This window comes from Eschscholzia californica, unplaced genomic scaffold (assembly GCF_041429995.1).
Source record: "Eschscholzia californica isolate CP2 unplaced genomic scaffold, dmEscCali1.0.p SCAF_2, whole genome shotgun sequence".
Classification (NCBI taxonomy): Eukaryota; Viridiplantae; Streptophyta; class Magnoliopsida; order Ranunculales; family Papaveraceae; genus Eschscholzia; species Eschscholzia californica.
Genome location: NW_028238309.1, coordinates 8,744,592 through 8,866,487, shown reverse-complemented (window position 1 = coordinate 8,866,487; position 121,896 = coordinate 8,744,592). Strand labels below are relative to the sequence as shown.

Sequence of the window (121,896 nt, the reverse complement as noted above, 5' to 3'; positions counted from 1 at the left end):
TTTATTTATTTTTGAATTAATTATTATTTTCATGTGTTATTTTGAACGAAAGTGCTATATAAAGTTCTCAAATTAGTTTATGGTAGAATTGTTCGGCCCCCTCCTAACAAAAGTTCTGGTTCCGTCCCTGCTTACCTCTAACCCTATCATAAAGCCCTAATGTTCACTCTTTAGACAAAACTACTGAACGGTGGAGAAAGCACAGAAATGTAACATATCTTTATACGAAAAGCTCATAAGCTTCACCCATAAAACATAACGTTGTATAACTCTGGTACCCTAAATCAATTAAATCAATCATCAATGAAGAACTTGAATCTACCACAGGGAAAGAATAAATTCTCAGCTTGAAAAAGAATTCACCCTAAATCATCTAGTCCAACCATCTTACTAACAAGAAAACCATTGATCAATGATTTATGCACATAATATACTAAGATTATCAATCGCATACCTAATCTTAACAAAAACAGATACGCAAGTACAAAAACATAGCAGAAACCCTAATTCTCACTTCAAATAACGAACGAAGTATGATAAAAGATTAAATCCAATAAACAGAAAAAGAAAACGATGAATAATACCTTATCGTCTGGATTAACTTCAAGATCGAACTTAGAACAGACCTTCTCTCTCTCTCTAGATCTGTTCTAGAGAGAGAGAGAAAAGAAAAAAAAAATTTAGAGAGAGAGGAGAGAGAAAATAAATAAATAAAAATTTATATTTTTTACGTTCGAAGGTCGCCGGCCGGAAAGTTGGCCGACCGTCGACTTTCGCTGGAGAAGATGATGAGGTGTCGAGAAGATGAAGTGGCAGAGAGATGTGATGTGATGAGATGGAGGAGCCTTTTTTTATAGCATCTTCTAAATTAGAAGCCCCTTAGCAATAAAAAAACATAAAAGGTCGATCTTATTTAACTAGTTTTAAGAAAAGTTTTATTTTCCGGAGAATTTTCTTTATTCCCCAAAGCGGCGGCCTTTTATTTTGGTATTTGAATAAGAAATATATGTAAACCTTAAATAGTTAGTACTAGTAGAATTTAACTCAAAACTAATTTTTTTTTTAGATTAGTCTCTCACACTCTTCAATGAAGATTATGTGTTTACTATATTGTCAAGTAAGGGGTTCGCCTCCCCAGACTTGAAATCCTGGTTCCCCCTTCATCAATTCCTTCTGTCTTGCAATTGTAAAGCTCTCTGTCTCTCTCTCTCTCACCATGGAGAAATTCTTACCACCACCATCGGCAGCAGCAGAAGAAGAAGAAAAAGAAGATAAAGGTCTTAGGGCAACACCGGGTCGTAGAGCAGCAGCACCTTGGCTTGTCTTCCCAACTGGAAAATATCGTAAGTATCAAACTTTTTATAACCTATCTGAACAAACCCACAACAACATTTACAGAAAGTGTATACCAGAGTTGAGTGGAACTTCTTGTTGGCAATGTGGTTCTCATCAAGGTTGGTTAATCATACTCTTTGATAAACCACATTATCATTACTCAATTTGGAAGTTTGGGGATTGTATTTTATGGAATCCAGAGTCTTTTGAAACAGTCCCACTACCCAATATGCTTCAATGGATCCAAAAACCTAAATCTTTGATCTTCCATGGTTTTGTATTAACCTCCTCTCCAACTAATTCTGATTCCATGGTTTGTTTCATCTATAATAAAAGTAAGGATCTTGTGTTTTTTCGCCCTCGAAAAGATAAACAATGGAGAACCCATAAGCTCCCTATTGAATATAAAAAATATAGATCACCCCCATCCTTGTTTTGTTTCAAAGGTAAATTACATATTTCTTGTATCTACGATCTTCACCTCGTTGTCGAAACAAAACTTAATCTTAAAGATGAAGATGATGAAATTCTATCTATAATGCAGTTTCAAGTAAGTAGGGATAATGATTTGAAATCACCACTAGGGGGTATCATGCACAGTCGACTGACCTATTATGTAGAATCAAGAGATGAACTCTTCAAGGTCATTAAATTCTTCACCTCTTATGATAGTAGTGAAGTTCGTGATCTTGCAGTCTTTAAGATGGATTTCAATGTGATGGAGTGGGAACAAGTTCACAGTTTGGGCTATCATGTACTATTTATCGGTAAAAATACTACAGCTTCTTGTTCATCTACAGATTTGGGTCTAACTAGGGGTTGTGTATATTACACTCAATATCAACAAAATATGTTGTTCAAATTTGACCTAGAATGCAAAACAATTTCAGTTTCTTTACCGTGCTCGAATCTAACAACACCTTGGCATACACCGGATTGGATTTCAATGCCTACAAATTTCAGGTAACTTAATTACATCTTGCTGTGTGTACCTTTACATATTGGGTAACTTCCATTTGAAAAAACAAACGCCAACTTTTTGTCTGATTTAAACGGTATACTCTGTTCATATTTGATGTTGTAGGTTGCTCTTGAAGCTCTTAGTGCCAGAAAAAAAATTGATTTCTATCTATATTTAATAATCTCTAGATGCACTTTAATTTTGTAGATTTGCCGAGGATAGAAGAAACGCAAAGATATCATGTAACACTAAGGATGATAACGAAGGAATAAATTTAAATTATGATGTCTGCAAGGAAAGTAATGGAGATGAGTTAAAGCAAACAGGAGCTTGGGCTACTCTTGATGAGAACCTCATAGGCTTAATTGCTAGTTATCTCCGTCCGGTAGATTATTTGAATTTCCGTGCAGCTTGCAGAGATAATCGATCAGCAATCCCTGCAGCAAAGTGGAAAATGTCTTCTCCAGAGACTCCAAATGGAACTTTACCTCCATGGCTGGTTTTCTCTAGAAAAAACGACGACATCTATTATTTTACAGATCCTATGTACGACAGTGATAGGTTCCTCATGAACCTTTCAGATTTTTTATTAGATTCTACCATACGTTTCTCAAAGGGTGGTTGGTTATTAATGTCTAGAGAGGAGACATCCGTATTCTTCTTCAATCCTTTCACAAGGGCGATTATCCAACTTCCAGACTTCCCTGATATATACGGTTATGTTTTTCATGGAATCTCATTCTCGTCCTTGCCTACTGCTTCTGATTGTAAAATTTTTGCCATAAATGGATTCGATAGGAATGGGGTTTATCTCTTTTCCATTTCACGAGGAGATGGTGCTTGGCACAATTTATTATTACGTAATAGCAGGCTGCCTTCCAACGGGAAGGTCATGGACTTCTTTGCTTCGTCTAATAATCCAGTTTTCTATGATGGGAAGTTCTACTGCCTAGATTGTTACGGTACTCTAGGAGTTTTTTATCCAGAAAGCTTTGATTGGGAAGTTCTCGCCAAACCCCAAAAACCATGTAACTCTATTTATCAGTCTTACTTGGTGGAATGTGAACAAAAACTCCTATCGGTGTTTGTTGGTCAGAATGGAAAATGGGTTCGAGTTTTCAGACTAGATTTGGAAAAGGAAGTCTGGGTTGAAGTTAAAAGTTTACAGAAGAACATGTTGTTGATCAGCAATACCTCATGTGTGTCAGTAATAGCTCCAAGTACTCACATGGAGAACAATATATACTTTCCTAGATTCCGGGACGAAAAGATTATGTATTTCTCTCTTGACACAGGTAAATATCACTTTGTCGGCGGGGGTCAACATTCTGCTCAGGATTTCTGCAACACTGAGGTACAATTGTATTGCAGTTGGGTTGAACCTAACCGGTCCCCGACCACAGCCGAAGAGCTAAATTGGTTTAGTAAATTATCAATACACAAAGTAGAAAATAGTGTAGTTTGATTGCTGAAGCTTGAACACATACTCAACTTCAATCTTTAGAAGAGTTGTAGTTGATTAGTCTAGTTTTTTTTTCTTTTTGTTGAAAGGATTAGTCTAATTAATTTCGAATATATATATTTCTCTTTTTTTTGGCGGTCGATATGTTCTTGTATTCGCATAAATTGTATCATGTATTGGTGGAATGGTGGTTGATCTTTCTTTATATCATATATTTTATTCCTTTTTCGTGTTTGGACTTCATTTTGGTTATATGAAACTATAAACCTGTTGGCTAAAGTTCGGTCCACTTTGAGTGCCAACTTAGGAACAAATATATGAAACTATAAACCTGTTACAGGCCAACCAAGTAACATATCTAAGGTCCAAAATATGCTTTTTCGCTGAATCTTTTGTCAGGAATTGACAACCAAAATCAAGCAAGTTCCTGCAATTTCCGCCAAGGAGAGTTTATCATTCTTACGAACTTTTTCCTAAAAAAGAATCAATAACCTAATGAGCTCAAGTTGTATTTATTAAACGTTCATAAATAAACGTCAAGTTCACGAATTTGAACTCAACAGACGATCAAACAAAATTCTTGACTTGAGTATTACCATCTAAGTTCTAAACAATGAACTCTCTTTTCTTTCTAAAGATTTCCATAAGAAGATATCTTTAGATTTAGGGAACTAACAATTTCATCGAAAGTCTTGAATCCCTTTAGTCCTTCACCACCTTGATTTCTCCATTGTGATAATCTTCTTCGAAGATCCACTAACATTAGCATTTCTTCAACATCTCCTCCAGTCCCGGGTTGAAGTAATTTCTCTATGCACTTAATTAACAACCTCCGTATTCTTCCTCTTAACGGGCAAAGATATATTTCTGCGCACCCTCTTCAATCTCAAATATTGAATCTGACATATCCTTAACAATATCTCCTTCAATAGTTTCCCCAACTTCATTCGTGTTTTCATATAATGTATTCAGGTCTTTACTACCATATGATGTTGCACCTGTTGCAGCACAATGAAGAAGTTCGCATGCCTCTTCTTCTGAATAACAAGTCCTGCCTAACTAGACTTGGGTTTTTTGTGCTTTTGCTTTGGCAGATTTACTCTCAGTGGCAATTTTCTTCAAATGCACCTCACAAGACAGTCATGGAATACTTTGATCCGGAGGCAGATTACACGACCATCGTACTCTCCTTCTCTGTCATGGCATCCTTTTTGTCATGAGTTCTTGGTTTTGTGAGTTTCTTTATGAAGGCAGGAGAGTTTATCATGTAGATTTGTGATTAAGCATTCTTAACTTGTTTGGAGATTGATTTCTGACATGTGAAACAAAGCTTATCAGTTAGATGAACCAAACTCGACAAGAGAAAAGTGCTGATAAAGCCAGCGAAAGCTAATGTTTGTTGTGAAAATAACTCCATTTAAGAAGGCAACTGATGTGGGAAATCAGAAAAGTATCCGGAATGCAAAATTTTAAAAGGAAGATGTGATATGTAGAAGATTTTCCGGGGAAGACCAATTTTGTAACCAAATATCGACGAAGAAGATTAGTGTCACCAACAAAATTTGCACACGAAATCAAATTTATTTTGTTCATTGGTAAATATTGTTCCTTTTGAGGATGTATTGTTTGGTTGTATATTTTGATTTCATGGTTGTAATTAACTTTGTTTTGATTTTAGGTTGGTTAATGTATAGTCGTCACACAGTTGAACACTAAAGTTTTACATTATGAGTTTCTAAGAGTAAGGGAAGAGTGGATAAATGCATAATTTTTACTAAAAAAAAAATATATAATAACGTATAGTGCTCAACTAATTTCGTGTCGAACACACGGGCTATACTCTAGTAATTATATAAGTCGTCAACATTTCAGAAAGTGTTACAAATGAATTTTATTTTACGATGTTATTTTTGAGTGGACCTAATTTCCTATTTGGACCCATTTTTGGGGGTTTTCACTAATAATTTTGAGGGATAAAATATCAATTTTGTGATCGGACTGAAGACAATAAAACTACTATCTCAGGCGAAGACACCCCAAACACAAATTCTACCACACTTGAAGCCGCTTCAATTTCCCTGCATACAGGACAAGATCGTCTCCTGAGGTCAGTGACTACATCTTCTCTCTCTCTCTCTAGGTTTAGGGTTTCAAATATTTCCGACTGTTCAATTAGGTTTCAGGGTTGACTCCAAGTTTTTCCACCAATTCCGTAGACATTGGAAAAATCTTTCTTACATTTTATAGATCTGGGAACGAGTCGATTAGTTCCATTCCAATTTAATGTTTCAAGTGATTCATAAATCGTGCTCAAGTTCATAAATTTACTTTCACAGGAACCCTTTCCTTGGCTGCTGAATTAGTAATCACAATGGGTTTCTTATTTACAACCCTAATTTTCCTCGCTGTGGGTGTGATTGCTTCTCTTTTGGCCAGAATATGCTGCAATAAAGGGCCATCAACAAATCTGTATGTTTCCCTCTTTACAATTTTTTTCCTTTTTGATTTCCCAATGCTTGATTTGATCCTGGTTAATTATGAATTTTGTTTGAACAACTGGTTCTATTAGATGCAGTTAAGTGGACGAAGCAATGAATTTATTGGAAAAACTGTACTAGTTAATTATTTAACTAATTTATAATAATTCGAGATCGAGGGACAGTTTATTTGATGAAATGTGGTTTGGGTTATTCTATATGATTATTAGATTGATGTTATTGACAATGGATTGGGAAGACACCCTAGGTACTAGTTAGAAAGCTTCAATTGAGATACTGAATAAAAAAATTTGTAGATATTGTCTGCCAGAACAATATATCTAGTTCATGACCACAAGTCCAATGGTTGTCATCCCATTTTCCTGTTTACTTCGATATCGAAGAATTTAGTAGATCTTGGGTTTCTCCTGCTTGCCTATCATCATTTGTTTCAGTTGCAAAGATTAGGAAACAGAGCTCGCCTGGATAATTGGAACGAGGGTTGTAGCTGTCAAGGACATTGAACTAGTCATTTACAGTCTATGATGGAAATGAAAGATGTATTCACGTTCTCCCCTTTTAATGGAATCATGGATATTCTCTATATCTGCTCACCAATACTTTTGTTTGTTTTCAAAAGAATACTTTCGCTCTTCTTATTTGTTGTGGTTTGACCATGTCACTGTCACATCTCGTAGATCAACTGATGAGGATGAAACCGTAAAATTTGTTGCTAACATTTGTGGGAGATGGGTATGAAACGGACCCTCCGTGTCACGATACCAAGTAGCTTTACTGAGACAGCCTTGATTGTTGGTGTTTAAGTTTTTTCTTGTGGTCTTCGCCTCGTCGTATACTTGATCGTGAATTCATGATTATGTTGATTATTCTTTTCTATTTTTCATCTGAAATAACACTTATTTTTGTTGATGCAGGTTTCACCTAACGCTGGTAATGACAGCAACAGTTTGTTGCTGGATGATGTAAGTATTTTAATTATGCAAAAGTATTACTTGGTAATAGGGAATACTGAAATATCATGAGAAACTTTATCGACATGAATCTAAAAGTATTAGACCCTAAGCTCGATTTTATGATTGTTTTCTTGCGTCATTGGTAATTGACTTCCCCAATTGCAAAACCAGAAAGGCTGAATATATGACTCATATACTTTCTTTTTGTTTCATGAGAAAGGTATTTCAACTTTCATTTTTATCAGGCAAACTGATCATGATAAATTCATTTTTATCAGGCAAACTGATAAGAATATGTGGATCCAGACATGTTAATTTTGTTAAACCATTCAGACCTTTTCGATGAAATACGTGTGTTTCTACATTGTCTGGTTGATAGAAGTCAGTGGATCAATTAATAACCTCAATGAACTACCCAAATTTTTTTCGTTTAACATCTCGGAGTTAGTATATATAAGTTAATTACATGTTTGATAGTACAAACTGCATGAAATACATATCCTATGAACCTATCATACAATAGTTTCTAGAGTTTGGGGGTTTAGAATTTGGGATATGATAGTGTGATTCGAGGACATCTAGGCATTAAATTTTTCCCCTTATATTTCTTTGGCATTCCACTTTATTTTGATTAGAAACCGTATTACATGCCTTTCTCTTGTTTTGAATGATCTCTTATTCTTCATTTGCTCAATTTGTCAGGTGGGCGATAGTGTATCTTGCACAGATGAATCCGTTGATTGTTCCAATTCTTAGTGAAGAGTGAGTGTTCTACAAAAGCGATGTAATTGAAACCCTTTTGGTAGATCATCCGTGTGCATGACTTCTATTTTGGAAAGTTAATTGTTTCATTATCATTATGATTTATGAGTATTCTATCCCAAGTAGGATTTGGGTTTTCTTGTTGGGAAAACAGTAAGAATTCATTTTCCTTAGTACTCAGACGAACTCGGCTGGTTATTGCATCTTTCTCTGTATCTGTCTATTGGTCTGTTATTTGTTATTGTACTTCATTTGTTAGAAATAATAAGCACAGGAGTCTCTGGTAGAGGAGGAATGATTTTCAATGAAATAAATGATGAGATCTAGTATGTGCTCCTTTAATCTATATTTGTTATTATGCGTCTCCGAGTGTAATCTAAACACCTCAAGCATTTGCTTCACTTTTGACATCTAGACCCAATTCATGGGTATGGGGTTTTGTTCCCGACAATGGCTCTGTGAGCCTTCCGAAAGGCCTCAACATTTACTGAGCTTGAACTTACACTTATAGTCCAAGCTCTGGACACTCACTATCACATTTAGGATGATCTCCTGCTCCATATAACATGAAAGCTTGCCAAAAGAGACTGAAAAAGAAGAAACAAATTTCAGTAGTTGATCAGAATTTTTTATGGTTGTTAGAAATCTTTCACTTCCTCTCTTGGTTGTTCTTCCGATGATATCATATGTAAAGACTACATTTAATCAGAGGATGTACATATGGGCAAATAGGCAGGCGCTTTGTTGTGGGAAGTAGAGATGTTGAAGAAGAAGATACTAATTTGCAGCGGTTATAGATGTTGAAGAAGAACATAGTGATTTGCAGCGACTATGGTTTTGTTTCATAAGCGCTCTTTCTAGGTTTTGACTCACTTTTACTTATAAATGCTTGGATCTTTTGATAAGAGGTTAAAATCTTCTTCTTATGTTTTTCAAATCTATGAACTTCGGCTGTGCATCTATTACAATAATGAATAAAATTACTCGAATAAACTATGACAAAAACAACTCGCTCTACACATCCACCCCATTGTTTAATCTCCTCTTGCACAAGCATTTTGGAATATTATGATCTCGTTATGGATGACATATGACAGAGAAACATCTGATTGAATCGACAATAGAACAACTGAAGGGTTATTTTTACTCTAAAGTAAATTAATATAGACTTTCTTGACTTTGTCTGTACTTTGAGAGTCTGACTAGCATATTATCCTTCCATAAAATATTAGGTCACTCTGATTCTGGACAAAAAAAAAAATAAACTCCCTATAGTATCACACTATCACTCACTACCTAAAATCAAATACAACTTTAATTGAAAAAAATATTCAAAATAGTCTAAAACCCTAAAATAAACCTTCAATATTTCGAAATTTCTTTTCCACTGAAAAGCAAGTAATCCAAACCTTTTATTCTCTCTCTCTCTCACACAAATCTGAAGGGTATTATACTCTGTTGCTGACTTCGAGAGCGAGAGAGGAAGCACAGCTTGCTAAAAATGGCTACCTTTCATCTCACGAATCCAAACCAGCTGATATCATCTTCATCAATTTCGTTAGGGTTTCAACAAAACAAGCTTTTAATTAGTGTTCCTCAAGTGGGTTTTCCTCCGCGAGCTCCTCGGAGTAAAGGACGTCGTTCTGGTGTCTCTTGTTCTTCTTCTTTTGCTCCAATGGAGTCTGCCAAGATTAAGGTAGTGGGTGTTGGTGGAGGAGGAAATAATGCTGTTAATCGGATGATTGGTAGCGGTTTACAGGTTAGATTTTTAGTCGCATTTTCTCTTTGTTTTCGTTCCAATTATGAAAATGTAGAGATTTGGTTTCTTCTTTCAGCTAAAGTCTTTATCTTGTATGAAACCCAATTTCTGGTGTTGTGGATAATTTGTTTAAACCCTAGGCTGTGCTTGTATACCTTGTTTAAACCCTAGGTTCCCAATGAATTTGAAATTGGGTTCCTATACTGATTATATACCTACTTAAGATTTAGAATTAGTGTAAAATGTGATGGTTGGTGATTATGTGTATTAGCCATCAAATTGGTTATCATTTTTATTGATGAAGCATACTTGATGAGTTGATGGCTCGATTGAACTCGTTTTACCTAATAATTGAGTGGAAATGTTGCTCTTTTTGTATACCTAATTTTCCCAAATCATTGTTAAAGTATACCAGTTTCATTCTATTGATATAGGGGATCGAGTTCTATGCCATAAACACAGACTCTCAAGCATTGTTACAATCTGCTGCTGAAAACCCACTTCAAATAGGCGAGGTCTTGACTCGTGGATTAGGTCTTGCTTCTCTCTCTCATTTTGATATTGAGATTTTATATACATTATGATGCTGTTCTCTTCTTTTGATGTTTAACCCGTAAATATTATTTAGAGATGATAGAACTTTACCCCTATGAGAGAGTTACTTGATAGAGATGCAGGTACGGGTGGTAATCCACTTATGGGGGAGCAGGCGGCAGAAGAATCGAAAGAAGCGATATCAAATGCTCTAAAGGGATCAGATCTTGTTTTTATTACAGCAGGTATGGGTGGTGGTACTGGTTCAGGTGCTGCACCAGTTGTTGCACAAATAGCAAAGGAAGCAGGTTATTTGACTGTCGGTGTAGTTACCTATCCTTTCAGTTTTGAGGGTCGTAAGAGATCTGTGCAGGCAGGTTCCTTATTTTCTTTGTTTGTTTGTTCTGTTTACTGTTTATGCCCATCACTTACTAAACTTCCACCTTGTACTTGATTCCTGTTCAGGCATTGGAGGCTATTGAGAAACTGCAGAGAAATGTTGATACCCTTATTGTCATCCCGAACGACCGTTTGTTGGATATTGCTGATGAACAGACACCTCTCCAGGATGCATTTCTTCTTGCTGATGATGTTCTTCGTCAAGGGGTGCAAGGGATATCTGATATTATCACGGTTTGCCTTCTCCTTTTAGAGCAAAGTTGATGTTTTAGGATCACATCGCTTATAAATTGACTTCTCTCTTCAAAAGTTGGCGTTTGTCGGAAAGAAACGGAGAGAGAAGCAATGTCTTCGGAGTTTTTAGTAAATTGGCTAGTCTATGTATTTTGCAGATACCTGGGCTGGTAAATGTGGATTTTGCAGATGTTAAAGCTGTGATGAAAGACTCTGGAACTGCTATGCTTGGAGTTGGGGTTTCTTCTAGTAAGAACCGTGCACAAGAAGCAGCCGAACAAGCAATTTTGGCTCCTCTTATTGGTTCATCGATCGAGTCTGCTACTGGAGTTGTTTATAATATAACTGGGGGAAAGGATATTACCTTGCAAGAAGTTAATAGAGTATCCCAGGTACTCTGCTAAAGCCTTCTTCTTACTCTTTTTCTCCCTTATAATTCATCATCATCATTTTCATACACGAATAAATGTCATTTCGAGGATCTTTACCAATTTTTGGTAAGAAGTTTAACCAACAAGTACTTTATGAAAGTTTCACATAACTTCCAAAGAATATGCTTAAGCAACAATATGAGCCCAATTGACCTGTTTTGAACGGACTCTCCAAGCCTAGACAGACTTTGAAGCGTGAGTTGCGGTCCCACTAAGACAGTAATAAGAACCTAACTATTTTTTTCCCCTTTAAGTAAACCTTCATATAAGCTCCCTCATACACATTTACATTATTACATGCCTGTGAATCTGTTTGATCTCATAGCTGGGGTGGCGTATTGCATTCTTTAGCAGAATAGGTTCAAGTTCACCTTTTTACAGTTAAAAAATGGCAATGTTTAAGCAAGTTAATGGAGCAATTCCTAGAACATTTCTTATCAGAACGGACTTGAACTGGTACCATGTTATTTTGTACCAAAATATTTGCTTTGGGTGGCAGACTTGCTCGGTGAATCTAGCTAAGTCTTCAAATTCGATTAATTATATTTAGACTGGATGTGTTCATAATCAATTGTCTGGTACTTGCAGGTTGTAACTAGTTTAGCAGACCCATCAGCGAACATAATATTTGGAGCGGTTGTGGATGACCGATATACTGGTGAAATTCACGTAACAATCATTGCAACTGGTTTCTCACAATCTTTTCAGAAGACATTACTGACCGACCCAAAAGCAGCAAAGCTGGTGAACAAAGTGGTAGGTGCTCAAGAAAGCAAAGGAGTAACCTCGCCACTAAACACCAACTCGTCATCGCCTGTTCCAACTCGATCTACACGAAAGCTTTTCTTTTAACCTTTAGGTATTTTTGTCCTTTTCTTCTATTTTTTCTATGGTTTACTTCATTTTTTTTCATCTAGTGTTCTTGAATGTTTTTCGGATGATAATACAATCAGTCTTTTTCTCCAAAACTCTGGAGTACTGTCTTGTAAAGTGTGGCTGATTTGGTTTCTGTATTCGTTATTTCACCAAGTTCTAGCTTCCAATTTGTTAGGAAAAACTTGGATACTGTTTTCTGCAGTATCCAAACAAAACTCTAGCTTCTAATACGACTGTTTTCTGCAGTCGTATTAGAATTTCACCAAGAAGATCGTCATGAAGGTTATCCATGACCGATGTAATCTGCAGACGAAGAGGAGAAACTCAAAAGCCATCTAATCTGATACTAAGCGCTTAGCTCTGGGTAATCTGAAGCAGTGGGAATCAATCGGGACACACACAATTGTTATATGTATAATCAAGAGTTGGAAGCTAACACAACAACAAACTTTGAGAAATTGCTACTTTTGCATTGTGATAACATCAATGATTTTATTACTTAGGAAGTAGCGAGATCTGTTAACTAGGTGACCTACTGAGGGAATTAACACTTAGAAGTCCACTAGTAGATAGTGTTTGCTTTTCTTCAATTGAGTAATCTGACTCGTCTGAATCAAATGGACCCAATATTAGCTATTCAAACTAATAAAACATTACATGTCAAACAAAAAAGAAGTACTATATTCTGGAATCTAAGTCTAGTCAATTTAGATTTCGAGTAAGATTTTATCATTCTTAGGTGCTTGATGATGATGATGATGATGATGATGTTGATGAAGTTCAAAATAACAAGTATGGCTAGTTACAACTAGTACTGCCTCGTGGTATTCAAATATGTGGCTGACAATTTAGGGGTCAGTGCCAAATTTCAACAAGTGTCATTTTGTATTGAAATAAGCTATGCAAAAGAAATTCTTTACAGGCGATTTATTAAAAAACAGATTTGAAATAATTTAGGAGTAAAAAAATTATATTCAATCATTGATGAATCTAAACTCAATGAATGTCATTTCTTCATAATCGACCTAACATTATCTCAAATAATACTTCCTAAAATGCATAGGTTTTTATTTAGAATTAGGATTTCAACTTTATCTTATCACACGATTCAAATAAAGATCTATAAAAATAGATTTTATAGAGATTTGCAAGAAATAGAGGACCTCCGAGGAAGAGAGATTGAAGAAAGGGAGGGAAAGATAAAAGAGAGATTTGCAAGTTATGCCCCCAAAGGCCAAAGCACCCTCCTTCGGTCCTTCCTTAAAGGCCAGCGCTTTGGGGAAAGCTAAATAGTTTTCGGGGTTTGAAATTTTAAAGGGAATATGTAAAATTTTGAAAATTTTCTGGGGAAATATATTTTATGGGGAATATTTTCTAACACCTCATGTATTCGCCACCTCATCGTCTTTACCGGTGAAGATCGCCGGCCGGCGACCTTCCCATAAATTTTTTTTTTTTTTTTTTCCTTCTCTCTCTAGATCTGATCTAGAAAGAGAGAAGGTATAAAAAAAAAAATTTATGGTTGAAGTTGCCGGCCGGCGACCTTCACCGGTGAAGACGATGAGGTGGCAGAGAGAGAGAAGTGAGGTGGAGAGAGAGAGAGCTGAGGTGGAGATGTTATTTTGCTTTCCCCCTAAATAAAATTGTCAAACAAAATTGACCAATTTTTGACCAAGTCTTCACACCCCGGAAACTATTTTGCTTTCCCCAAAGCGCTGGCCTTCCTTAAAAGGGGAAGGGGGTAAATCTAATTTTACGTTAAATAAGGGTGTATTTCTAATTACCAAAAGCATAGGGGACAACACTGAAGATTAAAGAAAGATAAAAGAAGAGGGGGCTCAATCGAGCTTCAAGTTTGTAGAGAGAGAAAGAGAGAGGGTTCATTTTGGTTCTTGTCTGTGCGAGAGAGAGAGAGAGAGAGAGAGAGAGAGAGAGGAAGAAGGAGATGTCAGACCTGGATAGGCAAATAGAGCAGCTGAAAAGATGCGAACCTCTGAAAGAATCTGAAGTGAAAGCTCTCTGCCTTAAAGCTATGGAAATCTTAGTCGAAGAGAGCAACGTTCAGAGAGTCGATGCTCCTGTTACTGTATGTTTCTTTACCTTCAAAACCTAATTTTAATACTTTACCTCTTCTCCTTCCTATTTTCTAACCTAATTTTCTTCTGATTCTTTAGTTAACTACTCCTTTTCTTTTCCTTTTTTCATGATCTTAGTTCTTCGATCTCGATTTCAATCTTTCATTTGATTCTTGCCTTCTCTAAGATTTGAAAGTAATTTTCGTTTTAGGTTTTCTATTTAAAATTAACTAGGTTTTGAATTAACAAGATAATAACCCTAATGAAATCTGTAAATCATCAAGTTAGGCATTTTATGTTTAATTGTAATGCTGTAAATGATTATGAATAGATTTAATTCTGAGTTGATGATTTACAAATTACAAACTTTAACAACTTCACTAAAAGAGGGAAGCTGATTCAGCTGAATAATGACCATGCCTGTGAATAATATCCCCCAATTTCAGATATAATTATTTGAACTTAGGATTTGATGAAACTTCACATTGTTTCTCAATTTACTGCATATTCTATGATGAATTCTAGTTTGATCACTAGTTTGTCATCTGGTTTTGTTATGCTTCAGTCACTTTTAGTCATTAGATTCTTCATAGGGTGGTGAGTTCTTCTTTGAAGTGAAAAATACTAATGATAAACCCGAGTAGGAGTTGGGATAATGACTAGGTAAAATCTGCATCAAAACCTACCCAAGGACTAAATATGTTGCATATAGTAAGTTATGAACTCTATTTGATATGGATGACAGTTATTTCTCTCACTTTATTTCATTTGATATCTTCTTAGCAAATACAGATAATTACATAGTAATTATGGGGATTTGTTTAATTGTGTTTCCCCTTAACTAAAGAAACAAAGGATTTCTCAATATGTACTTTGTTACAACATGAACCATTGTTCATTTCCGTTATTAACCGATTCTTGTTAGTGTTTGTCATATTTGAATATTTTTGTTTAAGATCTTATACGCTATTCAGAGTATCAGTCTAGGTGTCACGTACACTTTTTGGCATAATTATATATTTTTCTTTCCTTAGATATGCGGAGACATCCATGGACAGTTCTACGACATGAAGGAGCTCTTCAAAGTAGGTGACGAGTGTCCGAAGACAAACTACTTGTTTCTTGGGGATTTTGTGGACCGTGGATTTTACTCTGTGGAGACATTTCTATTATTACTAGCTCTAAAGGTAACACTGATGTCCTTTTCCGCTGAAAACGTCTTCTTATTTTTCTTTCATTGGTAAGATGCATGTACTCTGCAATTTGGACATTTCTGTGATTGCTTTTAAGTTCTACACGTCATTTTAGTGTTTTTTGACTTCGTATTTGTAGGTAATTTCGTTCAGGTATCCATTTGTACAACTGTACCATGCAAATGAGCGTCATCATATTCCTATTTAGTCTCAAAGCAATATCTTTGGCCAAGTAGTGATTGCCATAAAGTTACATTTACCATGCAAATTAGGCGGTTATCGTGCTCATCACATCTTCATGATGTATCAATGCCTTGTAACGACTAACGTAGATCGTAGTCGATTTCTCAAAAAGATATTCTATATAAGACCGTAATACACATTGCATTGCAGAATCTGAGGCAAATCATACCTCATTTCTCATGCCCCCTTGTAGGGTACTTGAAAACTAAAAACAAATATACAAACCTGACTGATTGTCTTATTCTCATATAACATAAACTAGGATTCAGTAATAAGTGGTACTTGTACAAACCTATGATATATATCTAACAACTATAGTTGTATTTGATTGTTCAATAGACTAGCTATTTGTAATGTTGAGGTCCTCAAAATCTTGTTATAAAATAATGTCCAGTGCAACCAACTACATAAGAAATCAGATGATAATAGTTGAATCCTCAAGAAGTCAAGAGCATAAAGTAGAAATTGAGAAGGCTATAAAAATCATAGTGAACGAGGAAACCTACCTGGGTTGCGAAGTACCCCACTTCTCTACTCCCATCTCTAAATGGAAACCCCACCAACAAAGGATGTCAGAACCCCTTGCCGAATCAAGCAATCTGATACCAAGTATGATTTAAACTTGTAGGAAGAAGTATCAATGGTAGTTTTACCAATGACCAGAGTAAGAATAATTAGGTGCCATCGTCTTCACTAAAAGTCTATGGTGATTGCCCTATATACATATAAGGATAACAACCTCCCCTTATGTGTTTAAGCCATGTCTGATTTGACATTTACTGGCATAGGTTCTTATAAACTGTATTTCAGTCCAACATGGGACCTCGTCCTAGTCAACATTTCGAGAGTGTTTTTATTGCTTGTAAGTTTGTAATATGGTTCATTTTATTTTCAACTAAGACTGTCATTACTTACAGGTAAGATATCCCGATCGTATCACACTAATAAGAGGGAATCATGAGAGTCGACAGATCACACAGGTTGAATACTCTTCATGCCCTTCAGTTTCAGGACTTCCTATTATATTAGACGTAGAACTTATTTTCTCCTCTGTTGCCAGGTCTATGGATTCTATGATGAGTGCTTACGTAAATATGGATCAGTAAACGTCTGGAGATACTGCACGGATATATTTGATTACTTAAGGTCTAATTCCATTTCTATTGCAATAAATCTTGGATAATTGTCGCATGAGGATGTATAGCATACAACCCATAGAGTGCATATGAAAATGTTTCTGACCTATTTGATAGGTCAATCTAGGATTTGGTATGTCAGGGTCCATGACTCGATCTGTTTTGGAGTACGTAATCTCACTTGTAGAGTGATTGTTCTCTGACAAATTTTAGAAAATATGCATGTTGTGCTGATGGACTATCCCTTAGAACAATCCCTTGGATACCCTTCATTTCATCTTCTCCATGAACTCCATATTTGTCTCTGAATCTAAACTGATCCATTCCTGTAGTCTTTCTGCACTCATCGAGAACCGAATTTTTAGTGTCCACGGTGGCCTTTCTCCCGCTATCTCCACATTAGATCAGGTATGATTCCAAAACACTTGCCATTAATTCTTTTTTATTTGTTTGCTCTTAGTTGAGCTGGTTTACTGATGAAGCAAATACAACAGATCAGAATAATTGACCGAAAGCAAGAGGTACCTCATGATGGTGCTATGTGTGACCTTCTATGGTCAGACCCGGAAGACATTGTCGATGGTTGGGGTTTAAGCCCTCGAGGTGCTGGGTTCCTATTTGGTGGAAACGTGGTCGCTTCTTTTAACCACACAAATAATTTGGATTATATATGTCGCGCTCATCAACTAGTGATGGAGGGATATAAGTGGATGTTCAATAACCGAATAGTAACAGTATGGTCAGCCCCAAACTATTGTTACAGGTTAGTACCGTTCATTGTTCCCTATCATTTGCTTATTTGTTCCCTCTTGGTCAACCATTTCACTATCTTTCTTGATTGTCACCAGATGTGGTAACGTGGCTGCAATTCTTGAGCTGGATGAGAATTTGAACCATAAGTTTCGTGTGTTTGAAGCGGCTCCACATGTTCGTATTCAAAATCCCTTGCTGATTTCTATTATTTATACACGATATGTTTTTGTCAACCCACTTTATTCGACACGGGTGAAGAACAGTCCATTGTGATTGTTTGATAATTCAGTCACTCCATCATCGAGTCTCAAGTCCCTGACATGGTTAAATGTGCATGACTAAATTACCAAAATCGAACTTCTTTTAAGCACATGGGGTTACAAATTGCTCAAAATGTTTTAAAGTCACCCTGTGATCTTAACATTAAAACCTCGGCTCATTTTGAATGGCCCAGAACCCTTTACACCAGACGGAATTTTTGCACGTCTATCAAATTTTGTCTGTTTCTGTCTTCTCAAAAGTTGTTTCTTACTTTTGTCAAACAAAAATTTGAATATTATGCAGGAATCGAGAGGGGCTCCATCAAAGAAACCTGCACCGGACTACTTTCTCTGAGATCGAAGCAGAGTTCTCTCTCGAATCTCATCTCCAAATGCTCTGAAACTGAACTACAGGTTGACGATAGCAAATGCTATATTGAAGAGCTTGAGCAAGGTACCAAAGGAATCCATGGGTATGCGTGGTAAAAAAAACCGTGAACGTCGTCGTGTTGATGTTCAGTTTCGGGTGATCGGTTTGCCATTCTGATATTTTCTTATTTTGTTTTGGAAGAGTGGGAAGAGGTGTGTACTTGCTAAGAATATGAAAGTGTATTTGTTTTCACATACCTATTTCATTGATATACAGAAAGTGCAATCTTTTTTCCCCCTAGGCCCTAGTAGATTTGGAAGAACAAAGGTGGTTTTGTACAGGAGGAAGCTTTGATTCCACCCTGGTGTTGGAAAGGGGAAACCCTAATTTCGGGCATTGCTTCCTAAACATGAAAAATGATTTCAAGACAAGTGTAATGGGAGTCAAATGGGCATCTGACAACAAGGTCAAATTCATATATGTTGAAAGGGATACTCTTTTTGTTTTGTTGAAAGCAAATACATTAACTTAAGAGTCTATTAGAATATCCAAATTAAAAAAAACAAACATAACTGGAAACAAAGTAATTCAACAAAAACACAGAATTGAGGAATTGCGTAAAATAGCTTCGAGTAGTGGAGTTTCCTTCATTCTGTAGCTTATACGCCTGACAGTTCTTCAAGAGGACGATGTGAAAGTTGGTCTTGAGATTCCTTCCGATAGATTGAAAGATGAAACTAGTACCTGCTGTATTGGCAAAAAACAGCATTGGGCCTTCCTTATGCGCCCACCCTCGTGTAACATATGAGGGGTGCCTTCAGTAGCCTCTACGGTCTAGCAAGGAAGCCCACCGAAAGCCCAACACGCCTCGCAAGCCCAGAAATTCTAAGCAGGCCTACCCAAGCCCACGCTCCTGGCATGCCGAGATAAAGTCTGCCATGACGATCCACCCACACTCCAGCTAGTTGTGCGTACACGTGGCCAAATTGTTAGAGATTGAGTCAGTCCAATCCTAGCATTCTGCTACACGTTGGGGTCATGGTAGAAGACCGAGTCTTGCGCTACTTTAAAGGAGTGGTGGACTATTTCTACTGGCAACGAACAGGCTAGGGCAACGGGTATCGTAAGGCTACCCTTCTCTCTCAAGAGATCAACGGCCACGGAAGCAGTCTAGTGTGATCCTACTATTGCGGATCCAACAACCCTGCGCCCCCAAGAGCGGTTACTATCCTCTACACCCTATAAATAGAGGAAGCCTCACTCTTGGAAGGGGATCAGACTCTCACTCGAAAACTACTTACTTATTCTCTACTCAGCACTCAAGAAGCTCTACTCCGATCACCTCACTCACTCTATACTAAGCTCCGGCTACGAATCACCTACCCCGACGATCTCTGGTCTAAGCTAGCCTAAGGCAGAGATTCCGATTAGAAGCTTCCACGAAACCACATCGGAACTTGCTAGAGGCTTCTCGTTTCTCTCGTTCTCCGTTAGTCCATCCTTCTGTGAGCAGAAGACTACCCTTCCGCAAGCAGAATCCTACTCTTCCATAACCAGAAGTCTACTCTGCTGACCAAGTAGTCCAGAAGCTACCACAACTCACCATTCCGTAGAACCGAGCTCCGGCCACTCTACGAGTCGTGCCACCCCGACGCTACAACGATTCTACCATCATTAGTAACTCTATCTTCGGTTTATTCACTTTATTAGATCGAACTAAGTTACTGACTTGACCGTCGGAGGGTCCTTGGCCGACACCATCTCCGGTGCCCCCTTGGACTTCACGGTTGTGTTTCCCTTGTGCAGGTTTACAGGCTACCGGTACCCGTTTTCTACCCTGACGTTAGCCCGACAGTAGTTGTTCCCTTCTCTGACGTTTGCCTAGCCGTCTACCCGGCTACCAGAACCGACCTTCTGCCCGTCAACTCGTCTATTTGAAGGCCCTAAGCCTAGTTGCTGGTGCCCACCTGACGATCCTTCTAACCGTGTGACTTTCTACCCGTTCACAGTTTGGCGCCCACCGTGGGGCCTCAGCAACAACTATCAAAGACGACCTTTGCAATGGCAGATGACATGGTAGCCACTCCGATCGATGTTTCAGCCCAGATAGCTGCTCTCACAGCCCAAGTACAGGAGAATGCCTAAAAGTTCAAAGCTCTAGAAGAAGATAATTCTCTGGTGAGAGCAGAAAACCAGCTACTTCAAGAGAAGATCACCGAGCTCTCTGTACCAAGATCAACAGGGCTAAGGTTTCGAGCTCCTGTTACTTCGATGCAGCCTTTCACTCCAGAGCCAGGAAGTTCTTCCAGCCAACCACCCATGCAATCGACTACTGTCAGTGGTTCTACAACACTACCCGCAACTGAAGCTGGCTCTGCAACACCCTTCATAATGCCTCTGCCTACATTCCAGAGCTCTGCTCTGCCCCTACACTCTACTCTGCCCTTACACTCTACTGCTGCTCCTCTTTTCTCCTCTTCAATGTTTACTGTTCCCCCCTCACACACTGTGACAGGTGGGACAACCCTTAACTCACAAGCTGACATCCTAAACTTGTCTTTTACAGGTACTCCTCTGGAGCATATCATGGCTAGGAAACTCGCAGAGATGGAGGCAATGATCACTAGGATCCCTGGAGTTCCAGCCCCACTAAGGAAGAGTCTGCCCTAGAGCTACGCAGACTCACCTTTCGTTGATACTATTGCCTTGGTAGAAATGCCTAAGAAGTTTTCATTCCCTAACATGAGGATGTACGATGGAACATCCGATCCAAACGATCACATCGCTTCATACAAGCAGAGGATGTTCACCGCTGCAATACCCAGAGATCTCAGGGAGGCGTGTATGTGCAAGAGCTTCGGTTCAAGCCTCGTCGGACCAGCTTTGCAGTGGTACACAAATCTGCCCAACAATTCGATCGCCTCTTTTGCCCAGCTCACAGACACATTCATAGAGCAGTTCGCCAGTAGCAAAAAACTAGAAAAGCTATCTGGAGATCTCTACCGAGTCCACCAGAGAAGGGGCGAGCCACTCAGAGACTACGTAGGGAGGTTCAACCGAGAGAAGGTATCGATTCCCTACTGCAACCAGGAGACTGCAGTTGACGCATTCCGAAAAGGCTTGCTACCAGAAGGCGAGCTGTACAAGGAGCTAACTAAATTCAACTGCACTACCATGGAGGATGCCCTGGCTCGCGCTTGGGTAGAAATTCGGTGGGAGGAAGACGAAGCCAACCGAAACAAATATTATTCTTATGATGACAGGAACAGGGACCGTCGCTCTAGACGACCAGATCGGAGAACAGATAGCAGACCAGGAGAGCCCTACCCAACTTCCAGACGTGGCCCTCCTAGGGAGAACAGAAGGCCACTTGACCCTCCATCAGGTCGCCCAACAGAGAAGCCTCAAGGACCCGTTCGTACCAGGATTCCAGAGTACAACCTAAGCATTGAACCAGTCGAACTAGTAGCGGTTATGAAGGGCATGGGCAGTACTGTAAGATGGCCAGGAAAGAGAAAGACTCCTAGCGAAAAGAGAGACACAACCAAGTGGTGCGAATTCCACGGAGATCACGGCCACAACACTACAGATTGCATAGCCCTCAGGCTAGAAGTTGCAGAGTTGCTGAAAAGAGGCCACCTTATCGACTTGTTGACGAAGAAAGGGAAGAGTACCCTGGCACAACGAGACACCCAAGTCAAGGAACCAGAGCAGCCGATTCCTACGAAGACGTGTCTAGTAATCTCAGGAGGTTCAGAAGTGAGTGGAGTTAGCCACTCTGCAGCCAAGAGGAGTGCTAGAATTGCAGCCAACCCTCTAGCCCACTCTACAAAAGCTATTCCTCATGCCTACACCAACCAGACAATAAGCTTCATAGACAACGAAGCCACAGGACTCGTCAACCCTCATCATGACGCTCTTGTTATCTCTCTTAATATTGCAAATGTTCTAGTTAAGCGCATTTTGATAGACAATGGTTCATCCACTAATGTGCTTTTCTTGAATGCTTTGCAAGGTATGGGCTTAGATGAATCTTGCATATGTCGACGCTCTACTGTTCTGGTAGGCTTTAGTGGAGAACAGAAACACACATTGGGAGAAGTCACCCTTCCCGTCTTCGCAGGAGGAGTCAACCTTAGCACTGTGTTCGTCGTACTGGACTGCCCTTCTGCCTACAATATCATACTCGGTAGGCCATGGATCCACAGCATGAGAGCAGTACCATCTACGTTCCACCAAGTGCTCAGGTTCCCAACTCCCTGGGGTGTCCGAGAGATCAGAGGGGAGCAGAGTACCTCAAGGAATTGCTACAAAAACGCAATGAAAGCCCCGAAGTCAGCCTTATAGCAATTACAGAAGGAGAAACTCAGTAGCACCGATCCAGACTGCCCAAGTATGGAAGAGCTAGATGAAGTCCAGATCCACCCAGACTTCCCGGATCATAAAGTACAGATTGGTTCTAAGCTCAATCCTACCCTACGGAGCAAGCTCGTCGAGTTCCTCACAACCCACCACGATTGCTTTGCCTGGTCTCATGCTGACATGACTGGAATCGACCCTGAGGTAATGGTACACAAATTGCAGGTAGATCCTAGCCATCCTCCAGTAAGACAGAAGCGTAGAAAATTCGCTCCAGAACGAAACAGGGTAATAAATGAGGAAGTTCAGAAGCTGATCGAAGCTGGGTCTGTCCGAGAAGTCAACTACCCCGACTGGTTGGCTAACGTAGTCGTGGTAAAGAAGAAAAATGGGAAGTGGAGAGTCTGTATCGACTTCACAGACTTAAACAAAGCTTGTCCCAAGGATCCATTCCCGCTACCTCACATCGACATGCTTGTCGATGCCACTGCAGGCCACCAACTACTCAGCTTTATGGACGCGTTCTCTGGGTACAACCAGATACTGATGCACCCTGTAGACCAGGAAAAGACTGCCTTCATCACAGAAAGAGGCATCTTCTGCTACAAAGTCATGTCGTTCGGGTTGAAGAACGCAGGGGCAACCTACCAGAGACTGGTAAACAAAATGTTTGCAGGCATGCTGGGGGACACCATGGAAGTCTACATCGACGACATGCTAGTCAAGTCTCTGATGGCTGAAGAACATCTCAAACATCTCCAGCAGGCTTTCGACGTACTAGAAAGGTACAATATGAAACTTAATCCTACTAAGTGTTCCTTCGGTGTTTCTTCAGGGAAGTTCTTGGGGTACATGGTGACCCACAGAGGAGTAGAAGCCAACCCAGACCAGATCCAGTCTGTGATGAACATCCCTTCTCCCACATGCATCAAAGATGTGCAGAAACTAGCTGGTCGAGTAGCAGCACTCAGCCGTTTTATCTCACGTTCCTCTGAAAAATGCCACCATTTCTTCTCTACCTTATGAAAGGCCAAAGAATTTGCATGGACTCCAGCATGCGAAGAGGCACTCCAGCAACTGAAGGAGTACCTGACCTCTCCACCCTTGCTATCCAAGCCTTAGGAGGGAGAAAAATTGTATGTCTACCTAGCAGTCTCCGAAACAGCAGTAAGTGCAGTGTTAGTACGGGAAGAACAAGGTAAGCAACTACCCGTCTATTACGTTAGCAAGTCCCTGCTTGATGCAGAGACCCGTTATAGCCAGCTAGAAAAGCTTGCACTGGCCTTAGTAATGGCTGCCAGGAAGCTAAGACCATATTTTCAGTGCCACCCGATAGTCGTAGTTACTACATTTCCGTTAAAGAATGTGCTTCACAAACCAGAACTATCTGGTAGACTGACCAAGTGGGCTGTCGAATTAAACGAGCATGATATTTCCTACCAACCTCGTACTGCGATTAAGTCCCAAGTGTTGGCTGACTTTATAGCCGACTTTACACCTAGTACTCTAATTCAAGCCGAGAAGGAGTTATTGTGTCTTGCAGAGCAGAAAAAGCGGAAATGGACCCTGTCGGATGATGGCTCCAGTAACATGAATGGGGTCGGGCTAGGGTTAGTCCTCCAATCCCCTGAGGGAGACCAAATTCAGCGTGCCGTCAGATGTGAGTTCAAAGCCACAAATAACGAAGCCGAGTATGAATCATTGATCGCCGGGCAAGCTCTCGCCAAAGAAATGGGTGTTCGAAGGCTGGAGATAAAGTCAGACTCCCAACTGATAGTCAACCAAACGCAAGGAGAATACCAGACCAGAGATGCCAGGATGACCGCTTACCTAGCCAAGGTAAAGGATATGTTAGCTGACTTCGAAGAGGCCAACATAACACAGGTACCCAGACTGGAGAATGGCCATCCTGATGCCCTAGCCAATCTAGGCTCATCGATCCCAGCCAAGTCGGAGCAGTCAATCCCACTAGTTACCCTCCAGTGGCCAGCCACATGGAAAAATCCTGCCCTGGAGGTATCAAGTGTAGACTCCAGCAACAATTGGATGACACCAATAATAAGTTATTTGACCACTGACGAGCTACCAGAAGACAAGAATGAGGCTCGTAGACTAAGAGCAAAAGCAGCTAGGTTCACCATGCTGGAAGGTCAACTACTTAAAAGGTCCTACTCTGGACCCTGTCTCAAATGTGTCACTCCATAGGAAGCCAAATACGTGCTAGCCGAGCTTCATGAGGGAGAATGTGGCAGCCACTCAGGAAGCCGTAGTCTAGCCAGTCGAGTCCTCACAGCCGGCTACTACTGGCCTACCATGCGAGCAGATTCTATAAGTCACGTCAGGAATTGCGACAGTTGCCAGAGGTTTGCCAACTCCTCCCATTTACCTCCAGAAAAACTCAACTCCATACTTTCACCATGGCCATTCATGAAGTGGGGTATGGACATCGTGGGAAAACTATCCACTGCTCCAGGGCAGAGAGTTTACATGCTAGCCGTGACAGACTACTTCACCAAGTGGATCGAGGCTGAGGCATCCACCAGGTCAGAGACCGCGAGTAAAGAATTTTATTTGGAAAAATGTTATTTGCAGGTTCGGGGTACCCAAGGAGATCGTTACCGACAACGGTTCCCAGTTCATTAGTTTCGACTTCCAGGACTTCTGCAAGGGATGGGGAATCAAGCTTAGCTTCTCTACCCCACGCTACCCTCAATCTAATGGACAAGCAGAGTCTTCTAATAAGACCATCATGAAAAGTATGAAGAAGAGGCTCAAAAAAGCTAAAGGGGCTTGGGCAGACGAGTTGCCAGGGGTTCTCTGGTCGTATCGAACTACTGCTAGAACCCCAACTGGCGAGACTCCTTTCTCCCTAGCCTACGGTTCTGAAGCGGTCATACCAGTAGAAGCTGAAGTACCATCAGTACGTTGTCAATGGACTACAGAAGAGTCAAATTGGGATCAACTCAACCACAACCTCGACATGGTCGACGAGCTTCGAGACATGGCAGTAATAAGGAATGCAGCATACCAGCAAAAGGTAGCCCGTCATTACAACCGGAACATCAGAGCTCGTACCTTCAAAGTAGGTGACTGGGTGCTCCGAAAGGTTTTCCAGAATACTAGAGAGGCTGGAGCAGGTAAACTAGCCCCCAACTGGGAAGGCCCTTACCTAATCACCAGGGTGATAGGCCAGGGAGCATACAAGCTCCAAGCAAAAGATGGGCTCAATATCAACAACAGTTGGAACGCCACTCATCTAAAGTTGTACCACTTCTAACCCTACCCCCTTACTTTACTTACCTCTTCTAATAAACACTTGTTCTGACTTAAGCATCGGAGAGTCGGTGGCCTTGCCACCGCCTACCCCTCTCACCCATTTTGTGACAGGATTCTTGACAATAAAATGGGACACACCCCATTAGACCTGCTGGTCTACCAGCGTAGACATACACACCTGGTGAAGTTGGTTCAACTCCCAGACCAAGGAGCATAAGGGCAGTTGCGGCTCCAGTATAACTCGGTAGCATACGACATGCCCACACCGAACCCCTCAGAGGGGAACAGGGAGTACCACATATTCTTATTTCCTCTGTCCATTTTCTATTCTCTCCTCAGAACATTACTGACTTGGGCGTCGGAGGGTCGATGGCAATGCCATCGACCACCTTTTCTCCTTTTCTGTACAGGTTGATTATCCTACGGTAGACATGGGCAAGATGGAAACAGAACACTCTTCTCCTACCCTGCAGCATCAACAAGGATGACGACCTAAGCCCAAAACAAGCCTAGTCCGACCTTTAACCTGAGGGAGAGTAACACATGCCCTTACCTCCTTTGTATAGTTGTTTCTTTGTCATCTCAGGACGTTGCTAACTCGAGTTTCTGAAGGTCGATGGCGTTGCCATCGACCACCCATCATTCCAGTGTGCAGGCTGGCTATCTAACGGCAGACTTGGACAAGCTGGGGAAGGACGCCCTTCCCTCATCTTACGATGTCGACGAGGATAACAACTTAAGACCAGGACAAGCATGGATCAACACTTTGTCTAAGGGAGAGTAACACATACCTCTACCTTCTCTGGCTATCTTTTTTAACATCTAAAAAACTCACTAACTCGAGTTTCCGAAGGTCGATGGCATTTGCCATCGACCACCCCTCTTGCAGCGTGCATAGTCGGCAATCTAATGGTGAATTTGGACAAGCTGGAAAAGGACAACCCTCTCCCATCCTACGACGCCAACGAAAATGACAGCCTAAGTCCAGAGCAAACTAACTCTACACTTAGGCTGGGGGGACAATAGATGGCAAGACAATGTTCACACGGACAATTCGACACCTCTGCCCAGATGACGCTTCCCCGCCATTGGCATGCATATCCCTGCCCGGGTCGGAGTAGTACAAAGCAAAATGCAGGGCACAACCTACCCTCTACTCAACAAGACATGCAACGTCGATCAACGAGTCCACCAAAGACTAACAAAGTGTGCGCAGCCGACGACTCAGGCTACCCTGATGTGTGCCTCTCCTTACCCCAGCCCTAGGCTGCCCTGGAGCACCACTCTTTGTCCTAAGGCTGCCCCAGAACACCACTGTTTGTCCTACTACATACTTGTTGCACTTTTTATTGAATTACTGTACTCAATGATTTATCAATTCGCAAGTCATCAATAAAGCATAGTTAAAGCAATTCTAGCTTCATTTTTCAAAGTCAAACCCAGAAGTTAGAGTAACAAGGGGAGTCACCCCACAAAAGTTTAGCACGCCCCATGGGCAACAAGGGATACTACAGCCCTCCGAAAATCTAAGTTTAACACAAACTAACGACACAGTATTCCTGACATAGCCCCATGGGTAAGCAAAAGAAAGTAAATCTAACTACCGCTCAGTAGAAGAAGCTAGCCCAAGGGTAGCACAACTCAACGGGCACGACTACCCGACGCTCTAGCCCTAGCTTGAGCCTGCTCTGCCTCTTCGATCGCCTTATCCTCCGCCTCCTGTTGGTCAAGAAGCGCGATCGTGCCAGCCGGGTCCCAGTCGGTAAGTTGCGTCCCCGCCACGTACTCCCGCATAAGCATGCCCCTTGCATGTCTCTGTACCCGCTCCCCGTGATCCTCAACTGCCTCATCGAACTCGTCTGTTTTCACCTTCAACTTGCCTTTGAACTCTTCAGCAAGACGCCTCTGCTCCTCAACAAGACGAGCCTGCTCCTCGGCAAGACGAGTCTGCTCCTCAGCAAGGCGAGATTTCTCCTCGACGAGAAGATGCTCTGCCTGGTATTTCTGCTTCCACTCGTTAATTTGCTGGTCTTGAAGATCTCTAGCATGACCCATGCCAGACAAAGCCTGCGACGGAAGCACATAAAAACACAATGTTAGATGACAAATCGATACAAGGAATGCTGAACACACCTAAGTAAGAAAGAAGGAATACAAACCCGATAAGCCTGAGTCATAGACCAGTCCATGGTCCCGCCATACCCCATCTCCCTAAAACCTGGCCTGTCCCACTCCATGAGCAAGTGAGGGACCACCTGTGGCACGAAAGAAGAATCGTGAAGCGCTGACGATGGGGGTGACACCACACTGCCACTGCTACCCGCCGAGGGAGCCACGGTCATAGGCAGCGGCTCGGCACTTGCAACAGAAGGGGAAGGAGCGACAGAAGGCCTGAGACGGATGCGCAGAGGATGAGGAGGCGACACTGCCGTACTTGCGGCAGCTGCTTTTCTAGCACCAGGAACCTCGGGCATACGATACCTCTTCTTCGGCATAACGTCCTCTGAAGGAAAGTAAGCACATACTACTTTAAAAGCACCAAAAGCAAGAAAACGGAACAACGAGATGCAAAAAGGATAAAGCGCATACCAAGGGTCACTTCGTCAACTCTCTTATGGCCAAGTATGACCTCCCAATGCCTCTCGATGGGGCTAAGAGCCAGGCAGAAGTCGAAACGCCTAACAGCGTCCCGTGCTACAAAGTCAATTTCGTTGCCCTGCCCGCTATCTACATGAACCAACAGACCAGGTAAGGCAGGAAACGACAAAACTCGCGTCAACATCGACAAACGAACAATAAATATCACTCACTAGCAAGTCTCCACCCCGGAGGCATCCACGACACGTCACGCCCACCAAACAAGCTAGGACCCACCCTGCGCGAAGAAGTACCGGTCGTATCGTCGCCTCTCGCTGGTAGGCAAGCCTGTCACCACATGGGTCCTGCCATCTCGGATGCGAAACTGATACCGACCCTTGTCGAGTTTCAGGAGGTAGAATGCAGACACATCCTCTCCATGCAATACCCTACCCGGCCCAGCCAACTGGTCGAGACACAGCAGAACCCTCCAAGCATTGGGCATCAGCTGGGACGGGTGAATCTCGAATCGCCTAACGATGTCATACACCAAGGTAGGGATTGGAAGACGGAGGCCAGTTTCGAAGCAATGCTCGTATAGAGCAACCCAACCTGGCGTATCACCGTCTACCAATTCAGACGGCCCGGGAGCTCTAAGCTTCACATCCTTAGGTATCTTGTATTTTCTCCTGATTCTCTTCAAACATGTGTCGGTAATAGCAGATGGAGGGTTTATCAACACCACAGGTCGCCCAGCAGGAACACGCGAACTAACCCCGTCTTGTGTCGAAGCCCCAGCGTACTCACTGGAAGAGTCGCCTACCCGTTCGTCCATCCTACGGAACACACGTTCGAGTAAGAATAAGGTACTCCTACCAAGGATCTAGCCTAGCCCTCGCAGTGGTGGCAACAAGGTCCTACCCTAGATAACTTGGCAACTACAAGACCAGCATGATTCTGCCCTGTTGTTACACATTTTCTGCCTAGCGTGATCCTACCCCGTCACCACACATATTCTGCTATGGATATGTTAAGTTCGCTACACTAACAAGGCACGCAGAGAACATAATTTGGCCGAATTCTACTACAAGAGTAAAGCAAGGCAAACATATGGCTACCCTGGCCCACATGGTCATGGTAAGAAATCTCTACCCTAGCTTGCACGGCTACCACAAGCCTAGCGTGATTCTACCCCGCCATTACACATTTTCCAGCATGCATGTGTCAAGTTCACTATACTAACATGGCAAGCAAGAAACATGATTTGGTGGAATCCTACCCTAGCTTGCACGGCTACCACAAGCCTGGCGTGATTCTACCCCGCCGTTACACATTTTCTAGCATGCATGTACCAAGTTCACTATACTAACATGGCAAGCAAAAAACATGATTTGGTGGAACCCTACGCTACCATAAGATCGAAATACGGAAAACATGCTACAAATTGTTGTTGAGGAGATCAAAATATAAGTTTTTCTACCAACATACGAAGAACACGAAGAACGCTGAAGAAAAATTCGAAGATTACCTCAAGATCTTCAAGTTTTTCTCTCTCCTAGCTTTTTCTCCAAACTCCACTCCAAAAATGACTCCAACAAACCACAAGGGTCGAAGACCCCTCATCCCCTTATATATGAGTCGAAAAGTAAGTTAAGCGGACCACGTCGTCCGACACATCTCATTGCTACACGGCTCGTCTAGAACCTTCAAAGGCGTTATGGACGAGATGCCACCAATAAGAGCAGAACTTGGCGGAGTAATTTTGCGAAGACTCAAGGTCGAATGAACGACACTGGTCGTCACGTGCCGAACCAGCTTACTTGTCGAACCAAACCAACGATCTGGGAACAAAAACTTCAGGTACCCTTCTCCAATATATACGTATCATATATATTATATACATAAAAAAAAAAAGGCTAAAAAATCGGGACAGGAACCTGCTCGGGACAGGAACCTGCTCGGGACAAGGCAGGACGCGCCTTCCTACGCGTCCCAGCAGGGCAGGAAGCTTCCTGCCCTGCGCGCACCTACAGGGCAGGACGCGCCTGTCCGCGTCAGCTCCTCTTCCTTTGGTCAACCCAACCATCTCTCCCCCTGACTTGCCACGTCCCGAACGTGGCCAACGCTCTGGCATCCGTCTCTCTACCAATTACAAGCCTCCTTGACTCGCTGCCCACCAGTTATGGTGCCGCTCCACCCGACTCATGTCAAAACGCTCCGGCGTACCACACGGGAAAACGAAACAACGATACAAAGCTTCCGGGCACGATTCTAATAGCTCCAGCTACAACTACTCCCTAAGTCAGCCACTCGCTAACTCAGGGAGTGGGGGACAAACTGTATTGGCAAAAAACAGTATTGGGCCTTCCTTATGCGCCCACCCTCGTGTAACATATGAGGGGTGCCTTCAGTAGCCTCTACGGTCTAGCAAGGAAGCCCACCGAAAGCCCAACATGCCTCGCAAGCCCAGAAATTCTAAGCAGGCCTACCCAAGCCCACGCTCCTGGCATGCCGAGATAAAGTCTGCCATGACGATCCACCCACACTCCAGCTAGTTGTGCGTACACGTGGCCAAATTGTTAGAGATTGAGTCAGTCCAATCCTAGCATTCTGCTACACGTTGGGGTCATGGTAGAAGACCGAGTCTTGTGCTACTTTAAAGGAGTGGTGGACTATTTCTACTGGCAACGAACAGGCTAGGGCAACGGGTATCGTAAGGCTACCCTTCTCTCTCAAGAGATCAACGGCCACGGAAGCAGTCTAGTGTGATCCTACTATTGCGGATCCAACAACCCTGCGCCCCCAAGAGCGGTTACTATCCTCTACACCCTATAAATAGAGGAAGCCTCACTCTTGGAAGGGAATCAGACTCTCACTCGAAAACTACTTACTTATTCTCTACTCAGCACTCAAGAAGCTCTACTCCGATCACCTTACTCACTCTATACTAAGCTCCGGCTACGAATCACCTACCCCGACGATCTCTGGTCTAAGCTAGCCTAAGGCAGAGATTCCGATTAGAAGCTTCCACGAAACCACATCGGAACTTGCTAGAGGCTTCTCGTTTCTCTCGTTCTCCGTTAGTCCATCCTTCTGTGAGCAGAAGACTACCCTTCCGCAAGCAGAATCCTACTCTTCCATAACCAGAAGTCTACTCTGCTGACCAAGTAGTCCAGAAGCTACCACAACTCACCATTCCGTAGAACCGAGCTCCGGCCACTCTACGAGTCGTGCCACCCCGACGCTACAACGATTCTACCATCATTAGTAACTCTATCTTCGGTTTATTCACTTTATTAGATCGAACTAAGTTACTGACTTGACCGTCGGAGGGTCCTTGGCCGACACCATCTCCGGTGCCCCCTTGGACTTCACGGTTGTGTTTCCCTTGTGCAGGTTTACAGGCTACCGGTACCCGTTTTCTACCCTGACGTTAGCCCGACAGTAGCTGTTCCCTTCTCTGACGTTTGCCTAGCCGTCTACCCGGCTACCAGAACCGACCTTCTGCCCGTCAACTCGTCTATTTGAAGGCCCGAAGCCTAGTTGTTGGTGCCCACCTGACGATCCTTCTAACCGTGTGACTTTCTACCCCTCCACACCTGCCTTCCTGTAACATTGAAGATGGATTAAACAGACACCCGAAGTTTTAGAACGAAACAAGGGTGTCTGTAAGGTGGAACCAAAAGATGGTTCCGAGTTATCTCGCCAGTATTCTCCATATGCGGAGACCATATCCGTTCGAGTTCCACAAAGTAGAATCTGATCAAACACATGGTAAATGGGATAGTCGTCATAGCCCGAGTATAAAAACTCAGCTAATCTGACAAAAGATCGCAAATGAGTTGCGAAAAGGGGTAGAAGTGAGCATGTTAAGGACCGTGGATAAGTAGTTAAATCTATTTGGAAATCAGGCATGAAAGAATTCGACAGAGATTGAGTTGAAGCGTAAGAAACAAAAGGTGGGCTACTAAGATGGACATAACTATGAGAATCGAAGTGTCTTCCTGGGTCGAAAGGTAAGTTAATACTAATGTTACATCTCTTATAAGACAGACGATATGAGCTCATGAGCCATAAGGTTAAGCGATGGATCCAAATAAACATGAATTGATCCCATATGTCAAAACCTTTCTTGGTGATGAAATGTGAGATGATAGAAGACGGTCTAAGGTTAAAGTAATATTCAGTTAAAATAGAAGAGAAATTCGAACCTAAGGTATGATCATCGGTTAATCAGAGGGGGATGAAAACCACCAGCCGATCTCTAAGCTTGACCCCTAAGGATGCACTTCTAAAAGCCAAGAGATGCAGAAAACTAGACATGTATGAGGAAGTACTGTACCGACAGATCTAGTTGAAAGATACTATGATTCGAGATTATTCTGTTCGATTCATAGATAAGATCTAGTTGAAAGAGACTGCGATTTTTCTTGTTGTGTTATTTGATTGTGATTGATTTGGATTATAAAAAATTAGGGTTTACATGGGGTGACTTATTTATGGTAGTTGAGAGAATAATAATGGAGGTAAGGAGTTGATGATTTGGATATAAGGTTATGGTATGTTAAATGAGAAGATGCAATTGCATGTATGATTTGGATGGTGGAAGAAGGTGGATTTGGTTGATCTAAAAGAGGGTTAGGGTTGGTTTTTGGGGAAAAAAAAGGGAAGAAAGCCAATCTCCTGGACTTTCTCTCTCTTCGAAAACCCGTTGCCCTTCCCTTTGATAGTTTTTTCCCTTTACTCTCTTTTCTCCCTCTATTTTCTCTTAATCACTCTTTTCTCTTTTCTCTTTGCCTTCCATTTTTTCCTTCCTCTGTGTCTATTATTTCTCGGAAAGCGATACTCAAACAATCATCAAATATCTCCAAATTCAAGCGCAAACTGATCCTCTGGCAATCTATGACTCGTGTCAAAGCAATTAGAAAACTGCTCCTTCAATGGTGTCAAATTCTCTCATATTTCTCGCAAAGGCAGCGATCTAGCTGACAATTAAGCTAAATGAGCTAGAACCCGTTAGTGTAATACCATTTGGGCCATAGTTCCACCTTTTTTCTCGCACAAGTAGTGTAATAACACTTGTTTGTTGATTTTAAGGTATTTGCAACGACAAAAAAAAATAACACAAAGAAGAAGTAGAAAATTCCATAGCCAAAACCACACAAAGAACGAAAACCCAACATAAAAATGATTTACAATACAACAGTAACTAACAGAATGATATTGAAAGAAATGGAAAGAAAGACTTTCTTAAAATCTCTTAAAGAAATGACATGTACATTAAAAATTTGAGTTAATTTGTGACTTGTTGATTTATTTTTCAGTGACGAACAGTCCAGATCCTAGTCAAAATTTTCAACCTCTTTCTAACTCAGAAAAGTGAATCAGTAAGTCAAATCAATTGAAAGAATTTTGTACATAACACTGTAAAATAAAAATGTAAAATAAAAACGTAAGTATATGAAATGTACGTAATAAATTACTCTGGGATAGTGAGGCACTTCTCCTAAAAAAGTAATATGTAAAATGCAATAGATTATTATTCAACTGTGACCAGTGGTTAGATAGCCATGTGTAGTTTTTTTTTTGAAAGGATGGCCATGGGTAGTTGAGAACTCAATATTTCATCATAAATTATTCTACTTATAAATAGCAAATCATTATCAGAAGAAGTACGACCCTATTTCTATAAGGGTGGCTTAACTTTTATTTAGTTCTAATTAACCAAAAAGTAGGGAATTAGTGGTAGGAATAGTTGCTATTTGGATCCATGAAACAATAATCAAATCCAACTTACAAAACATCACTTTGACCATTAACTTATTATTATACAAAGATTAGAGAATCCAAATGTGGGGTTAAGCCAACTTCTTTTGTTTACTGGGGTTTTTATATTTCCAAAACTCAAACTTAGTAACAGAATCCTATGCAACTTCTAATAATGTAATTTCAAGATTAAAGAATTGAAAGCTTTGAAAAAGTGAGTAATTGATGATATCACATCTCTCATACTCCATGATCCAATCTTTTTACTGCATATTTATGACTAATAAAGGTGACAAAATAGTTGTCCCAAGATGTGGCAAGTGCTTGTTACAAGTCACCAACTAGTGTCCAAATAATTAAACATCAAATCCTGTCTAGAGTTTTTTTTTAAAGGTCTTGTTTAGAGCTTAATTATTCAATTAGTTATCTCATTAGTTCCTACAATTGGGAGTTCTTTGTGCAAATATGGCGATTGAAACAACCAAGATCAAGATTTCAATTCGGTATCGTGCTAGATAAAATAAATGTATCTAGATTCACACCATATTATAACAACGAAAGTAGAAGATAGAGGTGTCAATTATACAAGACATGTCTGATTGACACATGAGGTAAACCACATGGTCAAGCCAACGTGACACTACCCTTAGGCGGTCTAGCATGAGCCTAGGCCTTGTTAATAACCAGGCTTAATCGCGTCTATATAAGGCCTTACACGGACTTGGCGGACCTTTATTGAGGCCCAGAGGTTGGCTGCAAGTGGTCAACTTGGGCCTATTTATGATCAGATTTCGCCCTAACCGGGGTCGGGTAGCCCGACGAGATTGAGACCTCTAAGAATGGAAGGTAAGAAAATAATGAGAGAGCATATATTCATGGACCAACCATCAAGTAAACTTTAGTAGTACTAAATCACCAATAGGGCAATGGGTTTGTTGCAGGCCATGTGCATAAAGTAATATAAAGAAGAAAGAAAAGCAAACTATAATTTCATCAACTTCTCAAAAAAAAAAACATGCTTCTTTATTTTTCTACTCTTACTTTTTATTATTTTTCTCTTTTTTGATCCAACAAAGTTCAATAATCCAGCTCTAAAGCTGTTTTCTTACCCTATTACTTATTGCTAACATGTGGGAAGAAGAACTTCCCTTATTATATAATTTCTTCATTTTCTAATCACTTCTTTGCTTTCACTGTGGGAGTAATTGAGTGAACAAGTAAATGATTTGTTTTCTCATTTTCTTTTTTGGAAATAATTAAGTAGTTATAATTTTTGGTATGATTAGAGAAAACCCATTTTGAGAATTTTGATTTTGTGATTGCAGTGGTGAAGAAGATGGGTCTTACTGGTGAACTTGTTAGAAGTGTTTTCTCTAAGAATCGTTCCGTTAGTTCTCATGATAGCAATGTAAGTCTAAATCATTCTGTTTGTTGATTTTATTTGAGTAAATTCTTCTTGTTTGGGTTTTCAGAATTGGATTGAATGATTAATGGGTTGTTTCTGTATAAGTAATTCTGGTTTGAATTCTTGGAAAAGGAATTGATTCTGTTATGGTAGTACTTTTGTTCTCAGATTAGGGGTTCTCCTCTTGAATTATAAGTTCAATTTTGAGTTTGGTTGCTGTATTGTTTCAGTTGAGATTCTTTTTCTCTGTTGAAGCAAATTTCATATGGATTATTAAAAAAGAAACTATTTTTGTGGGTTTTCTGTTCGTTCAAATTAGGTAAGGAATTATGGAGTAGATAAGAGAAAATGGACTTCTGTTAGATCTTATTTGTGTGGAGATGAATTCAATTCGGTTCTCGCCGAAGAAGATTCAGCTTCTATTAGGAGTTCTGAGGCTACTGTCACACAACCCATTGTAGAATACTCGAATTATGAAAGAGAAACTCATAATGAAGATAGAGAACAAGATATTACTGATAGAATTCAGAATTCCCCTGCCAGATTCTTAAGTGAAGAGACTGCAGCTACTATCATCCAGTTTGCCGTTCGACGATTTCTGGTTTTCTTTCTCTCTCCCTCTCCCTCTTCCTCGCACACATGCACATGCGCTTGCAATTCAGTCTGCTCTTTGCCTTCCGCTCGAAGTCCTGATTTCTCTTTTTGTTTGTTTTTCAGGCTAAACGTCGAAATGGAGGAAATACAGAAGTAGATGAAGTGCAAAATGTACTTCAAGGACTGGAGAGTCCAAGTAGGGAGTCCATGGCTACATCAATCGAAGCTCAAACAGGAGGTTCAGTAGACATTTTGTCAATTCGGGAAGAAAACATACCATTTCAACATCGAATGCAGCAGAAATCACGAGCCAATATCTTGAAGCTGAAGGTAATTCCATTATTATAGCACTGAATCTATTCAGCCTTCAGGTTACAGCTTAAAAACCCGTACTTGTGATCGTTGCGGAATGATTTGAGAGCTCAATTACAGATAGAAGAATACAACCCACTTTTCAGTTTACTCTTCTAAGGAATTATTATCTTAACTTTCAATTATCGACTTCACGAACAAATCATAGCTCTGATTTCGTTATAAGTTTACTGTAATTTTCTGAAGATTTTATCTAAACTTGCTGAATTATGCAGGAAGATTGGGACGATAGCACAGTAAGTAGCAACATATCAAAACTGAGGCTTCAAAACAGACTCGAAGCAACAACAAGACGGGAAAGAGCTCTAGCTTATGCATTTTCTCAACAGGTAAATTTACAACATTTCCTCAAGAGGAAACACAAATTGGAACCAATTAATCCTGAAATATTTGATTTTTTTTGTTTGCTAATAGCTAAGGATTTGTTCGAAGAAAAAACAATCACGATCCGAGACATTAGAAACGAACATGGGGTGGAGTTGGCTAGAGAGATGGATGGCAACTCGATTGCCAGAGAATTCCTCTGTAGAAGATCGAATGAGCAGTCGGCTTGAGCCCATTTCTAGTGATCGAAGACCAATTGTTATAAAAAGGAACTTCGATATAGCTGGAGAAGAAAAAGAGAGTTGTGGATCTAACGAAGTATCTCTTGGCTTTGATAGCCTGAAAGTAACTGCATCTAATTCGAACGATGATTCTAAACCTGTAAAGAACAAAGTGAAAGCTCCAAAAACTAGTTCCCAACGTAAAATACAGACACAGCTTTCGAAGGTGGGATTCTTTGAATTATAGCATTTCTCTTAACTTAGATTTGTTTGTTTGATCTTCTAATCCAATGCTTTTTTCCATTTTTGTGTAGGTAAGCAAGAAAGAAAGCTCAAAAGAAGATGAGAAAGATCGAAAACAAAAGCAAATACCCCAAGCGAATGCCACGATAGTAAAATGCAAAGATGGATCGTCGAAAATTCATTCAGTTTCAGTGACCAACAACAGTTCCACATAAGAAGCTTCTGAATCTACCAATAAAGCACTAAGGCTCTCTCCCTATCTAGGTTTTCCTTTAAGTTATAACTCCTATGTTTGCCATAGTACTGCTTTCTTGTAAACTTTGAAGCTACAACTATTTTCTAAGACAACCTCGGCCAAAATCAACTAGAATTATAAGAAGTTTTTGCAGTATAGTTTAAGCTTTGGTTATGTACTACGAACTCTTAATAAGTAACGTTACGATATCTAATGGAAAACCTAAACCTGAATTTACAGCAATTTTCGACCTAAAAAGACTATGAAGCAAGAATATAGAAGAAAATGAACAGAACAGGATCTAAAAGAACATGAACACAACAGGAACTGAAAATCATGAACACCTGAAAATTTATTGGATAATGGTTCGTCCTGTGATAACAAATATATTGCAAATATATTGCTGTATATAATCTTAGTATGACAATTGGATATTCTAGTTATAGTTCGAAAAGAATGAAAAGAAATACAATATAGTCTTATCAAACACGCAATCGAGAAGAGATGCCCTGACCTTTTCTAGCTGACAGAAGCGATTGATGCAGAACAGTGAATTTTAAAATCTGATCAGAAATCCTAAGAACAACAGAAGATCAATCATTCTGACGTGCCATCCAACTATTGTAATATGACTTCTTGAAATGTTCCAATTCAAAATGGTTGAATTTGGTATAAACTACCGAATCTCATGTTAACTTAGGGATTCCGCCCGAAGCAAGGATCAGAATGGCGAAGCTTTCTGTTTCTTTCTCCTTTCTCGGATACTCTCCTGAGCCTGCATGATTGCTTAACTATAAGTTCGTAAGTAGACGGATCTTCCCATGCTATAAGAGAAAATCGGTCACCATAATGACCCATTCCCTCAACGAGCAACTGCCAAACCAAGGCTCCTGCTCCAGCTTCTCCTTTTCGTGCTGAATCATATATTTTATCATAAACCATCTTCAATAAATAATCTTTGCCGTATACTCCCTCTTTCTTCGTACGTGAATCAGAGCCTACTTCTGTGAAAAGAACCGGCTTCTTCAGCATTTGCTCACCGTCAGTTACGTGCGAATCCACCCAATGCGATAGATAATCTGCTTTTTGTCTCATATCTGCTTGTGGGATCCTTAAAACCAAAAAAAAAAAAACAAAGAAACAGCAAAGTTACTACGACAAGAAGAGATAATCTAAACTACATTCTAAAGTTCTTTTAGCATTATGAATTTACACATAAAAAGTCATTATGGGCTCCCCTCAAAAACCTTCTTAAAGCATTTCGGAGTATTTCCTTCATTTTCAAATAGTAGTACTAGAAGATTCATGTCAAATTACATGCTGTTTGCATTGGCCAGTAACTTAATAAGAACACCTCAAGTGTTCATCTTAACTAAGAAGAGCCACTTGACAATTCAAAAAGGTGGATCTGTGAGGTTTTCCTTATAACTCGAACAGAAACTCAAGATTCTGACTAGCTTACGAACCAACTATCTGGGTATGCATGTACTGAAGCGAAATCAATGTTCTTGTCTGCTGAATTCTGAATAAAATCTGATCCAAGAGAGGCTGCCCATTCCCCCGGATTAATCCCAGACTTTTTTGTAGTTTCTTGCCCATAGAACCCTTCAAGTCCGACAGTGACAAGATGTTTTTGGTCCAAACTCTTAGTAAATGCAGCCATTTCTGCAATCCATGTCTGCTTATCCAAGATCAATGAATGAATAACATGTTAGTCCTGAAGAAAAATTAGAACAGAATAAGAAGGTAATGAGGAAAGTTACACTTCCATCCCTGAAAAGCGTAAAAGGTACATGAGAAGTAATAACAAGCTTTAATCGTATCCCTTAACATCAAGCCAGTTGACAATTTTAACTACTACTATGACCCGATACTGAGAAAAGGAAAACATGTTCAGTTGTGATTTACCTGAAGAACGGGAGCAGATGAATTGGATATGCATCGTGGCTCATTCATGAGTTCCCAAGCAAATATCGCTGGCTCCTCCGAATATTTAACTCCCGTTAAGGAATTCTTTCTGGTCACAATAGCCTGCAAAAATAAAGAACGAAAAAAGAACGCAGTGGAGTAAAATACTGTCATCTTAATCAAAGCATAGAAGGTTCCTTAAACTGAATTATATATCGTTTATTATTCGACTTATAAGATTAATTCATCAGGATAAGAGAACCGAGTTCTGAAAAGTGATCACGCCCGGCCCGTTATTTCAATCTTGTTTTGGTTATACTGCGGCCTGTAATGGCCTTCACTACTTTCTTAGTTTAACGAACACTTCATAATACTAGACGAAACATAGAGTATTTAAGTTCATTAGCATACCTTAATGTAATTCTTATAGTAATCTTTTATTGTGGGATGTGAGAAAAATGAATCAGCCGACAATGTCACATTAGCCCCAGCTTCTTTAGCCCATTTCACATACTGAGTTTTCCCACCGAAGGCATTTAGATTGTTAACTAGACTAAGAATCAACCTTATCCGGTTCCTCCTTGCTTCAAGTATTACAAAATCCAATCCCTGAAATCAATGGAGTCAAGAGATCAATCACCCATAGATTATTGAGGTAATTGAAAAGAACATCGGATGGCACTAAGGAATCCGTTTTAAGTTCGACAAATTCGTTTGAAGATTTGATGCAAAAAGCAAGCAAAATGTCCCTGAGCCAAATTTAGTAATATCAATTAGGGTTATTCTACTTCCATTAGAATAATCAATGGAAGTAGAATCAAATTTAGCTTCAAATTAGTATCAAATTCAGATTAACAACTTCATTCATTCAGTTTCAGACTAAGAATTGAAAAAATAACAAAAAATTCTTCAAAGTATATCTAAGTTCTGATAATTCAGTTAATCAAAATGCATAAAAAAATCAGTATAAAAGTATAAAAATTTGACTACCCATAATTCTAAAAGATGAAATAGAACAAACCTGAAAGACCTTTTCATTAAAAACCCCAGGTGAGATTTGAAGAGAATCAGGACTATTTCCATCACTAAAAGCCCAAGTTCTACAAACAGTCATCCCCATTTCAGCTCCTCTTCTAATCATCTCAGAAACCCTAACTCTTGATTCATCCCAAATACTTTCTTCCATTAACCAATAAGAATTCCACCCATTAACATACACAGTTGATTCCTTCCCACCACCACCACCACTATCACCACTAAGAACAACAAAACGGGTTGAATTTGTACTTACAAAATCCATTTTGGGAAGCCAGAAGATGGGTAATTTGAATTTGTCCTCAAAATTGACGAAAAGAAGAGTAGCTACTGTTAGAATACTCAGAAATGGGTAGAATTTCTTGGTTGCACAGAGTGAGTCCATTGTTTGGTGGTGTTGATTTTTCAAGTTTAGTGCCCATGATTTTAATTTCCTCTGGTATAAAAGCGAGCATTAAACGCCACCTATTTTATTGACCTGCCACTTTTTTGTCTACATTTTAGGAAAAACGTTTTTTTAGATGTGGAATATGTAAACCTAGTGTGTCAAAGAAGTGTTGAACCGTTACAATAAAACATTACAATTTTAACACTTTTGGTTCTCATTAAAACGTAAATTAAAGGTAACGTATGTTGTTGTATTATCAAACAAAGATTTGGATGAAATATGACTACCATAATGAAATTTAACAGATAACCAGACTTATCGGAAGAAAGCGATATTTCTCAAAGAAAATGTAAAATAACATAATTTTCGATATAATTGTGGCATCAATATCAAAATCAATGTTGGTTAAAAATGACAACAATACACTAAAAGGGTAGAACGAAACATCCTCTTAATGAACTTCCCTTCTAGGGGCGCACGCACATTTGCAGTAAATAATTTCAAACCAACTCTTTGTTACTCTTCCAAAGAATAACCGGTTATATATTCTTTCCATTTTTAACAAATTTACATGGGAAATTTGGCCAAAAATCCCTAAAAACTTTGGCCTTTGGTTAAAAAGGATTGGACAATTTTTTATGGGCTTCAGCTCCCTGTGGCATTTTTGTAAATTATCTAATATAGGGAAAAGACAAAACTGACCTTATTGCAAACTAGTTTGCAAACCAGTTTGCAAACCAATTTGCAAAGCAGTGCAAACTAGTTTGCAAGGCAAACCAGTTTGCAAATCAGTTTGCAAAGCTTTGCAAGGCAAACCAGATTGCAAACCAGTTTGCAAATCAGTTTGCAAAGCTCTGCAAGGCAAACCAGATTGCAAACCAATTTGCAAAGTAGTGCAAACCAGTTTGCAAATCAGTTTGCAAACTAGTTTGCAAAGCTTCGCAAAATCAAACCCTAACAAAATAAGTAACTAAGAAGTAAGATTATATAAAATGTGAGGGTTTTTGGAAAATCTGAGGGTGTTTCTAAAATTTTCCTTTATACAAAGGTCAATTCAGGTATACAAAATTAAGGGATTTTTAGAATTGTCCTTTAAGCCTATTTCCAAACTTTTCATGGTGCCTAGAAGGAAAAAAAGATAACTTGTCTTTTTGACAAAAAAAAACAAAAAGTTGGGTCTCCAGCCCAATTTCCTGTAAAAAGAATGCCCTTCTTGATGTCGGACTCGAACACTCGTTACATCGGATGCATGGCATAGGAAGATAACACCATAAATTAAATATAAGTGGCTACTTGAGTAGAAATATTAGACATAAGCAACCGTTAGCATTTCGAAATAAATGGATGTACGTGTTTATTATGTGCAATTGTGACTTGGTGTCTTTTTGTCATCTCCATCATGGTCTAGTCTAATTCAATATTTTTACTCATATTTAATTCAATAGAATACTTTTCGCCCAATTTTAAAAATATCAACTTATATTTTCTACTAACAAATAAACAAATAACCTTTAGGATCTGCGAAGGTGCTGGAGTTTTTAGAGTAAGAGAGGGTGAGGAAAAAAAAATTCTAGAGAGAGAGGAGAGAGAAAATGAAAAAGAAAGTTTTTTTTTAATATTTGAAGGTCGCCGGTCGGAAATTTAGCCGGTCGGCGACCCCTGCCAAGGAAGATGATGATGTGGTGTGATAGGTGACTTGGCAGAGAGAGAAAATGAGATGGAGGAGAGAGAGTAACAGACAGTTATAGATAGCGGAAAAAGGGGGTCATACGGAAATATTTGGTGAAGTAGGGGGCCAGGCAGGAAGCTGGTCACAAAGTTGGGGGCCATTTGGGAAGCCAGGCAGGAAGCTGGTCACAATGGGGGCCATTTGGGAAATAACCCACAAGAAATCATATATTACAAATTAGATGCATTATGTTTTAAAATTTCTTTCAGTATAACTTTGGAAAACCTCTAAGAGTTGAACTCCTTTTTTTTTTATAAAAGACTGAGGGTATAATCTGTGTCTGGTACAATTTTACAATCTCTAACATTTAGAAGTAAGTTTGAGGAGTGTAATTTCAACAAAAAGAGTATGAGGCAGATTAATGTTTGGAGATAACTTTGATCATTAAAGATGAGATACTCTTCTCCCAGATTATATAGATGCCAAAATTAGTATAATCACTTAGAAAAGTTAAACTTTGACTTTTCGCAAGTAGAAAATTAAATGATTTGACATGAAATATCATTTACTCTCAAAAAATGATTTATTAATTCAAAAATTTGAATTGGGATTAAACGTCAAATAATCAGATTAGGAGAGTTTTCTTAAATAAGCGAAGAAGCTTTATAGGTGTCTCTTCACTGCTTTCACTGTGGTACATGGATGTGTGGTGGGCAGGACGTTCACACTGGAACCCCCACCACATAGGGCCCACAATATTTTCGTTTGGTAAATAAGTGAAAACTGAAAGCCCAAAGTGAACGGTTGACATAATTACTAATTAACGATTGTTTCCTTCTATTTCACTTTAGCAAGTGGGGCCTAGATTTCCCTCTCCATTTTGTCCACCCTTAATTTATTTGAACAAGGTTTCCGCCGCGCCTTATGGACGCAAAACCCTTTTGGCTAACGCCGTAATATTCTAGAATTATTTCATGCAAATTATCAACTTCAATTATATTAGTAATCTTCTTAAAATAGATTCCAAAATTATTTCAAAATTAATGGAGCGAGTTGGAGAGAAAATGATAGAGAAACAAAACCATGTTTAGTGGAGAGAAAATGAGAGATGGATAGAGAAACAAAACCATATTTAGTGGAGAAAAATATGTGTGCGGGTGAGTGGAAGTGATTTATGTAGTTTGAGATATTGTAACCGATTTTCTCCCCACTAGTTTCTTTTCCTCCCACGATCTCCTCCCATAAGTGTTGAGTATCTGGTAAATGCCAACAATAGCCTTGCAATTAATTTGTTAGAAGTTGAAATATCTGATAAATCTAATACAAATGAGGGTATAAAAGTCTAATGGTAGTTTCAAGAAGTTAGAACTTAATTATTGGCACTAATATCCTTTTGTTTGATTCGATTTACAAAAAGAAGATTTTAAATCGACCGTCGGATGTATCTTTATCAAACTCCCAACAAAAATAAACGACCAAACTTATACCTCACATAACCGACTGATCTGTTTTAATATATAGGATTGCACCTTTCTCTCTAATCACAATGCCTTTTTTCTCTCAAAATTAAACATTTCATAGATATAATTTTATAGTTTCAATCAATAGATTCATCTTTCTTTCAAGTTATTGACTCCTATGTAGTTTTTCAAAAAGAAAAAAAAACAAAATCATTTAATTTTAGATTCGTATATTCCTCTCTACTCTTAATTTTGGTGCGACATTAATTTTCTTTTTATTGGTTTCTTACATTTATTCTCTTTGATCCATCAAGTATTAATCCGTAGTCTATTCATAGTATATCAAATTATTTTGAGCTTGTTTTTTATTTAGTTTTCGAAATACAATTTTTTCACGTCCCAAAATACAATTTGGCACTGTATGGGCCAAAATACGTCACCAGGGGCGCCTTCAGAAATCCACGATTGATGGGCTTACGCGGTGACGAAGCTCATGAATTAATGACCAATGGGCCCGACCCATTTATCTTCAGGCATCCTGAAGCAATGCTAAAGTACAGAAGTATGTCCGTCCGTCTTCACCAGTAGGCCAAAGTACGGAAGTGCATCTAGCTCTGGATTAAGAGATCTGTCCTCACTCCCTCAGCAGACCAAGATACAGAAGTACAACCAGCTTTGGATAGAAGAGGTCTGTCCTCTCCTCAGCTGACCTCTCTTCGTATATCATTGGGGCGTTACCGTCATTCAAGATGACAATATCCCCAATATATTCGTTAGATGGGAGTTACAATATCCCCATTCATGGTAATAACCCCGTGCGTTACCATATTCAAGGCAACGACTCACCACCAGGTGACAATTGACCAAAACGGACAGTTGACCACAAAACTCTATATAAGGATTAGCTGGTAATCGACTAAGGCATCAAACGACGGATAACAACACCCAACATTCAAATTCACTTGCAATCAGCTAACCACCTATTTTCTCTCTCACATCGATCATCCAAACCATTGGCAGTCAACTAACACCTGCTCAAGGAAGACGAGTGATCCATCTCTCTCTCAAACCACCACCTGCTCAAGGAAGACGGGTGATAATTCTCTCTCTTAACGACTACCTGCTCAAGGAAGACGGGTGATAATTCTCTCTCATAACGACTACCTGCTCAAGGAAGGCAACTGACCATTTCTCTCTCCACACGACTAAGGGGTGCAAGCGCTTTATTTCACTCAACGACCAGAGAACTAGGCAGACATACACTCGACTGTATCACCTTTTCTCCCAACGACCGACTCTCTCAAGCAACATATTTAACTCTATAACTCAAACTCTGATTTATAATTCCTATTCATTAGTTGTCATGTTTACTGACTTGACCGTCGAAGCCCCCTTAGGCCGGCACCATCCCGGTGTCCCCTAAGATCTTACTGTCACGTGCGTTGTTGTCTCTTTTGTCACAGGTTAAGCCCAAAGACGTTGTCGGTGCCCGCAAAAATATCAACAGGTGGAGGTTCGACTTCCGATCAACATCCCTCAAAATCTCAGCCACGACTCTATTGTGGTATATAACTCATTTTGACCACGTCGATTATTAATGTCCTTAAGTCGACTCCAGTTTATTTTGGTTCAAAAACTAGGTCAGCCCTATAGATTTTAACTCTCGCGTTCTCGAGTCCACTGGTTTCAAGCTTCTTCAGTGGTGGTGGGATTAACTGATTTTGGTTCACAAAATCAGTTCAAATCTACCATTCTTTTGCCGAAAAACGAATTGGAATTTTTGGTTAACTATAAGCAATCATTCTGCACCACTTTCTCAAAATCAACTAAAAACTAACTGGTTTATATCAGAAATCTAAAATCACAAAAGAACATCCTCTTTCATCCCATTAGAGAATCTTCAACTGATTTCAATTAAAAATCAAATAAAAATCATTGAGATTACCTATTCGGAATCAACTAATGATGAGTTTAGAGAAAGAAAGGCTTTAGTAACATCAAAGGTTTCAAGAATTTGTTGCATAAAGAATCAAACGTAGAGAAAGAAACAATGTCAGTGATCTTTTGTGTTTGGCGGAGAACCAATGAAGAAAAAAAAGCATAAAGTGTTTACACCCTTCCAAAACGGTGAATCTAAGCCAACTTTGTGAGCTAAAATCTGCTCGAGTCCATCGATGTCAAGTCAAACGCAAAAGTTGGATTAATTCTTTTGAGAGAGCACATTTAACAATTTTCTAAAATTTGAGAGAAGTTTTTAAGCGGGATGCCAACAACATTAATAGGGGGCACGTTTAAAACTAGGGTTATTTCCCAAATAGCCCCTAACTTTGTGACAAACTTCCTGCCTAGCCCCCTACTTTGTCAAAAATACTCAAACGGCCTCCTTTTTGAGTTACCGTTATAACACCGTTGACCAGTCATCACCCCTCTCTCCTCCATCTCATCACCTCTCTATGCCACCTCATCTTCTCCCCCACCTCATCGTCTTCAGCGGCGAAGGTCGCCGACACCGACCTTCAAACATAAAAAAAAAAAATATTCTCTCTTAAAAAAAAAAAATAATTTTTTTTTCCTTCTCTCTCCTCTCTCTCTACACTCCGGCGAAGGGGTTTCCCTTCGTCGGAGGTTGAAGGTCTGTTCGTTGAAGGTCACCGGCCGAATCGTCGGAGGAGAGAGAAGAAATATATATTTTTTTAGAGAGAGAGAGAGATTTTTTTTTTTTTAATATTCGAAGATCGCCGGTGAAGACGATGAGGTGACAGAGAGAGGTGATGACTGGTTAACGGTGTTATAACGGTAACTCAAAAAAAGAGGCCATCTGAGTATTTTTAATAAAGTTGGGGGCTAGGCAGGAAGCTAGTCACAAAGTTGGGATCTATTTGAGAAATAACCCTTAAAACTACCAATAATTGATGACAGATTTTCTCAAATCTCAAGGCATAAAGTTCTTTCCTTTTTAAAATTAGAGTTAAATAAATTAAGGCAGATTTTATAGGCAATCCCCAAAGTTGTTATAGGCAATCTCGCTAGAAGCAATCCCTAATTTAGTTAAAGGCAATGTGTATTGAAGAGGCAATGCCTCAACCAAGATTTGACCTAACGGTGCCGACGGACTCCGACCGACGATCTGTTTTTTCTTCTCTTTCTCTCACTTTCTTCCTTCCTTCTTCAGCTTCTCCTTCTTCTTTCCTCTCATCTTTCTCTTCGCTCTAATAACAAAAAGATCTATTACGATAGTACCAAAAGGACCCTCTGGTTATTCATTTCTTGAAGGTTTATTCCTTGAGATAAAAAGGCAAGAAAAGTTCCTCATGATATTAATGAAAGGGAACCCAGAAAACAAATGAAATACGAAACCTCAAGCTCCGCTTCAATCTCCTCTTGTTCATGACCTGTTGCTATAGGCATTACATCTTCAACCGACTTTTCCTCATTGGAGAAAATGGTATCTACAAAAACACATGTATCTCCACCAAGTTAAAACTTTACGTATTAAATTGAAAAACAAAAGGAAGGGCTTCTTTTGGATCATTACTAGAATCATAAGTTGGATGTTGAGAGAAGAGAGGGAAAGCGGTCTGAAAATGAGAAATTTTGGTGGCAGAGGAAGATGAAACCGATGAGTTATAAGAAGGTGATCGTCGGTTTATTGAAATTAAGTTTCAAAATTGTTCGAAGTGAAGATACAATTTGAAGATGAGAAGAGATTCTTCGCCACATCTTGAAATTTTTTTAATTAAGATGGCTCGCCGAAGATGGGCGGCCGGTGACTTTTCGTCGGGTTAGTCAACTTAATCTTCTAAGTAGCATTGCCTTTAACCAAACTTGGTCATGATGAATTGATTAAGTCAAGTTTGCAAAATACATTGCCTTTAACAATAAAAGGCATTGCCTATAAAATCTTCCATAAATTAATTAATATGAAATTGGGCTGGAGACCCAACTTTTTGTTTTTTTTTTGTCAAAAAGACAAGTTATCTTTTTTTCCTTCCAGGCACCATGAAAAGTTTGGAAATAGGCTTAAAGGACAATTCTAAAAATCCCTTAATTTTGTATACCTGAATTGACCTTTGTATAAAGGAAAATTTTAGAAACACCCTCAGATTTTCCAAAAACCCTCACATTTTATATAATCTTACTTCTTAGTTACTTATTTTGTTAGGGTTTGATTTTGCGAAGCTTTGCAAACTAGTTTGCAAACTGATTTGCAAACTGGTTTGCACTACTTTGCAAATTGGTTTGCAATCTGGTTTGCCTTGCAGAGCTTTGCAAACTGATTTGCAAACTGATTTGCAAACTGGTTTGCAAACTGGTTTGCACTAGTTTGCAATCTGGTTTGCCTTGCAAACTAGTTTGCACTGGTTTGCAAATTGGTTTGCAAACTGGTTTGCAAACTAGTTTGCAATAAGGTCAGTTTTGTCTTTTCCCTATATTAGATAATTTACAAAAATGCCACAGGGAGCTGAAGCCCATAAAAAATTGTCCAATCCTTTTTAACCAAAGGCCAAAGTTTTTAGGGATTTTTGGCCAAATTTCCCTTCTTTTTAAGAGTTCCAAGACAACACTATACATAAGTTCAGGTATTAAGCTTCAGATATGAAATCTCGAGAAGAATTCCACAACTATTCAACAGACAGAAGGACATGTAAGCCCAAATTTGAGTACAATGTTATGAGGGAAAGGAGAAACCAATGATCTTTTGACCATAAAAGAAAATCATCATGGGATTAGTGGGAGAAGAGAACGACCTACCTTGCTCCACAATACAAAAGCCGGTCAGAACTGATGCAAGTTTTCACACACCAGACCATGAAGAAAAAGAAAAAAAGGAAACAAGCCGTGAAGTTGTAACGACCCGAATAAAACAGGCCTGAAAGTGCTTAACAAAAACATCATGATTGGACGTAAGATAAGAGTTTCTTCCTAATCGCATCAAGAATGAACTACAAGTAGATCACGAAGAAAAGAGATGGCATATAGAATTCTTCCCAATCGCCTCAAGAATGAACTAAAGTAATCCACGGCAGATCAGTTCATACAAATGGAATATGGATTTCATCCTAATCCCCTCAACGAACTGAAATAATCCACAGGCGGATCATGAGAAAAGAAATGGCATATGGATTTCCTAAAGGAATGACCTCGCAGCCATTGGATGATATAAACCTAAGAACTGATATATGACAATTAACTACATACTACTACATAATCCTAGATGAATAAATATAAGAGAAACTAGAGAAGGAAGACAGTTTTAAAAAGGCAATTAAGAACACACCACTGATCTCAACAACCGAAAATGAATCACTTGCCTAGCAAGCTTGAAGGTTACAGTTTCAAATCCGAATGGTGGTAAATTACTCATTCGAAGATGATTTACACTAGCATTGAAAATTTTCGAGCGCCCTACCGAGAACAATAGGAAGCCATAAGAGGCTTTGAAAATTATGAGACCAGTACACATATATGTATAGGCAAAACTTTATCTTAAACAAAACCCACATTTAACATATGAATAAGAGACTGCCCATTTAATTTCCACAAAAAGAAACTCGGTTTCTGAAATGACGGACAAATGTATTTAAAGCACAGAGAAAAACAAAACCAATTCTTCAAGTAAATAACAAAACCAAAAAGACTACCCAACCGGAAAGTAAGTCGAAGCTAAAAAACAGAGAGAAAGTAAGGCACTGAGGCACAACTGATGAGTATAAAGTAAACAAGAAAGCCTCCCAACCCTAATAAAATCTCTACATGCGAGAGTCCTAGCCACCTACTCCTTTATTTCAATGATATAATGCTTTCCATGAATCATATAATAACCTAGTCTGTGTCCATATTCTTGTTCTTGAAAGTTGCTCAGACATTACCCTATTCGGCGCCTTAACTCTATTCCAATGGAATAGCAACTTTCATAGAGATCTAGGTAAGCAACATAGAGTGTTAAAAGTATAAGGAAGAAGCCCCAAAGATTGCCCACAACAAAGGAGACGATAATTAACCATCCCCAAGTCACACTTGTTAAAGATGCATCTATTCACTATCATTGATCCTCTCTTCATCAAATTTCTAAAGGTTGAGTTCTTCGAAAAACAGCCAAACCCACACCCTAAAATTAACTCTTGGGGAAGCTAAACTCAATCTATAAATCAAAATTACTCTATCGACAATTTTCTCCAATTTTTTTGTAATACCAAGCAACCATCATAAAGGCTAAAGCAAAGAGCATACCATTGAAGAACCCTAATTCAAAAGCAATAGCAAATCATAACCAACTCATAACTCCTAAACTATATAATCAAACTACTAAACAAATTTGAACCATCAAATTCAGAAATAAACCGTTTTTCATTCCATTAAAAGAAACCCTAGTTCTCCAATCACCATGATTATCATATATCATATGGTTTAAACTCATTTTTCTACAATAAAAGCAACTAAAATCGATAAAACGATAACAAAAGATAAGAAAGTTTAAAGTAAAATAAAGAAGAGATAGAATGACAAACCCTAGATCTTGTCAATATCTTCGTCTTCAAACTCAATATAATCCCCTTCATTAATACCTTCGTCTTCATCATCAATACCACCAGCAATTCCTTCATTAAGACGAGTATTTTCAGGTAATTCACCATAAGCTTTCAAAAGTCTAGCTTCATCAGGCATATATTTCAAAATCACATCAGCTTTATCATCTTGATAATCACGAAGACCAACAAGAATGATATCACCAGCTGCGATCCAAACTTTTTTGTGCATTTTTCCTCTTATATGACAAAGACGTTTTGTTCCATCAATACACATAGCTTCACATCTTCCATTACCAAGCATACGATTAACTTGAGCGTATTCTTGTCCATCTTCTTTGAATACCAGTTCACGTTTTTCATCATCTGCTTCGTTCTTTCCTCTCTTCCTGTTCTTTCCTCCCTTTCCCTTGTTCTTCGGCATCTTTGATTCAGTTTCTGCTGCTGCTGTTTCTCTTGTTCGACGAGAGAAGATAGAATTCGCTGCAGAAACCCTAACCCTAGAAAAGTAGGATATCGCGGAAGAGTGCCTAATTTTCTCTCTCTGGCTTATTTGTACTGTTTTTTTTTAATTCTTTCTCATAATTTCTTGTCGGTTCGCCTTTTAATTTTATTTGGAACTTAGTCCTTTGAGAAGGTCTAAATTTAGTAGGGAGCTCCTATCATGAACAAAATTACAAGAAAACCCAAATAAAGTTTTCTTTTGCCCTACTCGGTCAAGGGGAGTGCCTCGTCCACTTGAAGTTTGGCTTAGGGTTTTTACCGATGTATTGACGATACAATTTGCACTTCGGTTCTATTTCATTTCTTTCTTCGAAAATTGAAGAAGGTATATATGATCAACAAGTTGTAACGTTTCGAATTCCAAGAAGCAAATATTTCTTCTCATTTATAAGCTTAACACATGTATGGTATATAAACTAGTTTCGTATTGGTACTAGTTACAAAGACATCCTTCCTTTATACTTGTACAGTTATAGTTTTTTTTGTACAGTTATAGTTACGTGCAAAACTTTACAAAAGGAAGCTAAAAGTCTAAAAATGTTTTACAAATGAGAATTTGACATCGTTTTTAAAGTTTTTCTGAATCAGAGTTGGTTTTTTTCTCGAACGCGTAAAATATGAACCTTGGTCTTTCCAATTGAGAGACATACATGTCCCCACTCAACTAATATGACCTTCACAAAGCAAAATATAAAAATAAAACGGAATAACGGAGCATCTCCAAATTTCTCTTAATCATCCTAATCCAATGGAGATGCATTTTCTCTACAAGCCTCCAACTTTTTTAATAAAATTTGGGCGATTTTGAGCAATTAGTCTATCAAATTTAAAAGAGCTTCAAATATTCTCAAAAGAATATTTGAACGTTTTGTTATTTGGTTCTGTGGACTCCCTCATCGAGGGACAAGAAGAACGAGAGCTACCATACCCCATTGATACTTAGCTGGAATAGGTTAGAGTACCTTGTTCATTCAGGTCGCCTCTATGAAACTGTTAAGTTGGTTCTCTATTACAAACTCCTCATCGAGGACTTCAAAATCAAGGTATTTCGAGTATCACAAGTCTTGTTGCCCGTCTAGAAAAGTCTGCTAATTCTATTGAAGACGAACTCAAGATGGGTGGTGATAATGGAAAAAAATAACTCAGAAATAGATATAAGAAAGTAGCGAATTACTAAAAAGAACGTATGATGATTCTAGTTCTGTGCATTCGAGAAGACCATTAATATCAACAATCAAATATTTTTCTAGAGTTCTACTGAGTTTTGCAACTGAATTTTATTTACCAATCCAGGAAGAAATTTCATTAGGCCTTCCTGGTAATCTACCCAACTAGTAGTAATAAGAAGATACGAACGAAATAGGCCTTCCTGGTAATCTACCCAACTAGTAGTAATAAGAAGATACGAACGAAACAGGTTACTACTAAGGAGCAGCTGGTACTACCTTGCCGGAGCACGTTCCAAATCCTACTTTGTACCCGTCTCCCTACAAAAACAATTAAGTATGCCAGGAATTAGGATTTGATACTGTTACTTATGTCATTGAAAGTTGAATCGGTATTAAGAGAACGATTTTGTAACTGATTAACTTCAATTATATATGATTGATATCATACTCTATGATCAGGGGAATAGAAAAGATGTTAACTCCAGTATCAACTACCTTTACTGTTTCATACTTTATGATCAGGGGAAGATAAATACATGTCCTAATCTTATGAAATACTCAAATAAGCAGATACTGATCGGAAACCCATATCACATAAGTCGGTATAAAAGGAATGTCGTAACCAACCGATGTTAATTTCATTCTTATATACTCTAAAATATGTTGATATAAAAGTAGAATAACTGTATCGACATTTTTGGGGTAATTCAAGCCACTGTATCCGAAACCTCGTACTGGTGTCCGATACAGAAACCCTATCAAGGTTCATGTCCTACTGAGACAAATGTTAAGAGGTTTTTATTTAGTTCTTGAGGGACAAGGAATTGTACTTTCACATTTTTAAGTTCATTTGCTAATTTTTGAGACCTTGTTCGCAATATAGATTTTGTTATATCATATGGATTTCCAAGTACAGGTTAATTTTCTTATAGTTGAGATTACAGGTTGAATATTTTTTCTTTATCTTTTATTTTCTTAGACGCAAGAAAAATCAAATGAGATCAAACAATAAAATGATAATGTACCTGGCAAAACCCAGAAAAAGTGACTTCATCTCCATCTTCCAAATACTTACGGGTTGAACCATTTAGAGAAAGTGGTTTTTGTCCATTCCATGTTAACTCTAGTAAGCACCCCATAGATTCTTGCTCCTGTTAAGAATATCTAACCATCAGACACGAAAAACTAACCGAGTATGATAACCCAGTAATATAAAGAAGACAAATATTTTATCAGCTAATTTAAGCCAAGTAATATTAGAAATAGCAAGTAGAGAAAGAAGTTTAGAACGTACTGGTCCACTTATGGTTCCAGTCCCAAGAAGATCACCAGGTCTCAAGTTGCACCCGTTAATCGTATGGTGAGCGAGTTGTTGTGTTACAGTCCAATATCTACCGACAAGATGTAAAGTAATTAAGATTGAAACAAGTAATAGTGAGAAAAAACACATTTTGGTTAGGCAAGTCAAGTAAGAAGTTGAACTAATAAATGGAACTCCTTATTTTAAAACTATATCTTTCCTGTAATGATACAAGCAATGAAACATCCACTTGAGCTTATAAACTTCGTTATTCACCAAACTTATTTATTTACTCCTCTAATTCTTCTTGTATGCAAAGAAGAGGCTTATTTAGTTAAACTTTACACATGCCTGCGTTTATTGTGGGGCACTCGTTCTTAACGTGCTTTTAAGGTAAAGAAAAATTCATCCCTCTCACTATCGTTGGTCCGTCCAAATTTTGTTTGTCTAGGGTAACAGAAGGTTCCTCCAAAATGTCCCGACTAGGGCGTACTTGAAGATGCCGTCACACACTAGAGAAAGGTCCCGAGCTAGAATACATGGTATTCTACTACTGGATCATGTGGGTAACCGGATCCAGTACATAAGCAAGAAATCAAGAACAAAGGACTATCTGGGTACAAATATAAATTGAATATGTTAGTATATGAACTTTCTTACAGGTGGTTGAAGTTGCTTCTTGTGACAACTGATGAATGTTCTTGTTCAGCAGGTTTGATGCGGGCCTAGCACCATAATAGCAATGTAATCATATAAGGGGTGAATCTTAGAAAAGATCAGTAAGATATGATCATCAAAATCTTCAAGATGAGCTTCACTCGATAAGAAGTAATAAACAATCGTGAACAGAAAGCAAATAGAGAGTAAGTGGGCCAAAAGACTTAACATAACATAGTAGTGAAAAGAGAAAACTAAAAGCATCTACTTACCTCCAGAGAAATATCATAGTTCTTGGATTTCTTTTCAGTCAGATACGGCAACGGAGGAGGCTCCTGCAATTTGGATGACAATCAAAAGAGTATCCCTTTGGCAAAAGGAAATAAGTGCTAGAAACACACTGTCGTCATTTCAATGTTTTCTGAACCCGACAAATATTTGGCTACCTGTTTTGGAGCATCACAAGCAAAAGGTTCAAGAGCATCCAGTGTCACAATCCATGGGGATATTGTTGTACCTACAGAAGCAGAAACAAATCTGATTCAAGACTTCGCTTTTTTACTTGCACGGTCTAAAAAAACCAGAGCCAGATCCCCGATATAAAGAAATAGCAAAGGACCACATTCATTTGCTGAACAAAATGATGTCAATAGAAAAGATAATACAGACTTACCAAAACTTTTCCCCAAGAAAGGTCCAAGAGGCACATATTCCCATGCTTGTATATCCCGAGCTGTTAAAACCCAGTATAAACTAATAATTAACAACAATCCTACCTGTCAAATTGGATGTTCGAAACTAAAATGATAAAAGTAAGTACCACTCCAATCATTCATCAAGACGAGTCCAAAGATATGATCTGCTGCTTCATTAATATCGATAGGCTTTCCTAACTCATTTCCTGGACCTACTACAGCAGCCTGGACCAAAAATAAGACACTTTCAATGACTCCGAAGGTTGAAGTTCTAATCAGAGAATGTATCTTCCACCACTAAAGGAACCTATCAGGTGTGATAATGCCAGTGACCAACCAAATGACTTACCATTTCTAGCTCAAAATCCAGCTTCCTTGAAGGTCCAAAATATGGTGGAGAATTCTCAACAGGAGGGCCTTGACCTCTGGTGAAAAGGGAAGCAAAAAATGGTAATTAAACATCCATGACATGACATAAAAAGCCGATGTCATATGAAATCTTTTTTCTTCATGAAAATAGGAAAAATTACAAGTTCCTGAAGAGAAAAAGGTTTTGCAGGAAAAAATAAGCTCAAAAGCTATAAAGCTATAGGTTTTTCAAATTCATTACTGTAAATTAATGACTATAACTTTGTGGATCCTTGCTGTATTTAACAACATTCATTCACGAGGATGGTAGCGTTAGCGTATATGAACCAAGGAATGAAACTTCCCGAAATTTCACCGAAATTTCGCGAAACGTTTCCTAAAATTAGATTAGGTGCACGAAATAACACTTACAACTATTTCATGCATAGTTTCCACCGACATGATCGAAATTTCCACCGAAATGGTTGGAAATATCGAAATTTACACCGACATGATGGAAATTTCGACCGACATAGTAGAAATCTATCAAAAAACCCGGAGAAACTAATACTAGAAACATATCCCTTCCTTCGTCTTTTTCATCTTCATTTCTCTTAGATCTCTCTGATTTTTATGTTATGTTTTTAATGGTTTTTAAATCTATTTGAATGATTTACGCCTTGACTTAACTGCCTAAATTGATTTTATCTTAGTCACACCCCTGATATAATTGTGTAATTCACGATACCTTCTCAAACTAACATAGTTTGTTAACTATTAACTATCATCAGTAAGAATGTTATAGCCAAAAAGTTATTCAATTTACCCCCGGAAGTAATTGTGTAATTGTTAATACTCCCTCAAACTAATAGATAATGTTAAACATCATTTTTATGCTTCATTATGGTTTAATAATCTTGTTATACATAATTGCATCATATTTCTATCATTTCTGTAGATTTGTAAGATTTCCACACGTTTCCACTTTTGGACCAACCGAAATTTCCATTCATTCCTTGATATGAAACCGAACAAACCTAAGCCCAGTGAACCCAATATATGAAGAGAAAAAAAGACAAAATTTTCTTGATCACATTTACCATTACCAAATGTGCCCTAAAGTCGAACATAAGAGAACATTGTAAGATAACCAGAGGAACATAGAAGCTAGGTATTATCGTAAATGGTTCTTGGGAAACCAAATTGAAAGATGAAAGCCTTTAAGGGTCAGAATAACGTAATCAGAAAAATAGAAACCTAGAAAAGAGCAATCATTCACCTTGGTCTAATTATATCTGTTCCAGAGATAACAATTGATGATGCACGCCCATGGTAAGCAATAGGCAGATGAAACCTGAAAAGTATGATTTTCTTTTGAAGATAAAAATGATAGAGTTGCAGACACCTAGACAGTAGTGCTATACGAAAAAACAGTAATAATGGAAAGTAATCGATGACAACATGACAACTTAGGTTATGGTAAAGAGGATTGTGGAACCCATTAAGGCCGGACCAATTTTCATCGACATATTTTTTTTGCTTCTGGGTTTTCTTCTCTTTACATTCTTTTATGAATATCCAACTTAAAGTTCTGAGGTCTGTATCACAAGACTCAGAACCAATGTTACCTAATTGATCTCCTACATGGTATGTGTACCATTACACTACCATGTTTATTGCTTTATGGATCTACCTCTTTGGTAAGCTATTTAAAGTTAGGACGTCATAAATTCTCTTTCTCCACTTCTTATATATATATATATGCGTATAAAATCATACACTTACAGTAAACACAACTTCATCACCATAGAACTTAAAACTGAAATATTTCTAATTCGTTGAGAGAAAAAAATTATGTAGTACTCAACTAGTTAAGCCAATATGGGTTCATATATCATTTGGGTTTAGGACTAGAAAACTTTGGTACCCTAAATTTAGAAGACTGCATCACTGAGTACCAAAAATGGGGTGGTGATCCAATACGAAGTACGCATAGGGTAGCGTCTCTGGTAAAATTGGTCCCTGCGTTCTGGATCGTCAAATTATTGAGCTTGACACAAAATATTGTATGAGAAGGTGATATAATATTCGGTAATTTCAGTTAAACAGACCAATTCATGAGATTTTATTTTAACAGACCAAGAATTTGGATATGTTGCTACAAAAAAAAAATTTGGATATGTCATATAAAAAATATTAAGAGTAGGCCAGCTTATTCAATGCATCGAATTCATTAATGGAAGTCTCTACTCACAGTCATGCAGCAGAACATATAGTTTTGTAAAGCATCATTGAGTTCGAACACAGAAACAGCAAAACCAACATACCAGTGTGGTACGACAGGGTTAACTGGTCCGCGGAATATGGTTCCACAATTCTTTGCATGATGCATGGAGGAAAAGAAGTCTGTATAATCTCCTATCACCATCGGGAGAAGCATTTCTACCTTATCCTGCCACGTCATAAAAAAAATCGCCGTTAAAACAAGAACACCAATGATACCAACAGTAAATTCAGGCCTAAAAGTACGCCCACCATTGGTAAAATAGCTTTCTCTCTCAAACTCACATTGTCACGTAGTGTTGGCTCATCAGCTGCAATTAAGAACAACTTCAAACCCGTAAGCCAAACACTTTTAAATCGTAAAAAGACACAAAGATACTGAAAAATGCCAAAGAGATGAACAAATAACTTATACCTGAAAGTAACTTTTGAATTCTTGATCGACCTTCCTTCCAGGCAGGTCGTCCCAATGCGAGGAACTTGTTAAGTGAAGCCTGATCATAAAATCCTCAGAAATGTTAACATTACCTTATCAACAATTTTGTTTTTTTTTTTTTTGCTTAAACCACTTAAAACTTCTTTTCCTTTCCTCTGAGTGATCAGATTAGTCTATAATTAACAAACAATTTCATTATCTGAATTCAAACCAGATGATTCTGAACACAAAAACTAGAAATTGAACAAAAGTGTGGAAATGATGATCAAAAACGCTTTCAATTCCACTAAACCGAACCAAAATTTCACAAAAATCAAACAGTACAACATAAATGAAACCGAAATGAATCAAGAAAAGAGAAGTTAAAAAATCATCAAACCTGATGGAAACAATCAGAGTTTTTAAGATTAGGTCCATCAAAAAGAGAAGCAGAAGCGATAGCAGAAAGATCTAAGATGAAATCACCGATGGCGACGGCAGGACGAGGCTGAACTGAACTTCCTCCTCCTCCTCCTCCGGCTTGTTGATTAGGTTTGAAGATTCCAAAGGGAAGGTTTTCAAGAGGAAAATGTGAGTCTGGATGAACGTCGACGAAAGATTTCAGAGCCATTTTTTATTTGCTTTTGTTTAGAAATTTGGATATACTTTTACTAGTAGTATAAATCCAAGCCTCTGAAACGAAGGTTTATTTATATAAGTAAAGAAAAGGATAGATTAGTAATTAAGTGTCTATAAATGGGCGTTTTCGTTCTTGACTTCATCTATGCTTCACTATAGCAATAACTTAGGTGGTGGTAGCTAGTAGCTACCCTCTGGTTCTCTTTACTCCCAGTGGGACCTGGCGGGAATTTGGGTTTTGGTTGTACAACTCAATGACAGAACGGAACCATTGGGAGACTGGGGTGCGTCTATAGGCGCCCCTTTTCACACTTGGATCTTCCTCTCTTTTGGCCCTCGCGGAGTGGGGTCGTTCTAGGGGATTCGGACTGGGTCTAATCTGTGCTGGTCTTGAGCAGCACAAATTAGACCCAACCAGGGGCGGATCCATGGGGGTGCGAGGGGGTGCGGCCGCACCCCATGGATCCTCCCGAAAAATAATAACAGTAGTAGTAAATATTTTTTTTTATATACGTATATATAAATCAATATATTTATCTAATGATGTATGATATTGACACAAAGAAGCATTTGGTGTGGTGGTTTGGTTATGAGTTAGATTTTGGCTACGAGTGTGAGGTCGTGGGATCGAATCTCTCCATAAGCAATTTAAGTATTTTTTTTTTCTAATAGATATATTTGTATATATTTTTTTGATTAATGATATATTTGTATATTATTATTAGCATTTTTAAGTATTTTATGTTTGAATTCATTCGAACCGACTATCTTTATTGATATTCAACTTCAAGAACCAAAAACTCGTTTCAAGAGTACCGAGTTGTTCTGTTGTATGACATGTTTGAGTCTATCTAAAAGATTTTCCTTTTTCGACAAAATTAAGTTGATGCTCTTGTTCAATTTTATCCGTTAGTTGTCATTAGTCTTGACACTTTGCCACTTAGTTCTCAGCTTGATAATTACATTTACGGTACGAAGAAGAATGACGATTTTCTAAATTTGGATGAGATTGGAGTTTTTGCTAGAATATTGGTGGAAACTAAGAGAAATAAAACATATCATTTAGTTTATTTGCTTATCACTTTAGCACTAATTTTGCCGACTGCGCCTGCCTTTAGTGAAAGAGTTTTTTTGAAGCTAGTTAAAACGCGTTTAAGAAACAAGATGAGTGATTCTTGGTTGAATGACAGTTTAGTAGTCTTTACTGAAAAGGAATTTTTAGTAAAATTAGGGATGAGTCCATTATCATAACATTTCAAAACATGAACTCTCGAAGAGGTTAATGTGTTTGTAATTGTTGATGTATTAATATAATTAATGAATACAAGTATTTTGTTTGCAAAAAAAAAAATTAGTTATATAACTACGCACCCCCTAAATAAAAATCCTGGATCCGTCCCTGGACCCAACCCACATCCCCCAACAGCCTCACTCCGTGGGATTCGGATTGCTTAATCCGATACCCATAGAGAGTGCCAAGAGATGAATAGACTAAGAGCAAATAAATCAAGAGCCTTTAGAGGCACCCCGTAAAAAATGAGTGATTCTTCTTGTATAAGACATTTGTTACATCAACACTTGATTGCCCAAGTGGTTAAAAGTGTAGATATAAACTCCAAAACTCTGTATGTCACAGGTTCGATTTACATAGGAGGTGGAATCCTTGGCCATTGAATTTGGGTTATTAAAGGTATAAATAATGTAATAAGTTTGTGGGATTTTAGGTCTCTTTCATGTTGTTGGGTTTTAGGCCGCTTTCATTATTGATTTAACTTCGGCGGTTACCGTGCTCATCACATCTTCATGATTTATCAATGCCTTGTAGATAGATCGCAGTCGATTTCTCAAAAAATTATATTTATTACACTCATGGCGAAAAGGCTAAGTGTTATGGGCATCCAAATTTGGTCAGGGGCGGCTAAAAGCAACTTGCCTTTGAGCTAAAAGCAGGCGACTATGTGGTGGACTCGGGTCAATTTTCTTTTGACATGCGATATCTCTTGACACCCACATTTGACGATGTTTTTTTTCACCTTTATCTTCTCTTTCACTTCTCTCTCTAACTTCTTCATCTCCTTCATTTTTTTTCTCTTTCAATCTCGCATTATGTATTTCAATTCTCTCTCTCTTTCAATCCCACGCTTGTTCTCTTCACTTTTCTATCTAACTTCACAATTTCTTTTTGTTTTCACTTATCTCTAACTTTTCTCTTTTTTTACTCTTCTCTCTAACTTCTATCTTTATAACTTCTCATTTTTCATTATTCTCTCTAACTTCTCTATCTTTTCCCAGTTCTCTCTTTTATGGCATCTTTCTTGCTCCAACTTCTCTGTTAATGAGGTTTTTCAGACTCGTTCCATCTGCGAACCTCAAGAACTTCTGGATCGTCATCATCTATGTCCTTAAGAACTTCCAGATCCTACTCATTGAAAGTTCTTGAGGTTGTTGTATCGACCCTTCGGTTTATTGTGGGACTAAGATCCGCCCACCCTCAAGGAACTCTCAGATGGAACGATCCCAGAGTTCTCAAGGGTTTTCATATCAAACCAACCCGAACAAAAACAGTGAGAATGTTGTTATTGTTCTTGGATTTTTAAGTGGTTTTTGCGTGTTTATTATCAATTTATAAGTTTTTAATGGTGATGATATCGAGAAGTGATTTTCGGATATTACTCAGATGATGAAGGATCAACAATCAGAAGATGAGTCCACCACCCTTTGGTGCAACGGTTGGACACCCCTCTTAAGTCCATGAGGTCGTGGGATCAAGTCTCGGTGGAAGCAATGTGCCATCAAGATTTATCCTATGTAATTTAGGCTATAAATAATGTAATAATTGTCGGGCTTTAGGCATATTGTTGTCGGGTTTTAGGTCTCTTTGTTGTTGGGCTTTAGGCCTCTTTAATTTTTTATTTAAATTAGGCGGTTATCGTGCTTATTACATCTTCATGATGCATCAATGCCTTGTAACGACTAACGTATATCGTAGTCGAATTCTCAAAAAAAAAAAATAACAATCAGATGATGAACTATCTTTATTTGATTTGATAAAACAGAGCATGCAAAAAATTCAGAAACTACTCTAACGCATAAGTCAGTCTTTACAGCTAAAAGAATGAATTAGATGATCCAAAAATTGGCCATCAGTTGACTGTGGTTTACATGTCAAGAAAAGACCAAAAGTCCATGGTCAACCCGTATCAAGTCAATAAGGAGGTTGAATCCGAAAGAGGCTTGACACTCAAGTCCAGAACTGGGAGGTCGGTGCAATCGTCCTAGGCGCCTAAGTCCTGCCATGGCTCAAACAGAAATAGGCTTGCCCTGGATTTACGAGAAGACTATGGGGGTCCGCGTAAGTGGGGTCGATACCTCAACCCAGAAACATTAGGAAGGCGGGAGGGGGGTGGGGGTAGAGGTGTACATATTCGTACCGACCTAATACCAAAATCCTATCAAAGATCCCAGTCGGTGAGGATCTTAAGTGTTTATGAAATTTTGACTTCTAGAGTCCACCGAGGAGGAAACTTCTCTTAAGTAAGAATCTACAAACTCAGAAACCTAATCTATCAAGTATCCTTGAACAAGGTAATTTTTAAATCTCAAATATAAGGATAATTCAGAGAAGAATTCTAACATCTTACAACTATGAAAGGTAAGCAAATCACCTCTAAGAAGGCATAAGCAAGCAAACTCTCTCAATCCCATAAGTAACTTACAACTCCATACACTTGAAGTCATTCAATACTCAATCATATTACTACAAGGGCAATTCTTGAGCATCAAAGAGGTTTTCGAGTTCCTTAAGGTTTCGTCCCCAGATCGAAAGGAGCAATTGAGGATTCAACATAGCAGTCTCATCATTCTGACTGATTCCAAGAAGATCAATTTTAACATTAGGAGAATTCACTAAGTCTGAGTTTTTTCTTCCATAATTGGACGAACTTAATATGCTTATATAGGTTCGGTTGTTTGATTGTGATGATCGATTGAGATAATGTGGGGGTAAGACAGTGGCTTAGATGAGAGTCACTTGTTGGTGGGCGTTAGGATGATAATATCCCATGAATTCATATACTCTAACATTATCCTTTGACAGTAACGATTAATGCTTAGAAAGTGGGTTATGGGTGTGTCTATCCATTCAGGTCAGATAGCTTTGTTTAGGTTAATCTTGGAGCTCGGGCAAACTGAGAGATATCTTTTCTTCGCATAGCCAAAAAAATATTGTTGAATCACCACGATGTCTCCTTCCCAAGGCGTATCTTTTTCTTCTTTTCGATGTAAATTTTTACATTTCAGTAAACGAGACTTTTTCATGTGCACCGACGACCACTAGTTGTTGCTTAAAGCTATGTCTCGTCTTAGTCCCTGCCAAATCACATATTTCGAATTGTTTTAGCTACATATGGTTAGTCTTCCTATTACATCTATAATGACGAATTTTTTTAGATTAAAGATGTGGTTATGCTCAAGATTTCACAATAGAAATTTCTCATTTAATTCCATTATACTATAAATTAGCATTAATTATTACTTTGCAAACACTTTAGTTACTAGGTTGGGGATCCTTTAATGTCGGTTTACATTTCTCCCTTCGCACCTGCTATTGCAACATATTTTAAAAATTCTTGTACTATTTTCTATGGTGTCATTTCGCGGGATTCCCCATTTTGTGGCTTAAAAACACAACAATGATACAATGCTTGAAAAATATTTAACTCCATCCCAACCTAAGTACCTCTAATTATACTTGATTCTAATCCAACATTGTATTTATCACCCTTAGACTCATTATGCTTTGAATCTCTACTTTTGAAACTTTTTGAAGTCATTTCTCCACACAAACTCTATGTATAGTTATTAATAAGTCAAATAAAAGTTATTGTGTGGAGGTAAATGCAAGTAATAACCGAAAAATTCATGCCCTAAAAAATCAAAAGAATACCATAGCCCACGAATTATATGAAACAAATTAAAGAAAAATAAAAATACATGGCATTTTTCGATAGTTATGTCCTCACTAAGGTTTCTTAGCACATGGTTTGAAATTTATTTTTATAAATATATTTTGACAAAGAATACTAGATTACCAATGAAAACAGTTAGTAACAAGATTTGATTCAGATGATTTGATTAGTTAGTAATAGATCGAAACAAACAGATGAACAAAAACATACCGATATACTCCCTCCTTCTCACATTAAGAGTCTCACTTTCCTTTTAGAGACGTCTCATATTAAGAGTCTCACTTCCTTTTTTATCATATAAAATCCATCTACTTTCCCACAATGCCCTTACCTTGAGTCAACTATTATTTGTTGGAACTTGTTTTTGTAATAAAAGCACTTTAATGTTTAGTGAGGTGGAATAATGAGACTCTTTTGAATCTTAGACTTTTTTCTACAATAAATAAGGGTACAAATGGAAGAACAAAATATATGAAAAAAGTTGGAGTTCCAAAGCGGGACTCTTAATACGAGACAGAGGGAGTATAACGTTTTTGTGTTAAAATGATACAGATATAACATGAAAAGGTAAACCAACAGTTTCAAATCAACATAAACAAATGAATGAAATATAAATGGCACACGCATATTATACTTGTCTAGGAAAAACCTACTTTTGGCATTTAAAGAAGAAAAATTAGACAAAAAACACCCTAATTGTACATACCTCTAAATTCTTCAAACATTTGGTTTGATTTTGGCTTCAAAGTGGAAGAACCTTTAATGAAATGCTTCGCCGATGATAAATGCATCAAAACTTCCCTCAAATCGATGAAGAATAGGTGAAAGTTTTCACCTCTAAGTTGGATGAAGAAATGAAGAAGTCGGTTACTATTTTAGAGATTGACTGATTGAGTGGGATGGAAGGTCTACGGTTGGCTAGACATAAAGATTTGATATGGAATGTCAGATCTATTTCAACAATCCAGATAGCAACAAGACGAGAGACTCAAATGCAAACACGTGCATTTCAAAGATTAATTCTCAAACTTTCAGATTTGAACCAAAACGAACTGCCAAAGTGGTTGCCTTTGCCACATATCGATTTCTGATCTAGTACGACATCGATTTGTGATTGAGTAGATGATGTAGACGCAGCGGAAATATAAAGACGATAAATAAAGTAAACGAAGAACGGTAAAATAACGCTAAAGAACTGTAAATAACTGAATAAACTGTAAATTTTGATTGGGTTTTCTCTTCAATATGAATATCAAACTAGACTAGACCTCCTTTTATAGGATAATAGACTTTCCTAGATAGACTCAAACTAGGATTCCTAAATATTAAAGATACTTAAAACATAGAAACTACTAAATAATAGAAATACCAACATAAGGCAATTTCCTAATCCTAAACTAACTAGGACCACTAACGTGGCCGACTAGGGCAAGGGCGCGTGGGTTTGCCGCCTTGACCCGTATGCGCCTGCATCAGCTCCCCTTTCCCCAGAAGGTTCGTCCCGAACCGTTTCGATGAAAGAAATAATGTGAGCCACCCGTATACTCTGAATTCCGCCATGGCGATCCGTAATTCCCACTTCGAACGAAATTTGCAGACAATCGGTAGAAGACAATGATGGACTAACGAACCCAATATAATCCAGACCCCTTGACATGACGAGATTCGTGAAATCCACAGTAGTGAAGAAACATCCAACAAATTGTGACATCGGTCGTCATCTTTTAGTGGGATGAAGAAGATTGCACATACCAAAATATCCTTTTTGAAAAATCGGACCTCCAAAATTATCTTCCAATATATCCCGATTTCGTGTTCACCGGAAGCTAAAAAGTGAACTGGTGGTGAAATACTTTTCTTTTTCTTCACATTACTCTTTTCTGTTAATGTAGCAAGTATCCCATTGATTTTTCTAAGGAGCATTTTCTCGAACACGTTAGAGACACCAATTAATATTCCCATGTTTGGCCTCCCGTGTGGTAAGGTGAAGCTCCATCCACCTCCTTTCATTAATTCCCTGTTTCTCAAGTAAAGACTTTCATGTGATGAAGCCATTGAAGATGATGATGATTCTCTGCCAATTACTTTGTATGTAGGCATCTTTGTAATAGTTTCAGTTGATTTTTCCCTCCTCTCAACTGAATTTACAATTGACTTCTTAGTAATATACTGTGATGAAGAAATTGTTGATGGAGAAGATAACAAAACATAACTATCATTGGCATCAGTGTTAGTAATCAGATCTTTGAGCAGGAAACGTTTCGTCTTCATCCAGTAATCTTCAGACGACGATGATGGTGATAGATTGCTTTCATGATGAATTTGATTGAATTTAAACTGTCTAACAGAGAAGATTTCAGTAGGGTAAATATGAAATACAAAAGCTAATTCAAAGTCAACATCGCAAGTGGGATGATCTCCAGTCTTTGTGTTATGATCACTCGATGAAGGATCATAACGAAATTCTTCATTATCTGCTAACGTCTCAAGCCAAATTAGTTGATTATCTGCATATAGTTGAGCTCCCCAATACCTGTTATCTTGTGAAATTTTGCCTTTAAACCTCGTAAAAGTGGTAGCATTATCAAGTTGTGATCGTTTATTTGAAGACCATGGGGTACTACTATTATTTGAATACGAAATAGGTTTCTCCCATGATAATGAATGAAGGTTTGTTTGATCATGGGGAGTCGAAACTGTCAAAGCTCCTGGATCCCAAATAAAATCAAAATTATCTTCTTCTATTGCTGGGGAATATTCATCTTCATCTTCTTCAGTTTCAACTTCGTTGTGATCTTCATGTTTAATATCAATGGAATCATCCTCTGTTAGTACTTCTTTATAGTTGGAATCATCTTTTTCAACTTCTTGTTCTTCTTCTTCTTTAACTACAACTTCTTTGTAATCAACTTCGTCAACTTGTTCAAACTCTTTTTTTTTTTTTTTTTTTATTACTTCTTCATGGTTAATGAAAATAAGAGGTTGTGAATATGGTGGTGGTGTATAATAAGAAGATGGAGGTGATGGTGAATATGGTGGTGAGTACAGTGGTGGTGTATAAGAGTACGGAGGTGATGTGAGACATAATTGATGCGGTAAAATTTTATGATTCGAAACAAGGATGTCGTCTCCCGGAATGTCATATGAATCATAAAATTTGGTCAGACATTGATGTTTCATATCTCGACTAGGATTTAGATTTGATGAAGGAAAATTACTTCCTTCTTCCACCTCCGCCATTAACTGAATTTTGTTCCTTTTTCCCTGAACTTCTCCTTCAATATCATCGATCTTAGTGATTGAAGTAACTTCGGAGAACTGTCTTCTCGATTCAATTTTTGTTTCTACACATGACAAACATTCATCGAGAGGAAGAAAACCATACCTGAAAATACTTTTCAATGTATCCCAATCATCAATGATCGATTTTCCTTGATCAATAAGTCTCCATTGTAGGGCATTATATTGTTCATATATTCTTTCGGACATATGTTGCTCAACCAAAAAAACCTTATCTTTGTCGGGAACGTCTTGATTTCTGAACCAATCTTCCATGTGTTGAATCCAGAAATTTATATGAAATTGACCTTCGAAGAGTGGAATTTTAGAAATTTGATGAAGTTTTCTTTCATCTTCTCGATTAATATAAAATTGAGTTGTATCTCGAATAGGATCCCAAGATAAACGTGTAAAAAAATTCCAACATTCCAGAGGAGATGTATCCACAGATATTTTTTTTGTTTTTTCTTTTTTTGTAAAAAAAATCCAGAATTTTGATGGCTCTGATACCACTTGATGTAGACGCAGCGGAAATATAAAGACGATAAATAAAGTAAACGAAGAACGGTAAAAATCCAGAATTTTGATGGCTCTGATATATGTTGTTTAAGCCCAACAGAGATTAGTCCAGTTCGAATGTCCTCGCCCCTCGGACTGCCCCAATCCGTGGGGTGCTAAAAGAGAGTGGCTCAGTGAGTAAAAAAGAAGGGGCGCTTATAGACGCAATCCCGTCGGTTGATTGACAACTACTAATATTCTACGGATGGCTTACCGCTAAATCCAACAATTAAGGAGCGAGAAAGAAAGAGATCTGAGAGAACAGAGAAAGGACTTGCGACAACTCGGAGTAGTAACTGAAAAACCCTTATGCAGGATTTCCGCAGTTGATTCAAGTAGGTTTCTACTGCTATTTGATTTCTGTTCCGTTTCTATTAACATCTTATGTCAATTTTAGATTTGATCTGGTTTTATTATCTCAATCTGACCTAATTGAATTTTGCCTGTAAGGGTTTAAACAAATCACTAAGCTTTCCCTGTTTAGAATGCTTAATTTGTTTGTTGTATCTTTGTAATGAATGAATTGAGATTCCTCATTGTATATTTGAATCTGGGTTACCCTATACATTCTGGGTTGATTTAGATTTGGGTTTAAAGTAGTTTAACTAACAAATCTGATTTTAGTACCTATTGGGATAAACTTGGTGATTAGCTTGAATCAAACACATTATACAATGTATTAGGTTCGAAATCAGCTTAAATTAAGGTTTATATCTTCCTTTTGGCATGCCAAGATTGGGTTTTTATTCTAGTCCTATTTATTCTCAACCATTGAATGATTTTGCAGGGTAAAGGTGATGTCGGGGAATGATGATTCTAGTGTAAAGAAATCGAGTGACGATATGGATATTCCGACTTTCAGTGCTGAAAATTTGCAAAATAACATGAAAGTCATCTACTACAGGTTCGTATACGACTCTTTAAGAGCTATACTTAAATGAACTATAATTCAACATTTGTGTAATCTCTTACATAAAAAAGTAATATTCAATGTATGATGAAAATTCGATTTATGATCTACAAACTGGGAATTGGGAAATGATTTATTTGATTCGCGACTCTTATCAGAGATTCAGAAATGTCATGTAACAAGCCCTCATGTCTATATTGTGGGAATATTTACATAATTGTGGTTTCATAACCATTATGCATTTGTTAAAGGTTAGGGTTCTTCTGATTTATTGACCCTTATGAAAGATTGAAAAGAATCTGGAGTAGAGTGTCAAGTATTGATCTATTATACTAACCAATGCAGAAATAATAGGTAGGCCATGATGCATTTGCAATTCTGCAAATAATTCTCACTTCTTTCTTTTTTACTTCATGATTGATGGATCTGCATGTTTAATTTGCTCTAAGTTGTATAAGGCCTATAGGCTATAGGCATCACCTTCTTTAGCCTTCCCTGTTTTAACCAACTACTGACAAGATGTATTGGTTAAAAATTGGTTGCTAATAAATACGTTTCTACCTTTCTACAGCCGGACCTTTCTTGCTATAATTGGAGGAGTCATAGCTGGAATTTTTGGATTCACTGGCTTGAGTGGATTTATCTTTTATTTCCTTGTAATGGCTGTTACTTCTTTAGGGCTTGCGGCAAAGGCAAAGTTCTCCGTCCATGCATACTTTGATAGCTGGAACCGCATTATTCTTGATGGCTTTTTTGGCGGGTTAATGGTACTATTCTAATACTGTTGTTTTTATTTTTCTCCTTGGTTCAGTTAAATGACAGTAGAACTTCTTCTGGAACTCCCAGAGATTAGAATCGGTCTATGTTCTGGTAGTAATATTTTTAGTCGACTAGAAGAATTATTTTCTGTTTTATGTATGAGGTTGTCACTTCAATTTCTTTAGTCTCATTGTCTGATAGCAAACTAGCTTTATTTTCTTTCTTCGTTGCTGTTCCGTGTGAGATTGTCACTTTGAACTTATGATGCCTAATTAACTTAACTTCGCTATCTTGATTGATGTTATGCAAGCGACACCTAACATAAATTGGTTCACTTGCTATTAAGCGACTTTCATAATACGGGCACATGACAATACCTTTTCACCCTAAAATTAGTTCGAAAGAGTCCAGCCTTACTGAGCTTGAACCTGATGTAGAGGAACTTGATCCTGAAGTGCAAAGTCAGAATGAGGTTCATATATTCCCCCAGGCAGGTTTCGTTATGGGGTTTCATTGTCAAGGACATGTATAATTCGTGATACACCCGTACTTCCACTAAATCGTAGTTTACTGCTTGCATCTCTGAATTCATTTATGCATATCTTTGCCCCTCCTGTTTCAAGCATTCTTGTTGAATTTGTATGGTGTATTAATATTCATTCTGCAGGTAACATTTCTTCATCATATCTTTCTTGAGTGCATATTTTATGTTATGTGGTAGCACCAAACAGATAAGATGCCATATTGCGGTTTTAAAAGATTTCACATTCTAACTGTTCGTTTTCAGAAGTTTCTGTATTTATGATCTTTCTGGTTCATTATCATACTAACCCTTCTCATTATGTTTTTTTTTGCAGTCGTTTGTGCTATTCTGGACGTATCCTTCCTTGGCATGAACTGCAGTACTTAACATTATAGATTCAAATTAATAAATTTAGAGTCTGTTTTATAAAATCGATTTACCAGAAAAAATTTACCTGTGAAACTCGCGTGATCCAGAACTCTTTAGAGTAGGGGTGCATGAGTTCTTAGTGAAACGACTCTCTTTGTGCAACTTTATGCTACTAGACACTGAATGTTAGAGCCTTAGAACTGAACTTGCTGCAAATAAAGCACGGGCAATGGTATTGCTAACACGACTTAGAATCTTAGAGCTTGCATACATGTATAGATACTCCTTTTACATATTCTCGTTTCAATTCATGCATGCAGGCCTGATGCCTGATAGGAATCAGAACTGAGTGTCCATAATATGACCCAGGATATTTCAATGTCACTAATAAGACCCAAAATGATTTAGAGCTGTTTCATGGTTTCCTGTTTCTTGGTACCTTGATGCCGGAATTTATTCTAACCCACCCCTTAAAATCAAAATGAATAAAAGGGTCGGTATCTGTGACACCGTTTATTATCCATTTCTCACTAGTTTCGACTACAGAACATGAGGTTCCTTGCATCATATCACCTTACTTCATAAACATAGTGTTATTCTATCATGTCGTTGTTTATTCTTGACCTACTCTAGATTTGCGTATGATCTCGTGCATATATTTTAGTTGAGGTGGCCATGAAATGAAGATTGTCGCTGCGAGCTGCTTCTTCAATTGCCTGCTGAGTGACTTATGATGGATCGTGCCTGATGATTCCGAAATTTGTATGCCCAAATTATGTTATTTTTTTAGATTTTAACCTGAAAGTGTAGTAATAATTTTAGGATATTTATTTATTTGTTGTTTTTTTCATTATCTAAGGTTAGAAGTAAGATATAACTCATGGGATGGCACATTTTTTCACATTGAGACAGGTTAGGTTTTTTTTTTTTTTTTTTTTTTGATGAACAGAGACGGGTTAGGTTTCAAAGCATGTTTACAATTTATATGGGAGGGATTTAAAGATGTCTCTCATTGGACTTTTATCTAGAATTTTAGATTCAAAAATGCACACAGGGTGACAAGGGCATCTAATTCTTTGGCTTCCCTTTTTGGGTTATTGGAGATGCTCTCGGGGACAACCTTAATTTGAATCCAAAAATCAAATTGCTTGTCTTTTTTACTTCTTGATCTTCACAACCTACCTCCGACCACCATCTCTCTCACCCAACACCACCTCCACCACCATCTCTCTCACCCACCACCACCACCACAACCATCTCTCTCTCCCTCCCTCCCCCCCCCCCCCCCCCCCCCCCCCCCCCCTCTCTCTCTCTCCCCCTCCCTCTCTCTCCCTCTCCTTCCCTCTCTCCCCCTCTTTCCCTCTATGATTTGATATTCTTGAAAGTTGGTCTTTTGTCACATACAGGAAGAAAATGAACTTGACAAATCTCAACAAATACTATTTTATTCTTGAAATTGTGTTAGAATTCGAGAATTTGTATGTCCTTCCATCAGCCAACTCTATTCTTGTAAAAAAAAGGAAACAGAAACCAACTCTATTCTCGTAAAAAAGGAAATAGGACGCCTCTCTTTTGGCATAGGGAGCCGAAAACCACACCAACTATCACTCTCTACTTCAGAGAAGCGCACACTCCCTTGCTTCTTTTGCTCACCAAGTAAGATGATTTATGTATCTCATCGAAAAAGAGTAAGATGATTTATGAAAACGTGTAGGCTTATACGTGTCTATAATAGTGGCATATCATTGTAATGGTTAGGGTAAAATTTGATTCCTCTTCAAGCATGTTAGGGATCGTAGCAACAGTAAAACTTCCAAACCACTGTGTCAAGGCATAGTTGTCTTGATGAGAAATGATCAGGCTGATGTCGAGGCAGATAGAAGGGGCTCTAATCAGCCACTGCAGGACTCTAGCTTTAGCAGAGATGGTGGTGGCGTATCAACAACCCTTGACTAGAGTGGTTACCAAGATGGTTTCCACCCTCTAGGTCTCAGTTCGACACGTAGATACATGTTACTTAAAAGAAAAAGTGGTGGTGGCATCCGAGGTGGCTTTTTGAAGAGATGTAATATCAACAAAGGAGGAAAACAATGCTTACAAGACGGTATCAAGCAAAAATTTTGTGGAACCTGTTTACCGCATTTATTATATATCAATACAAGTTTTAGTACATCCAGAGAAAAAAACTCTGTAGTTTCCATCAAATATATCCATCAACCTTTACAGTAAAACCAAACCATATGCAAAACACAACCCGAAGAAAAACTCAAGCTTTTCAAAATCAAATGTAAGACTTACTGAGGACTGGCTGATGGATTTGTCAATAATTCAAGAGATTTCCTGAGGAAATCCACTGCAATTGCCACATCATCAAATGCCAGAGCCCCGACAGCAAATCTTGCAGCCTTGTGAGCCTCAGCTATCTTGTCAGGAGGTGGTTGGTAATTGCTGTCGTAATGAAATGTTTGTGAAGAAGTTTGTACGGGCTCTGGGTTCCTGGTGCCAGAAGAGTACTCTGATTGTGAAGGGAGGCGAGACAACGGTGGTGATTGATGAGATACGGAAGGAGGTGGTGATTGGTGATATAATGGAGGAGGTGGTGATTGGTGATATAATGGAGGAGGTGGTGATTGGTGAGATAATGGAGGTGGTGGTTGGTGAGACACGGGAGGAGGTGGTGGTTGGTGAGATACGGGAGGTGGTGATTGGTGAGAGAATGAGGACCCTTCAGAGCCTTGATAGAAAGAAGGAAAGTGGGTAGGGACTGATGGAAGGCTGTGGTCTGAAAAGCTAGGGTAAGTCTGGAAATTGGGATAAGAGAAAGAGGAGGAAGGAGGATCATGGGAAGGGTAATTTTGTGGTGGCATTGGCTGATGAGGGTCTTGAGGGTAGGATTGGTGGTGATATGATTCAGGTCCTTGAGGATGAGCAAAATTTTCTGGTCTGTGGGTTGGTGAAGGAGGTGGATGGTAATCATCAGAAGGGTAATCTGAAGTTGGGTGTGAGGGAGGCGATGTGGGTAGGTTTGTAGGTGGTTGGTAGTTAACCTTAGCATGGGGTTGTACAGATGAATTATCTACTGTTACATTCTGATTGGGTGGTGGAAGAGTTTCACTCGATCCAAAATCCTGCAAGGTGAAAGTGTTATTAGAATATCTTTTCACTATGGATGGCAATTTGAGGTCATAGTAAAAAAAAAAGAACTTCAAGATATACTATATCACATTATTACTGCTTACTCAAGATTAGAGTAGAATAAAACGAGACGAGTCTGGTCTTGTCTAACTAGATCAGATGATTCTATATGCCAGGCTTGTAAGATAGTGCCAAAAACAACTGTAAGTCGAAACAATTCCTACAATCCAATATGTGGATTCAGATGAACTGGACCGTATCTAAATAAACATGCAGAACTAGTGAGTTACAATATATTTTTGTTATGGCAGTCCTAGATGTCAATTTCCACGAGATCACAATTTAGAATGAAAACATATAATATTTTTTTATCAGGACAAGACATGCTTTAACGTTATAACCTAATAAAGTTCGTCCTGTATGAACTATGAATTATCTTAATAGTAGCAAACAATCTGTATCCTTTCTCCATTTCCAAATCTAATCCACCTTATGTTATGAAGGAGAGAAAAAAATGTAGAACATGATCTAGTGAACCAAGTTTACTTTTTAATGTTCCCGACTCTGATTTGAATTTCCAAATCATGGTAACTTTTCTTCTTCTGTCATTAAACACACATAGTTCATCATTATATTCGACCATCTTGATATAAGCCATTAAATAGTTTAGAGCTTACATATGTGTTGTTCATTTCATCCGAGGGCTCTGACATATCTTTTTCGCCACCAGGAGGGCCTGGCTCAGGTCTACGTCCTTCCTTCAAGGCTTTCCTTATATCCGCAGCTTTCCATGCAGCATACTTCTGCCTTTGCTCAAGCTGTCAAAGGAAGGAAACCTTATATTTGTACATTATTCAACAAGACCCAACTAATGATTATTTTATTGGTTTTTCAAACAACGTTAAAAGTATTTGGAGATACTACAATCTAGCTGCAAAATCTTGCTCCGGTAAATAAGGAAAATCAGTGTAGAAAGTAATATTGTTATTTCAAACTCACTTCAGGCTGGAGTTCACCAAACTGGTTTAAAATCTCGAAGAAAATGCTTGCAGCGTAAAAGGTTTTTGCTGTATTCCTGTAACAACACAAATAGTTATTCACCAGTACGGAAATGGTCTGATAACCCAATATACTATTATGCGGATACCTAGAACACAAGCCATCTATTCTATTATATGAACGTGATATTTCTTTGTACATTGCGAACCCATAAAAGAAAGAAATTTAGTCATACAGATCTGCACGTCCAGCGCGGTCTTGCTTATCAGCTTTTGCGAAAACATTAGACGCGAATCCTTCCACGTACAGGCTGTCTTCAGGCCCCAACTGTACGGACTTCTTATCCTGTCAGAAATATTGACACCACTGAGAAGAGAAAAACTGATATCTTATACTTATAACTAGATGAACTAGTCTCTATTTCGGAAAGAAGATGATTGCAATGTGAGGAAAGCACATCAAGAGTGTCTATTTATGTAAAACGAAGTTCAGAAGAACCAAAAATTCTAAAATTAGGAACGCACAGAAACACCCATAGGCCAGAACTAAGGAAAAAAAATGTTGACTATCTTAAGAAACAAAACCAGGTAGATTGTGGTTCATGACTGGCATCTTGATCACAACATCCTGCTAACAAACTTCAGAATAGCTCTAGGCGAAATTATTACCATACTACCAGCATGAAAATTCTCAATTATCAAACTAATCATGTATGTACGGGCATCATGACATTTTTCAAGAAAGGCATGTGCAGTTAACGAGTTAAACGATATCACGTGAATAATCTTTCCGCTTCCCTAGAGCTTATAATCATAAATTTGCCCTTTCAAATAGCCATGGCAGTGAAAACTGTTTGGAAATTAGAGCAGTTTTGAAACTCTACTATTCTTGAATAACAGTTACCAAATTCAGTATAATCTCAAACTTAAAATATATGATAGAATATATCAAAAGTGAAATGACCATTTAATTGATTGTGACATCTGAGTAATAGAGCGCAAAAGATGTCCATAAGAAAACATGAAATCAACAAAATTCATTTCTTCAATATTTATTCCAGAAACTAGAACTTAAACCTAACGACTAAAGGTACACGCACTAGATACCGTCAAAAATAATCAAGTCAACGTAAAATCAAAAATCTAAGTCACTAAATCTGCCGTTCCTGATTTGTCCTCTGCAAAACTAAACTGAATATGATCACAGCAGCTAGATATTTACACCTTAATAGAATAATTGGACGAAAAATGAGAATTGGCATACATTGACAGTCAGTGTCCACTACATCGTTGAAGATGTGTTTCTGAAAGAAAAATGTATCCACTTTTTCGATCTTTTCTATTCTCTTAACAAAATGATTCCTGTTTTTATTTTGCTAGCAAAAACATAAATATAACTAGATAGATGGGAGAAAGGGTAGTTATAAAAACTTTAGTTGTGTTTCAGGTCAACAATGATTCTAACTGTATGTTATTTTTTTTCGACAATCTACTTCGATTGAAGCGGGATGAAAACCCCAAAGTCCAAACATGCTTCAAAGTATATATAAGTAATCTTATTTGCTTGTTTGTGAACAATTACAACCACATAAATGAGGATTCCTCCGGCTGAGCTAGTTATTCCGGATAATCAACGAGAGATCAACTAGGTTGACTATTTGAAGATAACTTTGTTTAGGACTACAGTAACTTACAAAATCCCAACTTCAAACCCAACCCTTTAGTTAATTTTGGCACTTAAACACAATCCACCAATAATTAAACTATACATAATCAACATAGAAGGCTAAAATTAAGCTATGACCTAATTATAGGAAAACCCTACCCTTCATTTAATGGCAAAGTTCTAGGCATCTAACCTTTTCAAGCTGATTCATGAGTGATATGAGGATTGAATTTGTAGTTTTCGTACGCTCTTTCTGAGGGATCTTGAGTCCACGTTCCATAGCATATAATCGACCTGAAAACAAACATAAAGCTTGATCATAATTTGACAGAATTTGGAATTAGGGTTTAGGATTAATCGGAGAGAGAGAGAGAGATTACAGTAATAAGCGACGAGAGATTCATGTTTTTGCAATTCATCAGCTCTCTGAAGGTAAGGTAGAAGTAGCCTCGCCGGTTCATTCTCGCTTCCCATCGTCTCACCGAGGAGTTTCTGTCGTCTCGTCTAGAGAGAGAAAGTAAAACAGACTATGAAAGAGAGAGAGTTGATCTGTAGGGAGAAAAGCGAGGGCATAAGAAAGATGCAAAATATGTATATGGACGTTTGTGGAGTTTGAGAGGTCCTCGTCTCAATGTCCATGGACATTTCTAGACACCCTCCAATTTTACTTTTTTTTTTTCCGAGAAATCGACTACGATCTACGTTACTCGTTACAAAGTTTTGATACATCATAAAGGTGTGATGAGCAAGCCTAATTTAAAACAAAGTGAAAGAGGCTTGTGAAAGAGGCCTAAAGCCCGACACATTATTATATTATTTACTATATATATATTGCCTAAATTAAATGAGATAAATCTTGATGGCAAACTGTTTCCACCGAAACTCGATCCCATGACTTCGTGGACTTAAGAGGGGGTGTCCAACCGCCGCACCAAAGGGTGGTGGACACTCCCTTCAATTTTACTAGTTATGACAAGTCAAATGTAAGGGCTTCGGCTTCCGATTATAGGAGCTCTTGAATTTTGGGAACCCCTGACATTTTTCAACTACAATGTCGGGCTCCCAACAAGGACTCCCAAATTCAAATATGTGTGTGTGATGTACGTGTGCGGTCTATTGATTTCAATTTTTAACTATAAATTATTAATTTCAAATATAAAATTAAAATTTTGTTGTAATGTTTTGTCTTCCACTACTATAATGTGTAACATCTACACTAATGGGGTCATATGTTACCTACAACTTAAAGGCACATTTATGTGTATGCATGTAACTCCTTGAGTAAATGCCCATGAATGTACTTACTTTGTAGAGCCTATAAAAAGGGTTCTGTCCCAATGTAATTTATACAACAAATCAGTAGAATATTATACTACAATCTTAAGGTACATATATTGTGTCCTTAGTCTTTAGTTTTCTCTCATCTCCAATCTCTCTCCTTTACTTAGTTTTCACAACAAATTTTATATTACTCTAGAGAGATATGGAGAATTTTAAAAAGATACAAAAAAAAAATTAGAGAAATAATTGAAAAGGAAAAGATTTCAGACAATTAAAATTAAAAAAAATACATATAAGCTCCTAGCCCCCAAATCTATCCGTTGGGAGCCGGGGGTCCGGGAGGGTGGGGCTCCCAGCCAGGGCTCCCGGGTTGGAGTTCCTCGAGTTGGGGCACCCAAATTTGAATTAACACACCCAACGCAAAATGAGCCAACATTTTTATAGTTGTTTAATGCGTGAAGCACTGGTGTGAGACATTTCAAATGTCATCTACTGTGCGAGGCATTGATCCGGGACATTTGTCATGTCCACTTATAGACATTATAGTGTTTTTTAGCGTAAATTTGGGGAGATTTTGGAGAGAGATGATAATTTTGGTGATAGTGCTTTTTTTTTTTGTGATGAAGTAGAAACAAGTTGAAGGTGACGAACAAACTCAAAGTAAGAAGAAGAAAGAAAATGATGATTTGGAATCGGAGAATTATTGCTCTTGTTCTAAAATGAAATATGTGTTACAAAGTTTGTTTAGTTTTGATGGATAAGATGGAATCGATTATTATATTAAAGAGAAGAATTCATGAAGAAAAAGAGTAAGCTTGTTGATTAATCGGACCTAGTTCTTCATTGGAAGGATTTAAACGAAGATTGAGGACTCAATCACGCCTAAGAGGCTTTGATGCTAGTGAGGATATATAACTTGTTTTAAATTAAAGTTGCTATACATATTTATTTTTTTTAATTTTCATGTGTTAAATCATGATTTTCAGTTAAGTAGGTTTAACGCGTGCTCTAGCCAGTTTATGTGAAGAACTTGGAAGTATCACATCTGTAGGTCCAGGCTGAGTGGGCTCTTAACTTAACCACTTAGACAATTAGACACAACAGACGAGTATTTTAGATTTGTCTCCTGAAAAGACATGTCCGTGTCCGTTTTAAGACGTTTTAGGAACTAGACTAACTGGGCGCTGGGTCATCTAGCACAAGTTATAATGGCTAGATAGAAGAAACAAACTATTTTATTATAAATTTCAAACTCTGAAGTAACAAGTTACATTTAAAAGAAACAACATAATAAAAAAGGATTTTTGAGTCAACAGTCCAAAATCTGGGTGGTAAACCCAAAAAAAATCCACTCTTGCCCAAAAATTAGTTGCAGGTCCAAATGTCAGTTTTTTTTTATTCCCCTCTTGCCCTTGGACGGGATATGCTGACGTTTTCCTGAAAAAAAAAAATGTCTGGTAAATAAAATAATTTACCAGTACACGAAAAATTCAAAGTTTCAAAATTTTTTGAAAATTTGAAATTTTCAAACGAAATTTCAAATTCCCGCCCAGCAAACCATCTCTTCTCGGTAAATAAAATAATTTTCCGTACACAAAAAATTTCAATTTTCAAATTTTTTTGAAATTTTCAAACGAAATATTTTTTTCGACGAAATTTCAAATTCCCGGCCAAATTTTCAAATTTTTTTGAAAATTTTAAATTCCCGCCCAGCAAAAGTGTCTAGTACAGAAAAAAAATTTCCAGTAAATAAAATAATTTCCCGAAAAAAATTTCGTTTCCTCGGAATTTTTCGGTGGCAGTTCCGTAAATTTCTGAACAGTACACATTCTGATGGACGGGTTGTCAGGTTATTTTTCAGAAAAAAAATCGTTTCCCGAGAAATTTCGATGGCAATTTTGTAATTTTCAATGGCAATTTTGTAATTTTCGATGGCGTGAACGGTAAATACTTTATTTTCTAAGGGCCCTTTGCGTAATTTTGACCTCCAAACTGACACATTGGACCTCCCTTTCATTTTTAGGCAACTTTAAGTGGGATTTTCATTTTGGTCCCCTTTTTGGACCAATGGCCCAATCCCTCTATAAAAAAAGGTAAATGATAAGATCATCCTTTGGCATTTTTAGGAGATTGTTGTTATTAAATGCATTTTAAAGTTTTGCTATCTATCAATGGCTACTTTATGAACATTTTAATAAAACAATGTACAATTTTACTTGATAGAAGCAAGGTTTCGTCTTAGATTATGAAGACATAGAATATCATCATTTATGTGTTGTTATGAACCCTATAGGGACATTTTCCATTTCCCCTTGTGTTTTAAAGTTTTAAATCTTCATGTCACCTTCATTTCTTGATTTCCAACTTTAGGACACAACTTTTTACATTATATTAGATTTAGTTGTTGAATCAAGTGTTGGTACAAGAACAATAAAAAAATTTTGTACCCACTACTTCAAGAAAGATTATCCAGGGGAGGAAATTTTATCCACAAGCATTAGTTGTTTGATCCGACTGCTTAAATATACAAACATGACAACTAGATCATGACAATTACAAACATGTCCTTTCAACAAAAAAAATACAAACACCTCAGCATCTCAATCAATCTAGAAGGTTTTGGTTCATATTAAACAATTTTGACGGCTTTCAAAGTGTAAATCATATCATGTAGTATAAACCAATTGGTTGTTCACATTGGTCTAACTAGAGATTTGTCAAGAATGATGGTTGTTATATTTCTTGTCTCTTTTTTCTGTTCTTTTTATTTGAAAAAAAGGCATGGTCATCTTATAGAGTTGCCCTTTGGTTAATCTGTGAGGGCCAAATATACAAAGTCACCTCAATTTTAGTGTATAATAAGATAAGTAAATGTCATTAGCCAATTTTTGGAACATTTTAATCAGAATTCTGCATCCTCAGACCTAAATCTTTCAAATAAACCATTATAGGATGTGATTTCCAATATGATCTTGGTGTTTTAGTGGCCCTCTCTATCTCTCCCTCGCACTAAAATTGCAAGATTTAGTATTTAGTAAGATTTAATCTAGGGTTTAACCCAAAAACCTAAAACTCAAAGAAATTGAAGAATGGAGGTAAGAGAATGAGAAGGGGGGAAAATGATGTAGTCATCAATAGACGCAGATCTGCGAAAAACAAAGGCAGATTGCCTGGAAGATGACATTTATATGAGAGAAGGGTCTCTAAAAATGACTAAAATATATGTCATCCCTCTCTTCTTCCCTTCTCAATTCTATCATCATCATCATCTCCCACCATTAAACAAACAAACAAAAAATAGGGTTTGATTTGAGAAAAACTGTTTGAAGTTCGGTAAGCAGATTTGTCGACTGATTAACAACAACCGGCCAGTAAACCTCATTATTTAATTTTGCTACAGCCGCTATGGCATAATCAAGATTAAGGCATTTTTTGAGGTTTTTACCCCCAGATTTAAACCCTAATCTTGGTACAATGTAGCTAATCATACAAAAAAACATAGAAAAATATAGCAAAATCTATAGATGAAGAGACTGATTCGAATTTGAATTAAACGAATGAGAAATTTCAAAAGATGAACAAAAGATAGTGATGTTCATGGTTTCATCTTCATGTTATGTAGCTGAATATCAGAAACCCTAACCCTAGACAGCTACAAGGATGTGAAATGAAGGGTCAGAAGGGATTTATTTATAGGGTTTGGCTTTCCTGATTTCTCAGAACAAACCCTAGACCTTCTGTCTTTATCGCATTGGGCCCAATGGGTTGAGTGGAACTTACATGGGATAGGCGACCATATCGCTAGAGGCGCCTCACATTGCTAGAGGCGATCTGTATTGCTAGAGGCGCTCTATATTGCTAGAGGCGCCCCCTTTCCGCATAAAGATGAAGGGAGAGAAACAAAGCCGAAAGGAGTTTCTCTTATTTTACTTCAATATTCCCGCTCACCACCGCTCACCACCACCACCAGCGGCGGTTAACTCACTTCAATTTCGTTCTGTAAAATGGAAGGAGTAGGAGCGAGACTAGGTCGATCTTCATCTCGATACGGACCAGCAACTGTATTCAGTGGACCAGTTAGGAAATGGAAGAAGAAGTGGATACACGTGTCTCCTTCATCAAATTCAACAAATCATAATACTCATCAGTCAAACGGTTCAAACGGCAATGGCGTCTCTCATCTCCTACTCTTTAAATGGACACCCCTTTCTCAAAGCAGCAATAACAATGGTGAGAAAACCCCAGGAAAGGATGAAGATAATGACATTGCTGTTTCCCAAGATGAGATTCCTCGCAAGAAATTTCGCTACATTCCGGTAAGATTATTGTCTGATTTCACTTTTTATGTGCTCTGAGTTTCATTTCATTCGGATTTTTAGGGTTTAGATTGTTATTTTCCTAGGGTTCTGTTTCTAGGGTTTTGTTGGTTTATTTTTGTTTTTAGAAGATGGGTATTTTAGGTTACTGAATTTGGGATGATGGGTTTTTTTCGATTTCAAGGATAATTGCAGGGTTCTTTTGATTATGAGTGTGTTGTTTCATCAATTTATTCTTAAAAAACTAGTAGGATAGAATATTGAGATGAAGAGTTGAAAATTTAGGTTTTGGGGATTTTTTTGTTGTTGAATATACTTAATGCTTCAAGAGAATGTGGATGAAATTGGAGATGAATTGTTGAATATTTGGCAAAGATATTTCCAGTGTAGTAACAATAAGGAATTGCTTGAAATAGAAGTTATTGATATCTTGAATCTTGATAATATTTCGAAGCCATTTCGGCTTTGCTAGATTTAGATGATGTGGGTTTCGGAGTGACGTGTTATTAGAAATCAAGAACCATGGAGGGAGCCTTGCTATGGCCACCGGTCTAGCCATTTGAGTTGCACTGGTGATATATCGAAAACATTGAGGAGTTATCATTATTTACTACTCATGCATATTACCTTAACGAGTCAAATTTTAGAAATCTAAATGCCCGTCAAACTTGCAAGCAAAAACGGATAAAGTTTCAATCATCTACTATTTGGGTCAACTATTCTAGAGCGACAAGAGCGTCTATTCAAAACAAAATCGTTAGATTACTAAAGCAATTTCTTCATATTATGTATGTGTTGATACATAAAGTAGGTAATACATTTATCCCTTTATACATTGGCGTCACTCCGAGAGTCCGAGTACAAATTGTGGCTTCATCCTTGGGGCAGAAAGGTTTTTTGGTAGGACGTTTTTTGTATCTTCTGGTGTTTCTGCATTTTTAATATTGGATACTAACGAAATGATACTCGTTAGTATGTTGTGTTATAAATTGGGAAAAGGTTGTGGTGATTAAGGTTTTTCTTAATGTCATTGAGTGTAGATTGCTGTACTAGAGGAGCAGAAAAAGGAAGCTGCAGAAAAAGCTGAGGAAGAAGCTAAACCTACCGAAGCCGATCCATCAGCTGGTGGTACATCTAAGAGTGAAGGTTCCGAGGAAAAGCCAGACATTAACGATGTCCCGATGGAAGAAACTCAGGTAACAACGATGATACCTCTCATGTACTACTTTTCAAAACTCCTTCCATTCTTCTCAGCCATTTCTGAGGGGTTAATCCCACTGTTCTTGTAATCTTTCGTAAAACTTATTTCTAGCTTTCCTCATTTTGTCTTCCGTCTGCTGCTTATATGAAGTTTGGGCCGAAGACCCAATTTCTTGTAGGTATTGGTTAAAGTCACACTCAACAACCTTATAGGCTGGGTTCCTTATGCAAACCTGTGCGAACTATGTGCAAACCTTACATAGAGAGCTAAGGCCTATAAGGATAGATGGATCCTAAAAGAAATTGGGCCTAAAGAGTTTTGGCCTTTTCTTTTTGAATGTATGTTCATCACACATTTCCGCCCGTCTAGGTTACGTCTATTCTCTAGAACCTGGATGATATAGAAACTATCATTTATCTCCTCCTTCCTATAGTTGGAAATGGCACAAACTTTTAAGAAATTTTTGACTATCAATAATTGAGTCGTTTTATGTTACTCCTATTATATTTTCAATAAAAAATTTATTATCAATTTGAATTTCAGGCCATGGACGAAGATCAGCCAGTTCCACAAGAATCAAATGAGACATTAGATTTGAATTTGGGCTTGAAAGCTCATGACGGTGACCGTGTTTCCAATTCTAACTCTGAAGACCAGAACAAGGAAGGTCTGTTGTAGTGAGAGTGCACACTCATTGGTGGAACATCCACATGAAAGCTAGGCAGTTCTGCAAGTGAAGAAAACTTCTTTCTCTTCTCCCAATTTTAGGTTTTCCCCTGAAGAGAGCATATTTCAGCCAACAACCATTATCTTTTTCTCCCTTCTGTAGTGACCAAACATTGTATGGATTTATACATCAAATTATACATTCATTTTTACATGAATCTTTTGTATTGAGTTTCTTGATTTCGGTGAATTGATGAACCAAAGATAGGAGCTTTTGTACTACGTTTGACATTCAAAGAAAGAATGCTATTTGAAGGAACAACAACCACTCGCATATTGTGATTCCCAATAATTGCAATACTTAACTGTTTGGTTTGATCACGAATAGGACATGTAGAGATTATTTTTGTTTGATGACGATTGGAGAGAATGATGAATCGCAAACTCATCCACCTCTTGAGTTTGGTATTTCTCCGTGCAAGGAGAATCTTCTTGTGCTGGTTGTGTGATTCTAAATGCTTTCCTGTTTATGTTAGCTTATCGATTGTATTTATATATTAATTACTCAAAGGTCCAAAAATGTTTGGTTTTCTCGAAAATTTCTTGAATATAAAATTCCTTCAAGCTTAGCACTAAGCAAGTTTCTAGAGCAGATAACAAGACTTAGCATATAAACCTTTTCTTTTCACTCGTGAAGTTATACAAATATTTCATTTCTTGTTACATGACATCGCTTCTCAAGCTTGAGGGTTTTCTGTTTCACCATTCACAGATTCTGTGACACCAACTTCTGCTGGCCTAATTATACGGTCATGGAGAGTGTATCCAGGCTGCAACAAACAAAATGACAAGCAATTCATTAGGTTTTCGAAGAAAACGAACTAGTGTATCCCTGCTCCAAACTTAGAAAATAACAAGCAATTCATTAGGTTGTCAAGGAGAACGAACTATGATGTGCCAAGTAAAAGCCAAGTAAAACGTTATGATAATATCGCTTTTTGCTTAACTCTGAGCAGTAAAATTGAGGATAGCAAAAGAATCATTCATACCTTAAGGACGGCAGCGACAGTGCCAGAAGGCTTAGAATTATCTGGTATTTGGAATAACGCATGGTGTCTATTTGGATCAAACTGCTCATTCAACGGATCAAATTTCTCCACTCCGAATTTTTTAAACACCTGGGGAGAAAGATTTGTTCATCAAGAAAAGGCAGATAACAGTTACCATATCGTGCAATATAATAGCTACGAGAAACTAATTTGCTGTTAACTCATAAGTAGTGATATATGTGGCGATTAACTCCTAAATAATGCGACTTCATAGTCTGTTCACTTATAAAAACAGTAAAACAGTTTACCAGTATGAGGAGACGACAAAAGCAATTTTTGACAACTCAAACACGTTTGCTTCCCAATTTTTTGGGAACACTTTACCAAGCTTTCGACAGTTTTCGACCTCAGATTAGTGAAGATCACGAGGCAGCTCAACTAATATATTAGGAGTCATAAATCCACAGAAATCAAGGACAAGTATCCTAACTGTCATAGTGGCCAGTTCTACAGTCATGAAAGGAGAGCCAGTTTGACATTTTTCTTGGACGGAGAAGAACATTCAAGTCCTCGGGTATTCCATAATCGCACACACCCTCAACCAATAGGTTTAAAGAAAGAAAAATAAACTCCTAATGAGAATGTAATTAGTCTTCAAATAGCAACAAGCAACTTTTAGTAATCGCTAAATACTCAATGTCGAAAACACCCTTACTGCAAAATATTATTTATATGCATGCCTTAGGGGTTAATCGAGGGCAACTGTCTCCTTTGCAAGTCTAACCAAAATCAAAAGCATACAAAGAACAAAAGTGTGGATTGAGAAAATGAATAGATCTCAACTTAATCACAGCATGCCCGAGTCGCCTCTAAAATTCAGAGAAATATAGTACCTCTGCGAGCTGTTTCTCTGTCATTTCAATTCCTTCCAGAAGAGTTTTAAGAAGTGGAACAGCTCCGGCGGTGTCTCCTGAGGTGTCAATCTTCGAAAAACTAGTCTTGACAACTGAGGAAGCTCTCCCCATATTATCTGCGACATCTAACAAGCTCTTCGCAAAGCTCTGCACCAATTTTGTTCAAAGAAAAGCTTAAAATGCAAATGACAACATAGAGAAAGAAGACCATCAAGTATTTGATGGTTTGAGTTGAAGGTCCACGTATTATATAATGAACCAGTATACATCGATTTAGTTAACAACCTGTATGGCAAACTTTTTGGAGTTCTCTGCTTCTCGTTTTGTCCTCTCCATGACATTTTCGATTTCTGCATAGCTCCTTAAAAATTTATCTTGCATTTTTTCAAATTCCTTCTGCTTCACCTTTAGTAATTCTTCTTTTTCAGCAACAAGCTTTACCAGATCTTCCGCGGAGAGATCATCATCCTCCGTATCTGAGTCAGAAAATGCAGTTCTTTTAATACTTATCCTCCTCTTTTTGATAGATTCGGATGTGGATTGTTTTTGTTCAGATGCAAAACCTGTTTCTTCTGTTTGCTTTGTAACTTTATCATCTCCATTCTCAGCTTTAACTGAATCGTCCTTGTTCTCTGTCATGGTCTGATGCCCATCTCCAGACTGATTAGTTTGCTTCTCAGTACGTTCAGGAGATGCAGATGACGAATACCAGAATTGCCGGGAAGTAGTGGAATTGAGGGTTGACTCATGAAATCGACTTCCTACAGTTACCTGGGTGGTAACCCGCTGAATGAAGAACATGAATTCTTAAAATAAAACAAGGACAGTTTTGTCTAAATTTTTCAAAAAAATGTAGCGACTGTGAGAGATTTGAACAACGAGTAACTCTTGTACAGTAATCTACATAATCAACTATCACCATAACAGGATTGCAACAAATGATGCTAGACAAACACCAAAACCGGCAACGATCCAAATGTCCATCGTTGGCTTTGTGAACTATCAGTCCATTTAGCTTCTTTCCGCTCTAAAATTTCGGCAATTTTAGGCACTTTGGGTATTATTTAGGAGTTCATTAGCTTTTTTTTTCCTTCTCAAATTCATATAATATTTTACAATATAATCTTTGTAATGTTGGCGACAAGTATAACAATTTTGTGGACATATATAGAGCAATCACCTTAAACCCTAAACCCTAAGAACAGTATATAGTACATAACGGCAGAGAAAATGACATATTAACAGCTAACAACACAAACCAGCATTATAGGAACCAGATTTCAAACACACATTTCAATCAGGAACTCCCAAAATTGGAGAAACATAAAAACCTAGTTAAACACTCTAAATCTAAAACATAAAATTGGCTGGAACAATTACCTCTCCGGTGGATTGAATTGAAGAACGAAGAGAATGAAAATTGTTAGATTGAAGCTGCGGCAGCTGATGTCCAGAAGAGATGAGTTGTCGAGAGTGATTCAAGCTCACCCTCATCGACATCCGAGACAAAACCCTAGAAAGCAACATCTCTGAGAATAAGGGCGAAAATGGAGTATTTCGTACTTAGAGAAGCTTCTGGTTCAAATGGACGGAGGTCTTTAGGTGGCACTACAAGAAAAGAGCAAGGTTTTAGCCTTTTAGGGTTAATTCCTATTTTGGCCCCTCAAATGTGACCAATACGACTGTTTGCTACCCAAATGCATTTGAATTTTATAACAACACCCCAATGGCATTCTTTTATTGTATGAATCTGTCTTGTTTGAATCATTTGGATCTGAATTGTTTGACTAATCTATTTGAACAGTCATTCATATGAGTAGAGTTACACAATACTGAAAATTTGTCGGTCGGCGATCCTCGCCGGTTAAGACGATGAGGTGGCGAGAAGATGATGTGGCAGAGAGAGAAAATGAGATGGAGGAGAGAAGGTGTGCTAACGGTAACTGAAAAAAAGGAACCATATGAAAATATTTGATAAAGTTAGGGGTTAGGCAAGAAGCTGGTCACGAAGTTAGGGGCGATTAGGAAAATAACCCTTTTAGATACAAATTGGAAATTTTCATCCAATTATCATGTTGGTTAATTCTTTTTTTTGACCCTTAATTTGGACATTTTTTGTACAAATTTTTCTATTTTTTTTTGACTTGTTTTTCTTTTATATTTTCATTACATTGTTAACTATTTTCCATTATCTTTATTTCGCTTTTCTTATTTATCCTCTCTCATCCACATTGTTAAAACGACAAGATTTCCCATTGCGACAGACCTTTAAGTAAAACAAGGCTTGAAAATTTCAATACTCCACTTGGTATGAAGGGTATGTAAGTTTCATCTCTCGCTTCACCGCCAGAGGGTCGACCGACCCCCTCTTTCTCTCTCTACCATCACTACTTTATCCGTAATAAGGTATTGGGAGAACCCTAAAACCAAAATTCTTTTTCTTTCTTCTTCTGTGGGATTAGTATTGTAAGTCAACAACTTGAGATCAATGTCCACCTTTCTCTCATTGTTTTCATTTATAGTAATCATAAGCCTGGTCTCCCACTTAAAGAACCAAAGTTAAGTCCAAAATCTGCAACTAATTACTTTTTTACTTTTCCGCTAACAGAAACACTACTTTTAGAATCAGAACCTAATCAACTCCTCCTCAAACCTTTTCATTTTCTTCAACAATGACCTTTTCATTACTATCTTCTTTATGGGAGTCTATTTTAATGCAAATCTGAAACTCCTTCTTAGACCAGGTTATACAAAATATGATGAAAAAAAAAGTTTGGAGTTAGATTCAAATCGTAACCCTTAATGAAATGATTTTTTTGCGATGAGGAGTTGATAAAGACTTTGGAGATCTTTCATAATGGCCTATTTGGAGTTGATGGTTCGATAATGCTACATTTTAGGATTATTAGAGAAGATATTTTTTGTCTAGGGTTTGGGGGGAACACCAAACTCAAGACGTCGAAATAAATGGATATGTTCTTCACATGGTGTTCTGGGGTGCTCCTAATTGAGACAAAGGGTCTCCTTTACATAAAAAGTGAAGAGAGATGGAGAGGGGGATGTGGAAGTAGTGATAGTGGTGAACTGGTGCTAGAGGAGAAAGAAAAAAAAAGAAAAGAAACAAAAGTAAAAAAGGAACTTTAGAAAACAAAACAAATTAATGACACCACAATGGCAGAATTGGAAAAAAAAGGTAAAAGAAAAATCGAGGTAAAAAAGAAAGTTCACACATTTGGGGGCTAAAATTGTAAGTTTGTCATAAATTGGGGGCCAAAAAGAAATTTACCCTCATTGTTGTGAACTTCGGTCTCTCAAATTCAAGCTTCAACTTTTCTGATATTTGGGGGAATTACTGAAACCCTCACCTTTTCATAATGTACATTACTGAAACCCCCACCTTTTATTTATAATTACTAAAACCCCTACCTTTTTTGAATTTTCTGTCACTTTAACAGAATTGCGTCGTTAGTGAATGTGAATTGTGAAGTGACCCAAATGCCCATTAGTTAAACAACCCCCCATTTCATTGACCAAATAGTATGGGGCGCCTTAGAGATATAATGATGGAGCGCTTATAACCACGAATTAATTCTCCCACCTTCTCCATTCCACGACCAAACCAGAGAGGAAATTTCCCCCTTTTGACAAGAAGCCTTCATCTTCATCCCCCTCATCTATCTCTCTCTCTAACGATTAATTCAATCCACTTTATCTCCAAGCAACTATCTCTCTATCTCTCTCTCTCTCTCTCTCTCTAACGATTTAGACTTGGTTTCTGTCTGGTGTAAGAAGGTTGAGTTAGGGTTTCAGTAAGTGGTGTATCAATCTATCAGTTCCTACCAAACCGAAGGTACTCTCTCTCTCTCTTTCTCTTGTAATCCATTGAAGCTACCCAAACTTACTCTATCTCTCTCTCTCTCTCTCTTCTAATCCATTGAAGCTACTCAAACCGAGCAAAATCGAAAGGGAAAGGGAAACTCAAACCGAGCAAAATCGCCCAAAATCGACCAAACCGAGTTAATCAGGTGCTCCATCTATCTCTATCTTTCTCTTGTAGCTTTTTCAAGTTACTCAAACACCCTGAAATTGATGTGTATTATGATTTAGGTAAGATGATTAGTTTGAAATTGATGTGAATTGAAATTAGTGTTTAATTTTTTTGAATTAGGGTTTATGCAAACTAGGGTTTAATACTCTCTCTCTCTTGTAGCCCATTCAAGCTTGAAATTGATGTGTATTATGATTTAGGTAAGATGATTGGTTTGAAATTGATGTGAATTGAAATTAGGGTTTAATTTTTTTGAATTAGGGTTTATGCAAACTAGGGTTTAATACTCTCTCTTGTAACCCATTCAAGCTACTCAAACACCCTGAAATTGATGTGTATTATGATTTAGGTAAGATGATTAGTTTGAAATTGATGAAATTAAGAAATTGATGAAAGAAAAGTGGGGGTTTTAGTAAGAGGCCAAGTCTGTTTAGAAAAAGGTGGGGGTTTTAGTAAGTTTATTATGAAAAGGTGGGGGTTTTAGTAAGAGGGGTAACAAAGTAATATTTAAAAATATAAAGTTAAATATGACGGAATTTTCAAAAAGGTGGGGGTTTTAGTAATTATAAATGAAAGGTGGGGGTTTCAGTAATTTGCATTATGAAAAGGTGGGGGTTTCAGTAATTGTTTGATTTTGATTACTGTGATTACCTTCATTATTGTTTCTAGGGTTTAGTTTCATCTCTTGATTGAGATCATGGGTTTCAAATCTTATTCTTACCTGTTTCTGAACTTCAAATTATTTCGGTTTTAGGGTATTTCCTTTCTTTTGAATTTCAATTAATACACTTTCTAATGCTTATTTTTAATAAAATTCTAATGCACTACTTATTTGTCCTAGAGTACTTGAAGAAAATGGCTTCTCAATTTGGTAGTCGTGTGAATTCTGTCAATTCAATGGATTCTCAGGGTCAAAATACATCTTTACAGAAACTTCATAACGTCGAGAAGGTAGTAGGAAAGATAATATGAATGGAAATTTCTTTTAGTTAAGGTTATAATAATAGTAACAGGCATTGTAATGGGGAATATTGGTTTGGTTTTGCAGAAAATTGTTAGGGTTTTGGAGCTTGCTGGAGGTGTGATGGAGGAGTTTTCAAACTCTACTGGTCCTAGAATTGAGATCATTAACAGCCATTGCCGGGATTTCATGCAAGCAATTAAGGTTTTCTTCTGTTTTGTCTCTTATTTCAAAATTTGTTTTGTCTTAATTTAATTAGGTTTTCAAGTCTTAACTGTCGGTTAGGAATACCAGTAATTTGATTGATGGATTCATTTGGCGGCATCCTAAATGCCCGATATTGTACGGGTGTATGTCAGTCGAGTAGATGCATGACATATAGGTAATATCGACTAGAAATTTGTGACTTCCAATGAGGCTCTAATACACTATATGTATCGGTGACTTGTCAGTGCGAGTGTGCCATTGCTACCCCATTACACTGCGAGACGGATCCCTACTCCAATTTCAAATGGTTTCAAATTTGAAAAAATGTTTTCTCTTTTGTGAATCTTGAGACTCATCGGCCTAGCATGCCAGCATGTATTATTAGAGAGGTAGGATCTGCCCGACCACCTCGCAGAGAGAAGGGATTCACCTTCTTTTATATGTTACCAATGTGTCGCAATATACATTACGTATCTAACATCTGAGCATAAAATGTCATCTTTGTCCAAGCTTAAGGAACTAAACAAAGTCCATTTTTCTAAACAAAAAACGTGTATGTTTATGGAGATCATACTTGAGCGTATTTGTATCACCAGACGTGTTTTATTCACAAAGAAAACGCCCTATTAAATCCCCAACAGCAGAGTAGTTTCTACATTAGTATATAGTAACAGCTGGACGGCGAAAACAACTTTGGTTAAACAGCTGATTGACAAGCTATCGTTACATTTGAATGTGTTACTTGAGTTTATACTTTTGTTAATCACTGTTTGTATCCCTTACATTTTCTACTTTAGAGGCAAAATTGAAAAACAAAAATTTCACGGGAGGTCTTTCCCTACAAGTTTCCCTGTTTGTTGGTTTATAATCTCATGTGGAATGTCCGAAAGACACTCCGACATCAGGTATTTGTTGTTCCACTAAATGCATTTGAAAGAAACGTCGCATACAGTGGGACCATATTGTGAGTATTTCATAGTATACACTATACACATTCTTATGGATTTTTGAACCCATGATTCATCAGCAAGCTCTGTGGCACTGATATTTAACTCACCCATGGTTTCATGTTCTTCATTGAAATCTTGACAACAAAGGGTAGCTTTTCCTGCATTCTTACATGTATATATATATATATATATATATATATATATATATATATATATATATATATATATATATATATCTGATTTTGTATCGTTAGAATTAGGAAGTTGAAGTTTTAAATCAAGTTTAACTGAAGATCTCTTTTCTCTTTTAGTCAACTCTTTAATTTGGTTAATAATAATGTCCAGTGCTTTGGGCCCTCTCTCACCAAAAGCTAGCTCAGACGTCAATAGCTGACCAGTTCAGAAGTGTGAAGGAAAACCTCGTTTCTGAGCTAACTTCTGGGGTGAGAGAGGCCAAGACCGCCCAACACCGGTATCAAAGCCCAAGACTGGCGTTGGAGGCCAAGACAAATAAGTCTCAACCCAATAGTCTAGCGAAGTTAAAACCTTTGTCTGAAGAGGAGATTGTAGCATAATCCCACATTGTCTGTGGAAGGAGTACATGGTCTGTTCTTAAGTATCAGGGAACCCTCACCTCTTGAGCTAGCTTTTGGAGTAACGGAGGCGCAAGATCACCCAACTAATAATAATTAAAATGCATCTCAGTGTGTTGAATGGTCTATTCATAAGTGTGTTATTTTACAGGTTCATACTCTATTTCTTTCAATAGTATCTAGTTTAATATATCTTCATGTCATGATTAAGAATTACTGCAAACCTTTTGTTTTTAATCTTGAAGTCCTCTATTCTTTCTACGGTATCTAGTTCAAAATATCAAATCACGACTTACGAATCTATATTGTGGTATCAGGACATCCAAGTGACGCTGCGAGAAGAGATCAAAAGTGCGTGCGAGTATCGTCCATTCGAGAAGTGTGACTACAATTCAAGAATATCAAACGAGATTTGTTGCAAGAAGTTAGAGTATGTACTTGAGCAGTTAGACAACATGAAACAAAACATAGAACAATACCATGATTTAATCTGACACACCATCTTCTAATCGAGGTAAGCTGAATAATAAAATCTCAAGTTCCCCACTTACCAACTATTCCAGAATTACATATGACGAACGTTTGGATGAATCCTTCTGCCTCGACAAGAAGAGAAGATGAGGACAGACAAGCAAATCGTTCTGGGGATTTCGCAGCTAATTGACTACATTGTAGGTGTTCTATGATTTTTTGACTTGCTTGGAATATATTAAAACTTGTTTATTGAGGATTGATTTTCTTTTTTCTTTTGAGTCATGGGATGAAATTTGTTATAGTAGGACTACAATTTCAAAATGAAACAGGGATTGAATCAGCTTCTTAGCTCGGCAGAAGAAACACATCTGAACTACATTTAGATGGAACTTTGGTGATAATTGACTATCTTCTGTTACATATGGAAGTTATCTCTCAGCGAAGTTCTCTTTGTGCTTTTAACTTTTCAACAAACTAAACAAGCCTCACAATACGGGGAGGCTCTCCCCATGGCATGAAAAAAGAGTGTACATGGATAGACTGTGGGTGGACACCTACTCACCCTCCAACAGCCTGGAGGAAATACTGTTGTTGAGACCGCGATATTGGGTTCCCTATACACATGGGAAATCGACAACGCCAAAAATAAAAAGCACAACTCTAGGGCATCAGACAATAAAGTATCATGGGCAGGAGCCTGCAGGGCATCAGACAATAAAGACATAAAGTATCATGGTCGGGAGCCTGCCCATGTACTAACGAGACAATATGCATCGAGTTAATTTCAACGAAAACAGAGAAGTATTGCAACTTTAACCATAAATGTCCATCCTTTAGAGCCTTTGGGCCGGCGTAGGGATCCACATGCACAGGGAAACTCATGTCGACCTCCCAACAATCTCTCTGGTTAGAGTTGGTACTCCGGTGGTAGAGCTCCACTGGATCCAACCCCTTGATAGCTCTATTGAGGGTTTGCTCGTTGGGCACGCGGGCGTCAACATGTGGGGGTCGACACGTTTGACTCACATTAATCTGTTCACTTCTTTACTGGTCAAAGCATCAATATCTGGCTCAACACGAGTCCCTTTACTCTTTACCATAACTGAAATGTATGGAGAGCTCACTGCAACGTGCTCTTTGAAAGAGATGTCCTTCGATCAAGATGACAATGCGCTCAATTGTTTGGATAAGACAAATGACGAAGATCATCAAGTTTGGTCGTTTTAGGGATCATAATGTCTAACTAAAAACCAACTATGATCGATGAGTCACTCAGATGATTCGCAACTAACTACGACCGGATCCTACAACGGCTTACACCAGAGAGTGTCGACTCGACCGAAAGATATGACTAGAGGGAATGAAAATGCTACTTTCACCCTTTATTTTCCAGTCTGGAAGCTTTCTTTTGACCTTGTAATCTTATCCCAAAGCTCCATTTCTAATCCAAAAGCTCTGATTCCTTGGGGAGTGAATGATGACCTAACATTGAACCTCTCGACTAAGAGTTCTTCCCAGTCCTTTGCCGTGGTCGCATTGCTATTCTCTTTGCATGACTTGCACACCACATTTATAAGACGAGAGACGTTAACAATTAGTGAAAATAGTAAAATGAAATTAGTGAGTGGATCCATAGGATCCTGATCCAATGTTTGATATTGCTTGAGCATCTATAGCGGACTTTTAGTGTTCACTGTCATTACTTGTAAGTTCATTGGGTTGTGCCCTACTTTCATAAGGCTTTTGGTGCTTGAAAGAGCAGAACTTTATGGCTGGATAGCTTAAAACATTTTCGTGCTAAGCTAGCATGACTTTTCTCGGTGTTTGGTTATTGCTTTAGCATTTCCATCGCTAAGCTAGCAGGGCATGGTGTTTGGTTATGGCCGGACAGCTCCATCCTCAGACTAGCAGGCTTTTTTAGTGGCTCGCTTTAGCATTTCCATCGCTAAGCTATCAAGGCTTGGTGCCTGGTTATGGCCTAATGATGAGACATGAAAATGCCCCATCTGAATCTCTTAACTCGGGTTAGTTAGTCCAGTTCGAGCGGTTACTCTAATGATTTGTTTGATTTTCTTTCTCAGGAGTCTTTATGGAGTTTAGTCTGAAAAACAGATGAAATCGGGAGAAATAGATGTTGGGGCGCATTATGGTCATTGGTTATTATGGTAATTTTGGCCGATATTGATACTCGGATGAAACTGGAGTCAATGACGAGTTCGTAGGCGAAAACGGAAGTGAAATCGGAGTCCGAAAAAGTAAAACAGAGCGAGTCAAAGTCGGGGTCAAAATCAATTAGACCAAGCCGTCAAAGACACGTGGCGTGCAACAGAGAAACTAATCTGACGGCCCAGATAAGGTGAGGGCTCCTTTCGGTTAACAACAGTTGTACTTCGGGATTTTCTGGAGCGGTTGAGCTCGTATACCCGCATGTAGGAGTTACCGTACTCCTCCCCTCCATCCAGTGGATCTAACGGATAAGTTCATTTAACGGGATACATGGATCCATCTAAAGCACGTTTCATTCTCTTCAAATACTCCGAGAGACATCGAATCAGTCCCTAACCACCAGTACACGATTGCCTTCCAAATTGGTGAGAATAACAACTCATGGAAACTTTCTCTTTTATCTTATCTCTATCCTCTTAAAGTCCTAGAGAGAGAAAGAAAATGTTTTATGATATTTCTTGAAAGGAAGATAACTTCCATGAACAGAGAAAGTTTCTTTGTTTGTTTCTTTCTTAGAATATAAAATCTCTAAAGAGAGAAAGAAAGATAGCTGGAAATTTTTAGAAATCAGAAAGAGTTTAGAGAGATTTTTTCGGTGCTGTTATTTTAGAGAGATTGAAGGAAAATTTGTCAGTAAAGATTAAAGGAGAGAATCCGAGAGATATATTGATACAGCTCAGATAGAAATTATGGAGATATTGACAGAGAAGAATCCGATTGGTATAATTTCTCCTCTTCTTATCCTATTCTAGTGAGAATTTCAATCTCTATTTTCAGAGAAGGATTTCAAAAGATATTTCCAACAGCAGAGAGAGAAGATTTTAAGAGAGATGGCTGATTTTTAGTAAGAAAAGTTTGGTTGAAGAAGGAAAGAGGACCAGCTGTGTTCTAATTATTTTTCTTCTACTTCTATAAAAACAGAGGTCATTTGGGAGAGAAGGATATCTCATCTTTGTGGTCAAATCCTCTTTGGAACTCAATTAAACAGAAATATTAGAGAGAGAAGGGGAGAGAGAGTTCCGAATTGTATTTCTATCTCCTCTTTTCTAAATCAGAGAATCATCTATCTTCTTTTCTTCTTCTTGTGTAGTTCTTTTTATGAGAGAGAGTACTAACAGAGTAGAAATTGAGAAACACAAACAGATAGTGAGAGTGATTTGAATAGAGAGAGAGAGAGAGAGGATTGTAATTTAATTCTTTATATAATACAATCTTCAATTTCGATTTTTTGGTGTTAGCTGATTCATATTGAAATAGAAACAAAGAGAGAAACAGTAGAGAGAGAGAGAGAGAGAGATTTTGTTGGAGAAGAAGACCGCGTTTGGTCAAGAAGTGTTGCTGGAAAATAATTTTCCATTGACGCTGGAAAATTATTTTCTCCAGGGAAGCGTTTGGCTGCCAGACAGGAAATCAGCAAAAAGAAGTTTAGTTGTTCTTCCCTTTCCTCTCTTATTTGTCATATTTGTTTTAATCTCGTTGATCATGGATTGCTAATTCGGTCGGACTAGGGTTATGATGAAGTTCTGATTATGCATATTTCTTAGACGATTATTTTGATAGATTAGACTTTGTTCATGATTTCTTCATCGGTTAATACTCTTAAGTTGATTTATCATATTTAGAATGACACCTTTAATGATTAATACTTCTTAGTTGTTAGTTGATAATTGGATCGTGACTCTTCTTTTATTACTTATGCTTCTTGAAGCTTGATCCACCATGTTTAGGTTAAATTCTTTAATGGTGGATACTTGCTAGTTGATAGGTAATAGTTAGAGTTGATAAGAACTTAATATTTTGATTCATAAAAGATATGAAATTTAAGTCGATGTTTATCCATGATTAGAATGGATTCGAAACCTTAGGTCCTCTCCCCCATTGATCTGTTTACCGTTATCATTTGTCTTCGTTATTTTAGTACTTTATTATTCTATCACCAAAACCACAAAACCAATTTCGAAAAAATCAAAACCTTACTAGTTTTAAGTTTTAGAATAGGTTTGACTAGTCTCCGCAAATCGACCCCGGTCTTACCGGGATATTACTACTTGACGTCCGTATACTTGCGGGTATAAACCTTTTAGGGTAACCTTCTAGGCCCATCACCAGAAAGTTCCTTCGTCAGGCTAACATAGAATTTCTAGAGGCTTGACAGATAAGGAATTTTAAGTCCCGAAATAATCTCAACGTATATCGGATATTTCGTAAGAATTTTTACTCAAAATTCCTTGTCGCATAAAATTAGCTTTACAAGAGGAATTCAAAAGGTAAGCGTACCTTAGAGGGCTTCTATCCGGTCCTTCGCAAAGACTTTCTTCAGATGCTCTTCATTTCATGGTCGAGGCAAGACATATCCACCCGTGTCTTCCTAGATGTATGTTTCGGGGAATATAATCTTTATTATCTTGTATGGTCCTTCCCATTTGGGGAATAGTTAACCTGCCGAGGGCTTCTACACAAACCTCAAATATCTCAAGACAATTTCACCTATCATGAATGTTCTCCCACTCTCGTGTTGCCATCCTACCGTGCTTTAGTATGGAAAAGTTCTAAGATCTGCTTGATCTCTAACCTCTTCTATGAAGTTCAGATTTTCTCTAAATTTTTTTTCCTCGGAGTCGAAGTGTTGGAAGCTCGACATGCTATTTCCATTGACACGACTGATTCCATTCTCTAGTGTTAATTCACTATATTAGCATAGGAAGCAAGACATACATGGTTTTCTACTAAGCAAGTGTTGTTGATTCACTATACTAACATAGAAAGCAAGAGAAAAACTTGTATCAGTTCATTTCTATTGCTACTAAATGGCAAAATCTACAAATATGAAAAACGCGTTTGCATAATTCATACTACTACTAATAAGGTCAAAATTCATTTCTATAAATATGCGAAAAACGTATGAAGAATGTACAAAGAATGTGAAGAACATGGAAAAATTACATCAAGAACACCATAGCTCCTTCATATCATCCTCTAAAATTCTCTCCTTGAAGAAAAGTGAGAAAGAGGTAAAATGAAATGATCCTCCTCATGGAGTCCTAACGAGAGTATATAGACTTACATGAGAGACTTTCTCTCCCTATGTCCATACACATACTTCGGCCGAAATTTTACCAGGATATTTCTTAATTTCAGTGCTAGTAAGAGATAAGCGTTTCTTCTTCGTTGTTGCTTACTACCTCTTTCACTCGTAGTTGGAGGAACATGTGATGCCATAATAACTAAAGACGGATGTGGTTCAAAAGAATAGATCAACCTAGCACGGACATAGAGAGAGAGGAGGAGGAGAGGGCGAAAACTTCTCTCGAGATTGTCTGCAGTCTGGACTATAGGTGAACATTTAAACAAAAGAGAGAGAGAGAGAGAGAGAGAGAGAGAGGGAGAGAGAGAGAGAGAGAGAGAGATAGAGAAGAAAGTAGAAACATAGAGTCCTGTTAGAGAGATCTGGTTTCTTTCTTGGTGCTTCAGTTGTATTTTGTTGGTTCATGGAGTTGTCATCTCCAGGTTTTATTGGTGGTATTAGCAAGATTGATGTTGCTGTTGCTTCTATTGGGGTAAGTGATTTTGATCGTGGATTTCAATCGTTAAGCCTAAAGTTAGGGTGAGGGGTTATGGTTCAAGTGGAGGATCAGGTGGATGTGGTGGTTCTGGAGTTGGTTTGGGAGATCATGGATCAAGGTATAGGGCTGGTGGTGGTGCTGGTTATGGGGATGGTGGTACACATGGAGGAGGGATTGGTGGAGGAGGTGGAGCAAGATATGGTGCTGGAGGGGAGCATGGAGGTGGTTATGGTGCTAGAAGTGGTACTGGTGGCGGTGGAGGATATGGTGCTGGTGCAGAGCATGGTGGTGGTCTTGGAGGTGGAGGCGGAAGCGGTGGTGGTGAAGGTAGTGGTGATGGTTATGGTGGTGCTCATGGTGGTGGTTATGGTGCTGGGAGTGGAGCTGGTGGTGGTGCTGGTGGCGGTTATGATGCTGGTGGAGAGCATGGGGCTGGTATTGGTGGCGGCAGCGGCGGTGGTGCTGGTGGTGGTACCGGTGGAGCTGCTGGTGGTGGTTATGGTGCGGGAAGTGGTGGTGGTGCACATCAGAGAAGGCTCGAATCTGTGGTTGTGGGAGAGCATGGTTAACGAGAAGGGAAAATATGTCTGGGCACATAGAATGGGAGCAGGGGAGAACGACGACAATTTCGTCCGCTTTCCGGCGGCTAGTTCCAATGAAGGTTGGGCTTCTCTGAATCATCTTATGTGTGACGTCATTCAGGGGAACATGATGTAGACAGGAAAAGGGGATGGTGAAAAGGTGAGATGTGTCCTGGCACAGCCTCCCACATATATCCCATCTATGCAAGGCATGGGGGACATAGAGTCACTTCGCAGAGTTCGGTGTCGTGTCTGAGTTGTCCTGGGGTTCTAAGTTTTTGATGTATTCTCTTTATGGGTATTGCTTGGGTTGCCATGAGGGCTTGATGTGTGGTCGATGGCAGGGAGGTGGTAGCGGGTGTTGTGGGAGTGGTTGGCTATTTTGTATGGTCTTTCCAGAGCTTCAGTGGGTGGCGTTGCGCGCGGGAATAAGGTGACCCCAGCCAGGGCTTAGGGTTAGGGGGGCTCCTCTGCGGGCTTAGCCCGATGCCACCCTCCTCGGACGGTAGGAGTGGGTATGTTAGTTGTTTTGGTGCCCCCTTCTTTGGTGGGTCGAGTCCGGGGGTTTTGACCTGTCCTTACCCCCGTTTTTTGTTTCTTTTGGGCTCTGGTGGATGTTTGTATTTTCTTTTCTCTTTTTTTAATATTAATTCAAATCGTTCAAATTTTGTTTTTCTCTCCTTGGAAACTCTTCACAATTCTCTTCAAATTTCTCTTCAAGACAAGTGAGAACTTAAGAATCTCCGACCCCTTGTATAGGAGTGATGAAGGGAAAAAAGATGGACCATGTCATCTAGCACATCACATCGCGAAATGGTGTGTTTCCCGATCACACACAACCCTTAAAGTGATTATTATACACAATAATTGGTAAGAGGTATAGTCTTCCATGTTAGAAGTCAAGGGTTCGAAGCACGCTGAACAAATTCAAAAAAAATTATACACCACGATGGTACTACACGAAACAATTTTATCTACAACCCAACAAAATCTCAGACTGAAGAAATCGATATATCGAACAACAAGACCCCAATTTATTGAGGTAGGGCATATTGCTTGTTGGACGAAATCTTAGAACTAGGTAACTTCGACTATGTTCGGTAGGTGTACACCACCTTAAACTCTACCACTGTTTTCCTGTAACGATCGCGACAGAGGGAGGGTGAAAAAGAGAGAATATTCGCGACAGAGAGAGTGATAGCCAATTAAAGCGAGAGAGCAAGATAAAGAGTGGTTCGATTATCAGGTGAGGTTCGTTTTACGAGAGCTGCATTTTTTCTGACAAAGTTTAAGGTGAGGGTACGAGAGCCAAAAACGAGTGGTAAGTGCTAGTAACCGCGAATATAGGTGGTAGAAAGCTTGTACATAGTTTTTTTTTCTATTAGCACTTTAAATTTCCTGAATTGTAAAAATCTATAGGCGCACCTGTTTCCCCTCGGTACTTCCATTGTCACTTGACCTTAGGGTCCGTTTGATACGTGAGAATTGATGGGTAAGAAAGTCACTTTCTTTCTTATGAGTAAGAAAGTTACTTTCTTTCTTATGTGAATCATGTTTTTGGTGTTTGATTGGGTAATGAGAAAACAAGGTGTGCCTTTAAAAAATCACGTCCGACTGGCCCAACTTGTTATTTCACCCAAATCATATTATTTCCCCAAATCGTTATCTCAAGGAGCGAGAGAGAGTTTCTTCAAAAAAGGAGAGAGAGACTAGGGTTGAATTAACAAATAGAGGGAGATATTAGGGTTCAATCCGGTCGGCTTCTTCTCTAAATCTAGTCGGTTTGATCTCTAAATCCCAAACCATTTGTCCATCATCTTCCCCAAATTGATTTGTAGAGAGAGAAACGATGAAAACTAATGGCAATGGACTTCCTTATCATACCCTTCTTCATCCATGTCATTCTCTTATTTGCCCCATTATTCATAATTGAAAAGAGAAAAGAAATCACCATCTTCTTTGTTATATCAATCTCTAAATAAATTAACCTACCTATGGAAAGATGGAGTTCTTTATCATACCCTTCTTTATCCGTTTGATCCATATCATTCTCTTATTTGACCCATGTCCTTATTGAATCTGTACGCCTGCCTCATGCTATGGAAAGATGGTATCTTATCTTATGATTGGACTATTACTTCCAAGTGATGAATTTGTAAAAGATGGTTGTTTCATCTCCACCTTCACTGTCCAGTTTCTTGTTTGTATGTGTGAAACCCAATCAGTTTTATATATTTAGGGTTCAACTTCAGTGATTCGGTTAGGGATTGACTATTGAGAGAGAAACTGATAAACGTCCATTAAAAATGAGGTTAAGGATTGAGAGAGAAACTGAGAGTGAGATAAAAGAAAACGAGAGTTAAAATCGCGCGAGGAGAGAGAGCGTGTTCATTTGGAGGGTGGGAAATCAACTTTCCCACCTTTTTTATGGGAAAATTTTTGAGCCTATTTTCCCATCTTTTTTTCTGATAGAAAACGACTTTCTCACGATTTTGTCGCTATCAAACAGAGGAAAATCGATTTTCTCACCAAAATCAATTTTCTCACATGATTTTCTCACATATCAAACAGACCCTTAGTTTTTTTTTTTTTGTTGAAGTTCAAACAACTTCTGTTTTTGATTTCCATCCCACCTATGGACTACAAGAAGCAAAAATGGAAAGATTTAATTGTTATCATTTATTAACTATTACATTTGTAATAATTAATATAATGGCAATGATGACTAAGATATTGGGTGTTGTCACTTTACTCAAAAGTTAGTTTGAACTTCAACAAAAAAAAAAAATGGAAGAGATAGACCACAAGAGCTCTGCCCAAAAATAGCTTCTTCTTCTTTAACAAACATTGGCAAAATAAATGCAAGAGATAGACCACAAGAGCTCCTGAAATCATTCTAAACCATAAGGAATTTGAACACTTACCCTATAAATTCCAAACTTTTATACACTAAATCTCAGGAACAAATAACTTCTTTTCATACAATAATCGTTCCCCAGATTTTTTTCGCCATCTTCGAAATTATTATCATTTTCATTGTTATCATTTATTAACTATTACATTTGTAATAATTAATATAATGGCAATGATGACTAAGGTATTGTGTGTTGTCACTTTACTGATGATGATAGTAAGTTCGATGATGTTTATCGAAGTTGAGAGTGCGTATATCAGTTATCCAACCTTGCACTCGGGGAACCATCCCTGGTGCAAGGGAAGAGGCCCTATGTGTGGTGAACAACCAGCTAACAGATACACTCGAGGTTGCGAAAAAGCTTTGAAATGTAGAAGTGGTGATGAAGAGGGAGACAGTGATGACGACGACAAAACAATAAATGTATAGAAAATACTTCTTAAGAATATGACTATTTCTGAACATTAAATGAAAAGTCCGTTGTATGTTACTATTGTTCATCAATAAAGGGCCTCTTTACATTTGCATCTATTATTAGATAAACTTAAGAGTTTTTTTTTGTACATGGTCATAGATATGTTCCACGCCGTGCGAATGGGTCACACTGAAAATAATTTTTATACTTTAGGTTAAAAATTAACTAGTATTTGGATTTGACCAAGTTATTTCTGGCGTAGTTTGAATTAACTCAATGCCCTTGAAACTAATTTAACATTGTTGCTCAGATTAACATCATTAGTTGCACATATTTTATATTCTTTTTATGTTCACTTCAAGCAAATTATTATAAATTTATTTTCAACATTTTAAAATGCTATCTTTAATAGAATTAACTTCTTCTCATTTTTTCCGAGCTAGTCTCTTCTACATTGTAAACCTTTACAACAATGTGAACTATATATCACTATATTAAACAAAATAACAAAATTTTCATTATTCTATTCAAATAATCATTGTACAAAAGAAATAACACCAAAACAGGCGATTAAGTCTTTAATCTTTTAACGACAAAACCAATATCCGCGTCTTAGCAACGAAGCTTAGCCAATCCCGGTGAAGGTGTAAATCAATGATGTTCCATGATTGAAAAGAATTACAAGCCGACAAGCCCTATTAAGAGGGATTTAAGAGACAAACATCCTTCAAGATAATAATAGTGTGCGCAGATTATATTTATGTAAATGGAAGCTGCAATAGGTAGGTCTATGATTTTTGGAGACTTTAACAACCTCTCTTATGTCCTTCAATCATATTCTAAGAATTATGTTAACAAATAACAAATGGGTAACATTGCCTCTCTTATCCACAACTCATATTTTGAACAATGGAATCGGCCAAAAAGTTAAATTTCTATTGATAAGGATATATACCAATGTAAGTGTTATAACAAGACCTTCTTTAACACAGGTCTAATAGAAATGTCTATAAAATTTAAAAAATAGTTATAAATATGCCCATAATGACTAAATATCTAAACTTAAACTTTTTGTATTTATGTATTGATATACTAATCATATGAACAATCATTTTTTTAGGGGTCATAGACAATCATATTTCTAAGTTGGTCTTTCTCCCTTGAGTTGTGTCATCACTTCTACAAGACTACAATCCTGCTGTCGGAATTCAGCCGAGAGAGTGACAAGGCAGAAAGTTATTCTCTTTCCAAGTTGAGAGATGATTTTAAAGATAGAATCTAAAAAAATCCATTGTAGGTGCTCTAAAGTGATTATAAAAGCAGAAAAACTACATCTACTTTGTATAATACACACAATCATATAAATTATGTAGGACACCCATGATATTGTTTAGTGATTTTGGTCCATTAATTAAATTTGTACATAATAGCAAGGGCGGAGTTAGGATTTTATGTTAACTTGGACTAGCCTAAAATTAGTCAGAGAACAAAATTCCGATGTATATGCACTCATAAGTAGTATTTGAAATAAAAAAAATTACCACGTATAATATTTTCTTCGATTATTATTCTCATATATAAATATATATATATATATATATATATATATATATATATATATATATCTTTTCGATAAAAAACAAGTGATTCCAAAATTTCACATTAGAAGAAATAAGATTTACGTGAAAATTTTGTTAATAGTTTAAACAACAAAAACTTAAGAAAAATTAACCATCAAGAGTTTATAATGTATGTGATTATTGCTAACTTGGGGACAATGAAATTATTAGAACATAGGATGGAACTTAAAGAAATGGGTATAATTTGACTTACCAAAAAAAGGATAAAGAAAGAATGTGGTGCAAAAACAGGAGTCATAAATTGGGACCAAAAGTGAAAAATACATAATATAAGGGGTTAATACGAAATCAATTCATGAAATATAAAAGAACTTAAATTTGACGGTGAGAGGAGTTGAACCCGTGAAGTGCGGTGGAGCTAGGGACCAAACCACCCTGGCTAGCACTAATTTTTGTCATACATTTGCATTGGCAGATACAAGTTTGATGAATTCGACCCCTGGCTGCATTCAAGGGCTGCCTCCACATAGCTCTGCCCTTAGCACAAGAGTACATCCAATGCAAAACTCAAAAAAAAAAAAAAAAATTTATTTTCATCTTATGTGTCAAGTCTTAATTGAGATTCTTACTTTTAGGTGACAAAAATAGAGATCCACAATTTCTTTGTGTCTCAAATGTAAAACTTTAATGTTGTTTTATTTACTTATGTGGCATATATAGTTATTTTTGTAAAACAATTATTAGTTATTTTAAAATTTTAGAAGACTGAACTTTTATTGGCTGAAATTCGAATATTGATGAGTTGGATTATTAGAGATATCTAAAGATGACACTCTAGAAATAGAGTGTCATCTTGAGATATCTCTATTTCACTCTCGACACATCATCTTTGAGATCCTAGTTGAGGTTTGCATTGGAGATGACTTTTAAAGAGAAAACACTAACATTTCTAGGTTTGGCAGTGTATAGGTAGTCTGATGTATGTTGTGCACTGCACTAGACCTAACATAGCTTACGTTGTCAGTGTATTATGTCGATTTACAAGTAATCCAGGACAAGAGCATTGGAAAGCAATTACCAAAGTGCTAAGATACCTGAAGGGAACCATGGACTATGGTCTACATTTTAAAGGAGACCCCACAATATTAGAAAGATATAATGGAGTTACCTGAAATAGTATTGGGACAAAGTCAAAATCTACCACTGGATGAATTTTCACTTTAGTGTTGCTGCTGTGTCTTGGGGATCAAAGAAGCATACCATAATTTGTGATTTAACTATGTTGTCAGAATTAATTGCATTAGCAGATGTAAGCAAGGAAGTGGAATGTCTTAGAAATCTGCTAGAGGAAATTCCCATATGGAAGAAGTCATCTCTACCGGTCATGATAAATTGTGACAATCAGGTAAAGCTTTACAACGTTGCAAATAAGACCTACAATAGCAAGTGGAGACACGTGAGTCTCATACATCAGTTTGTGAGACAATTTCTCAAGAAAGGAGTAATTACAGTCGACTATGTAGTATCGAAGAAAAACTTAGCAGATCATTGACTATAGACGTTCCTAAAGTAATGGTCTCGGTTAAGAATAAATAAATGAGGCTCAGGTGTGTGAATGAAAGTTGATCTCCTTTAATAGAAAACTAACTTATGTCTTAAATAGATAGGCAAATTTCAACGGACACCAACAAGTTAAAGCTTTCGCGATTATGGAATACTAACATTTTATAATCTCCCATTTCTGAGCTAGTATTGGTTTTCACAAGACAAATGATGGATGATAAATCCTTAATAAGTCCTAATTTTAAGTGGTGCCTCGTGGAAACAGCTCAAGTGGACTTACCTAAGTGAACACGGAAATCAAGTCGTTTCCTAAGAAAATAACACCGTTTTCTAAATAAGACTCATGAAAGGGATATTACACATTACCATTAATGTGCGGAGTATGAACAATATGATTCACCGAAACAAATATGTATGATGACTCTGGTTTCATCACTAAAGGATTCTTAGTTTAAGATACGTTCACCATAGCATTTTGATAAAGCTTTGAGTTGTTTGCACTAAGCGATGGTTCGAATCCGTAAGATACCTATCATGTATGTACAAATTTATACAATAATGTTAAAACTAATTTGTTCTAATTTTGTTATTTTTTTATGTCTCGATTTTGCTTCGTTGTGTTATACAATTTTTTTTAATTTTTAAAATAATGGAGGAATGTTGGATATTTTTAAATTGAAAACTAGAGGGATGTTGATGAATGGAAAATGAAGGGATGCACCACTTCACTTTGGCATCCACCGCCACAGTGAGATTTGATGAATTGGCATGATACCCATTATGGATGGATATATTGATCTCCTGCATATGCACCCCTTGGTATATTATAAATTAAGTGACATTAATCCTTCTGGTGAGATCCAACAAAATTTTCTCTCTTTGTCTTGCTTTTCATTTTTCTATCTTATATCAACATTGCAAGTAATCTTGGGTTTTCCTACCAAGTTATTTGGCAAATGTCGTAGCATATGCATCCCTTGGTATATTATAAATTAAGTGACATTAATTCCTCCGCTGAGATCCAACAAATTTTTTTCTCTTTGTCTTGCTTTTGATTTTCTATCTTATATCAACATTGCAAGTAATCTTGGGTTTTCCTACCAAGTTATTTGGCAAATGTCGGAGTCGATTTATTTGGCATTATCAGTTATCTATATTTCAGAGTGTTCTCGATCTTGGTCAAGATAGTTGTTAAACACATCATCGTATCCTGAAGACATAATTCAATACCCGTTGAATTAAGATAGTTGTTAAACACATCATCGTATCCTGAAGACATAATTCAATACCCGTTGTGTACTCACGATTTTATTAGAAGGGGGTGAACTACCGTCTAAAAGAATCGATTTATCGAGCTTTGAAGCTTCGAGTATAACAACATCACTTTATGATTTTTTCATTTCAATTTATTAGCAATATTTTCCAACAAAATCTACCTCTTTTCGCTTTAGACGCCCCATAAGACTTCATTTATGCCTCTTTGATTCCATGTAACATCAACATGAATCCAAAGTTTTCCCCTTACTGATCTCCTTCTCTCTCTACAAAACTCTATCTCTATTTCTTTTTATATAGCACTACGGTAGCCTCATCATCTCCCAATTACTCACTTTCTAAAACAAAATTTTCTAGTTTCATAGTTGGATTAAGGAAATTAAGATTTTAAATAACCTGATTTAGTCATTCAAAATAAATCAAGAAATAGATTTATAACAGTTCCAGCCAAATAAAAAATTGGGTGTTATAGAGAGAGAAAGGGAGCATGGGAATTGTTGATTTAGATTTTTTTTTTAGAATAAATAAATAATTTTTCAAAATTTAATAAGCAATTTTTTCTGTTCTGTCGTTTTTGTTTTGATAATTTGCTATCTAAGAAAACGATGTTAGTGCAATATTTTCACTCACTTGACATACATATATGGATTATTAAATTGTTTATATTAATGATTATATGGTTAAAAATATAAATTGTGTTATTTTGATGAACATAATAATATGTAATGCATAGTGTTGTGAAGATCTCGACTTATAGTCAAATTTTCTAAGTCGAAGAGAATAACTTTGAAAAATTGAGTAAGAGTTATTGAAGATAATATTTGAAAATATTAAAAATACATTTAAAACAATTTGGTCGAAGTGAGCTTAAAAAATTATAAGAAAATGTTCAACTAATGACCTTAGTCTTGTTCAAAAAAAAAAAAACTAACGACCTTAGTCTAGGCCACCATGTTAATTTAGTTTTAACGGGATTGAGTTAATTTAAATTAGATTAAAGACAACTTAGCCAAATAAGAGATGCAAATGTAAAAAGGCCCTTTATTGATGAACAATAGTAACATACAACGGACTTTTCATTTCATATTCTTAACAAGTATTTTCTATACATTTATTGTTTTGTCATCGTCATCACCGTCTCCCTCTTCATCACCACTTCTACATTTCAAAGCTTTTTCGCAACCTCGAGTGTATCTGTTAGCTGGTTGTTCACCACACATAGGGCCTCTTCCCTTGCACCAGGGATGGTTCCCCGAGTGCAAGGCTGGATAACTGATATACGCACTCTCAACTTCGATAAACATCATCGAACTTACTATCATCATCAGTAAAGTGACAACACACAATACCTTAGTCATCATTGCCATTATATTAATTATTACAAATGTAACAATTAATAAATGATAACAATGAAAATGATAATAATTTCGAAGATGACGAAGAAGAATCTGGAGAACAATTATTGTATGAAAAGAAGTTATTTGTTCATGAGATTTAGTGTATAAAAGTTTGGAATTTATAGGGTAAGTGTCCAGATTCCTTATGGTTTAGAATGATTTCAGGAGCTTTTGTGGTCTATCTCTTCCATTTATTTTGCCAATGTTTGTTAAAGAAAAAGAAGCTATTTTTAGGTAGAGTTCTTCGAGCTTGATTTAATCTTTGTCCAACAAGTTAACAACAGTTGTAAGGAACTATTATCAAGCTCGTCCACTTTTAATGTCTCCGATTTGCAAAACAGATATATAAATATATAAATATATATATATATATATATATATATATATATATATATATATATATATATATTACTTTTTCAAAGAAATAAACATTAACTAATTGGGCGTAATAAACTAGGGTGTAATGAGTTAATATGTGTTACTGTATCAAAAATTAATAAGTCCTCGATTTTACCTCACAAATGCTATAGCTAATGATTTTGTAATTGAACATTATATCTTGAGTTGAACATCTTGATACAGCTGGAGCTAGTACGTCCCAAGTCTCATTTCTGACACATTATATTTTTTCTTTTATGCTTCTTCTACTCTATAAATGACACGAAAATCTAAGGCACAAGTTGCCATTTAGCTGAGGTCAAGTGACAGTGGACCTACCAAGAGGAAAACAGGTGTGCCTTTAATTTTTTTCCGTTTATGGATTTTAATGGGGATATTTATATTAGGAAACTACTGTTTGGGTCAAAATATTTTATATAATGAGTAAAAAATCGCTTATAATTTTCAAATAAGTGAAGAGTGTAATTATAAGGGGTAATTCTTAGAAAGGTCAAAATAATATTGAAAATGAGTAGAAAAGCACAAAACATTTGAAAATTATTATTTAGGTCAAAAAGTGTGCAAATACTAAAATACCCTTTTTTGTCATTTTGTGTAACTAAATTCTTTTATTTTTCATTAAACTTTAAATTGATATAACTTTTGTTTGAGATGTCGAATTTCTATAAAAATTATATATTTAGAAATGATTTTTTATTAGCTTTCTAACAAGATCCATTTTCAATATTTTTTTCAAAAAAAAAAATCCAGAAAAAAAACGGCGTTTTTTTCCTTTACGTTTTTCTGCAAACGTGTTTGCAACAATCTGTTATGCAAACGTGTTTGCAACAATCTGTTATGCAAACGTGTTTGCAAAAATCTGTTATGCAAACGTGTTTGCAACAATCTGTTCTGCAAACGTGTTTGCAACAATCTGATCTGCAAACATGTGTTTGCATAATGAAAACTGCAAACATGATTTGCAAACAATGCATATACGATTTCGGGTTGGAGATCTTGCAAACTCGATTTCGTGAAGAAAATTCAAACTCCAATTTATAATCAACAATTTATTACAGTCGGTCTGTTGGGTCCATAATCAATGCACAATTGTAGTGCTGCACCATTACAATCATCTCCAGCACCATACCCAGAAACCCCACCTGTAACTAAAACACAAAGACTATGGTAATGCTACATATTCGGACAACAATTTCATTCTTTCTTCCTCAATCTGGAGTAGTGGTACTCCACCACCACCACTGCCACCACCTCCACTGGTTGAGTGTGATCCTTCAAACACATTTGACAAAAAATCATAAGAGCTTCTCTTGGATATTCACAGTTAATATAACAAGCCAAAATTAAAGTCCATGAAATCACATCTCTAATAGGAAATTCATCAAACACCTTCTGTGCACCTTGAATAAACTTACATTTTCCATGCATATTAATGAATGCATTCCCAAGTAAAAGATCCTACCCAAACCCATATCTAATTGCATCTTCATGAATATCTTTGGCTTTAACTAGACTCCCCAACTCAGAACAAGCCTTAGTTTCAATCGGTTTAAACTAAGACAAGATCTCAACATATAGTGTGAAGAAATCCATGTCAATGGATACTAACCCAGAAATGAGTTTCACATAGGACAAACATAACAAACTTACTTCTCATTGGCGTGTAATTCATATATAACCTAACAATATCCTTTGAAAATTATGAAGATTGTTTACTGTTCTTACTTCTATAAGTAAAGGGTGAGGATAAAAGTCAAACACTATCAATCAACTAACATTACTAACAGAAGGAAGAAAATATTTTACACTTATAACTGAACTATACTACATAAAAAGATCACACAAATAGGCAAAATAAAATTCTCACCTTCATGGTGTCATAGTAATTCCACCCAACCTCACTTCTTTTTTTGTTGAGACCACAACCTCACTTGATAATCTGCCCAACGAGCAATACTTGTGTCCAGGTTGAAGCCTCAAAACCCTAATAACCATCACCAATGAAACATTAATACCTAAATAAACATTACCCAAATGACTACATCAATTAAAACCAAAAATCAATAAAGTCCTAACTAAGAAGAAAATAACTAACTTTAGGGCATCAAGGATAACCATCCTCTTAGTCTTATCATATGGTGGTGGAATACCCTCATAAGCTTTCAATCATGAAAGTGCAGCAGCACCTTAATTTTATTGTGAGGAATCATCATAACATACAAAGAAAAACAACGATTTCAATCTTACTAGCTCAAATCACAAGTCTAGGGTTTATTGAATTGACATTCAATGAAAAATAATCAGGATTTTAAAGACTTACCCACGAATGGTTCTCCAGAGGATTTTAGCTGGAGCACGGAAATGAATAGGACCATGAGAAGGTTAGTGTTCATCCTCTTCCTGAGAAAACGAAGGTACTTCATTTTCTGACGAACAAGTCCACCGGAAAGACAGATCTCTTCACAACAAACGACGACAACTTTCTTCTGGCTATTGAGAAGTTCCTTGGCGACAATGGAAGCTAGGCGACCGAGCATGTGGTGACGGGCAACAACCACCACTCTCTTAGCACAGATTCCTGAACCAGAAACCATTTCCTCTCTCTAGTTTCTTACTCTCCCTCTCTCTATCACTCTAGGGTTTTGCTTTCTCATCATTTTCCTCTTTCATCACCTTCTTCTCAACAGTTTCTTCTTTGTCTTCTTCGTAGCTATAACTAGTTTAAGTTCTCTAGGTACATCACCTATTGAAAAAAACTTTTGCATTTGCAAAATCGGGAACCAATTCAATCTCCTTCCATGAATTGCTGCAAAAACTGATTCATATTTGTGATGCCATTGTTGCCGATAACATCGGAACTCGATCGGGTACTGGTACTGCCATAGTCGTCATTGTTTAATGGCAATCAAACTTTCCAGTCACGATTAAATTAGAGAGAGAAAGTTGAGAAAGACTGGGGAAGGAGAGAGATGGGAAGAAGAAAGAAATCCCTAAAAATTTTAGAATTTTTCTGGAGAGAAAAAGATTTTAGAATGTGAGGTTATTTTGGGAATGAAAATAAAATAAAGTGACCTTAATCATAATTATCAATATTATTTCAAACTTTACCTATTGTTACACATAAAATTTTGGTCACTTCTATCTCATAGAAAACAATCTAGGCTTTTTTGGTTATTATGATAATTTTCTAACCCTAAACAGTCATTTTTCCTATATATTATGTGTAATTGTTCTTAATGTTTGAAATAATATGTATAATTATCTTTTAGGTCGTTTTAGAACTTTTTTATTCCCGAACTACCCATGAAGTTTCTTCCTCTACTTTTCAATCTCTCTCTAGAATTTTTCAGCGAAGAACAATCACGACGTCTCTGCAACTAAACTGAGAATCCACAAACCCCCGGAGGATGATAGCTTTGATCACCTAAATGACAGGTCAAGATGGTTTATATCTAACTGAGTTCTCCCTCGAGAAAAGATATGAAGTTCATGGCTTGATTCGAAGATCTTCGGATTTCAATACTAAAACGAATCAAATACAAAGTAATGAGAGAAGATTGAGAGAATTATTGATAATATGCTTAAAGTTATGAGAGAAGCCCTTGATGTTGGTCTTGCTGCTTCCTCAAATTGGAGTTCCTTTGAAGGTCCTTTTTCATTTTTCTGTTTGTCTCTCTCTTTCTCTTAATAAACATCTCTATTTGATTACATTTCCATGTTATTTGTTTTGTATTTCTCATTTTTGAGATGGGTTGAACTGAAATTGATGATTTCTGTGGGAGATTTTGAGCTCAATAGTTTAGTATCTTAAGGCTAGGTTTCAGGTCTAATTGAGGAAAAGCAAACAATGTAGCATAAGGTAGTTGAAGAAATTCCTCAATGAAGTGAATTTTGTGTTCACTAGATCAGGTCCGTAAAATGTTTGGAAATTTTGTATTTGAGTAGTTGAGCTACTTTAATGGCGGTATAATTCTTGCATGTATAAGAAATGTGGTTTTGCTTAAGGAATTGAAGTTGTTATTCTGTTAATGATTAAGTTTGATAAAGATAAGTAGTTGAGAATTAGAATAATCAGTTCTGCTAGTTGATGTATTTCTTGGTTTCTTAAGTTGTAGTGAAAAATTAGATTATAGAATTGTTCGTCTCTGAGTTAAGTTATGGAATTTAAAACTTCGATCTGATTTAGTGTGATATGTTTCTGTGTTTTGAATGAAATTAGAAAATCTGATCAATCTTCTCCAGTGCAAGTAGTTTCTTGTTAAATTGAGCTCTGAATTGTTACTAGAACTTCAAAATGCATTTAATGAAACGTTTGGTTCATTAATTGACCTAGTTTTGAATGAATAGTATATTTGATTTAACAAATTCAAATTCTCTTCTGTTTTCTGGAGTTAGTATCGTCAAGAATCATAACACTAAAAAAGTTACAAATTTTCTTTTTTCCTATCTACTCAATCACTAGAATTTCTTCAAGTTATACAGAATTATGAAACAGGTAGGAGTATATCTTGGATAGCTTATTTTGCAGAGAAACAAGGAAAGAGAGAGAGAGAGGTGTAACTGTTTAAATTTGTAAATTCACATTATTTGGGGCACAGATGGTCATGGAATGGTGTAAAAGTAAGATTTTGTGGAAATTGGCAGTGACTTTAAAATATTTTGTAATGAGATACTTCTTTAGCATCGGGATGACGTGTCATCTGGCTACTATACATTTCCATCAACTAGAGGAAGAAACAACATCAGAAATAACCCATATGCAAACACATGTTTCCAGTTTACATTATGCAAACACATGTTTGCATAACAGATTGTTGCAAACACGTTTGCAGAAAAACGTAAAGGAGAAAAACGACGTTGATTTGTGTGGGAAGTTTCATTTTGAGAGTGAAATTGAACTTTTACGAAAAAAATTGTTTCAAATATTATTCAGGTTTGGGCCTAATTTCTTATAATCCCCCAAATTTTTGGTTCTTAAATTATCCTCCCTTACTTTAACAAAACATTAGTTTTCACCTATTTCCTTAAACTTTTACCTAGTCAAAACTTTAGATATCGGCATAGCTTCTAAATTGCTCAAATCTTCTCTATATGTTCAACCTAATTGGAATATCTTCGACTGGTCATAAATCATAACTGACGAGATAATCATTTGGTGAAAACGAAAGAAAAGAACCTTAACCATTAGATTCGTTGCTTATAAATTTATGTGATAATAGATGGAAATGTAAAGAGGCCCTTTTTATTTATTGATGAACAATAATAACACATATACTACTTTCAGTTCATTTTAACAAAAAGTCATTTCCCCAAGTCTTCCTATTTATCTACTTTTTTTGTCATCCTCATCATTTTCTTTGCCTTTGCCCCCTCTACATCTCAAAATCTTTTCGCAACCTGTGGTGTATCCGTTAGCTGGTTTTTCACCACACATAGGACCTCTTCCTTTGCACCAAGGATAGTTCTTTCGCATCATTCCAGGACTAAGTTCTACACTCTCAACTTCGATAAACATCATCGAACTTGTTATCATCATCAGTAAAGTGACTATACACAATACTTTTGTCATCATTGCCATCAAGTGATAACAATGAAAATGATAATAATTTCAAAGATGACGAGAAAACTTTGGGGAATGAATAATATACGAAAAGAAGTTATTTGTTCACAAGATTTAGTGTATAAAAGTTTGGTATTTAAAGTGCAAGTGTCCCAATTCCTTGAGGTATAGAATGATTTCCGGAGCCTTTGTTTTAGGGGTCTATTTCTTCTATTTGTCCAATGTTTTTTTTTTTTTTTGAAGAAGAGCTATTTGCGGGTAGAGAGCTCTTCAAGCTTGATTTAGTCCTTGTGCAGAAAGTCAAACCCTAAAAACAGTAATGAACTATATATAGAAGAAAAAATAACATTAACTAATTGGGACATGATCAACTACGTGAAATCCACCGGGTTTCTAGCCCTTGTAATTAATTTAACAAGTGTTCTAGTTTTTTCTCACTAGGGGATAATAAGTCAGGTGTCAAATAGTAGCGTCCTAACTCCTAAGTGCTCTATTAGATTTCATAATCAAATATTAGATTTCATCCTAAACTAACTAGTTTTTTTTTTGGTTTCAAAACTAACTAGTTATATCATATTATCATGGGACGGGAATCTAAATAAAAGTTGCCTGTAAATGATCCATAGTTCATGTTATTCGACTAAGGTCAAGTGACATTTACTTGCCTCGGGGAAAAATAGGAGCCCTTCAATTTTTTCCAGTATTAAAATCAAAGTAGGTGGTAAAGCCGCTAGAAGACATGAGAATAAAGGGATCATTTCAAAAAAATTGCCAAGACAAGATATGCCTTATTTACAAGACGGAATGCATGTTGATATGGTCTTCATCCCAGTAAGAGTACCTTCACGAATGAATGTATAGGACATATATTTGAATGCTCGCTCGGGTTAGCTGGGGATCTGCTAGACAGACATTAGCGAATAGCACCCTTTGATGAGAGATATGAGTAAGAGGCCTCCAAAAAATTAGTGTTTCCTGAATTATATGAAGCCAGTAAGCAAACAACGAATCCATGGGTATTTGAACCCGAATATCCGAAAAAAGCAGAATATTTGATGGAAGAATAGGAGATCCTTTTGAAAAACATGTTAGGAAAATCCTATATCCTGAAATTAATTCATCAAGTTGATGATAAAAATCCATAGGCGTTCCAGTGGACATTACGCGTTTGTTACACAACAACCCTTTAGGGGAAGGGCCAAGCAAAGGGGCAACGGGTAGGAGAAATGTAAGTTTGGGCTTTAGAGGGATTTGGTGTTGCTCATATTTTACAAGAGATGTTTACTTATAAATTTGATCATATTAGAGCTCATCAGGAAGTACTTGGTACTACGATCATTGGAGGAACAATACCTAAACCGGAGGATGGCCAAATCCTTACGTAGAGCAAACAAGTAAATTCTGGTGTGAGAAGAATTCTTTTTTTTGTTGAAAGGTTTGAGAAGAATTCAGTTGTTGGAACATATAAGTGTTTGTTGCACCAACTTTTACGTATATTATTTGCATATTATCCATGTTTTTGGCATAAATCTATTTGCTCATAATACTCCTTATTTATTTATTACTGATATTTAACCACTTGCAAACTCAAATTTTAACGGAGGGGAGATCAAAGAACTATTGATTCACAATAGAGGGATAAGCATCTTGTATCTAAGTCTTGGAGCCCAGTATTTACTCATGTAGAAACCATTTCTTTCTTCACAAGACAAATCAAAAAATATTTTTACGAAAATGTTAGTGGTAGTCAATGTGTTTGTCAAATGCAAAATAAGAAATGTAAAACATTTTAGCAAAATAATTTTTGAGCAAACATGAATTTGTTCAGAAATTTACAAAATTGTTAAGAGCAAACTAAAATTTGTTCAAAAATTTCAAAAATGTTTTTTCACGTTGATTTGTGTGGGAAACCATTTATTTCTTCACAAGATTTGAGCAAAAACGAATTTGTTACAAAATCGTTGAGAGCGAACTGAAATTTGTTCAAAAAGGTTTTTCACGTTGATTTGTGTGGGAAGTTTCATTTCGAGAGTAAAACTGAACTTTTACGAAAAAAGTTTTTCAAATATTATTCAGATCTTTGGCTTTAGAATTGAATCATTTCCTTGTATCTTGGAAGAACTTACAGATTAACAAGAAGGAAGCTTGATCGGAAGAGTCAAAAATTTTTCTTCTATGATTGACCGATATAAACATCAACTCCTTCGAATTGGATTAGTTTCTCCTCAACAAATAGGTGTTTGGGCCAATAAAATCCTACCTCATGGAGAGATAGGTGGAGAGGTGAGAAAACCTTATTCTTTTCATTACAAAACCATTAACTGGAAAAAGATGGATTGTTTTGTGAAAGAATTTTTGGGCCTATAAAAAGTGGAATTTGTGCTTGTGAAAACTATCTAGTAATGGGAGATGAAAAAGAAGACCCGAAATTTTGTGAACAATACGGGGTCGGGTTTGTTGATTCTCGGATACAAATATATCAAACGGGATACATCAAACTGGCCGGCATGTCCAGTAACTCATGTGGTATTTGAAACGTCATCCTAGTTATATCACGAATCTTCTAGATAAACCTCTTAAAGAATTAGAAGGCCTAGTATACTGCGATGTGTGATTTGATCAAAATTAATATTGACACCAACCAATAAAATCTCCTTGAGCTTCAGCAACAAAGAATGTGCTAAACGGCTAGCAGGATAGCAATCATGGCTAATAACAAATATGAAGTCTTATGGAGTTTTTTATTTTTTTAGTTTGCTCCATTATTAATAATAACAAAGACCTTCGCTTACTTTTTAACTTGTTCCTTAGTTACTTAATTCATCGTTAAAATTAAAAAAAAAAAATTAACCTGTTTTCTTCTTGATTCCTAAATTCAAATTTATTAATGATTCATCCAGAGATCATTAGATATTTTTAGTTTCCAAAAACCTATTAACTAAATCATATTTCAATTGAAGAAAGTCAGCAAACTAAAAAAAAAGTCTATCCAGTCTCTATTCAAATTTCAATTTTTTTTCACTAACGAATTCAAGAATGCATTCTCCTTTTGTCCGATCTTTTCTCAATGGTGTCTTCTTATTTTTAGACTGTTAAGTTTACTTTCCAAGTTTGATATATTTGAATGTTCCCTCCCTTAATTTTATTGCCGAGTGAAGCTGTGAGATTAATGCAAAATCTTTGTTTAATTAAACGTTGTCAAATCAACGTGAACAAATATTCACCAAGAAAAATCATTACACTTTGCTTGAAAGGCATATGAGGTCGAGGAGAAGGTTCCTTTCGTTAATTTTGTTGTTAGCGAAAAAATTAATTTCCATTAATAAAATTCATTGAGACGGAAGTGTTTGAGATGAAGACAAAGAATTGAGGAGAGAGATATCAATAGTAGTTATAGTAATTACACATTTAAGAATAAAAAAGAAATAATTCAAAATATCATTAAATACTTAAATCCAAAAAAAAGAAGGGAAACGCTAAATGTACAAAGAATCTTTGACAAGATTCTTGACAAAATGCTAAGCGAACGGTCCCGGTCAAAGTCAAACTTTGGAAAACTTTGATCAATTTTTGTCTTTTAGTGAAAATGAGTCATTAAGTCAAGAATTTTGTCAAGGACTTTGTACATGTAGCACTCCCTAAAAAAGAATAGAAGTCCAAAGAAAATTGGTCAGGAAGTATGGGTCAAAATATTAATGTATTTTCATTTAGGGTTATTTCCTTAATAGTCCCCAACTTTGTGATTGATTTCCTGTCTAGCCCCCTATTTTATCAAAAATACCCAGATGACCCCCTGTTTCAGATTCCGTTACAACACCATTAACTAGTCATCACCTCTCTCTCATCCAACTCACCGCCTCTCTCTGCCACCTCATCATCTTCATCGACGACCTTCAAACATTAGGAAAAAAAAAGTTTTTTCCTTCTCTCTCACTAAAAAAAAAATTCTTATCCTCTCTCTCTAGATCACAGATCTAGAGAGAGTGCAGACCATTGAAGGTCTTCGCAGACCTTCAATGGAGGTCCGTTCGCAGACCTTTAAAGGGTTTGTTCGCAGATCAATGGTCTAAACTAGAAGAACGATTTTGCTCTAAACTGGAAAAACAAGAGAAACCAAAGAGACATAGAAGGGAAAAAGTAAGAATTGTGATCTTCTTTAGGGCTTTTTAAGGCAAGAAAAAACCGTCAGTAATAGATTATCGAGGAATTTCTTTTCTCGACTGTCAATGGAAAACTAAAATTTCTCCGTCAAAATTGGAATTTTTTTGCGGGGCGAAATTTTCCGCCAAAAGTATTTGCGTCAATTCATCACCGACGAAATGCGAGAAACCGTCGAAAGAGCATTGCCGATTGTATATGAGGTCGTCGAGGAAGCGAAACATGAGTGGTTCACAATGGCGAGTTAAGCCGAAGTCGCTGGCAATGGGTAACTTCTACCAACACCTTGTTAGAAAGTCCGGGCATATAATCACTCCCGACGGTTTCAATAAAACATCGAGAAATGGCGTCGGTAATAACATGTGTTTTTGTAGTGTCAGACCTAGCCCCATGGCCCTTTCCTCATACCCATGTTGAGCCAAGTCACTTTCTTGCGGCCCATCTGCTTGAATGTATTAGAATCGATCAGACTAGACTGGAATATCCTATATAACAGTTTTTTATAAAATATTACTTTTATTAGTTATATATGACCAACTCTTGGCACAGATAAAGATCGCAATTCCAGGATCATCACGACTAAAAAGCAAGATTTTGGAGTGAGGACAAGTCAGTACTCGGTACATAAGATAGTTTTTCTAATTAGATCTGGGTTGTTCGTATCAAATATGGTTGTTCATTTTGAAAGGGGGAACGATCTAGGCATGTCTAACAAGTACGATGGATTGTTGGATTGTCTAGTAATTCTTGAAAATGACCGCCTCAGTGCATGCAGGTCTTTGCATTCGTTCAACCCACGTCGTGACACCGAACGACGTGAGCATGGGGTAGTGCAGTACATGCACACCCACTGAATGCGCGAAAGCACCATAACTCTCATACTTTCCAAACTAGTTTCAAGTTGGAAAACATCAAATGTACTATGTTATCAGAAACTGAGCTAAACCAAATAGACCGTCATAGCGCTCCCATGTACCAAATAAACAGGCATATGAGACCAGTATTTGTTTCACGGCGCGACAAGTAAAGGGCCATACGAAATAGACTCACAGAGTTTAAAGATATAGTAGTGAAATATATAAGATAATCTCTATTAACTGTAATCTGGTTTTGAGTTAAACCCCCACAAATTCTATTAACGAACTTTACATGATTGACAATATTTCCATAATAAAAAAATAAACAAATCATCGAAACTCAGCCAAACTCGTCTTCATCATATTACGAGCAACTATGGAATTCAATTTCTCACTTGGATGGACTGCATCCCAGAAAGCATACTTAGACGCATCCTTGCAAGTAAATGGATTCGATCGATTGCATAAATAACTCAATTCAATGCTCCCTGACCCACAACACCCGTTTCCCGTGTTCGTAAACCCTAATAACCACAACAATATATATACAAACAATAGTTATTATTTCATGTATAAGCACTAAAACTAACTGTAACATGACGAAAAATTGACTTGTTGAAAAAAAAAAAACAGTCAAAGTAATTTTTTCTATTAAAGCAAAAAAAAACCTCACCATACAAGTAGGGTTTCTGAATGGCTTCAAGAGCAGGATAATAAATATCAGTAAAAACAATCTTGAGCCCTTTAACTTCATTTCTTAGCTTAAAAACTAAACTCTTTACTTTCTCATCATAACTTCTAGCCAAATTGTTGAGTTCTTCTGAACAAACATGACCAAATACAGTTCTTACCAATGGCAAACACCCAACAGGAGGAAATCCCACTATCGATATTTTTCGAGCACCCAATTTATAAAGTTCCATTACGAATTTCTCCGCAATTTTAGTTAGAAAATTCTCGTATTCTTCAATGGTATACTGAGATGATCGACCGGGTAATAATAAGTAATTCTCTATGAAATCATTTGTCCCTATACTTATAATGTATAGGGCTTCTTGGATCGTTTCTGTTCCCGTCTTTTCTCCGACAAATTTGAATAATTTATTCTTGTAGTCCTTGAAATATTCTAATTCCTTCCATGAGGGTATGACTTTCTGAAAACAATAATGTAAATGTCATTTGATATATTACGTTTCGAAAAAGATATGTAAATGTATTAATAATAGGTTAACCTAATTAAGTACCATTAGTGAACTTACAAGAATAGATGAAGTTCTATTATCAAGACCAGTACCAGCTGAAGCAAATGTTACTCCGGTAGCAAAATCTTTTATATTATACATAGGATCTAAATAAGCCGGTATAGCCGGTTTGATTCCAAATGCTTCAGAAATGAAATCAGTAGCAATTCTACCATTACAAAATCTTCCGGTAGCTTTTCCGCCTTCGAAATCTCTTCCGTAAGGAGCGAAATTGCTCTTCACTATCGTCGGAATTTGATTATTGTTTCCGGCATCTACCGTGGAATCTCCGAACACTATCACCGCCGGAACTTTACCTTCTACTTTCAGCCGGCCTCCGGGGAACAGTGAGAGTAGGAAGGTATATAGGAAGAGTTTTGGTAGACTCATTTTGACATTTTTGGATATAAGCATATTTTATGAGATGAGTACTTGCTAATACAGAGTTATTTATAGAGTTACACAATTCCCATTTAACCCCCAAGATATGACCAACTAACTATTCTAGTCTACCCAACTAACCGTTTTCTTAAGATTAACTAATTTTCTATGTTTCAAATAAGTTTGTCAATGGATATCTGAATATTCGACATCCGATCCGCATCCGTATTCGAATTTTACAAAAATATTTGAAATTTCGGATAGCGGATACGGATACGGATACACTAATATTCGATCCGATAAATATCCGTCTCCGATAAGTAATATAAAAATATAATAAAAATTTAAATTTATTCATAAAAATATATAAAATGTATGGTTGAGATTTATTATTTAGATCTAATGGTTAAAAATTTAAAGGAAAATTTGAAATTTTATTCAAGTTTCGGATATGGAATATTATCCGATATCCGTTAATATTATGGGATTCGGATTCAGATATTGATTTATGATATCCGTCGGATATTTATCGGATACGGAAATTCGGATAGCTTATCGGATTCGGATACGGATATGCTTATATCTGATCCGATAAGCTACCGTTTACAGGCAAGGTTCCAAATCTACCTCTTTCTTTTTGCACTTTTCTCTTCATTTTTTTTTTTTTGGATAATAACAGATATGAAAAAATGGTTATAATATCGTTTTTTCTATATTTTTTTCAAAACATTCACATCCAGAAGAGTAAAACAGAAAAACAAGACTTTCTAAAAGATTATATTGATAGCAATAAAAGAAATTGGAAAATTAGGGTACGTCCCTCTAGAGTCTAGAAATTAATATGTAAATTAATAGAAATTCACTTGGGTATAATTATGTCTTTAGAAGCTCCAAATGGTCTAACAATTAAACCAGAAAGGGGAAAACAGTAATTTTTGTTGAGTCGAGTTCAACCTTTTATGGCAATAAATTTGATGTAGAATGTTGGTTCACCCACTTTACCTACTCGAAATAGAACCAATAAGATCTCTTTGTGGGGGTTGTAAGTAGTAGGAGGACTCATTTAAAGATGTCGGTTAGATCCAGAACACCCTTTTTGTGTCTGTTCACATGCCATAAATTGGGAAGTAAGGGGAGTCCAGGCTATGAGGAAAAGAAGGACATGCCCGGTTCGGCGGAAGTAGATTATCACTGATATTTATCTCATGTAATTTTAAACAATAAATATAACAAAGTAGAGATAGAAATAGATGGACTTTTAAATCTCCTAGAATGGTCCAACGGATGTCATTCAAATGTAATGACTCTTGAAATTTAGTCTCAAAGAAAAAACAGTATACTTTGAGTTTACAGACGGTT

General features: G+C 37.4%; 17 protein-coding genes, 1 non-coding gene and 1 pseudogene across 24 annotated transcripts; 10 read left to right on the top strand and 9 right to left on the bottom strand.

The window, feature by feature from the left end:
* Window positions 1-1,010: 1,010 nt before the first annotated feature.
* Window positions 1,011-3,986, top strand: LOC147555960 (uncharacterized). The gene is made up of 2 exons (XM_086663674.1): window positions 1,011-2,298; window positions 2,504-3,986. The coding sequence occupies exons 1-2, from the start codon at window positions 1,217-1,219 to the stop codon at window positions 3,759-3,761; spliced, it is 2,340 nt and encodes a 779-aa protein (XP_086519800.1). The 5' UTR covers window positions 1,011-1,216; the 3' UTR covers window positions 3,762-3,986.
* A 1,734-nt stretch (window positions 3,987-5,720) lies between these two features.
* Window positions 5,721-8,317, top strand: LOC147555959 (V-type proton ATPase subunit e1). Its single transcript, XM_086663677.1, has 4 exons — window positions 5,721-5,865; window positions 6,095-6,227; window positions 7,171-7,218; window positions 7,912-8,317. Exons 2-4 carry the CDS (start codon window positions 6,130-6,132, stop codon window positions 7,973-7,975), a joined length of 210 nt encoding a protein of 69 aa, XP_086519803.1. The 5' UTR covers window positions 5,721-5,865; window positions 6,095-6,129; the 3' UTR covers window positions 7,976-8,317.
* A 906-nt stretch (window positions 8,318-9,223) lies between these two features.
* FTSZ1-1 (homolog of bacterial cytokinesis Z-ring protein FTSZ 1-1) lies at window positions 9,224-12,706 on the top strand. Its single transcript, XM_086663675.1, has 7 exons — window positions 9,224-9,730; window positions 10,165-10,264; window positions 10,408-10,637; window positions 10,730-10,897; window positions 11,056-11,289; window positions 11,917-12,187; window positions 12,451-12,706. The coding sequence occupies exons 1-6, from the start codon at window positions 9,473-9,475 to the stop codon at window positions 12,178-12,180; spliced, it is 1,254 nt and encodes a 417-aa protein (XP_086519801.1). The 5' UTR covers window positions 9,224-9,472; the 3' UTR covers window positions 12,181-12,187; window positions 12,451-12,706.
* Window positions 12,707-13,964: 1,258 nt separating this feature from the next.
* On the top strand, window positions 13,965-18,529 carry LOC147555957 (serine/threonine-protein phosphatase PP-X isozyme 2). The gene is made up of 8 exons (XM_086663676.1): window positions 13,965-14,290; window positions 15,314-15,466; window positions 16,633-16,695; window positions 16,776-16,861; window positions 17,184-17,259; window positions 17,346-17,614; window positions 17,700-17,778; window positions 18,169-18,529. Exons 1-8 carry the CDS (start codon window positions 14,150-14,152, stop codon window positions 18,217-18,219), a joined length of 918 nt encoding a protein of 305 aa, XP_086519802.1. The 5' UTR covers window positions 13,965-14,149; the 3' UTR covers window positions 18,220-18,529.
* A 2,420-nt stretch (window positions 18,530-20,949) lies between these two features.
* Window positions 20,950-22,607, top strand: LOC147555956 (uncharacterized). Its single transcript, XM_086658552.1, has 2 exons — window positions 20,950-22,296; window positions 22,428-22,607. The coding sequence occupies exons 1-2, from the start codon at window positions 20,950-20,952 to the stop codon at window positions 22,605-22,607; spliced, it is 1,527 nt and encodes a 508-aa protein (XP_086514678.1).
* Window positions 22,608-23,883: 1,276 nt separating this feature from the next.
* LOC147555955 (uncharacterized) lies at window positions 23,884-24,798 on the top strand. The gene has a single exon (XM_086658551.1). The coding sequence runs from the start codon at window positions 23,884-23,886 to the stop codon at window positions 24,796-24,798; it is 915 nt and encodes a 304-aa protein (XP_086514677.1).
* A 2,471-nt stretch (window positions 24,799-27,269) lies between these two features.
* Window positions 27,270-30,470, bottom strand: LOC147555954 (uncharacterized). The gene is made up of 3 exons (XM_086664631.1): window positions 28,459-30,470; window positions 28,029-28,372; window positions 27,270-27,936 (listed from the first exon to the last, which is right to left on the bottom strand). Exons 1-3 carry the CDS (start codon window positions 28,649-28,651, stop codon window positions 27,511-27,513), a joined length of 963 nt encoding a protein of 320 aa, XP_086520757.1. The 5' UTR covers window positions 28,652-30,470; the 3' UTR covers window positions 27,270-27,510.
* A 4,619-nt stretch (window positions 30,471-35,089) lies between these two features.
* On the top strand, window positions 35,090-37,719 carry IQD33 (IQ-domain 33). Of its 2 annotated transcripts, none has more exons than XM_086663671.1 (7): window positions 35,090-35,167; window positions 35,538-35,620; window positions 35,937-36,218; window positions 36,335-36,541; window positions 36,799-36,912; window positions 36,998-37,354; window positions 37,443-37,719. In XM_086663671.1, coding segments are annotated over exons 1-7 (1,188 nt in total). In that variant the 5' UTR covers window positions 35,090-35,166; the 3' UTR covers window positions 37,587-37,719. The 2 variants fall into 2 exon arrangements, with proteins under 2 accessions (XP_086519797.1, XP_086519796.1); XM_086663670.1 differs by having other exon boundaries at window positions 35,150-35,429.
* Window positions 37,720-37,934: 215 nt separating this feature from the next.
* On the bottom strand, window positions 37,935-41,094 carry LOC147555952 (mannan endo-1,4-beta-mannosidase 6-like). The gene is made up of 5 exons (XM_086663669.1): window positions 40,536-41,094; window positions 39,926-40,123; window positions 39,515-39,637; window positions 39,073-39,284; window positions 37,935-38,717 (listed from the first exon to the last, which is right to left on the bottom strand). Exons 1-5 carry the CDS (start codon window positions 40,932-40,934, stop codon window positions 38,303-38,305), a joined length of 1,347 nt encoding a protein of 448 aa, XP_086519795.1. The 5' UTR covers window positions 40,935-41,094; the 3' UTR covers window positions 37,935-38,302.
* A 9,301-nt stretch (window positions 41,095-50,395) lies between these two features.
* Window positions 50,396-51,170, bottom strand: LOC147555951 (eukaryotic translation initiation factor 1A). Its single transcript, XM_086663869.1, has one exon. It carries the CDS (start codon window positions 51,015-51,017, stop codon window positions 50,577-50,579), a length of 441 nt encoding a protein of 146 aa, XP_086519995.1. The 5' UTR covers window positions 51,018-51,170; the 3' UTR covers window positions 50,396-50,576.
* Window positions 51,171-52,225: 1,055 nt separating this feature from the next.
* LOC147555950 (fumarylacetoacetase) lies at window positions 52,226-58,749 on the bottom strand. Of its 2 annotated transcripts, none has more exons than XR_015235077.1 (15): window positions 58,365-58,651; window positions 57,965-58,043; window positions 57,802-57,860; window positions 57,594-57,718; window positions 56,546-56,620; window positions 55,268-55,343; window positions 55,044-55,143; window positions 54,897-54,956; window positions 54,670-54,740; window positions 54,496-54,558; window positions 54,227-54,291; window positions 53,561-53,657; window positions 53,292-53,417; window positions 52,463-52,584; window positions 52,226-52,408 (listed from the first exon to the last, which is right to left on the bottom strand). XR_015235077.1 is itself a non-coding variant. In XM_086663668.1 (15 exons), exons 1-14 carry the CDS (start codon window positions 58,593-58,595, stop codon window positions 52,522-52,524), a joined length of 1,290 nt encoding a protein of 429 aa, XP_086519794.1. In that variant the 5' UTR covers window positions 58,596-58,749; the 3' UTR covers window positions 52,226-52,466; window positions 52,520-52,521. The 2 variants fall into 2 exon arrangements, 1 of the variants encoding a protein (XP_086519794.1); XM_086663668.1 differs by having other exon boundaries at window positions 52,226-52,466; window positions 52,520-52,584; window positions 58,365-58,749.
* An 8,873-nt stretch (window positions 58,750-67,622) lies between these two features.
* LOC147555949 (uncharacterized) lies at window positions 67,623-70,998 on the top strand. Of its 2 annotated transcripts, XM_086663664.1 has the most exons (6): window positions 67,623-67,742; window positions 68,195-68,311; window positions 68,889-69,084; window positions 69,934-69,953; window positions 70,602-70,885; window positions 70,929-70,998. In XM_086663664.1, exons 2-5 carry the CDS (start codon window positions 68,205-68,207, stop codon window positions 70,630-70,632), a joined length of 354 nt encoding a protein of 117 aa, XP_086519790.1. In that variant the 5' UTR covers window positions 67,623-67,742; window positions 68,195-68,204; the 3' UTR covers window positions 70,633-70,885; window positions 70,929-70,998. The 2 variants fall into 2 exon arrangements, with proteins under 2 accessions (XP_086519790.1, XP_086519791.1); XM_086663665.1 differs by having other exon boundaries at window positions 69,934-70,176; window positions 70,312-70,971.
* A 1,088-nt stretch (window positions 70,999-72,086) lies between these two features.
* On the bottom strand, window positions 72,087-76,497 carry EXT-LIKE (hydroxyproline-rich glycoprotein family protein). The gene is made up of 6 exons (XM_086663663.1): window positions 76,148-76,497; window positions 75,961-76,061; window positions 74,338-74,447; window positions 74,103-74,178; window positions 73,781-73,921; window positions 72,087-73,096 (listed from the first exon to the last, which is right to left on the bottom strand). Exons 1-6 carry the CDS (start codon window positions 76,239-76,241, stop codon window positions 72,263-72,265), a joined length of 1,356 nt encoding a protein of 451 aa, XP_086519789.1. The 5' UTR covers window positions 76,242-76,497; the 3' UTR covers window positions 72,087-72,262.
* A 3,868-nt stretch (window positions 76,498-80,365) lies between these two features.
* LOC147555947 (small nucleolar RNA snoR109) lies at window positions 80,366-80,451 on the bottom strand. The gene has a single exon (XR_015235501.1). It is a non-coding gene; the product is annotated as a small nucleolar RNA snoR109 (small nucleolar RNA).
* Window positions 80,452-80,932: 481 nt separating this feature from the next.
* Window positions 80,933-83,553, top strand: LOC147555946 (uncharacterized). Its single transcript, XM_086663662.1, has 3 exons — window positions 80,933-81,364; window positions 82,405-82,560; window positions 83,109-83,553. The coding sequence occupies exons 1-3, from the start codon at window positions 81,053-81,055 to the stop codon at window positions 83,241-83,243; spliced, it is 603 nt and encodes a 200-aa protein (XP_086519788.1). The 5' UTR covers window positions 80,933-81,052; the 3' UTR covers window positions 83,244-83,553.
* Window positions 83,554-83,818: 265 nt separating this feature from the next.
* Window positions 83,819-86,817, bottom strand: LOC147555945 (grpE protein homolog 1, mitochondrial-like). Of its 2 annotated transcripts, none has more exons than XM_086663660.1 (6): window positions 86,575-86,817; window positions 85,758-85,980; window positions 85,480-85,670; window positions 85,174-85,341; window positions 84,281-84,409; window positions 83,819-84,061 (listed from the first exon to the last, which is right to left on the bottom strand). In XM_086663660.1, the coding sequence occupies exons 1-6, from the start codon at window positions 86,719-86,721 to the stop codon at window positions 83,969-83,971; spliced, it is 951 nt and encodes a 316-aa protein (XP_086519786.1). In that variant the 5' UTR covers window positions 86,722-86,817; the 3' UTR covers window positions 83,819-83,968. The 2 variants fall into 2 exon arrangements, with proteins under 2 accessions (XP_086519786.1, XP_086519787.1); XM_086663661.1 differs by having other exon boundaries at window positions 85,758-85,965; window positions 86,575-86,804.
* A 2,339-nt stretch (window positions 86,818-89,156) lies between these two features.
* LOC147555944 (mediator of RNA polymerase II transcription subunit 11) lies at window positions 89,157-92,767 on the top strand. Of its 3 annotated transcripts, none has more exons than XM_086663658.1 (4): window positions 89,157-89,219; window positions 90,084-90,193; window positions 90,291-90,407; window positions 92,271-92,767. In XM_086663658.1, exons 2-4 carry the CDS (start codon window positions 90,098-90,100, stop codon window positions 92,445-92,447), a joined length of 390 nt encoding a protein of 129 aa, XP_086519784.1. In that variant the 5' UTR covers window positions 89,157-89,219; window positions 90,084-90,097; the 3' UTR covers window positions 92,448-92,767. The 3 variants fall into 3 exon arrangements, with proteins under 3 accessions (XP_086519784.1, XP_086519785.1, XP_086519783.1); XM_086663659.1 differs by having other exon boundaries at window positions 89,203-89,247; XM_086663657.1 differs by lacking the exon at window positions 89,157-89,219 and having other exon boundaries at window positions 90,040-90,193.
* Window positions 92,768-106,093: 13,326 nt separating this feature from the next.
* On the bottom strand, window positions 106,094-110,939 carry LOC147555943 (large ribosomal subunit protein uL13w-like; annotated as a pseudogene).
* An 8,189-nt stretch (window positions 110,940-119,128) lies between these two features.
* On the bottom strand, window positions 119,129-120,580 carry LOC147555942 (GDSL esterase/lipase At4g26790-like). The gene is made up of 3 exons (XM_086664108.1): window positions 120,175-120,580; window positions 119,589-120,069; window positions 119,129-119,439 (listed from the first exon to the last, which is right to left on the bottom strand). The coding sequence occupies exons 1-3, from the start codon at window positions 120,568-120,570 to the stop codon at window positions 119,246-119,248; spliced, it is 1,071 nt and encodes a 356-aa protein (XP_086520234.1). The 5' UTR covers window positions 120,571-120,580; the 3' UTR covers window positions 119,129-119,245.
* Window positions 120,581-121,896: the final 1,316 nt, after the last annotated feature.

Excerpts from the sequence above, each read along its gene's own strand:
- EXT-LIKE (XM_086663663.1), bottom strand. The coding sequence starts at position 76,241 with ATGGGAAGCGAGAATGAACCGGCGAGGCTACTTCTACCTTACCTTCAG. Across the intron at positions 74,179-74,337 it reads CGCGCTGGACGTGCAGATCT|GAATACAGCAAAAACCTTTT; the intron begins GTATGACTAAAT and ends GTGTTGTTACAG. Across the intron at positions 73,097-73,780 it reads ATGAAATGAACAACACATAT|GATTTTGGATCGAGTGAAAC; the intron begins GTAAGCTCTAAA and ends TTCACCTTGCAG.
- LOC147555955 (XM_086658551.1), top strand. The coding sequence starts at position 23,884 with ATGGCTGCCAGGAAGCTAAGACCATATTTTCAGTGCCACCCGATAGTC.
- LOC147555950 (XM_086663668.1), bottom strand. The coding sequence starts at position 58,595 with ATGGCTCTGAAATCTTTCGTCGACGTTCATCCAGACTCACATTTTCCT. Across the intron at positions 57,719-57,801 it reads AGAAAGCTATTTTACCAATG|GATAAGGTAGAAATGCTTCT; the intron begins GTGGGCGTACTT and ends ATGACGTGGCAG. Across the intron at positions 55,144-55,267 it reads TGGATTTTGAGCTAGAAATG|GCTGCTGTAGTAGGTCCAGG; the intron begins GTAAGTCATTTG and ends TTTTTGGTCCAG.
- LOC147555945 (XM_086663660.1), bottom strand. The coding sequence starts at position 86,721 with ATGTTGCTTTCTAGGGTTTTGTCTCGGATGTCGATGAGGGTGAGCTTG. Across the intron at positions 85,671-85,757 it reads AAAGCAAACAGAAGAAACAG|ATACGGAGGATGATGATCTC; the intron begins GTTTTGCATCTG and ends TTTCTGACTCAG. Across the intron at positions 84,410-85,173 it reads CAGAGAAACAGCTCGCAGAG|GTGTTTAAAAAATTCGGAGT; the intron begins GTACTATATTTC and ends CTTTCTCCCCAG.
- LOC147555952 (XM_086663669.1), bottom strand. The coding sequence starts at position 40,934 with ATGGACTCACTCTGTGCAACCAAGAAATTCTACCCATTTCTGAGTATT. Across the intron at positions 40,124-40,535 it reads TTAATGAAAAGGTCTTTCAG|GGATTGGATTTTGTAATACT; the intron begins GTTTGTTCTATT and ends CATTGATTTCAG. Across the intron at positions 39,285-39,514 it reads CATCTGCTCCCGTTCTTCAG|ACATGGATTGCAGAAATGGC; the intron begins GTAAATCACAAC and ends TTGGATAAGCAG.
- LOC147555942 (XM_086664108.1), bottom strand. The coding sequence starts at position 120,570 with ATGCTTATATCCAAAAATGTCAAAATGAGTCTACCAAAACTCTTCCTA. Across the intron at positions 120,070-120,174 it reads ATAGAACTTCATCTATTCTT|AAAGTCATACCCTCATGGAA; the intron begins GTAAGTTCACTA and ends TATTGTTTTCAG. Across the intron at positions 119,440-119,588 it reads TCAGAAACCCTACTTGTATG|GGTTTACGAACACGGGAAAC; the intron begins GTGAGGTTTTTT and ends TGTGGTTATTAG.
- LOC147555954 (XM_086664631.1), bottom strand. The coding sequence starts at position 28,651 with ATGTTGACGCGAGTTTTGTCGTTTCCTGCCTTACCTGGTCTGTTGGTT. Across the intron at positions 28,373-28,458 it reads AGTTGACGAAGTGACCCTTG|AGGACGTTATGCCGAAGAAG; the intron begins GTATGCGCTTTA and ends ACTTTCCTTCAG. Across the intron at positions 27,937-28,028 it reads CTATGACTCAGGCTTATCGG|GCTTTGTCTGGCATGGGTCA; the intron begins GTTTGTATTCCT and ends CTTCCGTCGCAG.
- LOC147555951 (XM_086663869.1), bottom strand. The coding sequence starts at position 51,017 with ATGCCGAAGAACAAGGGAAAGGGAGGAAAGAACAGGAAGAGAGGAAAG.
- LOC147555949 (XM_086663664.1), top strand. The coding sequence starts at position 68,205 with ATGTCGGGGAATGATGATTCTAGTGTAAAGAAATCGAGTGACGATATG. Across the intron at positions 68,312-68,888 it reads ATGAAAGTCATCTACTACAG|CCGGACCTTTCTTGCTATAA; the intron begins GTTCGTATACGA and ends ACCTTTCTACAG. Across the intron at positions 69,085-69,933 it reads GCTTTTTTGGCGGGTTAATG|TCGTTTGTGCTATTCTGGAC; the intron begins GTACTATTCTAA and ends TTTTTTTTGCAG.
- LOC147555944 (XM_086663657.1), top strand. The coding sequence starts at position 90,062 with ATGCACTACTTATTTGTCCTAGAGTACTTGAAGAAAATGGCTTCTCAA. Across the intron at positions 90,194-90,290 it reads AACTTCATAACGTCGAGAAG|AAAATTGTTAGGGTTTTGGA; the intron begins GTAGTAGGAAAG and ends TTGGTTTTGCAG. Across the intron at positions 90,408-92,270 it reads ATTTCATGCAAGCAATTAAG|GACATCCAAGTGACGCTGCG; the intron begins GTTTTCTTCTGT and ends TTGTGGTATCAG.
- LOC147555956 (XM_086658552.1), top strand. The coding sequence starts at position 20,950 with ATGCCTAAGAAGTTTTCATTCCCTAACATGAGGATGTACGATGGAACA. Across the intron at positions 22,297-22,427 it reads GTCGACGCTCTACTGTTCTG|GCCATGGATCCACAGCATGA; the intron begins GTAGGCTTTAGT and ends CATACTCGGTAG.
- LOC147555946 (XM_086663662.1), top strand. The coding sequence starts at position 81,053 with ATGGAAGGAGTAGGAGCGAGACTAGGTCGATCTTCATCTCGATACGGA. Across the intron at positions 81,365-82,404 it reads AGAAATTTCGCTACATTCCG|ATTGCTGTACTAGAGGAGCA; the intron begins GTAAGATTATTG and ends CATTGAGTGTAG. Across the intron at positions 82,561-83,108 it reads TCCCGATGGAAGAAACTCAG|GCCATGGACGAAGATCAGCC; the intron begins GTAACAACGATG and ends TTTGAATTTCAG.
- IQD33 (XM_086663671.1), top strand. Across the intron at positions 36,542-36,798 it reads CCAATATCTTGAAGCTGAAG|GAAGATTGGGACGATAGCAC; the intron begins GTAATTCCATTA and ends TGAATTATGCAG. Across the intron at positions 37,355-37,442 it reads TACAGACACAGCTTTCGAAG|GTAAGCAAGAAAGAAAGCTC; the intron begins GTGGGATTCTTT and ends ATTTTTGTGTAG.
- LOC147555959 (XM_086663677.1), top strand. The coding sequence starts at position 6,130 with ATGGGTTTCTTATTTACAACCCTAATTTTCCTCGCTGTGGGTGTGATT. Across the intron at positions 6,228-7,170 it reads AAAGGGCCATCAACAAATCT|GTTTCACCTAACGCTGGTAA; the intron begins GTATGTTTCCCT and ends TTGTTGATGCAG. Across the intron at positions 7,219-7,911 it reads ACAGTTTGTTGCTGGATGAT|GTGGGCGATAGTGTATCTTG; the intron begins GTAAGTATTTTA and ends TCAATTTGTCAG.
- LOC147555960 (XM_086663674.1), top strand. The coding sequence starts at position 1,217 with ATGGAGAAATTCTTACCACCACCATCGGCAGCAGCAGAAGAAGAAGAA. Across the intron at positions 2,299-2,503 it reads TCAATGCCTACAAATTTCAG|ATTTGCCGAGGATAGAAGAA; the intron begins GTAACTTAATTA and ends TTAATTTTGTAG.
- LOC147555957 (XM_086663676.1), top strand. The coding sequence starts at position 14,150 with ATGTCAGACCTGGATAGGCAAATAGAGCAGCTGAAAAGATGCGAACCT. Across the intron at positions 16,696-16,775 it reads AGAGTCGACAGATCACACAG|GTCTATGGATTCTATGATGA; the intron begins GTTGAATACTCT and ends CTCTGTTGCCAG. Across the intron at positions 17,260-17,345 it reads CTATCTCCACATTAGATCAG|ATCAGAATAATTGACCGAAA; the intron begins GTATGATTCCAA and ends CAAATACAACAG.
- FTSZ1-1 (XM_086663675.1), top strand. The coding sequence starts at position 9,473 with ATGGCTACCTTTCATCTCACGAATCCAAACCAGCTGATATCATCTTCA. Across the intron at positions 10,265-10,407 it reads GGTCTTGACTCGTGGATTAG|GTACGGGTGGTAATCCACTT; the intron begins GTCTTGCTTCTC and ends ATAGAGATGCAG. Across the intron at positions 11,290-11,916 it reads AAGTTAATAGAGTATCCCAG|GTTGTAACTAGTTTAGCAGA; the intron begins GTACTCTGCTAA and ends TGGTACTTGCAG.